Below are 144179 nucleotides of genomic sequence, written 5' to 3'. Positions count from 1 at the left end.
GCCTAAGAAATAGAGGTCTTGTCCTTGCATGCAGCCTTGGGGAAGGCGGTCTGTTCAAACACAAACCTTTCCAAACTCCGGGGCAGACACACAGAGCAGGATTGCACAGCTCGAGCTCAACGCTGTGACATCCTTCTTTCACCCTGAGGTGTCTCTCATCTTGGAGCGCAGTCAGGAGCCCAGCGGTCTCCAGCTCCACATAATGCCCTTTAGGAAAAAAACACCCTTTAGCCCAGGTCTCTCTGACTCAGTTTCTCCTTCTGTAAAATGGGAGCCACGTTTCTGTAGGGCAATGGGTAGCGCACTGTGGACAGCCCGCGTGGCACTCCTTGGGGTCTTCAGGGGCAGCTGGATGGAGAGCGGACAGGACCAAGGCAGACCACTGCTGACTGCACCATTTCAGACAGAACTGTAGTCTCCTGCTTAAAGAATCTGATTCATAACTTTGTTTTCCCTTAAGAGATTTATACCAAAATATGGTAAGCTCTTTCTGGAAGCACCAGTCCTGAGTTATGTGGCTTTTTAGGCAAACTCAAACTTGAGCGTCCCACCTCATTTCCCACCTAAACAGCACTGAGGCGCATAACCACCAGGTTATCTGGTGTACCAAGTAGTTTCTTCCAACAGTTTATTCCCTACTTCAACGTCTGGAAACTTCCCTGCATTTTTTGTGTTGTTTTCTTCCTTCCCTCATTCTCTGTCTAAGGATATTACTGACATCCATCCCTTCAGAGCACCCAGGAGAAGTACTTTTTCAAAACTTGAGACCTTCTTCCCCTTCACAGTATATTCCGACACTGAACTATCCCCAAACTATCTTCCTGCAGTCTCCTACCCTCGGAGCATAGGAATATTGGTTTCTTACAACAGCCGATCATAACTGCTGCTTTTCACTGTCTTGAGATAAAATGCTGGGACCACTGCACACTAGCAGCCAACTACTAACACAAATCTTGATTTTTAATGACAGAACTACAGCCTTAGCAGAGAAAGCAAATTACCCAGGAAAGCACTAGCAAAGTAGTTGTTTACAAAATAAAAGCTTTTCTGATGCAACTCTTGTACAGAAAGTCCAGACAGCACCACCCTACCCTTTCCACATGCAAACGCAGTATCTGATACCAGGCAGATGGTGGTAGTATCAGGTGTCTGCTGCACACTTATATCAGATACAATAAATAATACACAACTAATGCAAAATATCAGTTTCAGTCTCTTCCTACTTACTTGAGACTGCACTGCATGCATTACCTTATCTCTAGCTGAATGCAACACATCTGCCCAAACCCATCACTGAAGACTGAATTAAATTTTCTTGGCAGTAATATTATTATATATGCAGCATGTTTATCTAGTGCTGTCTTTTCTATTTTCTATCTTAAGTGTCTTGAAAATGTAAAAGCAATTCAATTTGCCACCTACTGAAATACTTTCTACCAAACAATCTAATGGGTCAAACCATGTGAAAAATGGTAAAGCCGTTTTCTTTTGTCAGTCCCCTGAAACCAGCAAAAAAAAAAAACAAAACTACACAACAAAAACAAGACATTGTTTCTCAAACAGCATGTCATATCAGCAGAAATTTTACTTTGATGTCCTTCTGAATTCCTTGTAGTAAAACTATAAAGACAGCAAAAGTGATACACTTCTATTATTTTTCAGAAAGTATCTTGCACAGGCATAGCATAATTAAAAGTAGTGCAGTAAAACGAATGCAACCAGATAGGATCACACTTGTACAACAGTCACGAAGGAAAAGTGCTAGGCCCCTGATGGCTGTGAGAGTCCTTCAAAGCAGTCATTAAATAGAGAGGAAAGGTGAATCAAGCAGATGAAAATGACCTATACAACTTCATTTACTTGACCTTCAATAAAGCTTCCACAAGATACCTCATGCCTTAGAGAGCAGATACTAATTCACGTAAAAGTGGTATGCAATGGGAACAGCGGACCTTCCCACCGTGTGAGAAGGACCTTGCTGACAGAGGGCTCTGGCATTAGCCATGGGGGCCTGGGTCCAACTCTCCCAGTCACCGGCTGGCTGGAAGGAGGCTTTTACACACTACAGCGCTGCAGACCTCTGCTTAACGTTGCCTCAGAAGCACATCTCCTGAGACATCAGCCCTGGACAAAAAGCCCGTGCAAGACTGCAGGAAACTCACTGCACCTCCAAAGTGTGCACTGTGCGAGATGGACAACCCACACAAAAGCCAGAGGAACGGTAGGTTCATCCACACAGAAGCCCTGGTCCCTCTGCACAGCCAGGATGTCCCCACCTATTGCCCTCCCCAAGGCTACCAAAGGCTGCCTTAATTTTACAGGAAGATTTGTGTAGTGCCGTCAAGGCAACCAGATGTGTCCTTCAAGCCTTCCTACTGACTTGCCAACCCAGTCCCAAAACCCTGACAATGACATCTGTGGGGGCCAGCGCAAAACTGCATTTGAGCAAAGACTCCAGCTCCCTCCTCCACACAGGAGTCTCAAGAGCCACATGCAGATGCTCCTCCATGTCCTCACTGAGAGGCACAATTAAGTCCCTCCTGATGAATGACCTGGGTAGGAAAGGGAATATGCACTGGTCATCCCAATTTGTTCTGAAGAGCTACAGTCTGCCAAAAAACACAAGAGAGGAAAAAAAAGACTGGCAACACCCTTGGAACACATCAATGAAGGTCACTGCCCAGTGGTGGCCATTAGTAGTGGAAAAAAGGGCATTTGATGAAAAGGATGGATATAACGTAATATTACAAATTTACCCCAGCTACGCCAATGGGAACAAGGAAACCTGTCTTCCAGCCCTGCACAGGCAAACAGTGAAATTCACAGGTGGAGGCAGCCAAAGACACTGAACAGCTGAGTCTACATGTGTTCACTCAGACTTTCCACTTTTTAATTGTGCTAGGACAGTGGTAGTGCATCAGTACTAATGAAGTACAACACAGAGCAATTTGCTCTGCTCTTATCTTGTTAAGAAGCATATTCCTCATGCCCAGCGTGAATCTCACAGCCATGGGCAGGGCACCAACATCAGGGTACGGCCATGAGGGGAACGGCTGCAACGAGGGAAATCATCGCCTTCTACTGAAGGAGCAAGAGCGACTTCTCCTCCAGAAGAAAAATAAATCATTGAGCCCAAAGGGCAAGCCCTGAGATTTTAAAATACACACACACGCGTGCTGGATTCATACCTCTTTGTTTCATAAAACCTGCTGAAGTGGTTCCAGGTTTTTACTTCCCCCATCTCAATCTTCACAGTATTATCCCATGTAAATACTTCTGCACCAGTTAAATGGTCTGTAAACCAAGCTAATCAAACACAGCTGAACAGTTTAATCAGTATCTAGGAGGTCAGCAGAGGTGAAGACTGTTTTAGAGATGCCTGACTGGAAAGAGGTCACAGCTTTACAGAGTTAACTATCCAACAGGAAAGTATTGAATGTTAACACACACACACATATACACAAAATTAAATTGCAGTGGTTAATAGTGCATATCTTTGCTCTATGCCTATTTCTCCTTGACTCCTGGCTAGACCAAAGCAAATTTTAACCATCTTTATGAGACTGTTCAAATGCATACAGCAAACACGGTGCATTAAAGCAGATGCAGCATATTGAAGAGAGCTCAATTAAAGTGTGGAATGTTTCTTGCAAATAAAGGGCCGGATGAATAACCACCCTCCAGATAAATTGCCTGATGCGTTATTCCAGTAATGCTCCCCTATCTCGTGGAGTTGTTCCAAAACATGACTTATTTGTGATGCTTGGTATAATGTATTCTCTTGCAGTCCAAAAGAAATTGTAAATCCAAATTTACCATTTTTTCATTTTTTTCTCTGCCAGACGGCTTTTTTTTTTTTTTTTTACATTTGAATGCATTACTAAGAAGGACTGCTGTATACATTTCCATACTGAAATCAGTCTCATTATTTCAGAATAGATTATCTAAGCAGACAAAAAAATCTCGTTGAAAGAAAAACATATTCACCAACAATTCGGGAAAAAATACAGGGAAAAAATGCATGGAACTTAATTACCTACTAAAATTTGCAAGCATTAATTGACCAGTGCTTCCGTTTCTGGGAGGATCACTCACCTGTGTTTTGCTGGATTGCACCATAACGTCTAATATTTTATACGACTGAACGCTTAGAGTATTTATGGTAAGCAAGTAACTGTGACCAGGGTAAGACAAGGGGGGGGGGGGGGGAAAAAGTCTACGTACTGTGGATTTATGTATATTGTGTATATAATTTTCTGGCTTCCTTCACTCACCCCCACAGTAACTATCTTCTCTCCCTCAAATCAAGACAGATTGGTAAAATCTAAACATCTGACCCAGCTCTCCACAGCCAAAAGATCTTCATTAGTCACCAGCATTTCAGTCAAATCACACTGCCTCTTCAGCAAACACTCAGCACTGTGCCTGATTTTTAGGCTGATGCCAGACACCAGGTCAGACAAAGTGGGTAGAGTCCTACGCCACTTGTTTAATTCATAATATTCAGTTCAGTGAAAATAAGCCACTTATGGGGTTCCTAGCTATACCCTGCTATGAAGCAAGGCTGTGTGCAGAAAACAGGGTTTAACTGAAAGAGGTTTTGGACACAAGTTATTTGCATGAGATTTTTTTTGCATGTCTTGACTTGGGGGTACAAGTTTTAAACTTGTAAGGAGAATCTACATTGAAATGTGACTTGAAATCTAGAAGGCTGAGAAATCATTCACCTGCTGGTGGATATTTAATGTTCATTTATTTGTTATAAAGACAACGCTTCTTTTTAACTGGTTTAGTTCTGCAACAGTTATCTGTATTTTTTGAAATCGGAGATGGAAATGTTAAACCTGAATGGTTTAAAATAAAGTCATCAACGCTCAGCAAGTCTGCTAAAATTGCTAGGATTCACACATCTGGCACAGACTATGCCAAGCACTTTACAGAACAGTTTCAATTGTAGTTTACTGGCTGTACAATAAATGTTTGCCTCTTGGGTCTAAAAAATGTAATGCTGAGTCTATGAGTAAGAGCTCAGTTTTTAAAAAGGCACCCTTGATTTTATAGTTACAGATAAGAAGGTTAAAATATGCTTTAACTAAAAAAGAAAGAAAAAAAAAGCCAGGCATGATTTCCCCCCCCAAACAGAGCTAAAAAAAAGACAGTATGAAATCTAAATTTCAGACAGGAAATACTCACTTTCCTAGTTAAACACGAAAAAAAAAAGACTCTATAAAAACCTTTCAGTTACAATAAAATCTGCGCAGATATTTAACCTCACACTGTAGAGTGGCATGACCTGGTATGACTATGGATGGCTATAGGGGGTCAGTCCACATGATGGAGAACAGAAAATGTTCCACTCAATGAGTACATCGACATCTTCCGTGCAAAACTGGCTCAACAGCAAGGATCAAAATCTCACAGATTAAAAAAAAAAAGTGTCAGCTTCTACATTCTGAGAATAGTTCATTAATTTTGTTCCATTCTGCAATATTTTGCAAATTCTAAGCTATGACATTTGGAGTGTTACCAGCTAAAATATGCTGGCTCCTTATGGTGTGTTGCAGCGGATTTTGCAAACTATCACGGGGCGATGAGGGTTTTCTCTACAGCTTCGGGAGAACACTTAGCAGAGAACATAAATACATCCTCTCCCCTCCGCACTTCGACTGCAGAGACACCAGAAGTATAGAAATTACGGTCTGCGGCTTCGGGATTAAGGAGAGGAGACGAACAGAAAAGTTAAGAAAACACTGCAATACCAAGTGCATACCAAGAGCTCATCTTTCCCTAATTTCGTCTGTCACTAGAAATTCCCTGTGTACAACTGCATGGAAGCACCTGACTGTAGCCCAGCTAAGGAGTAAATACCATACTAGCATGCTGTTCAAAAAAGGGAGGAGGTTTCTAACTGTTCAAGCACTTTCCTGCACCAGGGCAACTTCTAGGGAGGTATCGGTACCGTGACAAGGACAAAGCTGAAGACAGGCCAATTGAAAAGTGTCCCCATTTCGCTGCGGCGTTTTCCTCTTCATGCCACTGACGTCCCTCCGCGCACCCGTCCACAGATCACACCGGGTCACGCCTCTCTACGTTACGAGGTGATGCTTTGCAGTCACTGACAACTTCAGATAGGTGCCCCTTCCCCTCCACCCTGCCTCTACTTCCTATTTAAAAAAAATCAGTTTCTGGTTGTCTGTTTTCACCCTTATTGGGAAACATCCATTATACTCTTGTTCTAGAGAAAAACTTCCTACAGAGTAGGGGTTTAATCATGAAAGAAAAACCACTAAACATTAGGGCTCGTCCTCAGCAGACTCATAGTTCCCCTCTCCCTGCTGACGGACACTCATGTAAGCTCCCTGTGAGGACTTCCCACAGAAGCATCCTTGCAAGTTATCCCAGAGCTTCGTGAGCCTTTTTCTTAGAGAGCACGTTTTGATGCCTAGCCCTGACCTTCCCTCCTACTGAAAATGACTGTTCCCTGTCCCATCCACTTTGGCCACGGAGCAAAGTTACTCCCGTCCCCTTTGCAGATAATTTTTTTTTTTTTTTTTGCTAAAAAAAATTTTGGCCAAAAAATTGCTACCCAGCTTGTAATTTCAGCATTTCCCTAATCCTACCACAGAGCAGAACCCTGTGTTTTATGCCTCACACCCTGCTGTCTCCAGCCCAGTTGTCCAACCTGTTGAGATGATTTTGAAGCCTGACTCTCTGCTCCCACGTCTTTGCAGCTCCTTCCAGCCTCGTGCTCTGTGCAGGTGCAATATGGCGCAGGGTGCATTATTCCTTCCACGGTATCATTCAGGAAAACACTGGATAGGACCCGGAGCAGAATAGATCCCAGCTGAACCTCAGCTCCCTCATCCCGTAATTCAGACACCTTCTCTGCGAGACCTATCTTTTCTCTCTCATCTGACTACAGAATTGAATAGAATATGTATAATAATAACAATGTATAATAATAACAAAAAATATATATACCATGTTAATATAAGAGAATATATTATATTAAATAATTTAGAATACATAATAATACAATATAAAAATAAATTATATTATTTATACGTAGTACAAATATTATACTTGTATATATTACATATTTATAAATAAGCATAATTTTCTATTTTTATATTATTTATATTTATATATGATACATCTTTACATATTTATAAAATATAACAGCAGTTATTTTGGGACACTACTGGCAAACCGTTAAGTGATTTCCCAAAACAGCTTGTAAACCACAGCCCTTGACCATGTGGAAATTTACACCCACAAAATAAATGGCTCGGTTCAGCAGAGGCATATTAGAAACTCTGTGTTTTTTGTTGGGGGTGCGTGTGCAGGGGCAGGGGACGGCATTTGACACTGGCAGCCCAAACAGCAGAACCCAACACTACCTTTTAACAACCGCAGCTCCCTTGTTCACCGGCCAGCACACCTCTACACAGGGGAAAACACTGCTTTAAAACATCGCTACCTCTAAAACTGAAGAAGACGATCAGCGATCAAGAGCCTAAATTCAGCGTGGTGCCTGGCTCTTGGCCATTTCCCAGCTTTCCACTGGAACCTTCTCTTTAAGACATATTTCTAACCTGCCACTTGTTCCAGTTAGTTTTATTCTGTTTGTCACACTGATCAGCAATCTTTAAGGCAGGATGGGTTAATATGCAGTTAAGTACCACAGGTCATTTAGAGGCTGCTTCTGGCGGGGCAAAGAAAGAATTTCAATGTAAACTATGAGACCATCAGTGGTTTTTCTTTTCTCCAGCCTTCACCCATGACAGGATAGCCACTGAAATTTGGAATTATTAAATTCAGTCGCTGCCAGCTTTACACATATTTTGAATAAAACTGCTATAGAAGATAATTATATCATGGATACTTTTCTTGTCTATTTCTTTCATTAAGATGCAGCTGTTCATACATGAAGGAACTAAACAATAAAGCTTTCAAACTATAGCGTTGGTGATACAAGAAAAGAAAACTACTTCTCATCTAGTCCAGTTGCCAAAGCTGAGCAACACGTGCACTTGGATGTTTGCCCACTGATATATGTTTATGTTCCTGTTTTTAAAAAACATTTTGGGTTTTGTTTTTTTTTTTTCCTGATTGTCCACATTGACCAAAGACACTTGCTTTACTGAAGATGACAGAGGAAAATAATAGAGTAGTCCATATAAAAAAGGGTGGGAAAATTAATGAAATAAACACAGCTGGAGAGAAAAGAGGAGAGGCACCTCTTCCCTCCCCTTATCTCTTCCAGTTATCTTAGGTACTATTTATAAACCACGTATGTTAAATATTTTAGGTACAGTAACTGTTCTTAGAAAATAATTACTTTGAACTCTTGCAGTGGAAATAAAAACTTGCAGAAGGTCACAGTGCTCACTCTGAATACCACAAATCTAATCCTGTGATTTTGCACTCACAGGATAACTTCTGTTCCTGTAACATTTCACAGGACCCTAAGATGCCTAGGTGCAGCAGGACTCACGTGATGTCTCTGGGCTAACATAAGTCAAGTGAACAAAAGTTTGCAGATCCTGCCTGTTGCTAAACAACAAATTAGAAAAGGGAATGGAGCACTATGAAGGAACTCTCCAGCAATACAAGGACTGTGATAGAAACTGGCAGACCAGAAAACGTGGAAAACACCTGTAATTGAGAATAGCCCCCAGATGATGCAAAATGTTACTTTTTTGCACGCGTATCAGTCAGCCACAGAAGACGTACACAAAGCTCAAACTAAACTGAGGATCTGGGATGGGCCCTTTTCACCATACCCTTCTCAGAAGAAAACACAATACTGAAAGTTATCTGCTTATATCCAATCCGTGTATGTAGGACTGAGGCTAAATTACAATACATTCTCACTGTGCTGAAGGCACCTATTCTTTTATTTCTGTTTCCATTTTGACTGCTTGAGTTTGGACAGTCATATGAACAAGATCTTTTATTTACTTCAGGGCCCAGAATTACCAAGCCAGAAAAACGCAGACAATCAGTGGCCAGCCAAGGGTCTCATTAGGGAATCTGTGCGGTGTACTCGTTACCACGGAAACGAGAGAGGGCTGGCACGCTGTAATTTCTGTCTTGAAAGAGAATTCACCAACCCTGCCAGTAAATAAAGTTCATAAATCAACAAATCAGAGCCAAGGTCAAGTAACTGAAGATGAAGCAGTTGTGCTCCACGGGTCTTCTGCATTATTAATAGTACTAAGGTATAAGTCTTGCAAGTTCCTTGGAGCTGTTATGCAGATCCATCATGGAAACATTTGACTCAAACTAACACTCCTTTTTGAATATTTTTCACAGAAAAGGAACCAGAAAAGCTGACAAAAATTTGCACTAGTTTAAGTCACTAACCTTCATCTCACCCCGTTGTACTTTGCTGAAAGGTGTGCAATGGTAACCTTTGAAAGCGGAGCCTTATGTTCATCTGGTTACACTTGCATTACCAGATGCATAACAGTCCTCGAGAGGACTAATTGCCATACACGTTTCTGCACAGTGCCTTACAAATAGTAGTTAATTTGCACACCACCTCTGTGAGCTGTGCATGGATGGATGATCACTCCCAGAGCACAGATGTGGAAAAACAGTGGCATCACGGAGATGAGTGCCAAGGCTGGGATTACAGGTCTGCCCACACTTAAGACCTTCAGACCTCTTCTGTCTGCATTTTATAACTAACAGGGAAGGGAGGCAGAGAGGCATAAGGTCGGGAGACTGAAAATACCGAAAGATGGCACTGCTGAAACTCCAAGAGTCTCCGTCGAGCTGGAGCGCGTGGACACGAGACAGCCCAGTCAAACTGGCACCAAGGCGAGGTCCGGTGGCCGCTTAATGAAGGTGCCAGGTGTGAACTGCTAACGAAGCAAACTGCTGCTGCTTTGGGAACCCGGTGACTATAAAGCCGTTGTCATTGCAAGAACGAAACGGAATTATACTGTGCTTTTGAAACTTTCAATAAGTTCAGTTACAGAAAACTTCCTGGTGTAGTACAGAGACTACTAATGCACAGATGCATCAGTAGCGGAGCAACATCAGTGTATATTTGCTTAAAGAAACAAAACAAAACAAAACACTAGCTTGCTAACAATGGCTAGAGGAGTACTTGAGCTGTTACAGTTTTTCCGCAAGTTTTAGGTTACCTCCTGGAAACCTAGCTATTTTAGTGGAATACAAAGAAGACCTGTGTTACACTCTTGAGATGAGTTACTGGCAACAGCAGAAAGAGTAACTCCATTGCATATGTCTCTCACAATAAGCTTTACACTGCATGTAAGACCATCCATCTATTATCCCTTGAACAGTTTCTGTTAATACTTAGTTCACACAGTATCTTTTTGCAAATTCTTATCTCTTTATTACTCATTTGGGTGCAACGTTTTTAAGCTATCAGGTCGGTTTGTTAGTTTACCTATAAAGGATTTCAAAGAGCTGATAAACTTGAGCACAAGGTTGAACAATAGTTTTTTTCTGTAAGCCAGAGGTGGAGGGGGAAGAGGGGCTGCGGGTATCACTTATCCAGGTCGCGTGCCAGGCTGGGCACAGGGCAGCAGGTGAGCGCACGAACCGTCTGACTTCCGACTTTGACTTCTGCGGGGCTTTAGAAGCAGGCAAAAACAGGGTTAGCCAAGCCTGAAATGACGTTTGAAAAATCAGCCTGAGAAACCTGGCAGATCTGACCCCCAAGGCGATTTTACTCGGCTGCTGGTAACACCAGCCGGTTGGAAGCAGTCTGAACCGATGCACATGTGCTGTGGGGCAGGCGTGCAGCCCCAGCGTGGTGCTGGCTGGGGTTATTAGATTAATTGTAGTAACACACCAGTACAGCCCTCTCGGTCTGAGCTCTGAATTATACGGAGGGGAACAGAAGCAGCCGGGGGGGGGGGGGGGGGGGCGACGGGGACAGGGACACACAGGAACTCGTCACTCCTGACCTGAAATGACCTTTCGGGGTTACGCCGTTTGAAGAAGGAAAAAAGTTACGAAAAACAAGCCTAGCCCCTGACCTGAAAAGTTGTCATCCAGAACGTAGCAAAGGGATGTAATAATTTGATTTATGCAAATTCTCACCGCCGCTAACAAGCACACTGAGGGCTTGGTCCCGTTTCTCTTCAAATCCACAGAAAAAAAGGAAAACCATTACTGTCCCCGGCAGTTCACAGTCGAGCTTTAGCATCTATCGCAGTTTTAGCATTGCAGCACTACTTGCAGAGGTTGTATTTCTGAGAAGGACAGTGGGGGAATGGCGGAGAAGGCAGGGAAAAGCAAACTTCATGGATTAACAATTCAAATGTTGAAAGCCAGGTATCTACAAGGACTTCATTTTTACCTGGTGTATTGTTTTGTTGCTACGACAGATCTTCATTCACTCAAATGGAAACAGCCTTACTCTACATCTAGTACTACTGAATAACCAGCTGTGTTCAGGGGATATTTATAACCATTAACACTGTAGATGGAAGGTGAGTTTTAACGTATGTGTCATAATTATTTCTTTGGCTGGAAAGTGGCTCTGTTTCTGACAGCCAGAATTAAATTGTGGAAGGCTCAATACATCTCTCCACCGTTTTCACTCTTTTCCTTTGCACTTAACCATCTTTTCCAAGCTTGTTTCACAGTTTTCTGGCTTCCCTTATCACTCCTGCCTCGTCTCGGTGACAAGCCAAGTTTGTGAGGGGCTGCCTTTCCCACCGCGCACCCCACTGCCTGCTGGGGCTGGGGGCGAGGGGGACCCCGGGGGGCGGGGGGATGAACCCCCAGGGGGTGGCACAAACCACACCGCCCCTCTGCCCCCTGCTCGGTGCCAGACCCCCGGGTCCCCAAACCGCAGCCCCCCGCCTCTATTTCAGCGCCGGGGTGGCGGTGGGGGTGGTAGGAAGGGTCGCTTTTCTTTTTGCAAGAGGATGCAACGGGGGGTTGGGGGGGTCACCCCCATCCCTGTGCGGTGCCAAACCCCGTCCCCCCAGGCACTCCTGCCCCCCGCCCCTGCACCGGCACCTCCCGCGCAGCACGGGGGGGGGTGGGAGGGGGGGCACACCGACCCCTGCCCCGCGAAATGGCCGGGGGGTCCGGGGGTCTGCGCATCTGCCGCGGGAAGCTCCCCGGAGAGCCCTCCGCGGCGCACAAAGAGAGATACGGGGAACATCGCCCGCCCCCCCGGCGGGCAGCGCTGGATGGATGGATGGAGGGATGGATGGAGGGATGGATGGATGCACGCGCACGCACGCACACACGCAGGCACACACACAAACACACAGACACACGCGCACGCACACCCACGGTGCAGCCGGGCGGGTCACGTACCTGCAGGTGCCTGTCCGTGGGAGCGTGGGGCTGTGCAATATCGCCTGTATTGCATGGGGGGGGGGGGGGGGGGGGTACTGTGATATTGCTCGGGGGCGGGGGGGGGCTGCCCTGGTCCCTCCGCCCTCCTCTTCCTCCTCCTCCTCCTCCTCCGTGCGTGCCTGTGCCGGCGCTGCCCTGCGCGGCGGTACTCCGCGCCGGAGGAGGCAGCGACGGGCTCCGGCTGCTGTCAGCTACCGGAAACCGCCTCCCGGCCCCGCACACCGCAGGAAGTGTGCGCGGCCGCGCCCGCCGCCGCCCCGCCGCCCCGCCGCCGCCCCCGCCCCGGGCGCGCAGCCGCTGCCGGCGGGAGCCCGGCCGAAGCCTCCGGGAATGGCGGGGGCAGCGAGGGCCGGCCGGAGGGGAGAGCGGCGCCGCCTCGTTTGGCTCCGGGCGGCGACCCCCCCCCGGGTGAGGGGGGTGGCCCGGCGGGAGAGCGGGCCGAGGGAGCGGCGTGGTCCGGCTCGCCCTGGGCGGGAGCGCCTGCCTTCACAAGGCAGGGTCGCCCCCCTGGCGCCGAGGAACGCGTTCCCGACCGACGTAGAATTACGGCATCTCATCGTTCTGATGAAGGTCTGTTGGCTCCCACCAGCCGAGTTACTCCAAGTAGTTGTGTCCAACGGACCGCTGCTCAATTGTTTCGTGCAGAGATACACAATTTACTATTATTTCACTCTTTCGCCTGAGGTCATGGGCACAGCACCATGTATTTATTAATTTTATGTGGGATATACGCATGTGCACCCCTCCTACATCTGTATATAGGGCAATAAAAACGGCAATTTATCTGTTGTGAAAACCACGACTTTCTTGATTTGTCTGCAACTACAGATCTCCGCAGCAACATTACACGTATCGGGATTTTTTTGCAATCAATCATGGGAGGGCTCCCCATGTGCTTGCAGCATTTTCTCTGGGTGTTGGTTCTCCCACAACAAGCAAGGCACGTGCCAAAGCAAACTCTGCTCATCTCCTCAGCTGGGCTTTTTTCCCCTGCCTTGTTGCATCACTCCAGAAGGAGACAGGCCTGGCTGCTGCTGGGAGAAGAATATCAGCCTTCCAAGACGGCTGCTTCATGCCCCAGAGGTTTCCTTTCCTCATGTTCCTTATGCCAACATTTGCAAAACTTGAATGGGCTAACACATGCTATGAGCTACGATGGCAACAATGCTTACGCAAGAGTATAATGGAGGCAATCTGGAAGCATATTCGTGCCAAAAATAATGCTCTTTCCGGGTTTGCCTGCGATGCAGCAGGGGAATTTGGTAGCGGCATTAACCTCGCCTGGGGAAGATTGCCATCCCTTCTGCTCTTGTTATTTTCACTAAGGTGTCATTGTCACGGCACTGCAACTCAGCAGAAGTCTGTAATACCTTAAAGGTTCAGTGTTAGACTCCTAAAGATGGAGAATGCTAAATGGAACAAGTAATTACTCCAGGGAGTAAAGGGAGAGTCTGCCTCCATCCATAATGATCAAACACATGACACCCTGCTCCCACATCTTCTTGGTTTTAGTGTGGGGACCTAGAGTCAAAGCACTGGCAATGTCGAGGACAAGACCACCACGTTCCTGGACTCGCTGTGTCCACAGGCTCCTGCCAGGGGCTGGGATGGGTGCTTTTCAGGGGTATGCCCCCGCAGCACCCCTCGGGCCACCACACATACCTCCCGGGCAGAAGCCACACGGGTCGTACAGTTCAAACCAGTGCTCTGTTTGCCTCCAAGGTGGGGCTGCTGAGCTCTCTTTTCAAGATCAATAGTTACATTTTCACAAATTATGTCAATAAGGAATTCCTGAAGAGGAGAACTGCCTTCAAAACAAACACTCTGTGTTTCTGAGGGCCTTAAAACCAGGCACATCATGTATAGTCAGGCAACAAAAGGGGCTTGCTCTTCACTGCTGGTCTTCAGTCTTCTTGTGCACCTCCTTTCTGCAGCAGAGGAGCTGACTCTGCTGGCCATAACTTCCGTGCAGACTGCTGAATTGCACAGGAACTTGCTTTTTGCAGTCAACTTTGCAGAGCACTTGGAAGCAGTCCGCAAGCCACAGTTTGAAAACCATTACCTGTCTTACTTCTATGGCTTCTTCATTCTCATTTCTGATCCCTCGTTCCTTTCTCCCAACTCTTTTGCATTTTTTCCTTTGCTTTTCTCTTTTTCTCTCATGCTATTCTGTGGCAACAGGACAAAGTAGCCTCAAAACCTGCCCTCCTCCCACCTTCTTCCCCCACCTCTTCCTACTCCTTCACTTCTTCATTTTTAGGACCAGCCCCAGGTCAATGCTGTGTCTGCACTCGTTAATTAAAAAGAGGGTTTGAAAATGCTTCTCAAACCTCTGACGTGGTTGCTTGGCTATTGTGGCCTATTATCATCACAGTGTTGTACACAGGTTGCATCAGAGGTTTCTGGTTCGTATCATACGCACTGCCACAGAGCTTGGCTAGCCTAGTAATGTCACTAGCACTTCAGCACAGAATTGCAATTTTAGATGAACTCATTTTAGCTCACTCTCTGTATTAGTAACTGCACTGGAAGGGCAGCGAGCAGTGTGCACCGGTGTTCCTGCAAAAGCAAGGTTTTCTCCAGGAAAGAGAGCTGCTGGCGTTGATGCGACAGGGCTGTGCTGGCCGCTGCAGGACAGGCGGATGGACAGACTGCCCTGCCTCTGCACAGCCGAGGGGTGCTGTGCTGAGGCGGTGTTATTGCTGGTCATTTCTCCTCTTATTCCTCACTTGGCATAAAACACATCGAGGCAGAGCTCTGGCTGTTGGCAGGGACACCTGCCAGAGGTGCTAAGCATCTCTTCATAGATGGTCCGCGTGCTCAGATGAGACAGCAGGGTCCTGTCATTAATGCAGTGGGCTGAGGAAGAAGGTGTGTCACATCCTCATCCCAGACATAACATAGGCTTTCTTCGGTGACCTTGGGCAACTCACTAACCTCTGTTTACCCATCTGTGCTATGACCACTTATCAGCCCTATCAGGCTGTGTGACAAGGAGGAATTTGCTCACTCCAGTGCCAGGAAAACTACTGCTTGTGGTGCTCAGCAAAAGTTCATGCTCTTCTCTCCTGAGCCACTGGGCAGCCGACCGGATTACCTGCCATCCCATTAACACCAGTGCCACCAGTAGGCCAAAAACAGTGGCCAAAGGCAAAAGTGTCCCAGATCCCACAAGAACTGAGTTTTCTGCAGGGAAAGATTGGCTGCACTGGTAGGCTGTGAAATAGGAGGTACAAGTTGCCAAACAGGAGGGAAAGAAATTGCTGCCCTCCTGTTTGGAAACACCCGCCTGTCTGCTTGAAGAGAGGTCCAGCAGTCATGGCAAGCTACAGCTACATCAGGGCACAGGTGCCACCACCTCATAGAAAACACGTGGACACCCAGTGACCGCATGGCTTCGTTATGGACCTGCTCAGCTTCCCCAGCATCCCTCCAGCACCGCGTCGTCCAAACAGTAACGGAGCGGAGCTTGGCTTTTCCCAGGGACGTCCCCTGTGAGGAGAGACAGGTACCGACTCACATCAGTGGCACGGGCAAGGGCCTGTTTCCCGTTCGTGCAGGACTGGCAGGTGAGCCGGGATTCATGCTGAGAGGTTTGTTTCTGCTGCCCAGCTCTGCCCTGCATTTGACCCAGGCAGCAAGGAAGAAATGAATGAGTCACGTCCCTACAGTTTGTGCCCCAGCTGTGCTCGCTCGCTCCTGCCCAGTCGAGCAGGGTGTGCCAGCACGCACATATGCTCCCCATCAGCCCCCACCAGCGGTCGTGAGCCTGAACCTGTGCCAGAAGCTTTGCCAGCTGAAACACAAAGGCGAAACAGCACCCTGTGAAATCCCCCAGCTCTCCCAGCAGGAGGGAAGCTGCTCTGGGAGGTGCTTAACAGGCTGGGAAGGAGACAGGGGTAATCAGAAAATCCTTCTGTTTTTAGCAGAAGGTTGGCCATATGCTAAGGACCTACAACAAGCGCAGCTGGGATGAGAGTGAAAGCTGAGAAAGGCCAAGAATGATGCTTTTGACCACACATAGGTTTTGACCATGACTGGCTGCATCACAGGACGAGGGGCAGGGTCAGACCACTGGCACACCAGGCTTTTGCATCACTTCACCACAGGTTCTGTCTCCTCCGAGGCCTGCTGATCACAGCTGGCACCAGCCAAATGCAGATCACGAACCAGTGCCTCAGTAGGAATACTCTGCTCTGTTTTTCAAAGGTATGTTCCTCAGAGGCACGTGTGCCCAGCCAAACTAGCTCCTGCAGTGCAAAAAGTTAAGCTAGAACCACTTTTGAGTCAGGAAAGATTCCTTGCACAGCCAGTAGCTTGCTGAAAAAGGGAGCCCCTTGAGACAGCAGTGTGAGTTAAAAGAAATGTCTTCCTTTTTAGACTTTGCTGTGACTCAAGCAAGATTTGACCCCATCAGTCAGCCGGAGGATGGAGAGAGTAGTATCTGGGAGGTCCCAGGCAGCCAAAGAAGAGCTGCAATGGCTGGCAGACCCTTGTGGTGTCCCACACCGCTTCCTCCGTACCACTGCGAGAGGAGCCCTTTTCTGGCAGCCTTCCAGCAGGCAGGCAGACAGCTGGATCCTCACGGAGACTGCCTCCAGCTGAGTCAAAGGTACGAGCACAGAAAATCCGGGGAGCCAGCTTCCCACGCCAAACGTCCGTGTGTCAGTCTGGAGCACTCCTGCAGTCCCCTCTCAGAGGAGTAAACACAAGGTAGACCCACTCGGGCTTTGCCCACACACCTCTCTGGATGAAAGGGCTTGGTGAGCCACAGGCACCTGCAAGTCAGTGTTAGAGGGCTGGGCAAGGGGTGGGCTCCCTGGTGGGACATCCATGTGCTGAAGGGCAGAGCAAGAGGTGGGTCTGCAGGGCAGGTACAGCTGCCGGACACCCAGCCATGAGGTCTGGAAGTCATGGACATCAAGGTGGGTGGCAGTTTCCTCCCTAACCGCAGGAAGCAAGCAGCCTGACTTGCAGACAACTGGTGTGACCAGTAGAGGTGGGGTATTACAACACCCTCCTGCGATGCTGGGGGTTAGTGAGCAAGGAGGCAGAGTCCTTCTCTCATGGCCCCTGCAGAGAGCTTTGTATCCCTGCATTTTCAGTAATAGTGTAGCAGAGAGAGACGGGCGTAGGCAGGACCAGAATAAAAACCATAAAACGGGCTGAGAGCACCTCTGTGGACACCAGCTGTCTGGCACTGGCAGGGAGGTAAAGCACGGGACAGGACAGGGGTCTCCCTGGGAAGGTCCTTGGAAAATTGCTAATAAACAGAATGTAGCAGGGAATAAGATGTTGGGGTTTTTTTAGGTTTCCTATAGAAAACATTGGAAATTTAATGTTTGAAAGGTCAATTTGTTTACTGTGGCATGACAAAGCAGCATCACAACATGATCCCTTTGCTTAAGAGTGATCCTGAAAGAGGAAGACCGACCAGGCAACTTCTCCCTCACACCTCACACCCCCACACCTTCTCTTTATGTAAGGAAAGTTTTTAAAATCAGAGCCTGTGGAGTATCATATCTGTATTCCCGGAACATCTGTCATTAAATACACACAATATTTCAAAGCAAAGCACTGCCAGTTAATTTACCCTTCACTTACCTGCCAGTCCAAAATTTACTTGTGGGGGCACCACATATTGCCGTAAGATTTCTGTCATTTCTGGAGATGATTTCCGAATAAATTCACCTTTGGTAGACTGTAGTGCTTCTGCTCTGCCCGTCCTTCACAACAGCATCTGGTTGCACCTTGTTCGACAGTCCTTCAGCACTTGTAATGCTGCTTTTAACACTGACCCGACATCCCTGCTCCACAGGTCAGAAAACAGGGCACAGAGGATCCACATGAGAGGAAGGCATGCTCCCTTCTGGGTCAATAACAGGGGACACAAGCCTACAAGGAGCCTGATTTGAACAGGGAAGCTTGAGGACAGCGGTCTGCTCTAGCCACCCGTGGTAGACTGCTGTGGTTAGGTGTTGCAAACACTGCTCTGCCTGACTGGTGCAGGGCAGACTTGCGCAAGTGCTCAAGCAGACGTCCTTCTAGTCCGTAGGAAACACCAGGCTGAATTAAAAGGTGTGATCAGGCAAGGAGTGTCCTGAGCTTGTTTCCTAAGCAGAAGGCAGCGTGGGACAATCTGAGAAGCAGGGATTCAGCCATCGCAATGCACTGCAAAGTTTTTGTCTTTTTCCAGTAATCACTGATTAACAGAAAACTCCTGCCCTTCCCAGACTCCATTTGGAGATTCACAACCCAGCCTATGGCAAACATGCGGGCACTCGCATTTTCCTTTGCATGTCCTGAAGGAACACAGGGGAATAAGTACCAGCACTAAAGACCACCCGACTCACAGTGACTGGATCTGTTAGTGTTGCAGTTAGGTATCAACTTTTAAGAAAAAAAAAAAGGCAAAACGCCTAGCTTCAAGTCAGAGCTAAGATCAAAGCGAGTAAGAGTGTGTATTGACAAAATGCAAAACAGATAACAGCTTACAAAAGCCTACAGAGAGATGGTAGCACCCAGGAAAAACACCCAGCCTTTGGGTCAGCTCTAAATTTTCTTCTTGCGCCATCTGTGGCAGCTAACAACCTGACAGAGGTACCTGTTAGTTTTCTCCTGGCCGAGACCTCAGACTGTCGTGTTCAGCAGCCACCTTTCCTTCACGCGCGCATGATGCGGTTAGGAAACTCTGCAGAAAAATCCTGTCACTGTGGGCATCACTTTGCATTCACACCCGAACATGTCAGAGCAGAACCACCCTCCTGATGGTCCTTCCTTTGTTAGATTTCTTACTAGACTGCAACTAACAATTAGTAGTAACACAGGAAAAGGCATAAGAAGATCAGCCCCCAAGGTGCTTTTGAAAGTCCTATACTGTTTCACCAGAGGCCTGAAATACCCTTGAGAATCCAGTCTGTGCGTTTCCAGAGTTGTCACCACACGACTCTGCTTTGTATGAAATTCCTGTGGATTTTAATTCGGTGTACTTTCCAGGCTCCTCCTGTCTTAGATGGCTTCAGAGAGACCAAGAAGTCTCATTTTCAGCTCTCATTACACTTTTACTACACAAAGGAAGCAGTTTCAGTCCCTTTTTTTCCTGGAAGGACAAATGAGGTTGACAGTGCTCTCTGTGTGTAAATCAGACAGAATATGAGCTGCTGCAATACAGAAAAGCTTCTGATTTCTTCCACGTTTGCTTGAAGACAGAGCTATTTCTTACAAAAATGTTTTAAAAATGCAAAGAATGAGCTTCTTTCAGTGTTGAAAATTACTTCTGCTTTAGGTGAATAACCTAGATGTCTTACAGGCAAAAAAAGACTGACCTGGAAAAGGAAAAACCAAGTCAGAGAAACCCTTGATGAACTGCATACAAGGAGTATTGTACAGCTTCCCCAGAGCAGCCGTCTGCAAGAAAGGGTTGAGACAGAAAAGGACGGGACCGGAGTTCTCTGTTGCCTCTGCAACAGGAGATAACAGCTCCCTGTTTGTTTTGGGAAGACCCATAATGATAGTGGAGACACCGGGGGTTTTGGTGGAACAGGACATACCTGTGGCAACGGCAGGCGAGTGTCAACTGTTGCATGACAGAAATGCACAGGTAAAGCAGAGCAATTAAACAAAAGCCTGAATAATGAGTATGGTAAAAATGTGTAATAACAGCTCAACAAGGAACCCACTTGAAAGAAAGCAGGGGACTTGGCAGTGTAAGTATGTGCTAATTATAGGATGGAGATTTGGCTGACATGAGTAAGAACGTACAGTGTGTAATTTCTGCATATAGGATAAGGACAATGGGCTGTTTTCTATGTCTAAGAAAGCATGACACTTTGGTCTCCAGCCTGTGGCCTCAAGTTATTCCCTGATGTGCTTTGCTACACAGAGAGTGGCTTTAAAACATAACCGCGTCTTGCTCTTCTCCCCCTTGCATTGCTAGCTGCGAGTTCCTGGGTTCAGAAAAGGGGTAGCCATCTACAAGCGATGTGTGAAGGCTGTAGCAGACCCACAGCGTGTCCATTTCTGTTCCCCTCTTAACGCTGGTCTGTGAGGGCAGACCTGCTTTTTTACAGGATGCCTTACAGAGCTCAGAGTGCAACCACCAAAAGGTGGAGGGCAGGGAGGATCTTTGCAATGACAGAGCTGGACTGGTGCGGGGGCTGATTTTCGGTTCTGCCAGAGAAATCCTGGGGCTGTTTCCAGCCGTTGGTGCAGTTGCCCATCTGTAACAGGCTGACAACAGTGTCTCACATGCCATGGCTTTGGGGGCTCTGCTTTTCTTCAAAGAAAAGAAAATGACAGCAGCCAAGGTGGTAAACATGAAGATGGGGCATTATTTACTTACGATATGTTCAACTGTCACCGTCACAGGAGCGTTTATTCCTCTGGCAAAGAAAATAACCAAGCAAACCAGCTGGGCTTGTTTCCTCCCAGCTTTGGGTAAGGCAACCGTGTTATTATTTTATTCCCTCCATTTTTGGCCTGGTAAACTTAGAAGTTTGAGAGACCTGAGTTTCACTAAATAGATGTGACCTCAGGCACTCTGCTTTTACAGTGAAGTCTGGATCACAAAATTGCCCTGTATCACGTTTAATTGTTTAGCAGAAATAGTAAGCTCTTAGCTTATAAAGAAATAGCTGACAACATCCTTCTGGACGGAATATTTTTAATGGAGCATGAATTATATTTCTAGGAAAAAAATTCAGAACTCTGTACACTGGCTTTCTGCTATTTATTCTCCCAATATCATATCTCACACATACTCACACACCATTAGGACAAAGATTACAACTGAAGATAATGACATGGTAGTTATCCCCCAACCTGCTAAAACTTTAACCATTCATGAAAAGGTATGTTCTGAGAGCTGATGCTCATGCCATGTGGTTCCTATCAATGGGAGCAAGTAAGAACAGGGAAACAAGCTTAAAATTACAGTTCACATTTAAGAAACTTGACAGAACCCACTTTTTCTTTCTTGCATAGAGACTGAGCTCAACCATAGAGCTTGAGCTTAACCGTGCCGTGCAGAAGTGGTGCGTGCACTTTCCTACCTCCTTGCTTGTGAAGTTCTCATGTGCGGGCCTCCAAGTCCAGTCTTGCAATCACAACTTAATTGTGCAAACCCTCTTGTAGCACTGAACAGCAAATGCCAGACACATCAGCTACTGCACATACACGTGCACAAGTGCCTTCACCTTTGCAATGGCGAGGGCCTTCTGTGCAGGCACTTCTGCGGCCAGCCTTTCACTTGCAGCTCTGTAGCCTTCCACCTGAGCTGCTGTGTCAGTCTTTTTCCCTTCTCCTTCCCATGCTGTTGCCTTTGTGCTGTTATTCTCATGGCCTTACACCTGCAAATCGCAGGATTATAATAGGTTCTTATGAAAAGCAATTGCTTACAGTCAGAATCCCCCCTTTCTTCCCCCTGTGTTTCCTACCTGTTTTGTAACTTTAGTTTACATTAGGGGAAAAACAAGAGTTAGCAAATAGAAAAGTAGATAATAGTCATGTAAATATCCCATAAGCATTACAAGCCACAAACGTGCACAAAGTGGAGTGACTGGCATGTACCACCTGCGACTGATTAGATGCGATCCTGTCGGCAGACGGGGCTCGGCTGGGTCCTAATGCCAAGCAGAGAGTTAACAGAGGAAAAAGCCTGACAAGAATAGTTATAATCATCTTCCTCATCCTCACTGCTTGCTGACACTGGGAAGGACACACTTCTTGGAGCCCCATTGCTTCGGTTCTTGGCTGGCCACTGGGCAGTTTCCCCCTTCCTTCTCTTTGTGTTCTTTTTCCCCTGTGGGAACTTCACGTTGATGTGTGGACCCCACGGATAAAACCGTGTGCAGGTAAAGCTGCCTCAAGGGGTGCGATTATCCCACCCCCGTACAGCTGGCAAGGTCCCCTCCCCGCCTTCTGCATCAGCCCCGGGTGGGAACGGTGGGAAGCAGAGCTACAGAGGAGCAGCTACGCCCCAGTGAAAAATGCTGACTCTACGTATTATTGCTTGAGTTAGTTATATTTAGTTAGTTATTGCTTAACTTCACTATATAAAGCAACATCTTATTCTAGGATAGAGTGCTACACAGAACTAAGATTAAGCAACACTCCATTATAAGGACTGAGATTCAGTGGTTTTAATTTTTGTCAAAGTTTTAAGCATTCAGACTACTGTTCTTCCAAACCAAGTCTCTCCCTGATGACAAAGCATTACATTCTCGCTGATTATTTTGGCGGGACAAATAAACGTGACGAGTCCTGGTGCTGTGTCACCGAGAAGAACACCCTCACTCCTGCTCTGGAGCCGGGACTTTGTACCAGAGGCGAGGGAGGGAGGGAGGGAGGGGAGAGGCTGCGCAAGGCACAGATTCTGCCGTTGCCGCAAACCTGCTTATCCCATCCCATGCCACTTTCGGACGTAGTAAGAGTAGAAAAAGGCACCGGTGCACGTCGTTAGGAAGGCTGCCGGGCGGCGGGCGGCGGGGCGGCAGCGCCCGGGGCCGGGCCGGGCCGGGCGCTCTCTGCTGTGCCGGCTGCTCCCTCTGCCGGCAGCCGGGTCGCGCCCAGGCCGGCTCAAAGCGGGGAAAACGGGCAAGGGGAGAAGCTGGAACGGTGCTCAAGAGGTGGGAGAGAAGGCATCGAAGCAGGGCCCTTGGGCACCTGAGGCATGGGCTTACATTTCCTCCGCAGTACGATGAGCCATCAGCCGTCAGTCCCGTTCGTTACACAGCAGCATGTGGAGAGCGTCCGTGTTTTACACAGGTCCGTTTATTAACTGGAGCTGTCGCGCAAGGAACCTGTAGCTTTTTCTCCAGTTACTCGCAGTAACACAACAGTCAGAGTTTGTTTAGACACTTCGTTTTTATGGGCCTCAAAAGCTGTGAACTGAGCAACAGGTGAAAAAGCAACACATTTCTGCCCTCATGTAAAAATCCTCTGCAGAATGCAAATACCCACAGTAATTCCTCCACTGCAGCGCCCCTTGTACATCTCGTCCTACCAGTGCACAGCAGACTGGCATGTTTTTCAGCCATGTCTGTTTACAGCGGAAACTCCAGGAATGGCATACCATGAATGTTCGTAGCGCAAGGACCAAATAACCCTAACATTCGGCATCGCCAGGTCCCACAGTACCCATCCGATGGCACAGCCACCACCCCGCCCATCCTAAGGACTCTGAGGGGAAGGCAGGCAGTGGGATGCCTACCCACGTGCTCGTGATGCTGCACACTCATCCTGGGTCAAGTAGCGTAGTATAAGGTCCAAGTTTTCTGGTTTTCCCTTTTCTTGCTACTGAATCGCCTGTCCTGTTGGGTGTGAATCCGTAACCGTTTACACCAACCAAAGTGCTGCATGTGGTAGCTCCTGCCCTTCTCTCCCTGGCATGAGCAATTATTCATGCAACTGCATCAGCGGTCAGGCGCAGCCCTGATCTGCCTGCCAGCAGCAATCAGTATCGCCGCGAGCAGCATGGTGAGCTCTCACTCTTCCATCACGCAAGCAACGCTACTGATGTACCAGAGAGAGAAGAAACACAGTGGCCGGTTGGAGACAGGTTGTGCTGCTCTGGATCCACCTCCAACAAAAGCACTTTTCTTCTAAAGATGGCACCTTTCTCTAGGATTACACAGGCATCACAGGCCATCACCAAATGACATTCACAACTACCAACCATTTTGTGCAAGAGCAGTATTGCTGACTGCGCAAGAAACACACCATTAACTATAGACACAGGCAGGGAAGCAAATAAGCACATTCTGCCTTCAGGTACCAGGACATAGTTAATATTGAACTGGATGCTGCACACCTTTCCCCTCTACCCCCACAATACTGAAAAACAAGATGCTTTGGCAGAAAAGTTGCACAGAAGGGAAAACTGCAAAGGCATGGGGTTGATGGTGAAATAGGTATGAAGCTGAACAACCTTGCTCCCGATACGCAAGTTCTGTGATCTGCTTCAGTTCTTGTACTGTTACAGGACAGTCTTTGGAAGTTTACTTTGAATAGGTATGTTCACTTGAAAAATTTTCTAGTATCTGTAGGTTTCGAAAGTTCTTCCGTATTTTAAGGTGGCTCCCTAGAAACACAATTTATGTGACCATATTTTGCACAGAGGCACATACATTGTGCTTCCAATAGCTTGAGATCATCAGCCTTTTTTAATAACATCTCATAGAGTTGGTCAGTTCCTACACGCTTTGTGAAACCAGTAGAGGAGAGAAAAATGCTGTCTGTGTCCCAGTCAGAGGAAAAGTTAGTGCTGAGTTCAACTCTTACTGTACACTGGAAACATGTTGTGCGTCCCCTAATCCTGGGATCAGAACTCACATCTCATTAGACATCAAGTAATTCAAAGACAAGATGACGTTATAGGAAATAAATATTAGCTCTACACCTCACAGTAACAGAGGACAGTTTGCCAGCAGAGGAAAAAGTGAAAATGAAAAAAATTATCCTTGAAACACCAGAATTTTGGGATATCATTTTTCTTTTAATTATTATAGCAAGTTATTAAGAAAAACATGTTCATTGTTGGGCATTACAGTCAGACTGAGTTACATCTTCTCTAACAATTACAGTTTTTATTGATACTTACACTGCATCAAAGAAAAATGAGGACTGGTATTTTAAAACAGCATCGCAGTTATATATGAAAGGCCGCTGTTCTGCTAGTAAGGCTTTCCCCTCACAGTTCAAAAAGGAACAGTGGCAGCATCTTTTCCAGACTCATTGCTAGCACCGTGTCACCTTTAACACTTAATTTTCCTGACATGAAAGCCACGATTGGCTTTAGCTTACCTAAAAAGAAGAAACAGGATCATCAGAAAATGAAAAGGAATTGGATACAGGCTGTGCACAGGAAACAGTAATATCACTGGAGTAAGATCTTTGAGTTCTTTAGAAATTCCTCTTCGGTATACACTTTGTATTTTTATCCACATGGTAAAAATGCTCTATCACACTCTGCGATTAAATCTCATACCCTTCAAATATCTCAGTCTAGCAAAGTATTTCCATATATCTGTATCCATATATCTATATGTATCTCACAACACTGAAGCACTTTGCTGAAAAGGGAGGAAGCTGATCAATTGAAATTGAATTTGCTTTTCCAGTCCATTTTAAAAGGTATTTTTTGAGGACTTGATTATAATGATTAACTTACTTAATGGATAACTTATTTTTTCATGATTAATCTATTCTCTTCTGACTCCATTTTGAAGTTTTGCTAAAGAAGGTTCAGAGCTGTTTTGAATAGCGATAAATGTGGAAGTCATAAAGCAGTGCAGTAACTTAACATTATGAAAGTTGTGACACTGCCTCATGTCCAACAAATACTTCACCAGTAAAAACCTTTTCTGGAGCCAGAAAAAAATCAGTAAGAGGGCCAAATTGCATCAGATGTTGTATGCTATTACTTAATGAAATTATTAGGTTATGACTGATATTAACTGAGACAAGACCATATAACTCAGGTCTTTCAGGGGAGAAGAAACAAACCAGGTTACTTTCCTACCAAGTTCTGTTGTAAAAGCAGTGCACATTTAGGAGACACGGATCGCAGCTGTGCAGAACAGGAGTCCAACAGATTGACTGGATTCTTTCTGAAGCTACACTTGCTGCTAGAATTTCAATACCTAGTTCACAAAAGCAGTAGAGGCTTTTGGGCTCGTCCTGTTCACAGAAGAGTGCAGAAAACTCCGAGGAGCTCTGTCCTGCACTTTCACTCCAGCCACAAGAAGCCAAAAGCTCCTCCACCCCGGGATCACAAAGCCAGGAGGCTGCCCACTGGCCCATCGGCAGAAGGCTTTCTGGGCGCCAGGACCTGCCTCCGCCCTGGCAAAGGCCTCTGTCACTCACCTGTGAACATTTTCACAAAGTCGGCACTCGACATGCTCATAACCACATCAGCCGCCACAGGAGGCTTTCCGAAACCAGCGCTCCCACCCTGGGTTTTCAGGTCAATATACCAAGTGCCTCCTTCATCCCCTGGAGAGACAGTGAAAAGAGGTGACGAGGCAGAACGGGCGCTGTGCCCTCCCTCTTCCTCCCTGCCAGGCGGCCGCGGCCCTTTGCAGCCCTCACAGGGCACTACATACGCTGGCGGTGCTCTGCGAGAAGCTACCCCGTGCCCCACGTTCTGCGTGGAGGCGCAGCCAGCCTCCGCAGACGCCCCGCAGCACCACGTGTCGGGGGCGCGGGCAGGAGAGCCCCCAGGCAGCGCTTTGCTGGCAGAGCTGGTGGCAGCAGGCGCTTTGAACGTGGCCCTGCGAGCACCCCCGTCTGTGGCCACGCTGACCCTGTGCCGCAGGGCCAGCGCGGTGGCAAAGCCCGCCCGCGCGCGCCAGGAGCGGCAGCAGCTCCCCGGGCGCCGAGGCTGGTGCTGAGGAGGAGCATCGCACGGAACAGAACAGAAGCGGGCTGCGTCGGGGTCAGCTTGAAAAGGCGACTGTTTCTCTGTGAAAGCACCGAGTGCCTTTGGCTGGGAGCCTGAGCACGTGAAGGTTTTACAAGCGAGGGTCTTACCAGATAATTCAAACTGGAAGACCCCCTGAGTACTTCTCACGTACTCTTCAGTCATTGCCCCCTGAATGACTCTGAACGTTTCTGCAACAGGGCTCAGTGGCTTGGCTGGAGCAGATTCTCTGTCAGCCTTAGCTCCACCTGGTCCTTCGTGCTGGGACCCGCTCAATTTCTTCTCCTCTTTGAATGCCTGGGAAGCACCTACAAGAAAGACATTATTTTTCTCTTCCAAATGCAAAACGCTTTAAAACCGCACCTAAAAACATGCGTAGAGACCCCGTTTGAAAAGATTTAAGCTCCACAGTAGGGAAAACGAATATTTTCCCATCTCGGTATTAATACTGATACAGGGTGTTTTCAGCAATCTGAACAGGTGCGGAGCACTGAAGGTAATTCTGCAATATATTTCACTCCCCAATCCATCAAAAGAAAAGTGGAAATAAAACCACAGCAAAATTCGGACCGTTCACCGTTCATTACAAATGCTTACACAGCACGTTGTCTTCTAACACGATCCATACGCTCCTGACAGCACTCTCACAACGAAATCAGTGTCTTCAATAAACACCACTTTCACCTCAAAATACTTCTGTCTTGTCTCTCTTGCTAAGAACACGGATATTTTCATTCATTCTTCTGCACAGGCTTCTAAGCTCTCAATCAATTCACTGCTTTAATCAGCATTTTACTATACCGCAATGAACACGTGCATTTAACAACAAAGGGCAGCACTTGCAATTTACAAGGCTGATCAAGTTGAACAGCCTCTGAAAATGCTGCCAAAAGTCTCTTCGTCTCTCAAGTATCAAAAAATAGGCAGGACTATGCTGTGAGTCCCGCCTAAATAACCTGCGTTGTGAGGCCCAGGGAACGGACACCACCCGGCCCTGGCACAACAGTCCTGGCGCCATTGCTCAAATAGCATTTTCAGGGGAAAGGGACTGCTCAAAGTTTGCCTCCTCTGCTCTGCTCTTTTCCCTATCTTGGCACTCCTGTGAAACCTGTTCAGCACTCTTAGTCCCCCTCCAACCTGACACACTACAATTCTGAAAAAGCAAAAGCCATGCTTTTCACAGAAAGACTTCTCTATTTCATGTAAGAGATTGTAAATCATACAAGTGTCATCTAGGAAGCAACAGAGACTCTTTTTTCTATAAATTTATCAATAGAGATCATATGACACTCCTGCAAAATGTACTATTTGCTATTTAATTTCTTTTTCCAGCAATATTTACCTGTGACCTTCAGTATAAAAAAGGATTCTTCAAAATAAGACACTGATTATAAACCATGAAAGTTTCTAAGTCCTGCAGAAGGTAACATGCTTTCTGTAGCTTTAAGTGCAGATGCTCCGCAGCCACTTCCACAAATCACACCCTCCAAATGAAAAAAGGGTTTTTGCCAAAAAGCTTAAGCGGAGTCCAAGTGCTTGGGAGAAGAAAAAAAAAAACTAACCAACTTGAAATCCAGAGGGCATTCATTATCATCAGAAAGGATCAACTTGTACAAACAGTGCTTTCCATACCACATATTTCTATCTTCACTGCTACCATCAAGTCTCTTAAAGTTGCAATGAAAAACATTTGAAGACGAGAAACCATGTCATTAGCTGCTAAGCAGTAATATACACATTGTTCTGGGCAACAAAAATAACAGTTTTGAGTTGGGGAAATTCAATCAATTTAATTTATTATCAATTAATATAAATACGTAATTGTTTTGTTATTGAGAAATAAAAAAAAACAAACACTTGGAAAAACCCACCTTAACTCCCCTCTGCACACCTTCCTCCACCCTCCTTATTTATTTCTAATAATTCTTAAAGTTTGAGCCAAATTTGGGAATTAGTTCTAGTAGCAGTGTACTCAGAAATGTTCTTAGCCTTTGTTGTTAGGTATCCAAATATTATTTAACATTCCAATCAAATAGGACTACTTTAAATATAATGATCCTTCTGCTAAAAATTCTCTTCTTAATATGTTGAAATAACAGCACTGTTCATTAGGGTGCACGTTTGTTAACAGTGAACAGATGGAATAAACGATTCCATACAGGCCATGTGACAGGAGTATCGGTGACCTACACCCCTGGTGTGCGGGGTGATCTTGGACAAGTGGTTTTCCTCTGATTGCCTCACTTTCCACTTGAAAAATTGGATGTAAATATATTTCTATATTCTTTTTGAGATATATTAATTGAAAACAGTGCTTAAGACTTGACTGATGGTAAAATGCCACATGCCACTCAAATACACAGGACACTGGAAGGGCAGAAGCAAGTTGTTGGGATTACCAGCTGGAGAAGACACGATGTTTTCAGAGCTGATCACTGGCCTGAAGGATCTTCTCACTGTCTTGAGGACACTCGCGACCCAGCTGACATCGCTCACGAGGACCATTCTTGCTCCTTCTGGACGGCTGCATTTTCCTCATCACCTGCCTCAGGTGAAGCCAGGTCAGCCACGGGTGAAGGCTGGGGAAGGAGAAACAGCAGGCAGAGCAGGGCACCAGCACAGACAGCGGTCCGCAACGGCAGGGGGGCCGTGGCGGCCACGGAGGTGTTGCTGCAACGCCACGGCAGCGGTTGCGTCAATTAAAAGGCTGATGGGCAAAACACCTGACCCCCCAAGTCACAGAAGCGGGTTTTGAACGAGAAGGGCGTGCCAGGTTCTCCTGGGAGTCGCTGCGGGGGCCGGGGGCGAGCTCTGCCCCAGGGCGAACGCTGCACCCTCGGAGGGAAGGGCAGCTGGGGGGGAGCCTCCCCCACCGCAGGACGGCGGGCGCTGGCGCAGGGCTGCGCAGCCCAGGGCAAACCTGTGCTCCCCTGCTGCTCGGCGCCTGGAGCGAGGGGGCAGCGGCGGGGATCACGCGCGGGCACCAGCGGAACTGCAGAAAGCCGACGCGCGAGCCCTCCGGCTTCTGGAGCGCCTTCTCAAATGTTCTCTGCGTCTCCCGCTGAAAAGCCTCCTGGGGGGTGAACTGACCCTCCCGCTGCAGTGAAAAGCCCCGTCACTCCCTTTCCCCCATTAAATACTGGAGAGAAGAAAACCCTTGAGGGGCAGAAGGCCGAACGGGATGCCTAGGGGCTTCTCCTGCAGGTACTTCTGTGCACGGCTCACGCTCCACAGCTCTCTACGCCGGCACGACGGCTCGCTTCCACGGAGCTCGTGGCAGGCACGAGGCTTACGACCCCGGCGCGGGGCTGTTGCGGTCAAGCCCTGCGTTCCTCCTTACCGGGGCTGAGGGGCTGGAGAGGGGCTGAAAGAGAGTCCTGCCTGGCGAAGATCTTCTCAGCAAAGCGGCTTTGCTTCCATCTGCACAGGACGACAACCGGGGGAAAGCAAGCGGCGCGGAAGACGTTCCAGTTGCGAAGTGTTCAGGCAGCCCTCGGCCCCTTCGGCTTGGCCACGCGTCGGTCCCACAGCAGCCTGCAGCTCTGCGACAACGGGAACTGCAGGGACAGTAAAGCAACAGCTGTCGTTACGTCAACACGCAAGGACTAGCACGTCTGCTTACGGTGTAATTCCATTTCTGTTTAAGTCAGTAAAAGGGTCCGTCTCAATTCCTACAGCGGGTGCAGACCCACCGGGCGATTCCCCCTCCTGGCACCGGCTCACCGTGAACCCGAATCCCTCTGGGGACGTCGCGCAGGATCTCTGCGTGAAAGCTGAAGCGGGGAAAGAGACGCCGAAGGTGGAAGCTGGTGGAAGACCTGCCAGCCGTAGCAGCAGGCGGGCAGCACGGCCCGGGCAGGAGGAGGCCAGGGCCCCACCAGGCCGGGGAGGAGGCGGCGGCGTGGAGGAGCCCGGTGCCGATGCGGCGGGGCAGGACGGGAGGCGAGGGCCGACCTCGCAGCGGCCGTGCGCTAAGAGCGGGGCTGGGGGGTGAAGGCGGGGACGGGTACGGCTGGGCGAGCAGAAGACGGACGACCCTGCCGCGGGCATTTTGATCACCTGCGGAGGCAGAAGGTGAGATGGAGGCAAAGGCTCCAGTGGTTTGAGCGGGACCGGGAACAGGGTTCAGTTCAAAGCGAAATTTCGCACACCCAGCAGAGAACGGAAGGGTGCTGGACACCACTCAGCGCCGCTCCCGCCGCTGCACGCCGGCCCCCGTCGAAGCTCAGGCTGGCTCAGGTCCCTCGGCCCGGCCCGCCGCGCTCCCCGCCGCCCCGCTCACACGGCCGGGCCGCCTGCGCCCCGCCTGCACACGCGGGGCCGCCTCCCGCCGCCTGCAGCGCCCCGGGTGCCGCGGCTCAGCCCCCGCCTCGCCGGCGGCCGCTCCCGGGGCCCGGCCGGCCCCGCTCCCCAGAGCTCCCGGGCCGCCGGGCAGGCGCGGCGGGACCCGTGCTGCCCTTCGCCCCCGCCCGGCCGCTCCGCCCCTCGCCGCCGCGGCGGCTGCGCGAAGCGGGGCGGCCTCAGCGGCCCCGCCCCGGGCGGCCCCTTCCCGCGCCGCCATGCTGCCCAACACGGGGTAAGCCGCCCCAGCCCGCCCCTCTCCTTCCGCGCCCCTCGCCGGCGCGGACACCCCTCGCCCCCGGCCACGGCCGCCGCTTGCCGCCGCTTCCCGCCCCTCAGGCGGCGGCAGCGGCGGGCGGAGCCGCGGGGGCTGGGGGCGAGGCTGAGGTAAAAGCCGCGGCCTTGCAGCCGCCCAAGGCCTCTCGGGGCGGGGGGCGAGGTGGGCTGCGGCCGGGGCCCGTCGCGGCGCCGGGGCCGTTTGCCTGCGGCGGGGTCACGCCGGCCCCGTCCCGTCCCGTCCCGGCGGCCGCGCCTGTGCGGTGACATCGGGGGGTCCGGGTCGCGGAGCGGCTCGGCGGCGGAGGGGCGGGAGGCCGGTCCGGGGGCCGGCGGGGACTGGCAGAGCTCCTGGAAGCCGTGGGTGGCTGGGCAGTGTCCTTGAGCGGGGCCTTTTGCAGCGGGCACGGCTATTGCAGTACTGTCATCTAACTTGGGTAGTGTGTCTGGAAGTTTGCATATATTAAACTACTGTTCTTTCTTATTCCAAGCCAGTACCTTCTTACCTGGCAATCACATTTTCTTCCAGTATAGGATCTTAATTTAGAGGCATTTTCTGCCTTTCTTCAGAGCCAGCACTGCTAACAGCCAGGAAGATAAGATGGTATTATTTGTTCCTGTATATTATAAACAGGATTATTCATTAAATTCCTAACATATGGGTAAGCAAGCTGTAGCAGGTTGCCCTGATGTGGCCTGCAGGTTTCTGGATTAGCAGTCATGCCTGGTGAGAAACAAATCTATCTTCATTTTTTTCAAGATCCCCAAGACTCCAGGGCACAGAGGTGAATTTGACATTTTCTGTCTTACTACCTGAATTCAACTCTGACGGAAGCAATAAAGACACAACCTTCACGCTACAGGTCATAAGCAATTTTAGATGAGCACGTGCTTTAAAAACTTGTAAACTATTGGACTGCTAAGTGAATTAAGAAATAAGTGCTAAGTCTTGCAAGCTTCTCAGCTTGCTTAGCAGAGTAAAATGCTCTAAATTCTGGGCAGTTCCTTCAGGGACACTGAGTAAATATTTTAAGAGATTGGTGCATCTGGCTTTGTGGATGCTGTCACACCAATTTGCAGAGGATAAATGAAACTTCTTGAGTGAAACACGGTTAGAAGTAAAATTAAGGAAGAAACAATAATTTAAAAAAAGAAAAAAAGAAGTGTGAGAGAGAGTATCAAGTCAGCTCAATGTTTCCCAGGGGATGAAGTGAAAACGAATTTTTCCTGTTAGTAGGGCTTTGCATATTTTGGTGAACAAGGTTTCTGTGGGCTGTAGGGACAGAATTGGAGATTGTGGAGCTAGAATTGAAGGAAGGGAGCTCCAGAAAGTGAATATAGTCAGTGGTGATTGTAAGCCTAGGGTGAAAAAGGAGGTTTATGTAGGGTGGAGGTGCAACTGTGCTGAGAAAAAAGAAGACTTGAGGGTGATGGCCAGTGTAGGAAAGGTTGGAGGGGAAAACTAGAGAGAATGTAACTGGAATGAATAGAGTATGTTCCCTGACATCTTGAGCAGAATAATAATTTGGGGAAAGGAACTGAATCTGTGGCTGGACTCTTCCAGATTGGATCATGAGATAATTCAGGTTGGAAGGGACCTTGAGAGGTCTTCAGTCCAGCCTCTTGCTGAAAGCCAGGTTGGTTGTGAGATCAGACAGGGTTGCTCCGGGCTTTGTCTATTCGGGTCTTGAAAACCTCCAAGGCTGGAAACAGCTCAGTCCCCTGCTCTGTTGCCTGACTGTCATCACAGGGAGGAACCTTTGTTCTTTCAGTTTGAAAGGGCCTGTTGTCTCTCATCCTCCTGCGCTGCACCACAGCATGTGTGCCTGGCTCCATCTCATCAGTCACTGCGTAGGTACTGGGGGGCTGCTGCTAGGTCCCCCCAAACCTGTTCTCCAGGCTGAACTGGCCTTCTCACAGAAGTGCTGAGCCTCCAGCCATCTCCGTCTCCCTTTGTGGAACTTGCTGTCGTTTGTCAACACATACCTTGTATTGAGGGACCCAAAACTCAGTACAGGATGCAAATGTGGTCTTACGAGTGTCAAATAGAGGGGCATAATACCTTCCCTCGATCTTCTGGTTATGGTGTTCTTGTAGCCTGGGATGCTGGTGGCCTGTTGCCAGGCTCACTGCTGGCTCATGCTCAGCCTCCTCTCTGCCGAGAGCCCCAAGGCCTGTTCAGGACAGCTCTCCCTGGCCATTCAGTCCCCAGCCTGTGTTGTTGCAGGGACTCTTTCTTCCCACATGCAGGACTGTGCATCTGTCCTTGTTGAATTTCATGAGGCTCCTGTTCGTTGGGGACCCTCTGGACAGCAGCCCTGCTCTCAAGCTTGTGAACTGATTGTCATCCACCCCTAGGGCATTTCATCCCCTCCTTCAGGTTGTTGATAAAGATGTTAAAGAGGTCCAGGAGTAGAGGTGCTACCCAACTTGTTACCGGTCTGTGGGCAGAGTATGACTTATTAACCACCACCTTCTGAGCCTGACCAACCACCTAGTTTTTCACTCCTCAGGTTGTGCACCCATCCAGACCATAATATCTTAAATTGGATGCAGAAATACTGTGAGATGGTGTTGAAAGGCTTGCTTTCACCCACCCCATTGAGCAAAGGGCCTGCTTCTACTACCAGTGTAGCAGCAGAAGCTCCTGTGCCCTTGACATCCTTCACAAGCCTCAGCTGCGGGTGAACTTTGGTTTTCCTGACACCACCCCAACATGCCCAGGTGATATTTCTGATTCCTCCTTTGGGGCTGGGCCTGGCTCCTGCTCCCTGTGTGACACCTTTGTATATGGGAGCTGAGTCGCGAGTTCCCTGCGTGGCCGTGCTGGTCTCCTGGTACATCTCCTTGTCTTCCTCAGTGGACCACTCTTGCCCCTGGAGGGGCAAAAGCCCTGCTAGCTTCCCTCAGCTTCCTTCTCCTTCAGAGCTGCCTCTCGATGGACCCCATTTACCTCTTCCCTGACTGAGGTGGAGTCTGCTGACCTCATATCATCGGGTTGAAGGTAGAAGCCAGATTCTGGCCTTATTTGCCTGAGTTTTACAGTCTGACTACGTATCGCGGAGATGAACTTTCCTCACTGTGCATATGACTCAACTCTCAGCAGCAGTTTTTTGTGATTCGCTGTGCTGTTTTGAGGTTTTTCTTCCTGTGCTGCTCTAGGACCCAGTTTTGCAGAGGAAGGCTGTTTGAAATGGCACCTGCAGGGCTTCACTGATGGCCTGACATTCCTGCAGATGCCTGACTGCCACTGCAGGGGAAGATCCCTGCCCCATCCCAGTTCTCTGCCTTCTGAAAGCAAACACTTGCCCTCACAGTGAGTGTTTTAGAGCGGGGTGCTCTCAGATTGCAGGGCAAAAACAGACCTGGAGAAACAGTAGTTCACGTCTGGCCCAGACTGAAAGGAAGACTAATGCAAGCTTGGAAGCTTGGTGTGTAACATTTGTGATGCGAGCAAAAGGTGAAGTTGCTGTAGCACATAGTTTATATGCATTCTCTAACGGGTTGAAAACTTGGACACCTCTGTTTTTTCCACCGAGTTATGGAAAGCAACACAAGCTTTATGCAGAACACTGAAATGCACATTCCTTCACAAGGAGAACCTGTGGTCTAAGAGGCTTTATTGTTGAATATGCTTTAAACTGGAGTTGATATTTTGCTTTTCAAAGATTCAGTGACATTGTGTAAGCCAGACATCTTTCTGATGCTCTAAAACTTGTTGGTTTCTCCAGAGGTGTTGATTGGACCCATTTTTGGGGGGACCCGTTGGATTAAATGTAGTTACTGGGAAACTGTTCAGTTTAGTGTAAAACCTTTAAGAGAAATAATTGCCATTTTATATGCAATTATAATTGCATATAAAAATAATTGCAAGTTTTTGGCACTTGCATGTGGCACCTTGCATTGGCATTGTGGTTCTAGACTTGAACTTTATACAATGTTGAGACAGCAGTTTTTTGTGTTTAGAGGGCTGCGACTAGTAAATTACAGAGAGCCGCGTAGGTGTGTTGTCTCATTAGAAACTGGCATTTTGTTTTTACAACTTACTCCTTTTCCATTGTTGGAGAATGTAGCAGCTCTGTTGTAAAGAGCGTGTTGGATCATTTTACAAAAAGGGAGAAATGTAATTGGGTGACCTGTGTAACACTCTTGCTTTATAGTGTTTGCAAACTTGGAGAGTGGTCTTACGTTCAGTGATACTGTACTTCGCTGTAGCCATTTCTTTTGTATTTAGAGGCTGCTTTCTTAGTAAAATGATGGAGGCATTTGTCTAGTTGGAAGACTGCTCTAGTTACTTTTGCCCTTAAAAAGTGCTAAAAGTCAATGATTTACAGGTTTTGCTTTGTTCTCCCTCCTCTTTACCCTCCACTTCCCCCTTCACCTTTAGGAAACTAGCAGGATGCACTCTCTTCATCACGGGCGCAAGCCGGGGCATTGGCAAAGCCATTGCTTTGAAAGCGGCCAAGGATGGTGCAAACATTGTGATAGCTGCCAAGACGGCTGAGCCCCATCCTAAGCTTCCAGGGACTATCTACACTGCTGCAGCAGAGAGTAAGTTGTAATGAATGAGGGTGGGCTTCAGGTGCTGGGCTGGGCGCATGCCCTAGCTTAATTGTCATACCTGAGTGGAAAACTGCGTAGACTCTCTTAGCTCCAATTCGCCTTTAATAAAATAAGTGTAGTGCCTCTCGCCTCCCAGGAATGCTGGGAGGTATCAAAATATTACTGTAATGAAGATGTATGTGTATAGGTGTGAAAATGCCGTGTTAATTGAGGGGTGTGTACACCATACCCATTCTCAGTGTCAAGATTTGGTTTCAGCTTCCCTGTTCTTTACGCAACATGTAAAAAGGTTGCAGTTTGAGAGTGCGGTTTTCAATAGTTCTTGAAGCATGCCATTGAATGAGAGATTCTCAGTAGGTTCATGCTGTTTGTTCCATCTGAGAGCAAATTTTTAAATGTTTAATTTTTTAACTGCGCAGTTGAAGCGGCTGGAGGAAAGGCTTTGCCATGCATCGTTAATGTGAGGGAAGAACAGCAAATTATTAATGCTGTGGAGAAAGCTGTGAAGACTTTTGGAGGTAAGCTAAGGTGTGGAAGAGACGTTAACAGGCAGATTGTTCAAACAAAAAGAGAAAAGAACAACCTGCCTTACTCGTGCTTTTTGCCTTTAAATGCTAATGTGAAATGGCTTACTTTAAAACCAGGGATTGATATTTTGGTGAACAATGCAAGCGCCATCTCTTTGACTGGCACTTTGGAAACAGAAACGAAGAAAGTCAATCTTATGATGGATGTCAATGTACGAGGAACCTACCTCACGTAAGTGATGAGAGAGGGAAGCAATGTAATTGTAACAAAATGTATGATGTTATCTCAGTTTTTCTGAGAAACTGTGTAGCTGTCCTGCTGCCTTAGAGTTGGAGTGCAAGTATTCTACATATGTTGACAGGAAATTGCTCAGTTGTTAGCCAACTGATTTGAAATTAATATTTGCAAGAATAAACCGCAAGTTGGAGTGAACAGGAGCCCTATTACTGTCGTCATTAAGTGTTCACAAGCCCCTCCATGCAGGTAGGAAGCAGAAGCTAGTTTATTTCAAATGGAGCTCCAGCTTGGCTTTGCTAAATGCTGTCTGCTCTTTCATTTAAAGCAAAATGACTAACTCTTTGCATACAGTGCAAACACCTTGTTTGTCAGCTCCCTTCTCATAAGCTTCTTTCTCATCTTTAGAGACCTATAATTTACTGTAGTTAAAAGAGAAATGTTAAAGATGTAACTTAATGATCTAAGGTGTTTTCTTTCAGCTTATCAATTCCATAATTTATTTAAATTACCCTACCAAGATTTGATTTCATAATTCCTGTGGTCCTTATTTTGCTCATTTTTTGGAAAATGGTGGAATCATCTTTAAATTTACAGGATGTCATTTAAAGTTGCTCTCTTACAAAATGAAAACTTTGATTTTGACGGGGTTGTATTTAAAAAAAAAAAAGCCCACAGGATGATGCAGATTCTCTAAATTCAGTTGTTGCTTGATGTGATCAGGAGCTTTTGTATCAAAGTTTTATTGAGAATAGTGTCTGTCATACTCCTTTGTGCAGATGAATCTGGTTATCGGGTATTATGATTATATTCCTTGATGTTCTTTTGCTAAGAATCAGTGAAGGGATTTGCCATCAGAATAGTGTAAAAACACGCATGAATAGCAGCTTTCTGAGTTAGAGAGACGTGCACAGCATGGAGATAGAATGGAGAGAGAGAAGGAGGGTGGAAGAAAGAAAGACTCTGCTTGCAGAGTGGGATTTCTGTGCTTCCACCTGTGGTGTCTGCTGTTGAAAGTAAGTGTAAGCGGTTCTGCGCTCAGAAAGGAAAATTCACTTTGGAGCTTGGCATTCCAGAAAGCGCTCTGTGGATATCTCTTGCTAAATCTCTGAATGGGTTCCACTGTATTGCCAGTGGCAAGCTCCATTTACCCCTCACCAGCCAACAGCGACATTACTTTCTTGATAGTACATTTAGCTATTCCAAATTAATGGGAATTCTTAAAGTCATCTTTCCTTTGGGTGCTACTCTTCCTTCAAAAGATTAAAAAGCAGGTTTTGTGTTGCTGCGAATGGAAGAGTATGTGAAAGATTAATGGCTCTCAAGGGAAGTTACAAATGATCTTTGTCATTGCTTTTATAGCTGTCTATTGGGAAGACCTAGTCAAGCATTTCAGCCTTTTCTTCCCCTTGCTTTGTATGTTGCTTCTGCTCATAATTTGTAGAGACCTGTTTGCAATTTAATGTCGAGAAAGTTATAATAGCTAAAAAAAAAAATGATGTGGATTTTTTGTCTGTGTGGAGGAGGTAGGGAGGATGTCCCATGTTACGGAGTATACCTGTTGACATATTCTTGGTTCCTGTGCATTAAGAAATTGAGACATCTGTTAGTGAAAGTCACACACTGCCACTGAAAAGAGCTGAGACCCCAGGACATTTAAGCAGGTGGTAAATCATTTACTTTACTACTTTAATGAGTTTGCAGTTGAAGGTGTCCCTTCTGTGGCTGACAGTATGTGTGGGTCCTATTGAAATGTGTGAATAGTAGGTCAGTAGTGTAGTCTACTGCAGTGCTGTTCTCCCTGTGAAGCTTGATTAAAAATTCTCCAGCAGAGATCAAATGCAAATATGTACCCTAGTGCTAGAAGTGAAGTCAAATGATGGTTTCTATAAAGTAAAAGTTATGATTTACAGATATATGTAAATTCTAAGTTGAATGAAATAGTGTCTTTCAGTTAGCAGAGAACAGGTTTTCAGTTTTGCTTGGAATATTTGTAATAGCCTTTCACTATACATTATTATTTCTTTAATGTGGTTTTAAAGAAGAAATAGGTATGTGATCAGAAGAGAATATATTTATGACTAATTGATGCTTTGCACTGTTAATTTTGCCTGTTGCCTCATAGTGTTTTGTTGCCCCTACCAGAGTATTACAAGGAGATTATGGCTTCTGAGCATCTGGAAAATCAGCTTTAGTAGATGCTGCTGCGCTATTTGGAGAATGTGGTCCAGTTAGCAGGAATGAATACTGGGCATGAGATAAGTGAACTGGGACAGGTTTTTTTTTCATTGTTCTTTATATCAGTTAAATAATTGATACAGGGGCAGGGTCTCAGCCGAATGTTGGACTTTCATGAAAATGAAAATACTGGTCTGCTAGTATGGTTTTTCCTGTAATTATAGGTGTTCCATAAAATAAGAAGTGACTGATTTGTCTGAATCTATCTTTCAGGTCTAAAACATGCCTTCCCCACTTGAGGAAGAGTAGGAACCCCCATATCCTGAACCTCAGCCCACCTATGAATCTGAATCCCATGTGGTTCAAAAATCATTGTGGTGAGTAGCATTCAGTGCCTTTGTTGTTATTTTTTGAGAACCACCTAAATACCTGGTGAAAGGTGCAGGAGTGCCAGCCCAGAATGCTAGATCTTGTATCTTTAGCACTGTATACAGACTGTCGCTAATGGTTCCTTAGAGTATTTTGTACCTAACCTAAACCAAATTGTTTTGTGGGAAAACGGAGTGTGGGTTTCATGGCCTAATACGTCCTTTATGTTTTCAAGCATGTTTTCAAAGGAAGAGTCTGTGTTTTTTGATGGGAATTCTTAAGACTACAAAATATTTTCTGTTCCAAATAGAGATTGAAACCCAAAATCTATTTTTATACCAATTCAGCTTCACGTTTTATTTAATAAAGTCCAAAGTTGTCTTTTAAAATAGAAAGTAATTTTGAGGTGGGAAAGGAACCCCATTTTGTCTTGACGTTAATGTTGCTCGTTTTAAAACTTTTAGAAAAACTCTCAATTTTGGGCACTTTTCATGTTAAACTCCTCCAGCAAGTCCCAGTTCTTTTGCCCCAAAAGTTTCCCTTCTCAAAATAGATAGATGAGAAGGATAAGAATTTCCTTTTTTTCCCCCTCCCCTTTTTGTTTTCTGTAGAATACTAGTTTGGTCATTAGCAGCTAGCATGCCTTAGGCCTCTTGAAAAAATTGAGCACTCCTGTCAGTGTGCTGTGCGTAAAAAGCACAACAAAACCACCATACAGCTAGGCTTCAGTCATTGTTTCTGTCAAAACACGCGTAGCTCTCATTTTACTTGTAGTGAAAAGATGACAGACGACAGTCTGCATCTGCTGGGGGTGGTGGAGAGAAGGGAGAGATTTTGACTCTAGGAAGATACTGTTTTGTCCCCCAAAACTTAATTTTCCTTTCCTTCATAATTAAAGTTCTCTTGATAGAGTGTAAATTTTTATCATTTTATACTTCTTGTCTTAGCTTACACCATTTCTAAATATGGGATGTCCATGTGTGTCTTGGGAATGGCAGAAGAATTTAGAGGAGAAGTTGCTGTCAATGCTTTATGGCCTAAAACAGGTGATTTTCCCCCCCCCCCCCCCCCAATGGTACTAAAATAACGAGTTTCTGTATTTTGTCTTCTGCAGCTTGTTTTATTTGACTTTGATTATACTTCAGACTTCTTCTGGCATTGATTCAGGAGACCAAGCAGTTCTTTTGCATATTCTTTGTTCATCCTGCATGGGTGCTGGTTTTCATTCCTAGTTCTCACTGGACCATTACCACTTTGATCCAAACTCATCTTCAGCTAGTTTGCCACCCACTAAACTCTCTCAGCTGGCTGAAGTATCTGTATAGTGTTTGGTGTGTCTCTGCTCTTTCTCATGCACCCAGTGTTTTGGTTTGGACAGCATGCTTTCATTAGTAGGTATTAAACATCTGTGTATACAGTACTATTTAGAATTCCTTGCTAGTTAAATTGCCAGAGCATAGATAGAACTGACAAGATATATACCTCTGTAAATGCAGAAATAATTTTAAAAACCCCTGTTCCTAGGAGGTTTGGCGCAGTGGGCCAGCGCAGAACCATCTGCTTGCAAGTCACAGGAAATTAAAGAGCTCTATGGAAGAAAAACAACTCGATGCTCCCACATTGTATTAACTTCAGTTTGTCATCTGTGGGTCAGTGAGGATCAGGGCAGCTGTTTGAGGTTTAGTCAGCTGTTTGCCAAAGAGGTCATTCTCTTCACTGCAAATACATCTATGTGCAGAAATGGTACTGATGTTAAAATCAGTAAAGACAGAGGGTAATCCTGCCCTTTAATGGTGTGAGCCCAGTCATCGTGTTATGAAACACTACAACATCAGAATTTATTCCCTTAGCTAGTAGAGGGAGGGGAGAAGGAAGAGGAAATAAAAATATGAACCAAGATCATCCTCTGGGGCTAGTACGCCAGTGTAAGAAGTGTAGGCATCCCAGGCACTTTTCAACATTTTCCTGTTAGGAGGTGCAGGCCCCTTTTAACTTCTAGTGTGGAAGCGCTCTGATTTGCTTCCTCTAAAGTGAGGAATATGAGCAAAACTTAATTATTTCAAACAAAATCAGCTGAGTTTCTTTGCTTAAACACTCTAGGTGATACTCAGTTGAACTCTTGGGTTAGTATGTCTGACAGACCTGGTCCTTTTTCATTGGTCTGAATGCTTGCATCCTAAATTCTCCCAGTAAATGGATGCCTCATAATTCTGCTCACACTATGAGTTTTACCCATAGAAATATTTTGGTAAGGGATTGACTTTTTGAATTATAATTACATCATTCATGATAATTGTATCATCACAAAACCTGTACTGTCTATTTTGAAGAGGATAAGCTCTTCATCTTTGGGGTACTGACCGCAACTGCATGTGTAACTTCAGGGTCTGGATTGCTTTCCTGGCAAGGAAGAAGCTCCACTTCAGGTTTTGAGTTTCTGTTGTATTTTTTTGTTTATGAAGGAGTTAGAAGAAACAGGCACTTGTTTCCACACACTTACTTCTGGAGTGCTCCAGGGAAACCTCAGAAATGTTTCAGTGGAGATTTCCCATGATCTGTCTTTGTCATCTGGAATAGAGCCATGAGACTTGGTTCTTAAAGCCTTTAGCTCCCTAGACCTCACGGCTATCCTGCCTGGCTTGTCCCTAAAATGCCACTGCTAAATGGGTTTTATATCTCCTCAGAATCCTCTATGTAGGAGTAATTTGGTTTTCCATTAGCAGAGGTGATCTTCTGTCTACCATTTTGGGGTTTTTGGTCACTGACTGATTAAGCAATGTAAATTGTACATGAGAGTTAGGGACAGTGGAGGAATTAATCCAGAGGAACTCATTCAGACAGAGAGATGTGGTATCAAGCTGCAGACATTACTAATTTGACTAATTTTCTCATGCAAAAGATGTTACAAGATTACCTGTGCCTTGTAAATGCACATATTTACACGCTCCATAGGCACATGATGTGCACCACCCACAGCTTTCCGATTCTTCAGCTCCTTCTCTGTCATTCTGGATACGCTGGAGAAAACATCCACTACTCTTGTGGAAATGAGTCGGTGGTTTTATGGGTCCAATGTACTGTTGAAAGCTAAAGAATTCTTCCTGCAGAGACTAGCTGGTTATACTAGGTCTTTATTTGCAATGTAGGTGTTTTCCCCCACCTGTCTGAATAATTTGGCCTCCTGTTTTTCATGGCAAGGGAAAACAGAACCTAGGAGAATCCGTCCACCCGCTGACAATGAAAAATTTTTCAGAGGGATGGCTAACTGCATAGGCAGAAGTTACATGAAGTCTTGTGTTGCATAGTTGAATACATTATTTCTTTCCAGTGTTTGTATGTGCTGTAGTCCTCCAAATGTCAGAAACAGTACCAGTGTCCCAGATATGGTCTGGTATTAAAGGATGTCTATGATAGTATTAATTAAACTTCTACAAATGACATTCTGATTGGGGGGGAAACCTAAACCAAAGAAAGTAGTATCTTTCTCTTGTGCATTAGAGTGCCACTGTGTCCTTGGTAACGTATTTGTACCTGCTAAAATAAGTAAGAGGATAACACTGCAGAAGCTGGCACTTGTTACAGAGTGCAGCTAATATCTGTTCCCCTCAGGAACCTGCAGAACATGAGGCTTGGAAGTGCAGGAAGATTCAATTTACAAATGACAACTGTATATTCTAATAAATGCTTTTTTTAATAAAGATTTCTCTCTGTGACATGCTGCAAACTAATTTTAAAAGTAATTAAGCTTTCTATAAAATTAAAGGTATGCAGACAGAGCTTTGTATTTGCTGAATCCATTCTTGCTCATTCAGTTTAAGACTGTTAGAACTATTAAATGAGCTCTCGAAAGTTTATATAACTCAGTGATGCCTCCATTAAAACTGATGTGCCCTCAAGTATAAAAGAGGATAATATGTACAAATTCTCCAGTACAAAAAGTGTTCTTTCAAATGGTTTGTTTTCCAAAAGTGAGAAAGTTAACTACTTTCATGTGGTCACCAGAGAGAGTTACAGACTTCCATGGTATCTAAAATACAGTTGCAAAGTTCTTAATTAAAAAAACCACTATAATCTTATACAAATGTGATTAGCCTCAGTGCTAGTATGGATGGCAGTATCTGTTGATTAATCCGACTCTTTAAACATGTGAAAGTATGCTGGTAATAAGATGCCAGGAGCTCTCCATTTATCTAAACGTGAAAGAGGAAGCCTACCAGAAGGGCAAGAGGCAATCCCATCACTAAGAGTGCGTATGAATAATAGAGGTATCCCGTGACAGAACTGGAAGACTCTGTGTGTGCCTTAGAGGGAAACCGGCAGCACTTTATATGAAATAGGTGGAACAATGTGCAGCCAGACTGTGAGGCAATACCTGTTTAAAACCTTTTTGCCTCAGTCTGTGCACATAGGCTTACTGTGCTCAGGAGAATAATAGTTGACACTAACAGAGAGGTGGCAGAAGCGTGGGCCAGGAAAAGTGAACAGGTTAATGAATCCTCAGAACAGTGGAATATATTCAGGTCGACAGAACCTGGTAAATTCCATCAGAGTATTTGACACAAATATTCTCTGAACTGTTGGTAGTTATTTAAAAAAAATAAAAAATCTTGCAGGATGTTGCATTTCAGAGGACCAGAGAAAGGCAAATTTATTTCCTATCCTTAAAAATGAGAAAAAGATCTAGGGAGATATAGGTGTATGTACAGTGTATTTCTTTGCCACTTTTTATTTAGGTGCGTATTTATAGCAATTTAGTTGATATGAAAAAAAGAAGCTGAGGTTGGTCAAAGGTAAATGAAACCTAGGGGCTAATCCTCACCACAGAAGAGTAAAATAAGAGAATCAACAAGGAAGTCTACCCACTCTTGAACTTTCCTGGAAAACACTTTGACAGGATCTGCCCGGCGAGCACTGAAGACTGATGTCCTTTTTCCCAGTTCCTGCTTTGGAGGGTGAATGATTTACCTCAGATAGATGTGTCCTGCACAGTGCCTGTTGTTTGCTTTTTGAGGGATGTTGGGGTCATTTCTGCATCAAAGCTGCTGTTACTTTGTGTGGAATGGGAACACTGAAAGGAGGACAGAGTGATTTAAAATCAGATTTATCCTTCCGCCTCCAGGATCCGCCAGCCCCAGGTGTAGGAGAGGATTTGCGAATCTGTCCCAAACGTTGGGGGCAGAGCGTTGAGTCTTAAGCAGCAGATGGGAAAAAGTCATCAAGCAGAACTGTATGAGGGGAAAACAGTAACATGGCAAATGCCAAAAGCTACAACCAAACAGCTTCTCTGGAACAGGATGAAAGAAAAATCGAATGGATACCTCAGCATGGAAGAGCAAATTACAGATTTAGACTGGAAACATGCCACAGTGTTAGTAGCTCCCTTGGGGGAAGCATAAAGAAGAGTAATAGAATGGTGCAGAAGTTAGTAGAATTGGTTAATAAAACAACCAGAAGCTTAGGAGATGCGGATTTTATTCTTGGGTCTAACACAGCCTTACTGTGGAATATTGAACAAGTTATTTGAGTTTTTGCTATTTGGTTTCTCATTAACTTAGAAGAGACACTTTGGTATCTCATGGCAGTTATTACAAGGCTAAAATTAAGCATCAAGATTTTCAGTGTGATAATCACCAAAGGAAATACCTTTTAATAACTGATGTGTCATACATTCACTTTGAGAAAAAGAGTTGTCCTGTTAGTTTTCGTGTCCTGAATAACCTGGAGGAAATCGGGGGGGGGGCACCAATAACGGGGTAGAGCGATGCGAATGTCATAAAAAGTCCTGCCCATTATTCCGCTTTTTGATTCCTTTAATAGTTTTCTGGTTTTTACTGGTGCTTGTAGAGAATTATTTGTTCATTGGTAGTATTTCATAGCTTTGTTTTCCTACGATTTCCTTTTATGTGAACGGAAAACAAAGTTTTTGTACTTGCTGGAGAAATGGGAATTTCATGTTGTCAGTGTTAAAGCTTTGTTTTCTTACTCTCCAAACTTTCTAGCCATACATACAGCTGCTATGGATATGCTGGGAGGATCTGGAATAGAAAAACAGTGCAGGAAAACGGACATCCTTGCAGATGCTGCGTATTGCATTTTAACAAAGCCAAAAACTTTCACTGGAAACTTCGTTATTGACGAAGTTCTGCTGAGAGAAGAAGGAGTTAAGGATTTTGATGTCTATGCAATTGCACCAGGTAAAACAGATCTTTAAGATGAGAAATAACTTCAGGAAGGAGGGAACGCAGTATGGAGAATATTAATATAGTTTTGTTTCTAGGGGCTCTTAAATTAGTCTGTAAAAAGTTACTTTGCCTCAGCTTTCAGAACGTGCCTTCCTGGAGAGCGCATATGAGTCTACTGAGATACTAATCGTCAAGTGCCTATTAAATTAAAAAAATACTTTAAGGAAAAGAAAATGTACCTGCACTGTAGATGTATATATTACTATTTACCGGCTAGTGAGATAGATTTTTTCTTTTTTTTCTTTCTTCTTCAAGTGTTTTTCATTGCAACCTTAAGAGGCTTCTAGATCAGATTTTAAATGAACCAAACCTAAACATGTTATTTCATGCTATGTCTTTCCTTCAGGTTGTAGTTTATTTACTTATAAGCTTGGCTGTAGTTTCATACAAAATGGATTCCTGTTTGTGCTGTCCAGCTGTACTGGGACTTACCTACTACATTTTTCCTCCCTTCTAGGTCACCCCCTGATGCCTGACTTCTTCTTGGATGTTGAAACTGACGTGACAGCCACAAAACAAGAAGGATATGGTAAGGAAAGAACTGTGTGTAAAAGTTGGTAATTTCTGACAATAATGAATGCCCTCTCAATTTCAAGTTGTTTATTTCTTTTTTCTTTTCTCCCAAGAGCTTGGACTCCACTCAAGGTTTTTGGCAAAAACCCTTTTCTCATTTGGAGGGTATGATTTGTGGAAGTGACTCTGTACTTAATGCTAGGGAAAGAATGTTACTTCCTGCAGGTATAAAATCAGTGCCTTATTTTGAAGAATCCTTTTTTAACCATCTGAATTGTGGTAGTATGAAGGTGACAGGTAAATATTGCTGGAAAAAGAAATTAAATAGCAAATAGTACATTTTGCAGGAACGTCTCATTTGCCTTGCTAAATTTATACAAAAGAACACGATGTAGAGCCTCCATTGCTTCTTAGATGAAACTTGCACAATTTACACAATTTAAGTATCTCTTAGATGAAATGCAGAAGTCTTCTTTTAGAAAAGCACGGGTTTTGCTTTTTCAGAATTGTAGTGTGTCAGGTTGGAGGGGGACTAAGAGTGCTGAACAGGTTTCACAGGAGTGCCAAGATAGGGAAAAGAGCAGAGCAGAGGAGGCAAACTTTGAGCAGTCCCTTTCCCCTGAAAATGCTATTTGAGCAATGGCGCCAGGACTGTTGTGCCAGGGCCGGGTGGTGTCCGTTCCCTGGGCCTCACAACGCAGGTTATTTAGGTGGGACTCACAGCATAGTCCTGCCTATTTTTTGATACTTGAGAGACGAAGAGACTTTTGGCAGCATTTTCAGAGGCTGTTCAACTTGATCAGCCTTGTAAATTGCAAGTGCTGCCCTTTGTTGTTAAATGCACGTGTTCATTGCGGTATAGTAAAATGCTGATTAAAGCAGTGAATTGATTGAGAGCTTAGAAGCCTGTGCAGAAGAATGAATGAAAATATCCGTGTTCTTAGCAAGAGAGACAAGACAGAAGTATTTTGAGGTGAAAGTGGTGTTTATTGAAGACACTGATTTCGTTGTGAGAGTGCTGTCAGGAGCGTATGGATCGTGTTAGAAGACAACGTGCTGTGTAAGCATTTGTAATGAACGGTGAACGGTCCGAATTTTGCTGTGGTTTTATTTCCACTTTTCTTTTGATGGATTGGGGAGTGAAATATATTGCAGAATTACCTTCAGTGCTCCGCACCTGTTCAGATTGCTGAAAACACCCTGTATCAGTATTAATACCGAGATGGGAAAATATTCGTTTTCCCTACTGTGGAGCTTAAATCTTTTCAAACGGGGTCTCTACGCATGTTTTTAGGTGCGGTTTTAAAGCGTTTTGCATTTGGAAGAGAAAAATAATGTCTTTCTTGTAGGTGCTTCCCAGGCATTCAAAGAGGAGAAGAAATTGAGCGGGTCCCAGCACGAAGGACCAGGTGGAGCTAAGGCTGACAGAGAATCTGCTCCAGCCAAGCCACTGAGCCCTGTTGCAGAAACGTTCAGAGTCATTCAGGGGGCAATGACTGAAGAGTACGTGAGAAGTACTCAGGGGGTCTTCCAGTTTGAATTATCTGGTAAGACCCTCGCTTGTAAAACCTTCACGTGCTCAGGCTCCCAGCCAAAGGCACTCGGTGCTTTCACAGAGAAACAGTCGCCTTTTCAAGCTGACCCCGACGCAGCCCGCTTCTGTTCTGTTCCGTGCGATGCTCCTCCTCAGCACCAGCCTCGGCGCCCGGGGAGCTGCTGCCGCTCCTGGCGCGCGCGGGCGGGCTTTGCCACCGCGCTGGCCCTGCGGCACAGGGTCAGCGTGGCCACAGACGGGGGTGCTCGCAGGGCCACGTTCAAAGCGCCTGCTGCCACCAGCTCTGCCAGCAAAGCGCTGCCTGGGGGCTCTCCTGCCCGCGCCCCCGACACGTGGTGCTGCGGGGCGTCTGCGGAGGCTGGCTGCGCCTCCACGCAGAACGTGGGGCACGGGGTAGCTTCTCGCAGAGCACCGCCAGCGTATGTAGTGCCCTGTGAGGGCTGCAAAGGGCCGCGGCCGCCTGGCAGGGAGGAAGAGGGAGGGCACAGCGCCCGTTCTGCCTCGTCACCTCTTTTCACTGTCTCTCCAGGGGATGAAGGAGGCACTTGGTATATTGACCTGAAAACCCAGGGTGGGAGCGCTGGTTTCGGAAAGCCTCCTGTGGCGGCTGATGTGGTTATGAGCATGTCGAGTGCCGACTTTGTGAAAATGTTCACAGGTGAGTGACAGAGGCCTTTGCCAGGGCGGAGGCAGGTCCTGGCGCCCAGAAAGCCTTCTGCCGATGGGCCAGTGGGCAGCCTCCTGGCTTTGTGATCCCGGGGTGGAGGAGCTTTTGGCTTCTTGTGGCTGGAGTGAAAGTGCAGGACAGAGCTCCTCGGAGTTTTCTGCACTCTTCTGTGAACAGGACGAGCCCAAAAGCCTCTACTGCTTTTGTGAACTAGGTATTGAAATTCTAGCAGCAAGTGTAGCTTCAGAAAGAATCCAGTCAATCTGTTGGACTCCTGTTCTGCACAGCTGCGATCCGTGTCTCCTAAATGTGCACTGCTTTTACAGCAGAGCTTGGTAGCAATACAGCTTCTAGGTCTTGCTGTAGTGACATTTCATTTTCCTGTGCACAGGCTGTCTCCAGTTCCTTTTCATTTTCTTATGTTTCTGTTTCTTTTTAGGTAAACTAAAGCCAACCCTGGCCTTCATGTCAGGAAAATTAAGGATTAAAGGTAACATGACGCTAGCAATAAAGCTGGAGAAGATGCTGACACAGCTTAACTCGAAACTGTGAGGGGAAAGCCTTCCTAGCAGAACAGTGGCCTTTCATATATAACTGCAATGCTGTTTTAAAACGGTAGTCCTCCTTTTTCTCTGATGCAATATAATAAGTATGCATAAAACATGAGATTTTTTAGAGAAGTAACTGTCTGATTAAGACAGAAGGTGTTTGTCGGTGATTAAACTAATTCCTTCTCAAGAATACACATATTAGGTTGCAGGTGTTTTCTTTTCTTCTGCTCCTCTGGATCAATGCAGGACACCTGAAGTTTCCCACATAGCTGCTTGCACACGTGTCCCATAAAAAATGTGGGGAGAGCAAATGTCACCCTGCAGATCTGTTTCTGTGGTAGAGTGCCATGCAGAGATTCCTGAGCTGGCTTTGAAGTGGAAGCAATACGGTCAGTTTAGCAGGGCCCTCAGTTCATTACCCCTGGTAAATGAACATCTCATTAACTTTTTTTCCTTTCCTGAATTTATTACCTACACTAGTTCTCGTACCGCCGTATTGCACTGCATTAGGCTGCACACACATACTGAGTGATACGCAAGTTTTCTTTTTGTGCAGAGGTACACACGCGCACACACGTGCTCCCCTGCCCCCGACTGCCACAGACGAGGCGCTGCCTTCCGCAGCACCTTCACGTAGCATTACAAGGATTAACCTACATTACTGCAGCCAGCCACTTCCCCTTCCTTCCCTTTGGTTGGTAAAGATTGAAGCTCACTAGTAAAAGTACGCGTGCCCCCACTCGGTAAGTGGACAAGTTTCTCACCAGGCACAGGGGGCTGGGGGCGCGGAGGGAGGGAGGGGGTGGCTTACGCCGTGTTGGGCAGCATGGCAGCGCCGGTAAGGGCCACCCCAGCAGGGCTGTGTGGCTTCCCAGTCCAGTGCCCACACTGGGCTGCGCTCAGCAGCACGCTTACCCTGCTGGGGAGCAAGCTGTGCTTGGCTGAGCCACCAGCACGGCTGTTGGCCGGGAGCTCCCCGCGATGTCCGCTGCGCAGCCCTGACTGCCCTCCCCTGCCCCTGCCGCCGGTGCTGCTGGTCCCAGGGGGCTCTGCCCAAAGGTTTCAGTCTCCACGGGGCAGTGTCTGCTTCCCACCCCATCCTGGTGTCCGGGTTGGTAACCACTCCATCCCTGACCGCTGACCTGCTGGCTCCAGAGCAGCGTCAGTCCGCGCAGTCCTGCCGGCTGAAGGAGAGCAGGAGCACTGGCATGCACCGGGAGACGCAAGCAAAGGCTTATAGGTGCAATAGGAGGGAAAGAAGATCCAGCGTGGAAACCAGAGTCCTCTGGAGGAGACTGAACATCTGAACTGATGGTGCAATAATGCACACGTACTACTGGCTGCTGCAATACAATAAACTACATGCTCTGCCTCTCTACGAAGCAGAAACTCCTACAGCAAATAAAAAAAAAAAGGCAAATAATGCCTCAGGACTGCTTTGTGTGTTAGATCTGGAGAAAGCAGCTAGCAGCCGTGGTTTGTTCTGGCCTGGATTTGACATAGACTAGAGAGAACCTCTGGGAAGCTTTGCTGTGCAATCTGAGGGGACGACGATACCAGATCCCTCAGCAAAGAACACGGGGAAGGTGTTTTACATTAATACGTACAGACTGATGCGTATGCTGCTGCTGTCCCAGCAGGATGGACGGCAGGCTGAGGCAGCCCCGCGTACAGGCGGGTATGGCTGGGGAGGAGGCCACGCCAGCTGTATGAACGTCAGCTGTGAGGAGAGGTGGCTGGGTCAGGGGACATAAGCCAACCTGAGATTAGATAGGGGCCTACAAGAAATGAAATGAGGATTTTGCTGTTGGCCTTCCTCAGAACTGCATGCTGGGAAACAACAAATAGGAATGAATTTAAATGTCTCCCCTTTGAGGATCTCTCGGGGGTGTTAGGTGTTGGATACACCTTTTTCCCAAATATGAAGCCTTTTTATCTTGAAAAACTAGGTACTAAAGTAACTATCAGGAACAACACTCGCCTGCAAGACAGCAAGGGTTTTGTTTTCCATGATGCGGTTCAAGTCTGTTGGCCTTTGAATGTGTCTAAATGCCCACTTGTCATCTTCTGTGGAGCTGAGTGGTGTCCAGCACCCTTCCGTTCTCTGCTGGGTGTGCGAAATTTCGCTTTGAACTGAACCCTGTTCCCGGTCCCGCTCAAACCACTGGAGCCTTTGCCTCCATCTCACCTTCTGCCTCCGCAGGTGATCAAAATGCCCGCGGCAGGGTCGTCCGTCTTCTGCTCGCCCAGCCGTACCCGTCCCCGCCTTCACCCCCCAGCCCCGCTCTTAGCGCACGGCCGCTGCGAGGTCGGCCCTCGCCTCCCGTCCTGCCCCGCCGCATCGGCACCGGGCTCCTCCACGCCGCCGCCTCCTCCCCGGCCTGGTGGGGCCCTGGCCTCCTCCTGCCCGGGCTGTGCTGCCCGCCTGCTGCTACGGCTGGCAGGTCTTCCACCAGCTTCCACCTTCGGCGTCTCTTTCCCCGCTTCAGCTTTCACGCAGAGATCCTGCGCGACGTCCCGAGAGGGATTCGGGTTCACGGTGAGCCGGTGCCAGGAGGGGGAATCGCCCGGTGGGTCTGCACCCGCTGTAGGAATTGAGACGGACCCTTTTACTGACTTAAACAGAAATGGAATTACACCGTAAGCAGACGCGCTAGTCCTTGCGTGTTGACGTAACGACAGCTGTTGCTTTACTGTCCCTGCAGTTCCCGTTGTCGCAGAGCTGCAGGCTGCTGTGGGACCGACGCGTGGCCAAGCCGAAGGGGCCGAGGGCTGCCTGAACGCTTCGCAACTGGAACGTCTTCCGCGCCGCTTGCTTTCCCCCGGTTGTCGTCCTGTGCAGATGGAAGCAAAGCCGCTTTGCTGAGAAGATCTTCGCCAGGCAGGACTCTCTTTCAGCCCCTCTCCAGCCCCTCAGCCCCGGTAAGGAGGAACGCAGGGCTTGACCGCAACAGCCCCGCGCCGGGGTCGTAAGCCTCGTGCCTGCCACGAGCTCCGTGGAAGCGAGCCGTCGTGCCGGCGTAGAGAGCTGTGGAGCGTGAGCCGTGCACAGAAGTACCTGCAGGAGAAGCCCCTAGGCATCCCGTTCGGCCTTCTGCCCCTCAAGGGTTTTCTTCTCTCCAGTATTTAATGGGGGAAGGGGAGTGACGGGGCTTTTCACTGCAGCGGGAGGGTCAGTTCACCCCCCAGGAGGCTTTTCAGCGGGAGACGCAGAGAACATTTGAGAAGGCGCTCCAGAAGCCGGAGGGCTCGCGCGTCGGCTTTCTGCAGTTCCGCTGGTGCCCGCGCGTGATCCCCGCCGCTGCCCCCTCGCTCCAGGCGCCGAGCAGCAGGGGAGCACAGGTTTGCCCTGGGCTGCGCAGCCCTGCGCCAGCGCCCGCCGTCCTGCGGTGGGGGAGGCTCCCCCCCAGCTGCCCTTCCCTCCGAGGGTGCAGCGTTCGCCCTGGGGCAGAGCTCGCCCCCGGCCCCCGCAGCGACTCCCAGGAGAACCTGGCACGCCCTTCTCGTTCAAAACCCGCTTCTGTGACTTGGGGGGTCAGGTGTTTTGCCCATCAGCCTTTTAATTGACGCAACCGCTGCCGTGGCGTTGCAGCAACACCTCCGTGGCCGCCACGGCCCCCCTGCCGTTGCGGACCGCTGTCTGTGCTGGTGCCCTGCTCTGCCTGCTGTTTCTCCTTCCCCAGCCTTCACCCGTGGCTGACCTGGCTTCACCTGAGGCAGGTGATGAGGAAAATGCAGCTGTCCAGAAGGAGGGAGCAAGAATGGTCCTCATGAGGAAGGTTCTGAAAAACACCTTGTCTCCTCCAGCTGAAAATCCCAGGAAACTTGCTCCTGCCCTTCCAGCGTCCATGTCGCTGGCCCCGTCCTGTGTATTTGAGTTATGTATTTCATAAGTCCCTGCATGCTTCCCTTGTCTCAGTTCCATTAACTTATGAGAAAAATTTCTTCGCTATCTATCTGTCTTGCACTGTTTAGGAACATGTCTTTGTGGAATAGTAGGTTTTGGCTGTATTTTGGACACAGTTTCTCCCATGGAAATCTTCCTCTCATCTTGCCCTTGAACCGTCTCTGGAGTGTACGTGTTTTCAGGAAGGAAGAAGGATTTCTATTACTTAATTTCTTTTCCATGTAAGAGATGTTTATTCTCGTGGTGTAAACTTACATAAGCTCATTTAATTGGAAGTATTTCTAATCTGTTTAAGAGACATTACACCAACCACAGCAAGTGTATAGTACAGGTTTCCAGCTACTCTGGAGGACGTGGGAGTGTATTCAATCCCTTTAGCACTACAACAGCCACTCCAGGGGTGGTACACCTGCTTTTCAGCGAGCCCCACCAGCCCCTCCACAGTGGTTCTGGCAGAGACGATTCACGACAGGCAATGAAGAGATCAAGTGACTGGCACAACTGCTGTTAGCTCAGTCCCGAGACTTTTAACTGAATTATAGAGTTTTTTAGAACTGAAATTTGCAAAAGGCAATACATTCCTTCCATCGGTGTTCTGAACAACCAAGCAGCTACCTCTGGAGCATCTTCTGTGGAACGGCTGTTTCTATATCCAGCGTTATTTCCTACGATTACCTAACAAACACAGTCTGTTTAACACGGCAAGATTGCATTTTCAACTCATAATGACTAAAATGTTAAAGACTTGTACTGCATATTGTAAAGTTTTAGGTCTGTAACCAAAAGGGGAAAAAACAAGGCAGTTTCATGAGTAAGTTACAGTAAGTTATCCACTAGCACATTTGATTTATTACCAAGGAGTTTATCAGGGTTCATTTTAGTTCTTTTTAGGATTTCTTTTGGGCAGCGATGTAAGTACAGGCAGGAGACTAGTTACCATATCAAACATTTGCATCTTTTCTGACTGTTTTACCTTAGAGAAACTCCTAAAATGAAGGTCCTATTTAATCACAATTGCATTTATTAAAACAGAATGTTTGAAATCTTGCTCTACTGATGACTCAAATAACTGATTTCTATTCCTTCGCTTGTGGCCCTATATTTTTTCACATCTTGCACCAGCATTAGTCAACTGTGTGTGCTCTAAGATTCTCCTTTCTCTCTCTTTTGCCTGTACATGACCCTCCGACATTTCCTGGAAAAGCCCAGGGTATTTGAATATTCTTGACTGATCCGAGTGTTCTTGCAGAATAGAGGAGGAAGGAAAAATCTGTCAGCTTAAGTATGTTTTAAGCTCCCTTACATGAGGAGCCTCCTTTACACTCACCGATTAGATTTAATCCAATGTATATTAGTATCGGCTCTCCTCTTACCATTTAGCTGTTCTTTTGGAAACATTAATTGTGAGTATTGCGTTAGGAATACTTCATGCAATTAGATTTGCTGGAAAATGTAATGACGCTCAGTTTCTTTGGAGCAGAGGGAAGAGCACTGTATTATGCATTTTTATGTCTAATACAACAAAGCACTCTTACAATGCAGATAATAAATAGCATAGACCGGATCCATGGGAAGACAGCTGTAATATGTATCTCCATAAACACTTCAGGTTAAACTAGTTTACTGAAGTTGAATTTTATCTGGTGTCTCAAATAAGATCACCCACCCCTCCTCAATGACAAATCTGGATTAGTTGTTTCTTCATTTAATGCAGCTTCAGTTTTGGCTTTTCAAAATAAATGCTTCTGTGTGGAAGCAAACCTTGGAATATTTTGCATAGAGCTACATCTCTCCAGCCTCTAAATTAACTTAGGTCTGGTTAAGCATGTCAAAGCATAGCCAAACTAGTCCCAGTTTATATCACTATCAGCTACCCCTCACTATCTGTGACCCCCATTGCTCTGTGTGCGCATCCACAGCACAACGCTCTCGCAAAGGGCAGTAACCTACTTTACACGCAGGCAAACACAGCCCTTGGCAGCCCTTCGTGGTGCATCACGTGGGGCAGAGGTGAAAATACGAGGAGGCTTAGAGGAGAAGCCACGAAGCACCGCTGCGAGGTGCTCTTGTGGTGCTACTCAGGGCATTATGAGGACCTTTCCACCATGAAAAGTGTATTTACAGGCTCAGAGAGACCTGTGGAGTTCTGCATATCCTCCAGGAGAACACAATCTGGAATGCTCTCATCTACACAGAGCAAATGAAACAAAAGACTGGGGCACTTAGAGATAGGGTCAACGTTCTCATGTGCCAGGGCTGCACTCCTGTGATTGTGTTAGCTAAGCTCCCCGCTCCTCCGCATTTAAGGTGAACAGGCAAATTACAAACAGAAAAAATCCTCCGTTGCCAGCTGAAGCGGTTCCAGCTCCCTCCCACGTTTTCTGCTCTGTCCTGCAGGGTGCCTGTGGCTCAGCTGTGCTGGTACAAAACTGTGTGGTCCTGCTATGAACCAGACCAGGAGATCCAATCAGTGAAATTATCTCCTTTCTCTTCAAAGTTAAGCCATATGAATTCTGCAGCTTCGTTCACAGTGAAAAAAACCACACACAACAAAACCTAAAAAAAAATGAACAAAATGGAAACAGTAGAGAAACACAGTTAAATTTTGTTCCATAACAGTAGGAAATGAACAGTGGTAGATGGATACGTAAAGCTGGTCATACATGGATCCTTGTGCAGAACAGAGAGCATACTGTGAATTCACACCTCTTTAACACTGCTACATTATTTTAAGTTATTCCTTCAATTTGTGGTTCTGAGTTACCTGAAGTCAGCAAAGAAGCCCTTACTTTTTGCTAGTCATATAAGATTTGACTCCAAAGGACAAATGAAACTATCTGGGTAAAACATTTCACTCTGTAGGACCTGCTGTGTCCTGCTAGAAGAACATTCTTAGCACCTACTGCCCTTGAGTGCCTCCCTCCGAGGCACCGTTCAGCCGAGTACGTTTGTACTCAAGACTAACCTACAGCACTGCCCGTGATGCCTCGCTTGACTACGCAGCCGACTCACATATTCTGTTACACCAGGATGATTAGTATCACGGTCAGTAATTTCTTCCTCAGAAACAGCTGGCTTAATTGCAGGTATCCTCTGATTATTACTGCGCAAACAAAAATGTGGAATAGCAAATATCCTGAGTTAGGATAAGTATAGCTGAAATAGAGCATTCTGTCAGAATTCATTACCTTGTTAGTGACCACATTTTCCACTGCAAGATACTTCACTCCCAATTATAAACCATTTTTAAATCCTTAAAAAAGGACCCCAATAATTTTGTTGCAATGCAAACATCTTTCTACACATTCCATACCCTAAAGGCAGAGTCTGTCAAAAGCAATTGATGATTGAGAGAAATGAAGTTTCATAGCAACGTATGAAAGCTTCAGAAACTGATAGAAGACTGAAGAGCTGTAAAATGGGAACTGCAGCAAACCTCATCACAGCTTTTGCTATCGTTCCAGCAGTTTTCTGCTTAATGGTGTGAACAAAGAATACATGGTGGGGTGCAGTGTGGTGCGGTGGGGTATGGTACATAAAGACCATCATGCTCGCAAGTAAAATACACAAGCCTGACCTGACATGAAATAGTTTCCCCTACCACATGAGACACAGTAAGTGTAGTAACACACCTTTGCAAAGCATTTTCTCTCTTCTCTAGGGAATTTTGAAATCAGTGTCTCTTTATAGCCTACTGGTCCAATTTTCCTGTTTAAAGCATGACTGCAGTGTTACAGGCAAGACCCTTTTTCTCATATTCCTCTATCATCTAATTCGGTCATGGTCTGCAAGTCAAGGACTTACTTATAAAACCTTTGAATCTCAGCGCCAGCCTGGAGAAATGAAACACATGTACCAAGAGATTCACGCTATTTAAATGCTTTTTTCCTTTGTCAAAGATCCCCTCCATGTTTTAGAGGATGCCATGATGGGATAGCAAGACGCTTCTGTTCCCAGTGATGTACTCCAGAAAACCAGGACGGAACGATACAGAATGTGCCTGCACGGGGGTGCGTGCCGAGTAGGAAGGGTGAGGTGGTCACCGAAGAATTTTGGGGAGCAAGACACTCACAGATAAACCCTGCTGTCATCTCTGTAGGTTTTTCCACGGACTTCACCTAGCATTCGGTGGAAATAAACACCGTATGGTATTTCTCTATATGTACTCTAAACAGCACGGATATAATAACGTCATGCTCAAGAAAGTCACTCAAAGCACTATGTCAGACCAAAAGGATTTTTACCTAAAACAGGAAGATAAAAGATCACTTGGTTAAAATAAAAAGAATTTTAAAAAAAGAGGACAGTGCAAAAGGAACAGAGCGCACAGCCTGATTTCATTAGGAGCTAGCTTAGGGATGCCAGTCCATGATACACAGAAAGAAACCCCAAAGACCTTACTTACCCATGTGTACTGCTGCAAAAAGGAAAAGTTCCTTTAACAGCTAGTATAATGAGAACAAGGCAGTGGCAGAGGATTAATCTGCAGATGATAGCTTCCTTGATTTCTCAAGGAAAACAGAAAGTGGATCCTGTAAATAGCTCACTGGGCATGAAAATCTAAAAAATCTGTAACAGGCAGAGAAAGCCACTCTGGAGCAATAGCATACTGCAAAAACATTAGCTGTTAAAACTCATCAAAGAAAGAAGTGAAAGATGCTTGAAACAGCTTGACAATTAGGTAAGGTCTATCAGTTTTAGAACTGCTGGAGGCTGTTGTGCTGTTTTCTTCTAAGCCTGAGCACATTGCTTAAATTAAGAAGAAATAAATGAACTTTTTTCTGTGGGAGAACACTACAAGGTCGTCTTGAGCTATCTCACAGACAGAGCATATTTCTAATCCCTTGATGTTTTTACCTGACCTTGGAGATAAGAGAAGAATCTCAAAGGAGCTAGCAGTAGAGAACTGTTTTTCAGTTATGAGAAAATTTTAATCCTTCTTGACTTGAACGCTTACAAATCAGGTCAGGAGGCTTAAGCTAAAATATTACAACAGTTCCAAGGGAAGGACATCAAAGTCTCTTCCTTATTTCTTACTAATCAGTAGATAAAGGAAAGCCTTCCATTATTTCAAACTTAGTGGGAGAGTTAATTATTATTAACTTGAAACCAGGAGATGAGTATTACATTCAAGAGCTACAGGGTATGACTTTGATACTGAAGCAGTGGTGAACATGTAAGATGTGTATTCTTTTTGGCTACATGTTGTTATATTCATTCAGCATGTATTAGAGATTGGTTTGAAGCCAAGAGGAAGTTTTAAGCAAGATATACCGATAAGTGTTTCCGTTTTGCCTCTTGTTTTAATAGACTAAAACCATGAAACCTGTAGGGAAAGAATACAAGACTATTTCAGATTAAAAGATTTAAATAAGTATTTTCTATTTTGACAGAGTAAATAAGGTAAGACCAAGTTGTACAAATTGCTGAAGAGTACATCCATGGTGTCTAATCCTGCACACGCTTAAGTACATCTTTGCTTCCAATGTTTTCAAACATCTCACAGACACTGGAAGGATTCATAAAGTTAAGCATTTAGCTTTTGAATAATATGAGTAAAGAAACACTTCACAAATATGACAAAACTGTTTGGTTCTTAGGAATTGTACTGGGATAAACCACCATCAGACTTAAAACTTACAAACTTGACAACTCTCTCTCATAGAGGATTTATGAGTGTATATGTACGATATTCTTCGGTTACATTTTGAAAAAGCATTAACAGTTGCCATTTCCTGTGCAGCTCCATCAGGCTATTCCGTAACACTACTGCAGTTCCATCAGGCAAATGGATTGTAAAAATGTGCTGCATAGCAGAACGGTTTTGACTTAAATGTATGGCAAGAAACTTCTGTGAAATAAGAACTGCATTAGCAAAGCTGGCCCTTGGCCACAACTGACTTTGTTCTGGTTGCTGCAACCTGTACCACCTGCAAGGCCATTTACTCATGAAAACAGGCAGAGTACAACTTGTCCCACTGCTATGCACAGGAGCCTCTGGTACAGGTACAGAATATGCAGCCCGATCTCAGGTTCATGCTGCACATCTTTTCTGTCATTCATACTTGTCATAAAAAGGTGAATCTTACAAGTGTAGTGCTGCAGCAAATTGCTGTGATACTTGGACACAGAGTTCCAGTTTCCTAGTTTGCCTCGTCTGTTCCTTGGCTTTCATACAAAAGCATAGCTGTCAGCTAAGTCAGAGAGAAAATCCAAGCAATGGAGTGAAAGGGTGAGGGAAGGCTACGTTCTCTCTTCAAAACATGCCACTAACACTTTAAAATTAGAGTCTATTTTAAAATAAGTCCCTTGTTGACATCTTTGAATGAACCGTCCGTGTAATGCTATCAAGGTTGCTGCGTCCTTGGCCTTCAGGCAGGTATGCAGGGAGGAGGGTGCAATGCTTTCCTCCCTCATTCCTTGGCAACAGGATTAAGACTATCTGACCTGCGTGTGAAAATTTAGAGAGGCAAGTTATAATGGATTTTTACTATGCACCCTAATCACAGGCAGCAAACAATCAAAAAAGTATTTGATACATTAAAGGTTCTGTGTCTGGTTTTCTCTTTGATAACTCCAAAATCAAAGCTTCTCATTTCTTAGGAATAGACAGCAACAAAAATTCAACAGTGTGCATTTCACAGCAGTACAGAAAATAGGTATTAGAGTACAGAATTAATTAACCATTATACGGGGCTAATATAGCCAAAGTATGGGTAAGAGCCACAATTAGAACATGTATTATGAAGCACAGAGCTTTCAGAAGCAAGATACTATGATTCATTTACTTGAAGTAAGACAAAGTCAAGTTAAAAGCTAGAACCCAAGAGAAACTTTATACATTACCCACTGTTTCTTTTGCTAGCAGGTGGCTTACTTCTGCAGTGATGCTGTAGCAAGTTACAAGCTATTAAGCAGGGATACTGAAAGCAAAACCCTGTCTGTGCAGGATTTCCAGCATCAAAACCAGAGATACCTACCTATTTGCTGCCTTAAAGCTTTAGTTTATCTCCTTGAGAAAACTAATTCAGATTTTACAGTTAGCAGACAGTTTTAGCCAAGGGCTAGAAAAGAAGGAGAAATGCAAATAATCTGTAAAATGTCACATACGAGAAATATTATTGGATTTACTAATTGCTTTTAAAACTATATAACTTTCGATAATGCTACTATTTATGGCATTTTCTGACTGTATTCAATATTTGTCTCACTAACATTGTATGTTACACCATTTTTGAAAGTTGGCTGAGAATTACATTCTGGTTTCACTCATTATAGCCCTGAAATGAAACTATAGGTAACATTATATGAAGAGTCAGAAATTAAGCTAATGCTTCAGCTAAGAGCAGAGCTATGGCACAGAAACTTGTAGCTCAGTCCCAGCTAGCCCTCCTGTCAGCAGACATCTTTGGCTCCAATGGAGAAGATCAAAATGTAGTGTCACCTTTGCCATCCATGATAGAATGCACCATTTCTTCTTAATTTTGGACTTCTATAGGGTTTATTCAACCTTGATAAGCATGGTAATGGAAACATGTGTGGATGAATTAGTGTATTTGCACTTGGCTAAAGGGTGAGGGTGAGAAAAGGTCATTCAGAGGTTAATGGGTTTTCAATGCAGGAAAGGGTTAATAAATGCTCAGTGGTTTGCAGTGAGACTTCGCAGGCTGTTACTCTTTTGGCATTTACTACCATGAAGCATGTCCCTAAAAGCCAAAGGAAAAGATTTTTTAAAAAGAGGCAACTAACAAACAGGAAAATGTGCCATGCTGTTGTCTGCCAGGACACTGCCCTTCTGGGGAAAAAAATATTGATAGTACGAGGAGAGATGTACTGCCACACAGACCATGCATCGAATCAAAGCATTACTGGCGCACTTTTTTTAAAAACCCACAGATAATCTCATTGCTGTTTCAGAAAAGGAGGGGGCACCTAAAGAGGCCCTTTAAGAGGCCTATGGACAGGAGAGCTGCTTTTCCAGTCTCTGTAAGTACGCCTTGCTGTTGGGGTCGCCACCCATGACTGACTGGGTGTCTCCTCTGTAGCAGACTTTTTACTGCTGGTGTTCGCAAAAGACAGTGGGGTTGAGGGGTCTCTCATAAACTGTCAGTTTCATCTAATCTGAAACCGCAGGCCTCCCGAGCTCAGGCAGGCGTCCCCTCGTCCGCCTCGCTCTTAGCGCAGGAAGAAGTCTCTTGCTTTGTTGCCAACATCGGCAGGGGGTTGTGGCTGGAGACATGGGCACCTCCACATGTGCAGATGGTAGCAGAGTCCAGGATCTCTGCCTGAACGCCCTAACTGAGCAAGCAAGAAAGGCAACAAATCGCCTTACAGGGCATGAGCGAGCAAAGAATAGGCAGTACTACCAGAGGTGTACAAAGGGGTTGTGTCCGCTGAAATACTACAAAAGGTCATAAGAGTTTATGTGAAGACAAAGTACACACATTCTGCTGAGGGTAAGGCAGCTGTCACCTCAAGGAGGATGCTTCCAAGAGCTGTGCTCAGTTACTTGCATTCGAACACTGGTGATTTATTTAGAAAATCTTCCTTGTAATCACTTCTCTCTGACAGAAAATAACTTAAATGATCTCCACTTTCAAATGTATGCAACTATTTGCTAACAACGTGTAAGTTCTGCTTCCTAAGCCTGGATGGTCGAGAGGGCTCCCGCTCCAGGTTACCTGCACCACCCTTTCTGCAAAGGGGTCAGGGCCTTTCGTTTTGCTGCCTGCACAGCAGCTGCTGAACCCACTCCGTTTATCTCCCATATGCTGGGCTCCGTACCGCAGCAGCTGTGCATTAGCTGACACGACCTCCTTCAGACACGGACGCAAATGACTGCACGCAATATTGCAGCTGAACCACAGCTCTCTTACCTGGGAGCTGCCCACAGACTATGTTTCATTTCACCTTCTGAATGTCACTGGGGCCTCTGGCCCTTACACCACTGGGAATGTAAATTAAAGTCACGGTGAGTCTTTTGTTCAGGCAGGCGACCTGCAGGCTGAACTGCTCCATCACTTACTTCTCCATGTTTCCTAATGACAGACACAGCCGTTCAAAAACAGCTTCTGCAGTTAACTGGGAAAATACCATTCACAAATCATCTCAGTGCAGGGCATCTCTGTGAACCATGAAATACGGTCCCATACCTGGAAGAAATACACAGAGAGAAATACAGCACGGTTCAGCAACTTCGCAATCTGGCTCCTCCTGCCTGTCTGTGTGCCAGTCACTTGAATTAATACCCACTGAAAACAGACATGTAAGGATTGTGCTTCAGTCTATGACTGAGTAAGTTGCCACAGGCATCAAGTGGGCTGGAAGTTTCCCATGTAGCTCTTAAATCCTTGATCAGCAGAGGAAAGACCAATCCTTTACAATTTACTGCTAGATACCGAGTCACTCTCTAAACACAAACGTTCATAGTAACCCAGAGCAGCCCTAAGTAAGTTGTCCATGAATGAGAACACTTGCTGCTAGAGGCTTAGCTTCTACAGTAACCCAGTCTTCATCGTTTTGACCTTTCTCGTGTCTCCTTGTAGTTCTGCAGATTTACACTGATAGTACCAGACTCACTGTACAAAGAGCAAAATGCAGGTTCTATCTTCCATTTCCTTCAGGATGCTGTTGCAAAGGCTTTCATTCTGCATGTTTTGGTTCAGCTGATATATTTTTCAAAGCCTTATCGCTCTAGCATACAACAGCAGGGATCAGGAAACCACTACCTTAATGGAGTTTCAGTGTTGCTTATACTGCTTCAAATACAACATTGTAAAAGGAAAGCTCCTCTGTGCTAGCTACCAAACCATTCAGTCCTGTTCAAATCCAGTCCTGGAAGCTGTTGAGAATCCCTCATTGAAAGCGAAACTCAGAATTTTGCAGGACAAAGTCCACCACAAACTTCAACAACCCATCAAACTCAGTGAGGAAAAAAGTAAACTTTGGCTTTGTGCTGTGCATTATGTGTGTGTATATATATATATGTGTGTTAATCTTAGTCTTCTAAATGATGAGAGTGAGAATAAAAATAAAGGCAAAAGTAAAGGCTGCAAGATTAGTAAACTAGTCAATCTTTGATATAATCCTTCTTTTTTTTCCCAATGGTAGCACTCCTTTGTAGCACTCCTGTAGATTGTGAATATCAGATCTTTCTTATTTTGATGCACCAACAAATGTTCTGTTCCTACTCACTCTGTAAAAATTCGGGGCAACACTCCATGCTGAAAAGGCATCCTAAGCAGTCCTATTGTTGTGCATATCAACAGTGACTCCATTAGGAACTGCATTCAACAAAGTACAGGTCAGTATAGGATTCATCCTGACATTTGTCACTGAAATAACTTGCCTAATTCCATTCTGAGCATGCAAAGCTGAAGCAGATACAGCTATCATCTTAGCATGGTAAGGCATCTGGCAGAGAAGTGGAAGCAGTGGCTGTACCAGTTCCATTTTTTCCTAGAAGCGAATGAGAACAAGCAACTGCAAAGGGAAAACACCCCCCTCCACACACACAGAGACACAGACTGCTGCGTGTGAAGTGCCCACAGCCGTTAAAGGACCACACAGCACTCCTGCAGAAGCTGAACAACGGCTCACCAGAAGTGGGGGTTTCCAAACTAAGAGATGCATCTTGTTAATAGCAGACAAACTTCTCCAAAGTGATAGGCAAAACACTCCCTGATCAGCCAAATGTTTCCTGGTGCTACACATCCACACAGGTGTCACGTCTTCCAACCACAGTTCCAGAGAAAACTGGGGCTGGGAACACCTCCGCTATGCGAGGCCAACAGCTTCAGCCTTCTGATCCGTGCAGGAACCTCTCTGGGGAAACACACATTTTATTTGCAAGGAATTGCCTGAGAGGTCAGCTTACAGAGCAGTTATTTACAGATCAAAGGGAAAAGAAGGGAAATGTGCCAGCAATCAGAATGACTATCTCCTGAGTTATGTGGTATTCTAATAAACAGGTCAAAGAAAAATTGTGAGAATATGTCCCAAGCTGACTGCAATGGTTATCTGAACATTAGCTGGTTTTTTGCTTTTTTTTTTTTTTAAATAAAACAAACAAAAAAACCACCCCGCAAAATAAAGCTTTCCAAAACAAGAGTATAAGCCAAGCAAGTTGAAAGAAGATCTGATTAGAAATGCAGGAAATGAGAAATTCAAGGCAAATTAAGAAACCTTGTTTGTTAGAATAAACGTAAGGGCAGCCCTAGCACAATGAAATAATATCAAGTACCAGCAGGACTGTGTCAAATAGGAAAGAAAATAATTTATTTCTTGAACAGGAAGGTAGTTAATAATAAGTCACAATGAAACACAGCAAAAGAAGAAAGCTGTGATGCTAATTCTTGGACCAATTACTTAAGTGTATGATATTCTTTATGGAGAAATATTTATTGGAGCACAAGAAATAAATTTAAAAGACAAGCATTGTCAGATGCACAGGATCAGAACTGAGCAGGACAACTTTACACAAATATTAGTAATTAACCTCATTAAAATAAAATCAAAACCTTATACCTAAGGATGTTACAAAACTGACGCTTTGAAATACTAGCATGGGGTTTCTGCACATGCTTGGGTTGGAAAAAATCAGTCTGCAAACAGAAGTAATAAAACGGGTGTTAAAACTAATCTAAAACAAGGCAAAAAAATACAACAAACCCAAAAACCCAGGAGAAGCTGGTAAAAGAGTTTTCTTTGTTACCTAGCCGACGCTACAGGATTATAAAATATCACTTCTCATTAAGCCAAAGGGAGCCTGTATCCACTGGCTCCAGCGGCTATTATTATAACAAAAAGCTGCCTCAGGCTATGCAATGATTTCAATCAGACACTGTGCAGGCACAAAGGTTTGCCCACAGGGATCTAGCTGTGAGCTGGGACTTGACAAGTACAGCCACGATAGCGCCTGGCAGCACTCCCAATTAGCCATTCACCACTCCGCTGGTAAGGTACTACGCTCCCAAACTCTCAGCCAGTATCACCTTCCAGGTTCTAAGCTGGGACCTCTTGGACTTCAGGTTTCTGTATATCCTCCCCCACCTACCGTTTAATTTTTTAAAAAATCTTTTCTTGAGATTTGGATTCTGAAGTTCAGCTGTCTGTTCACTGAGTTTGGCTCTGTCCAAGCTTCTCCAGTTCCCATTGCTGGCAGAAACAAGCCTTTTCCAAGAATCCCAGAAAACTGAAACCCTCAGCTTCACACCTAAACCCTTCAGAACACCTCAGGCCCACAGGGGCAAACAAGCTGATGGTCAGTTTCCTTAGTGTTTCTAGACACATCATTACTTTCACTTCAAGAAACCATTAGAATAACCCCAAACTTCTTTTTAGTGCAGCATCCTTCCTTCCAGCTCACTGGAAGCTGAATTCCTTTCTTCTAAGCAGCACAATTCCCTCCTCTCCACCCAGCCAGAGATATTAAAATCATCAAAGAAAGCAAATAGTTTGGCTCCTTTCTTTTTAGAACCCTGCATTTCCCTTCTCCTCAGGTGACTGATAACAGGGTGCTTACAGATCTCTGCCACAATTTTCTGCAAGCAAACAAGTTTTCTTCAGAAGCAATTAACTTGTTTTTTTCCAGCTTGTATTTTGTGATAGAGACAGGAGTCAGCAGGTGTTTACCGCTAGTCTCATGCCAACAACTCTGTGGAGTTCTACTGTACAATCACCGTGAGAAGGCAAAGCAGCTGAAATGGGACCAGCAATCTGACAGCTGCCTCTGGAGCCCCCCACCAGAGTCAGAATCCGTAAGGTCTGCAGACAGACTCCCAAATCTGCCTTAAGCCTCCTCCTAAATTACTGACCTGTGGCTGGACAGGAAGCTGCCCTTAAACAGATACACGAAGTGTGAACCTGTACCCCATCCTCTGCTTTACTATTTGTACAACTGCAGCTAAAAAGTAACTGGTACTTTATAAAGTATGCTGTTGATCTCTTTGGAAAAGCTATGCAAGCCTCTAGTGATGCAGCTAAAAGCAAGCCTCCTCTCCTGCTCGCAAGCAAGACACGCCAATGATAATCCCTTTGTTAGTCTCAGTTAGCTAGTTTTGTATACTGGATTTATTTTTTGACTAGTATAGCTACGTTTAACTGACCTACATTCAGCTATGGGGGTAAGCAATCTTTCCAGGCTCCTTCTTAATCTACATCATTCATGTCAGCACAACTTTCTCAGTGTTGATCACACCCAAATAACAGGCAGTCTCATTATGGGGCTATTTCTATTTCAACTACATTTCCATGTTGAAGCAGCGGTGAGTACTGTGTGTTGTATTCAGTTCATGGATCCTGCATGCTTTAGCATATGTATGTATCATACAGAAAACCAAGGAAAAAAGGTAAAAGCAATAGCTAGCCTATAGTCTTCATAGTACCATATCTCAAAATAAGTTGATAAATAGAGAACACTGATTGCAACAGCACACCTAAATGCAGATGGTTAGAAAAATGTGTGACTAAGCCAAGTGTCCAAGTGTAATTTCTTATTTCTGTTTGATATCTCACTGATACAGATCTTAGAGTTTTTGTTTTTAAGAAAGCACACCAAAACAAAAAGCTGTAGTGAAGCCATTACCTTCTTCAAAGTGAAGCTTTTTAATAAGTCTGTAATAAATTACCAGTGAGTACAACTACTACAAAAGCTAAGCTGACAAGAAAAGCAAAATCTCACCACACAACTTATTAACTAAGGAGCAGCCTCCCCTTTTTACATTCACATACACAGGCATACAAAGAACTTAAGGGCCAATGCAAACATGAAAATTAATTAACAAGATTCCTTCTGCTTCATTCTTCCTTCATTTGATATGCTGAGGCTAACTCCAGGCAGGGGCAGATCAACAGCAAGCACAAAACTTGCTCTTTCCATTTCCTAATGCCTTTAAAAATGAGGCACTCTTACTTCTACCAAAAATTGTTCTTTACAACTTTGGATTATGAAGGCTTTTAATTACTATAACTTATTTTAAGGCAGTCTGAAGCATGAGATTACAGGTGGCTGTTTATGCAGAACAAATTATATATTCTTTAAACACATTTTGATGAATCCTACTGTGGCTCTCCTTGTCATTTTCTTCAGAAAGCTCCATTTAGCTGGTGTTGTCATAAGTATGGACATTGACAACAGGATGAGCAAGGAATGAGACAGAAGAAGCATTCAGGTAGGGTGAAAAACGGCACAGAATGAGGGGCCAGATTTCAGCATTTCTCATGCTGTCAGCAGCGGGGAGAAGTAGGGTTGTTATAAAAGCATGCATTTCTTGATTCAGGATATCACAGAAAAGCCATTTCAAAGCAGGTACAAATGGGTAACTCCATTTCAGTGAGACTAAGCAACGATGGCATGCAAGACAGCCTACGAGGTGGAGAGGACACTGTCATGTTTCAGTTCCAGCTCAGCTGTGTGACCTTGGGCAATTATTTCTATGCACATTCCTCTACCCTATTTTATCTATCTATATTGTAAACTCTTCAGGACAGACCTCTTTCCCCACTGGTTTTAGAAAAAGTATCTGTGAAAATGGGCCATATTTCTAGCAAAGGGTAGGAAGATTCTAAAGGCGTAATGATCATCTATCACACCAGCTTTAATATGCCCAGGAAAAGGACCTAAATCTTGGAATACAGTGAATGTTCAATGTTAAAGGTTGAGAAATAGTGTCTCTTTGGAAAAAGGAAGTTTAAACAAAACATCAGGGTACCACATATTACAAACCCAAGTTTTCCAAAGCTTTAAAAGAAGCCTTGCAGCTTCAAATAACATGCACAGCCAAGGAAACATGCTTAATAATTAATAACAGCCAGCAGGGCTGCTACTGCTGTCTTGTGCCCGCTGCTCCATACAACTGATTACAGAAATAAGTCACAGCAGGGTATGCATTAGGCAATTCCCGGTGCCCACATCCAGTGCACTGTTAGGGAGCATGCTAGAGGTTGAATATGTCTCCAACCACTTGAGAAATACTTCAGGGACCTAAAAGTGTGCACCCTCCTGTGTTTTGCTGCAACCAGGATAAGGCTCTTCCATTTCACAACTTACTTTCTCTAACTTTTATCTTGTAATTCTGACATCTGGGGAGGAGGGGGTGTCATGCAGCGTATCTGTCCACGGTTTACTGTTGTGCGGGGCTTTAAAAATGGAATACCTTTTACTTGAATAGGTGAAACACGCTATAGACCCTCACAACATTCATATTTTGCATGCTTAGGTTGTATTCTAACATGTTGAGATTTAGTAAGGCTCCTCCCTCAGTAGTAGTGATACCCTCAACAACTTCTGCCCCAAATGTTACTATGTTTAAAACTTGTGCATGGAGCCCAGCTTAGGCTTTGAACTTACAGAGAGGTCTGCCATCCAAATAAAACCTCAGTTTCTCTCTACTCTCGTTATCTCTTTGTCCGTGAGGTATAGACATTCAGCTTTATATTGAAAGGAAGGGAAGACAGATGGCTGAACAGCAGTTGAGAAGCAGAAGTTCCCTCCCTTTCATTCTTCAACCAATGTGACTTCTATAGGGATAAGAATGTCTGACCATGCCTTCAATGCCATGTTGGAGGATCAACACAGAGCACCACTGCCAAAAGCAGCAGCACATTTGTACACCCTATCACTTTTCATACAGATAACTGAGCTCCAACAGTTTTATTCACAGTGTTCTTACAACCTCTGTAAAAGAACTCCAAAACCATACCAGCATTGGAAACACCCCCAACAATTTCTTTGTACACACCTCTGGCAAAGGCACCGCTGAGACTGGTCCAGTTGCCTTCTGGGAACTTGGCAAGAGTTAGACAAAACAGTGCAAGTAACAATTTGTGACAGTGCACAAGTTGTCCTGGTTTTGTTCCCACTGGAGGTTATATTAGCAGGAACTAAGAAGGGTGTGCATTACACGTAAGGTCTGACTGGGGAGAGGTGAAGCACAGACTATTGTGACACTTCCCATCTTCCTGAAATGAGCCAGTTTCACAGGGAAAGAAACAGGCCAGCTACATGTTCAGTCCTCTTCATGCAACACATGCTGGAGGTCCCACTGAATTCAGTAATACTGCTTGAATATATGGAAAACTGGATTTGACCCTAAGAGTATGTGGCTTGAAAATATTAACTTTTTAAAACAGATTTTTTTGTGAGCATGTGTGCACATCACTATTCTGGGGTTTTAAATGAGTGGGTGGGTAGCAAGAACTAACTGACTTCGGATGAACAGTGAATCTGCTCTAGGCTTGTAGGATTTGCCCTGACTGTATCTATGACTATTCTTTCATGCACAAAGCTCCTGCTCCTGAATATGTGGACTTAGTGGATTTATATTTTAGAATGCTCACAAATATGAGCTCAGTGAATGACAGCAGTAAGGATTCTCTCAAAAAAACCTATGAATTAGTATTTAATATTCTTCAAAAAGCTGTTAATAGTTTCTTTCATCTTATGACCTCTGGCTGGAGTTTTTCAAGAGGCATTTTCTCTTACATTATTCCTTTGAAAAGTGGCATTTCTGTGTAGATTTAGAATGATTAGAACAGTCACTAATTGGCTTTTTTTTCCCAATGTGGTTAGATTTAGACAAATGTTCTTATCCTGTGCAACAACTGGAATGGTGAAATCTGAAGATATGTTTCCATGCAATTTGTGAAGGCACTTTTGCAGGGTGTGGTTGAGAGAACTTGCACAGTGAGTAAAATGGACAAAATGCTTTAAAAAATTAGTATTAGCATCCATACCTTAATTCCTTTCCATTTATGTTTTCAACACATACTTTTCATTTCCCTTTAACAGCAATGAGCACATCTAATAAATCACAGAGGCACTGTTCTCGAGAGCAAAGAACCAAAGACATAAGTAACCAGCTGAAATACTGTATGGCTGCCAGGTGTTCCCTTCTGAACATGAGAAATGAAGGTAGACTATTTCTCCCTGTCTCTCTTAGTTTACAACTGTAGGCTACCTTTGCTTTAGCTGCCTTCTTCCCCGCCCCCCCCCCCCCCCCCCCCCAAGTATTTTTTGGCCATTTTTACAACAATAATACAAGGAGAACTTATGGTTAATTAACTTTGTTCTGACACAATGCCCCTTAAAGCCTTCTCAAAACCAGGAAAATTCATCACTGCTACAACTGACCATATCTTGTATTAGACAAGTTCTGAAAACATAGTTTGAAAACAGAAGTAGGTACATAAACACATTTGAGGATCTAGTCCAGTGTCCCCAGCTCAGAAATGAACTCTTTGTAACCTTGACCCAGCATCTCATAGAGCCTGAATTAAATCCTTGGGTCTCTGTGCAAAACTCTTGCAGAATTGGGCTCTGGTGTTTAAAGCACTATCCTTACAAGTAGTCAGATTAAAATGACTGCCATTCAGTGCATTATATAAATTCAAGCTCTATCTATAGCAGAATACGGTAAGCCACTGTTTTATACTACATATTTTCTTCCTTCAGACTGCAAAGGGCTCTTGGTATTCCACCATGTATTATAACTGAAATGAGGTACAGATCATCCTCCTAACCTGAAGCCTTCATACCATGGTCAAATGACATCTGTACTTGAAAACAATGGGGAATACATACTCACCAGATATTCCTACTCTGAGCTGTCAGGAAGAAAGAACAACAAGAAATGCTACAAGAGACATATAAAGAAGAGACTGCTTACTGCAATTGCTTGATGAAGTTTCTCGGTCTTCATACAGTTCTCTGGAAGAAGCAGAAATATAAGTCTTCAAGGAGAACGGCAGATTGTTTCACTAGCCTATCTTATGAGTAGTTGGTATCCAGTGACAGGACAAGTGGGAATGGTTCAAAGCTGTGCTGGGAGAGGTTTAGACTGGACATTAGGAAGCATTACTTTACCAAGAGAGTGGTCAAACACTGGAACAGGCTTCCTAGAGAGGTGGTCGATGCCACCTGCCTGTCAGTGTTCAAGAGGCATTTGGACATGCCCTTAATAATTTGCTTTCACTTTTGGTCAGCCCTGAAGTGGTCAGGCAGTTGGACTAGATTAACACTGTACATTCATTCCATCTGAAATATTCTATGCTATTCTATTCTAGTTGCTCTTGTTGCTTATCTGTAATATACTAAAGGCTGAGTCCCGCTGGGCCAGTTGCTGAGCAAACGCAGAGTAGACTAGCCCTGACCTGAAGAATGGGCATCCCAAAGAGAAGGCAAGCAAGAGGGTAGGTACATGAAAGAGCAGAGCAACAATGCAGTCATTAACAACAGGGCTGCTAAATGGTAACTGTTTTACAGATTATGATTTTGCCAAACGGTCATCACCTTTTGAGAGCATTCTCAGAGATACCTAACTTCCCTCAGCGAGCACCTTCTCCCACCTTTGTTGAAGCACAAACACAGAGTTGATTTGTCATTCCTCACAACCATGGGGGGAAAAGGAGTGATTAAGGAATAAAAAAAAAGAGAGTGGAAAGGCATTCTCCTAAAAGCTGTGCCAAATCTGTATTGGACAGTTCCTGTTTCCCACACTCACTTCATCCTCTGCCAAACTGTCACATTCTCTTTACCTCTACTAGGTGAAGTGTTTGTAAGACTGGACTTCATCTGAGCTGGCAGAAGCAATCTTCTTAAATAAAACTGTGGGCACCTCTTTCATATTATTTTCTAGTTGGGCAAAGAACTCCACCTCTCACGTCCACTTCGTAATTTCCTTGTTCACCTGAGAGTTACTAGAAAAAAGCAGAAGAGAACTATGAAAAGAAATACATCTTCATGTAGGCAGATGTAGCCTGGTATATCTGCCAGAAATATGGATGTGTTGCTGAGCACAGGGAGCAGGGATTACAAAAAGGTCATTCAGGAGAGCTTACGAACAATTCGGTGTATAGAAGAAAGCCTACGTTTAACTCTAGGGTACAAACTGTTACCCACAGCAATTAAAAGCTCTTTCAATGGCATAAGAGACATAAGACTGAGCACAAAATTACTAGTTGTGGTCTCAGTGCTTGAGCACTCTTCTAGGCATTTAGACCATGACCTCATAAAAGACACAAACACCCAAATGTTGCACTATGCAGCAGTCTAACCAGTTTTGGGGTAGATGGCTTAGGTTAGAATCTAAAAACTATTTAGACCCCCAGAAGGGCAAGTAGAAAGCTAGGTCTTCAGGAGAGCAATCTCAGAAACACTATATACCAACAGGGAGCTGTTTGTGGCCACACATGATCAAGATACATGAGTAAATGTTAGTGCAAACTCTGCACTCTGCAAATTCTTTGGTTCCAAGTAATTCCAAAAAGTTGTGGAACAGAGTTGTTAACTATAGTCAAGCAATACATATAGATATTGCATAACAAGCAACAGTGTGCAGTTACAAATGATCCTTATCAACAGAATCAAACACATAGCAGATGTTTCTCTGGCTAAGACTCCTCCCCCAGTAATGCATATGTTAGTACATTTAGTTACTTATAAAGTTCATGTGAGATAGTGAGCATCTGTTGTGAAACAAATCCTGTGGAGCTGGGAATAGTAATTTGCAAAGTGTAATGTGGGACTGAACTCTAAAATCACACTGAAGCATCCTAAAGGACAACTAACTAATGAAAAACCTGGAAAAGAAAAAAAGTCATAAGCATGATGCTATGCAAGGTTAATCAAAGTCTGTAAGGGGACAACACAGATATAAAAGAAACTTGTACTAAAAAAAGTGAAATTGGAGGTTACCTACCAAAAATAGATTATTTGAATATTTGGAAAGAAAAAAAGGAACATGAGTAAGTATGCTAGAGCTGTAAAATAAAGATGCATTTCAATTTACTAGAGAGATGTACTGATGGGAAATTTGGTCCACTAATGAAACTTACTACCATAAACTCATCTATAACACTGGAAGAATGTAAAGGAAAATTTTCATGGAGAAAAAAGGTGGTGTGTGATAACGATATTCCACTATAACAGTTATCAGCTAATTGGCCATCTTGGAAGTTCTGCTGTTTCTGTGGCACTTCCAAATATGCTATAAATAAATAAGTAAATAAAGTTTACCACTAGAGGGTACTGTTATGTCAAGCTGTAACAGAAAGGCACCTGGAGGTGCTGAAAAATTTATTATACATGTTATGTCAAGCTGTAACAGGAAGGCACCTGGAGGAGGTAACAGATCTATTATACCCGTGCGGTGCTGTTGCCACATTGAAGTACAAAGGCTTCTCTATGTTTCTCCATTATTAGGCACAGCAGTGGCTTCAGTTGAAGAAAAACTGAGAAAACTTAGATGTCATGACTTCGAGAAAAAGAGTACTCAAAAGAGGGCAGTTCCCTGAACTCTGAATGACAAATCTTCATACAATGTTTGTAACTTTTTTGAACTGAATAGATGCTGTACCAGAAATCTGGGTCACAGAATGTCAAGATGTAAGTACAATAAATTAGGCTCTGTCCTGAAAAGTGGATGGTTAAAACAGGCAACATAGAAAAAAACTCCCTATGTGTCTCTTCAGTCAACAACCAAATCAACTAAGAAACCCTAGGCCAATGATCTCCCAACATTCAGAGTTTCATTAGTATTACCAGAATTATTACAGCATCAAGATATTCTCTTTACTTACATCATGACAGTAAGTACCCTTCAAATACAGAGCAAATCACAAAGTCAAACCACTTCCATCTGGGGAAAAAATGGACTACATGAGTCAGAAAGTTTTGGTGTTATCCAGAGGGCTTGTGGGGATATTTCTGAACAAAAGATGCTCACACCACTGTATATCCCACTAGTTAAAAAAAAAAAAAAAAAGTAGGAATATTTCTTCATCCAAAAGCACTGTCTGCTTTTCCAACAGGCATTCTGCTCAAAGGGAGCTCTGACCATTAGCTGCCTTTCAAAGAGCCATTCATCACTTCTTCACCTTTCTGCTGGCTTCTTTTCATCTTGATATCCCATCTTCTTTCTGCCTCTGACCTACACAGAGTCAATGGGAAAGCCCACACCCAGTAAGTCCCTGTCAGGAACCTAGGTGACAAACAGGCCTTGGTTGCCCTGACAAGCCTCTCCCAGAGCCTCCACCTACTCCCTCTGACTGGAGTCTCCATTCAACCTCATGCCTGGGTCTTCAGTCCCTGCCTGAGTGACATCTTAGGTATGCTTGCCTCTAGCTCTGTGCCTGAATCGTCGTATGGATTTCCTGGATTCACCTTGGACCTGGCATGTTACCTCCGCTTTGCCTAATGCTCACCAGACTATCAACAGGACCTGCTGCAGTCACCGCTCTGCTTTGCTCACCGGCCTCTGGTGCCATGGGACTGCACTCTGCTGCTGAGGCCACCGCCCGGCTTGTCTTGTGGCTGCTCTTCTCTCGCCTTCCGTTGGGCAGCACCCTCCTCTTGCTGCCACCCGACCATCCCATGGAAAAATGAGACTTGGCATCCTAAGAGAGTCCCACTTGTCCTCACAACGTGAGCAGTAGCTTCTGCCTCTGGAAGCCCTCCTTAATAAAAGTCCTTGAATGCTTCTCCCCTCTGCCACATCCAGTAACTTTAAATAGGTTTGTAAATGGTGGCAGTGAGTAACTCACTTCAGCATAATGAAAATGCAATGAGAAACAATGGATAATATTCACTGACCATCTCCAGGCATATATTATGAATTAGACTGAGAACATGCCCCAGTTTTGCATGCACCCCTGAAACAGCCACCGGATTAGTAATGTATCACATACACACCCAACATTCGTACCAACTGGATCCTGGGAGGAGGGCAATGAAAAGGACTAAGAATTAGATCTTTGCTGCCATACTCACTGGATGGATCCTACTCAATTTCATTTTTTTGTCTTGCAGGACAAGGAGCGTCTCAGAATAGTCAGACACAAGACAAAGTGTTTGGTACTGTCTTATCAGCAATGAAAAATGGTTACTTGGGGACGTGAAACAGCCAGTTCCTGCTCTTACTCTGTGCCTGTCTTTTGTCTCCTGATCCTCTGCTCTGTGATTCAAATGGCTACCTCTGAGTCTAAACCTGGATTTGGGGTGACATTCTGAGTTTCCTCTGAACTGTCCAATGCCCAATATTTACTTTAAAAACAGATTTTTTTTTACGTCACTGGGGAGGTGGTATGTTCACAATTTTACACATTCTGGCAGTTCTATTTACATGCACAAATACTGATTTCAGAGCATAATTTTACATCCCAAGTTTGCTAGATCTTGCTTCAAAGTTTACTTTAAGCTCTGGTAACAAATTAACTTTGGTATCAACAGGCACAAATTAAATACCTTTCAATTTCTGCTATTCCTAAATATCACACACCATTCCCCAACACTCTCTACATCCAAACTCTGCCGAAGCCTTTTACTGTCCTCACCTGATCTTCCGCCACCTTCTGTGACTTGGATCTCTGCACAGCAGCCATAGATCTTTGGCAGCCCTAGACTACATTAGTGTAAGGCCCTCCACTTTGGGCTACAGTTAACAGGTTAGCTACTTTGTTTTTGTGACTGCTGATTCAGTTAGTTCATTCTCTTAGCAATTCCATGAGATAGGCAAATATTAATTTGTCCCCATTTGTCAACAAATGCTGTTTAGGTTTACTGTGGTCTTACAATGATTCTGCACTGAAATCAGGAGATGAACCATAACCTTGAATGGTAGCTGAGTCCTAACTACAAGAACATTACCCCCATATGAGGGTATTTCAGACTTTATAGCAAAGCAGCTATAAGTAAATTCCTTAGTAGTAACCTCATGTATGACTATTGCAATAGCACATATATTTTAACACATTCTCACACTTACCAGCTGAAGAGAAATTTGTCAAGTTTATCTCTCAGGAAAAAAAGAAAATAAATAGCTGCTCTTGAACTGTGGCCACACAGTGATTTCAGTCTGGCATTAGTGTTTTGATAAACACAGCTTTTAATAGCCTAACAAAACAATTTCTCCCTTTTCTTCGTTGTCAGTAAAATTCTGCTAAGATTCTGCACCCACTTTCTGCAATGCATCAGACTCCTTTGTGAAAGACACAGAATGGTAAATCACAATATCTAACTGTCACTTTGAGTGGTTCACTCAAAGGAATTGGTTTGCTCAGAGGAAGCATCTTGTTCAGTTTCTCTCCAGAAGCGACCAGTAGAGTCAAAGATGCAACTTGTATTGCCGAGCCACGGTGAAGTGGGCAGTCTCGTGGAGAGGCTACACCCTACCAGGAGCTGCCAGCTGTATCAGTGCATGCTAAGTCAGATATGGGTTGGCCCCTGGAAGTCCATGGCTGCTCTCTCCAGGCGTCTGCTGTGCCCACTACTGGAAATGGCTATCCCCACTTTGGCCAACTGGCCTGACCCCAACAAAAAGGTGGAGGAGGAAGTTACGTTTTTTAACCCAGCTTGTGGAATGACCTTACAAGTAGTTGGGTCGGAACAGCTGAGGAGCTGGCAAGTTGCAGTGAATTGTCAGGTTTAGTTAGGACTGTTATTTCTTGAGATACAGTTGGTAGTGAAGGCCTTGTGTTGTCAAGTACGAGCAAAGCTGAATCTGCTGGTCAACGACTCTGGTGATAAGAAATCTCTTGTGTTTTTCCAGGGAAGTAAACAAAGAAGTTCCTACTACAAGTTGTATCGTACGGTATTCCCAGAAACATAGCATATCCGACTACGTACACATAACATTTTACAAAGAACTGATAGGTTTTAATGGAAGAATTACATGAAAGACAACAATGTATCAAATTATTCTGAGTCAACAGGAGCTAAAAGAAATGGAGAACAGGATATTTTCCCATTAAATAAAAAGCAGTTTAGAAGACCTTTTAACTGCCAACTAGTAATTAATGTAAAAAAAATTCTTAAAATCATATGGTAATGAGTTTGTTCCAATGAGTTAGCACTCATACAGCAATTACTTGATATATCTGCATAGCAAAAACAAGAAGCAAATGTAACAAAGATGTCTAAACTATTGATTTACTATGATGACCATATAATTTGGAAGATAATAATGAAAGCTGACAATTTGCAGTGATCATATGTATTGTTTAAAATGACTTAACGGTAATGTTGGGAAAAATATGGAAAGCCATATTTTTTCACTGGTTAACCTGGCAAGAAAAGTGCAAAGTTGGTGCTAAATTGCTCACTGAAAAGATTGAACATATTCTTTCTCAAATTAATTTCCCAGAGTTTCATAATAAGTACAATTCCTGTCTTATGGATGTGTAAACTAAAACTCAGAATGGTAGGTAGTCATGCCAGATCAGATCCAGTGAAGAAATGGAGAGGTCTGGAACTGAGGGTTCCACGTCTCCCTTTGGTATTGAATCAGCACACACAGAAAGTTGCGCTCCTGGTGACAGCACATGGGAACAGTATGACTTGAAGATTACATATTTATTCTGTGGCAAGCATTAAAAACTGACTGAATCAGAAAAGAGAAAGTGTTTTCAATGTTGGGAATCTATAGAAAGTTTTCTTCTGTGATAAACAGATCAGATAAATTCCAAAATGGATCTGTGCAGTAAGTTTGACAGAACAAAATTACAAAACAGAAAAACAGGCCAAGTTTTTTTTTTCACAGTGTAAGAAAGTATTAGTAATATGGACAATAGGAATATCAATAAGATATGAATGAGAAAAATACGGTCGGTGTTAGTTTCTTTAAACTTGATATGAATAACCTCAAAGATAAGTCATTTTCAATAAAACGCTGTGCTGCTGAAAACAGATAAAAATAGTTTGTTTAGAGTAGATCACATTGACTGATTGTGTCTGTCTAATCATATTTGTATGCTGAGTAGGCTAATTATTGTGCACCCAGGCCCTGATGCTATAGTTGGATCTGTGCATACAGACCTCTGTTCTTGCTTGAGGTTCCATTTAATTAAATTACACCATATACCTCTTTAAAGCAAACAAGACCATCATTCAGTTTATGTGTCCTTATAAAAGAGGCAGCTGAAACACAACACATCCATTCAACACAATCATTCACACCTAGTTTATAGACAGCACAACTCCACTGACTTCCCTAAACTTGAAAGAAACATGAATTTGACATGGATCAGGAAGAATGCAATTGAAAGAAACTGGAAAAGGAGAAAAGAGAACAGACACAACCAACCAGGGAAGCAAGCAGAAAAGAATGAGTAAAATAAGTGGACCAATTAAAAAAAACAAAAAACCAAACACTAAAAGTGTCACAGGGAAAGTATGAATGTAACTACCAAAGCCCAAGTTTGCTTCCTGTAAGTGTTTTCCTTCACATTACCTTTCTCTCTCTCCCCCCGTCCCCTTTGCTCCTTCCCTCCCAGGGAATTTTCAAACTTTTCTTCCTTCTTGTTCTTCCCTGGATGTGTTAACAACTAGCTTGCACGCCCTATCACAAAAGATTTTTTTTTTCTATCATAACAATCTTTCAAAATTTCTATTGGTTTTGTGAATTTGTTAATTTAAAAGCATTCTTCAACAGCAGCACAGTCTAGATCATTGGCAAAACACACTTATTTCTGTTTTTATAGTATACAGATCAATTACAGGAGAACCCTCATAGTATTTTTAAATTACATTGTATATTTAACTGGTAACAAGAAACATGTGTGCAAAGGGATGAAGCTGTAAGGCATTTTTCACAATCTGACCTCTAAAGAAAAGATCTTTCAAAGGATTCAAAATTTCATAATTTTATATTTATATAAAAATATATATAATTACTAACATATATTTAATATATTGAAACTATTGACTATATTACTATATTTGCATGTGTGTATGTATATTCTAATATTAGAATATATGTATTAGCATATATATTAGAATATATATTATATATTCATTATACATGTATTCATTCATACATTTTTTTTTTCCCCCTCCTTTTCTCATCATAACTGATATCATAACATATCATCGATTTTGAGTCTGGTGTTATGAGTAAAATTCATTTTTTCAAATTAATACTCACCAAAGTACTTCTAATCTTACCCTCAGCTGTCAATATGCTGGGTGGGGTTTTTTTGATCATCGTGATTTGTCTTGCTCCTGTATTTCATGGGGGAACAGAAAAGCAAGCCTTTAAACACTCCTATATTCTTAACAAAATCTACTGTTTTCAAGAACTTACTCTTGGAGATAGACCAATTAAATCAAACAACACACTCAACCTCACTTCTTTCGCAAATGATGATAACATTTAAATCAAAACCTGGTCTAAGGTGGAAACCATATGAAACCACAACTTTCTCACAATTTCCACTTGAGACTGCAACTTTTCCCCGATCAGAGAATTCAGGTTGAGTTTAAAGGACATATGAGGTTGTGCTATCAAACCACAAAAACTTGGAGGTACACAGGGGAAATGAAATTTCCCTCTCTCTACAAGATGCTTTTCTTGCCTCCTGCCCTAACAGTCCCAAACCAGAAACACAGCATACAAACACTCTTTTTGCCTTGCATTAGGAGACCAAACTGGTTGACACATTACCTAGTTTAAAAAAAAAAGTATTTTTTGAAGGTCAGGTTAATTCCCCAATATAGTGTATGGGCTGGCCACACTAGCAGCTGTGATAGCAAAGACAGACTGGTATGCTATCATGTTTGGGGGGAAAACTGAGAAAAAGGATGAGACACAGCAGCCTCTTGCCACTATGGACTTTATAACCTTCAGCTGAAAAAGTTTCATTCTATTTTTAGGTAACAGGACTCTCAACCTACAGCCTTGATCAAACCCAGTCCCCCGTTTTGGTGTGTATGTTATGTTCCACAAACTCCAAAGTACTCATTTTCGTCGGCGCTCCTTGATGCAGGCAGGGATTGGGCTAAGTACTTGGTGAACTTGCTACCTACCATCTTCTTCTTGTCATTCCACTTGCTCTCCCTATAGCAGGACTCAAAAGATGTCCCATCACATTCAATGCAAATAATACCCTCCAGCAGGCGACAGGACACAGATGATCGATATCATCTGCCAGGAAGTGCTTGCGGTTCACTCTCCAAATACATTCTCATTACCTGAAGGGAGAGAGGACTGGGAATTGTAATCATCAAAAGCCTGTGTGCCAGGCTAAGTCTTGCACTGAGTGAACTCCAGAAGATGCAAATATATAACAAACCCCATTGTTCCCTGTAAAGAATGCTGTCAGGTACTGTGATTGTGTTAGGCACTGAATAAATACAAATGCAAGCCTCTTCCCACTTTGTGTCAAAGGATTCACACTGTAAGGACACCAACCTGCAAATGGCTTGTGAAAGCATATGGATCTCCCTCCCTTCAGATATTATCTTGTCTTCAGTATCTTTTAGCTTTTACTTTCAGGTGATTTTGTGCATCAAATAATCAACTGTCAATCAATCAAATAAGCAACTGTCACAATCTGCCACGCTTAAAATGAAGACACCTCTTCCTGTGCCGGGCAGCGGTTTAGTGGAGAGACCAATGGGGCCTCTCTCTATCCACTGTCCCCCTCCAACCCTCATATGTACACGCTTCCCATCATTATCACACTTGCAACTTCCACATCATGGGAAGTACTGACATCTCACGCACAATTTTCAAGCCATTTGCACTGAAGCTGCCTCTTCTTCCTGTTCTTAGATGACTTGTGTCAAGAGTGATACAAGAAACCTCCATACCTTATATTTCTACAGAGACACAATACAAAAAGAGCTTTATCCCAAACACTGTGACAGGTCTCTTACTCTAGTACACTCTAGTCTATCAGAGTCACAGGACATTGATAATGCCAAGATTGCCTTGTGCCTCTCACCCATTTGATTGAGGCTACACATTTCTTTAATGCCATAGCCCAGAAAAGGAATTAGTTCAGGGAAGTCCTTAAAGTCTGAACTACACAGGTCACGAACCACAGGAACGCGTTTCCCTCCAGTCCCATGACACGCAGATGCCTCATCTGGCTGCTGCCTGCACAGTACATCCCACCCCTCGGGCGCCCACCTCTCGGAAAGGGGATGCAGAACCAACGCAGGACCCTGCACAGCCACCTCAGATACATCTAAGTTACCAGACAGGGCTGGGCGTTACTCAACAGCTCCCCGCCCTGCTCCCCAGGCCTCACGCACGTGTCTCGGCCTCTGCCCGCTGTCCCACCCGTGGCCCAGTGAATTTACAACCCACGTAACCAGCCCCAACAGGAACGAGACCTGACCGCCTTTAAAAGACGCGGCGGCCAGCTCTGGAGCTGGAGAAGGCCTGCCACGCCACGGGGCACGACCCACCAGCACCACCTCGGGGCTGGCCCACCCGAAATCCCGCGACCCCGCCAGCGGCCTCTGGCTGCCCCTCGGCCTCCGGCGAACGCCTGTGCGCTCCCCGAGCTCCCCCAGACCCGGCGGGGCCGCGACCGCGGGGCAGGAGGGCAGCGGGGCACCGAGGGCCGGCGCACGGGGCCGCACCGCGCCTGCGCCGCGGGGGTGGGGGGGTGGCGGGGGAACGACACAGGCGCGCCCGACCGCGAGCGCGCGCCAGCCGAGCCGGGGCCGAGGGCGGCCGAGGCGGCCGCGTGCCCGCCGCCGCGCAGGCGCACTCGCCCCCTCCCGCCGCCGGGCACCGCCCCTCGGGGCGGGGGGGCGGGGCGGGGGCGGGGGCCCCGCCCGCGGCCGCTCCCTCTCACCCGCGCTCCGCGGCGGCCTCCCCCCTCCCGCCCCCGGCCGCGGCCCCGGCCCCGGCCCCGGCCGCGGATGGGTTAGTACCGGCCGCCGCTGCCCTGCCCCCGGGCCCGGGGCCGCACTGAGGGGCGGGCGGCGGCCGTCCGCCCCCTGAGGGCTTCACCTGGCGCCGCCTGGGGCGGGGCGGGGCGCGGCCTCCGCAGGCGGGGGGTCGGCCCGGCCCGGCCCGGCCCGGCCCGGCGCGGGTCCTTCCCTTCCTCCTCGGAGCGGCGGGCCGCCGCGCCGGGGGTGGGGAGAGGGGGGCCCGGGGGAGGTACCCCCCGCCCCCGGCGGAGGGAGCGGAGCGAGGGGAAAGGTGGGTGTCGCAGGGGGGCCGGGTTTCGGAGGGGCCGGGCCCGAGGTGGGGATATTGCCGCCGGCCGCTCCGCCAGGTACCTGCGGCAGGAGGAAGCCCGCAGCCGTCGCTGGTCTGGAGCTGAGGGACCGGGCGCTTTCGCGGGAACTTGTGGTATCGGGGCCTGAGGGTGTCTCCGCTCTCTGCTCTCTTTTCCTTTCTTTTTTCTTCCTTTTTCTTTCTTTTTTTCCCCAGCGGGGTTGGGGGCGCGGTTTTTTCCACGCCGGTGGCGGCGGCTGGCTTTTCCCGGCGGCGAGGGCAGCCGTCCGGCGCGGCGGTGGAAGCGGAGCGCGGCTGCGGGCTGCGGGCGGGGATGCGGCGGGCGCTGCCCGCGGGGCCGGGGCCGCCCTCCCGCGGCGCCCGGGGCCGGAGGGGCCCTCGCCTCTCGGGTGCCGCTCGTCCGCCGGTTTTTAATCTTGTTACGGAGTTTTACCCCTTTTAGCGTGTTAAAAAGCTCTCTGGCGCGCTACTTTCTTAAGGGTGAGTGAGGGTCGCGACGAGCTTTTGGAGACGGCAGTTTCGCGTGGCGACTTCAGTTTTGTACCTCGAGTCTGGCGGGTCGGTGTGGCAGAAAAAGCGGGGGGTGCTGCTCTCTGCCGTGTCGCTGGTGCCCGATAGAAGTGCATATGTGGAAGTGAACTGATTGACATCTATTCTGCAAGGTTAATCAATAATCGGAATGATTATTCATGTAGTCTTAAATGCATTTTTATAGACCGCACTGAAGGCCTTAAGTGCACGGTAAGTTGTTACAGTGGTAAAGTTTATACATGTATGTGGTCCTCAGAAGATAAAACTATTTCTAGCAAGTTTGAAGTATTGTGCTCCCGTTGCTGGGGTAGCGTGGTGTACACTGCCTTCTGTCATATGTCTTGATAAAGTTTCTTAACTTGAAACTAAGTAATAAAACCAAGTTGATTACGTGTACTGCCAACTTCCCTCGCTACTTTTTAAGTGCAAATATGATGACTGATGTTTTCTCCTTTGCCTATTGGTGTTTCAAAATCCAAAGCCTGGGAAGTTTGACCATGGTGGGAAATTCAACTGTCCCGGGAAACTAACTATGCCTAATGTCAATAAAGTACTTCGCTGTTTCTTTAATTTTTTTTGTCATAACAGTATGCATACATGAAAATGGAAATTGTCACTAAAGACAGTGCTTCTAACTTCATGCAAAAACATAGATATTATTAACTTAAAGTGCATCCTGTACTCAGTGGCCTGTAAAATCTGAGTTGTTCTTGAAATCTTGCAACTGTGATACAGAAGTTAGGAAGCCTTTTTTTTTTTTTTTTTTCTTTCTGATGACTCAGAGCAGCGCAGCCCAAACTTTTCTGACATCTTTTAACACCGTTGCAGTGGAAGCCTTGATAGGGAGGCAGGTTGACAAGAACACTCTTGTATAAATGCTGATTAATCAAAAAGCAAATAGTGTTAGGAAGTATCTTTTTGGAGAACTTAATTCAAAAATGTAATGATAATTTTGCTATGATCAGCATTTTTCACATTCGCTTTGAAACTAATTTTTGGAAAATTTCAAAAGAAAATTAAGGAAGTTCTCACTGGAGTGAGAATCTCCTCTTTTTTAATCTGATCAACTAGTATGATGACTTCCTTTTGCAAACTGTTTTTTAATTTTCATAAAGGTTTTGTTATTTCAGTTGAGAGAGGAGGGAAAAGGGGCATGCGTCGGTTGGTGTACTGCCCTGAAATGCTAATATTAGAGACAACTTAAGGTTGACATTCATTCTGTTTTGTGTAGAAATAGTATTAGCAAAATGTATGCAGTTCTTAAACTGTACAAGTCTAACATCATAAGGTAGAGCCTTCCTAATAAAATTGCTTGTCAGAGAGTAAGGCAAAGACTAAGGACATTAAAGGTGAATCAATTGAGTGTTTTTTAAGAAATTTTCTTAAGTAGAGCTTTTTAGGTGTTTCAGTAATGGTACAAGTGGTTGATGATAACTGCAAGTTTGAGTATGCTCTGAGTTGTTAGGTGCTGCCTGTGACACTTCAGGAAGGCCTGTTTTTTGGGGGTGGTTGGGGGTGGTTTTTTTTTTTTTTTTTTTTTTTTTTTTTTTTTTTTTTTTTTGTTAGAAGATGCTAAGTACTTTCTGAGACTTGGACTTGATTGGAGGATCTCCAAACTGTTAGTTGAAGATGCAAGCTATTAGGACCATGGTTGGTTAAAACTGCCCTAGCGTTAAGAATTTAAAAGTAAAACAAGTTAAAATTTTTCATAAACCAGCTTGTGACTTTTTTTTTGTTAAATGCTCTTCAAAATAGGAAGAGTAAAAGAAGTAAAATTACACTTCATTGGCACTAATATGGAAATCAAATACAAGGATTAATTTATTTCTATGGGATACTGAGGCTAATTGAGATCCAAAACTTACATTTAGTGAGGCTAAGAACACATAAAGGTAAACACAGAGAAACCATTTTTATTTGGATCAGGAAGATTCTCTAGAAAGCTGTAAAAATTTCACTGTTTTGTGGCAAAGAAGTTGGCTCTTTAATTAAGGTTATTGCATTTGGAGGAAAATGTGACTCAAGTTAAACTGATTAAACCCAAAGAAATTAGTAATGGTATGAACTATTAATTTTTTGTTGACTATTGAAGGCAGCCCAGATATGTATATAGATGTATATTTTTCTTTAACTGAGGTTAGTGACTTCCTTGTGGGTTAGTAAGAGGAAAAAATCGGGAACAACAGTAAACACAGCAGCTGAATTTATATTTGCAAGTTAAGTTCAGCCACTCCAGTACCAGATTAAATCTTCAGGTTTAACAAGGCTTCTGAATTCTGCAAGATGATGTTCAAGCTCTTAAAGAGACATCAACCACTTGCACATTATTATCTTTAGGTTTCTAGCTTGCAAGTCTTTTTTGGATTTATATTCTACATAGAGTAGAACTACATAGCTTATGTTTTCCTGCATGTAGTTCCTTCATCAGTATCTGTTTCTAACCCACTTTGAGTCATGTGCTTGTGAAAAAATATCTAATGCAGGCCTAGTATGAATGAAATTATCTCTCCTTATGAGCTTGCTGTTCACTGAACAAACTTTACTATGAATGCCTGATATAATCAGAAATGAGAATCATATGACACAATCAGAAACATGAAAATAGCAAAATAAAAATCAATCTCATAGTTTCCTTACCAGTTGTGAAATGACTATTTATTTGATTTGGTCTATAGTCAAGAAAATTAATCTACTTAGGTACCCTGTGGGGCAGGGGGGGGACATCAGCAGTTAAGTATGCTGCATCCTACCAGGGAGTATTTATCAAGTTCTCTGGTGAACTAATCCTGTGCTAGCTGAAGCATTTCTGGAGGTATTAAGTGATAAGCACAAGTATGTTTAGGTCGACTTTCTTTTAGAGGATATCCTGATTAAACATAATACTGTGTCAAAACATGAGGGTGAGAGTTAGTTATGTACTAAAAGTATGCCTAGAGCTGCTGTTTCAAAGTACAGTTCTTAATTCTTTTGCACTCATTAACTGTTGCATGGAATTACAGTCTTGCTTTTCATTTTCCTGCTTTTGACCATTGTATATCATTTACACTTCTAATTTCATTTTGTGCTGCATAATCTTTATGGAAGACTACCTTGGAGAGACTTTTTTTTTTTTTTCCCTCTCATTTCAACACGTGAAAATACACCTTGTCTTTTCAGGTCTGTGGATGCGACTTTTACACTGGAGTAAGAGGCAACATTTTTTACACTGTCTTGCAGCGTGGGTAGGTGAAAAGGGGAAAAGTATTTTGACTGTTACTGTTGATAGCACTCTTCCCTGCCTTGCTGTTCCCTTGTTAGCTAAAGTTGTTCAAACTCAGGACTGTTGCCAAAAGTGCAGCACCATCCTTGGTAGCACATTTCTGCACCTCCCTCGTGGTGTAGCAATTGTCGTGTGTGAACCACATATTAAATTATTCTGGTACCATGCTGCCTTGCAGTTGTTAGTCACTGGGGGGGGGGGGGGGGGGGGGCGGGCGGCGCGGCGCGGCATGAAAACACAAGGGTGGGGAATGCCTCTGCTCACTGCAGCCTTAGATCAGCTTAAACTGATGAGGAAGCCGCACCCTAAATTTCCTGTGAAAGCCAATGGAATGAATGCTCACATGATTCAATAATCTAGCCATTATCTTTGCAATTAACTTTCTTAATCACACTGTACTACAAGTAATTTAACTTACTGCCATTCTTATTCATTAAAAGACATGGTATATTATAGTGGTGTTTAAAGTCAAGGAGAAGACAGGTTGTTCTTTCTCAATACCAGAAGCAAAGGAATCAAAATAATGTTTGCATACTTAAACTCTGTGCAAGTGTGCATACTGCACACAAGTGCACAAGTGTATGGTGGGGTCAGTACTCCCTACGATGATCTTAACATTTAAACAAAACATCACTGTCTCTTGGGAGGTGGGTTGCATTAATCATGGGAATAAGGATGATCCAAAACCAGTTTGAGTATAGGCAGAAATCAAATCTTACCATGTCTTCTGGTTGGGATCAGACCTTGTGGAGAAATCGGAGACTGGTAACCCCTTTTCTTGTCTTTAGGTGGCATGGTAGCTACATGTGCAGTGACATGTGAGAAGGACGTGAAATAACTTCCATTTGTAATGAAGAGCAGGCTACTGCAGATCTGTTCTACTGCATCTTGCAGTGATTTCGTTAAGAGTATTGCTCCAACTTTTGATTCTTGCTTACTAGGTAATTCCTAGACAGCAATACTCTGGAAAAGGCCATAGACTTTTTTAAAGGGAGGATTCGAAACGCATTTATGCACTTGTCCAGAGTGACAGCATACTTCAAGGGCTGCATTTGAGTGTGTAAACTATGCTTCAACCTTTTATGAGATACAGAGTCCCATATCTTAAAGATCTTTTCCAACCTAAATTATTCTATGATTCTGTATGCCTTCAGCCTTTTAACCATAACATTTTCTAGACTAGAAACACTTACAATATTGTTTGGCAGTCAGCATGAAATGCATGTTGCCACAGTGATCCCAGAGACCACTGCAAATTAAATGAATATAGCATCTGATTATTTTACTGACTTGTAATATTGCCAGATGACTTAGTTTAATTGACAAATTACACATAATCCCACTTGGTTTTGTTAGGCTTTCTTTTCCTACCTAGCTCTACTCAGCTTGATTAGGATTTTCTTTGCAGTTCCATTTCTGTGGGTTTTTTGGTTGTTCATTTTCTCATTTTACTCTCGACTACAGTGTATTCATTTTCTTATTCTTTTTTCTTTGTCAGTTCACCTGTTTCTATTTTCTAGTCTCTAATTTCTCTTTCTTGCTCCATGTATACAGACAAGCTATTTGTTCTGATCTTGTGTTACCAGAAAAATTACTCTAGCTTCACATCTGTTCATTCCTTCCCCCTTGTTTGTTACCTGTCCTTTCCCAAAACACAGTCAGTTTGAAATCCGTAATGATTTTTTGTAAAGTTATTCAGTGCACAGTATAGGACCTTGGATGTGGTGGAAGCTGTAGTGCAAAACTTAGTTTCTGTGGAGGAAACTTCTTGAACTCAGAAGTAGGTGATCCTTTGGTTTCTGTCAGTGCTAGCAAAGTTGTTTCTGTGTAATAAAACTTGGTAGAGGTATAGAAAAGCTTGCTCTTCTTAAAACCTGGTCAGTTTCAGAAGATGAGTACAAACTGCAGACATCCACAGTCTCTTCAGCTGTTTGGGTTTTTTAATTTATATATTGGCTTTTCCCCACCCCCCTTGGTCTTTCTCCTCCAGACAACCAAGTATTTATAGGGATGGAATACAAAAGTATGAGTGAAGGTATGGGTGGCAAAACTACATATATTGTCCAGTCTTATAGGTCAACTTAATGCAAGAGCTAAAGTAAGTGTTCAGGTGAAAGCTCAATGAGTATAGGCATCACTTCCTGATAAAGAAAAATTAGTGTCTATAATTCTATGCAGTTCTAGATTCCGCCCCCCCCGATTAAAAGCAGCTATCTGTTGCTTCAGAAAGCGAGTTGTCTTAGTTGTCATGTGTTTGGAAGTGTTATGTAAGTCCATCACTGAAGAAGACTGTGTTTATATATTATTTCCTTTTATTCTGTACACCCCTGCTTTATCCACTAATACATGATTTTCGATTTATTGAACTAGAGCTTATGTATGTGCAGTGGCTTTGTTTTAACATAGAAAAAATGTACAGAAGTAAATTTAAGTGCTTTACAAATGTAAAAGTAACTTAAAAATATCTCTTCATTGCTAAGTCTTATCTGCAGGATCCCATAACATACTTTCTATAGGGAAATTGGTTTGCTAATGGCACTGCTAATGGCAATTTTTGTCTCACCATCGTGTAAAATAAGTCTCAAGTGTATGTGTTTATATTTACATGTATATAGACTAGCGGGACTTCTATATAAATGCAAAGATCATTTAGTCTATGCTGTGTTCCCTATTGCTTCTGCTCTCTGTTGCTTGTTTTTGCTGTGTAATAGTTGCTTTCTGTAGCGCTGCGGACTGGACAGTAATAACATAAATACTGTCCTTGATGTAGAATCACCAAGGAACAAGATTATGATTCATTGTGAGTGTTTTATTTTTGTGAACTTTATTTTGGAGCCATAGGGTTAATCTCTTTTGTGTACAAAATCAACATTTTTAGTGCACGCTTGCAACAAGCGTAGCCTAGTGTGTTGTGAACAATGTTCTCTTGGAGGAGAGAGACCCCTTTATCATGGTACTAGTTGCTGTTTCAGTGTGTACCTTAAAAGATAGGGAGAGGGACTCGTAAAACACGACAAGAAAAAAGCCAGGTCTCAGCAGGATCCAGAGTTCTCAGAACATGCAATCCAAAGCCTAGATTAAAACTGTGTTCTAAACTAATGAGTGTGAATAACTTGATGTTTAACCAAAGCAGTCTAATTTAAAACTGTCGACTGCCCAAAGGTGGTAACTTGTTTAGTTATCAGTCTTTTATAAAACACAGAGAATATTAACAGGATGCATGGATTTAAATATTAATAACATTCAGGAATTGTATTTGCTTCATAGGTTTTCTTCTCAGAATCATGTTTCTCCCATAGTCTGTTGTATGTTTGTAAGAAAAAGGGTAGGGTTAAAACTAAAGAAGTCATACTTAACAGTAAAATTATTTTAGTATTACTATTAAATTGCCTCACAGTATACTTTGGTCAGGGAAAATGATCACTTCGTCAGCCAACTTGTGTGTTCTATTGAGAAATGAAGAAATGAAGACTGGTAGAGAATGTATTATTGTGAAGTAAAACTGAAGGGAAATGTTCATTTTGTGTAACTGGTGATATGTAGGAGATGGAAAAAGAGAGAAGAGCTCTTGTCCATATATACTGAAAAGATGGAGCATTCATTTAAAGAAAAGACATAGGCTTTCTGGATACAGAGGAGAATGTAAACAAAAATAGGGGTATATTAATTCTGTGCTGTCTCCTGAGTCTCCAGACGGCTTGAGATTATGACTTTGCCCTGGTTTATATGATCAGTGTATTAATACCAAAGCTTTAATCTAAAGGATGATTCTTACAGTGGCTAGCTTATTACTAATTGTTCCAACAGATGAAGCAGAGTTGGGCTGTGAAACAGAGACCATTGCATGAGAAAGTGTCATGCAGTGAGAAACCGACAAGAAACATTGCTAAGGAAGTGGGGAGGAAACAAAACACAGATGAGACAAAAAGGACAAGAACTGTGGGTATCATAAGTGTGACCATGTTTTTCCTGCATACAACACTACTCTCCTAGAAAATACTAAGTAGTAATCGAAAATTCAGCTTGTGAATAGAAGTATTATACTCTATTGTTGATCTTGATGCAAATCTTTTATCTATTAGGACAAGAGCTTTTTCAAGTAATACTTAATTTATGTGATGCACATCATCATGCAGACTTTTATTACTTTCCAACCACTTGACTTCAAGTGTGCAATTCTTAGACCTTCTAGTCCTAGAGTTATGTGGTTGTTTGAGAACATGAATCTTCCTTTTAAACAAAAAAAAATTCTGGCTTTTGTTGTTGTGGAGAAAAGCTTTAAATGTGAAGCCGAAAATTAAGTACTCAAAAGGCAAACAATCCAAAACATGTGTCTTTGGAGTGTCATGGTTAAGTTGAAAAGGGGAAATTTTTTTTTTTTTTTTTTTTTAGGCAATTTGTAAGGCTCTGAAAATTTGTAAGTTAGAAAAAGTAGTTTCATGCTTTTAAATTGAAATTGATTTGACAAATCTTTTTGGTAGCTTCCTATGAATCCATGGTGGGTTTTGGATGCATGGGGAGCAAGAGTTTTTTTCCTCAAATACTGTTTTCTTAAACTAAGTTATGTATATTTAGTTCTGCAGAACAATAGAAATCAAAGTAACAAAAGTAGATGTCTTTCATGCTACAAGGTAGAGCTGCTGATAACCGCTGTATCCTGGAATCCTGTTTATGCATTTTTCTGTTTTCAGAAGGAACTGGGGTTAAAAATGAAGGGTAAAAAGGGTGTGTTTCTTATAGAAATTTTGCACAAATTTTGTTCATTGCTATTGTGATCCTGCCAGTCATTTTCTTTTTTTTTCTTCATGCTGTGCATTGTTAAACTGTTTCCTTTGCAAGAGAAAAAAAAATCCACGACTCATCACATTTTTACTTTTATAACAATGTTTTTCTTTCTTTCCTTAACCTATTTACCATTACCTTTGCAATAATTGGCTAACATCCTCCATTTTTTCTCTTAATTTTTTTTCATACAGTGTTGTTACGGATCTTTCAGCAGCCAGTTTAAAGGTAGGAATCTGTTTATAGCCTTTCATATACACTTGTTACTTCCTTTATTATAACCCTTCCTGGTTTTTGCTGATACCATATTGATAGTCATAAGCCTCATGTTTTTGTTTTGTTTCTATTAGCTGTATTTCTCTCTCAATTTTAACTTTTAAAAAGTTTTTTAACTTTTAATCTTTATTCCTAGTAAAGTTTGTATTTAAACTATCAGAAAACAACATTATTGGAAATCAGAAATCAGTGATGATGCTACAAAGAAAAGCTGTAATCTTTTTTTTGATGCACACTTTCAAAGGAACCTCTGCTTCTGTGTCATGATGCCTGCTTGGTCTCTGGAGCATTCAAAGCTGTATATAGATTCTTGTCCTTTAGGATGAGTTTAAAGCCGTCATACTAAGTGGAAGTATTTCATTCTTTAAGAATGAAAATGCATGTTTTATGCTCATTTAACAATTTAACTTGTCATGCTAATTTTACGGCTCTTGATAATCACATGCTCAGGGTTGCTTTTGTTGTTTGTAGTTTATTTTACTACTCTGCTGTCTTTGCTCCACTGCAGCCTCTCCCAGTGACCCAATTTAGTTGAGCAGTCTGGACATCATATGTTAGAGGGAAGAACCTAGAAGAGGAGAAAAGCCTCTGTGATAGTGAATCTTCAGAAAGGCATGATTGGTATAGGAAGTCTGTAATTTCTCTCATAAACTTACTTCCTGGCATCTTCAAATTGCATATTGATGGGACATACACAATTTCAAGAGGAAAATATTATTTTCTTAGGTTCTTGCCCAGTGTCTAGCATAAATGCAAAGTATATAAAACATTACAGTGTTTTGACCTATGGAGTCCGGTAGTGTCTGTTTTGGACTTACTTCATCAAACTGCAATTTTGATACACTGGATAATGGTGTATCTCATTTTAAATTCTGAAGTAGTCATTCTTAAATGTGACAGCTGGAAGTGTAAAGATGTCTGTACATCTGGATGCAGACTTAGCTTTACTGATTTTTTTTTTTTTTCCTCTCTAGTAATAGAAGGAATATAGTCATAAAAGTCTGTGAAGTGTCATGTTCGGTTTAAGCGAAGAGCAAACTGTTAGACTGATACCTACATTTGGCTCATGCCAGGTTCAGCTGTGAACTCCTGTGATACACTAGGTGGTAATGCAGTTCTACATAATGTCCTCATTTGAGTGTAAACTTCTTTGATGCAGAAATGGTGTAATTTGTAATTTTTACTTCTGCTCACTCATATTTGTGCAAAGTTAATGAAGCAATAGTTGGATCTTACATTTTACTATGCTTATTCACAGACCCTAATATGTTTAGGGAGAGGCAAATGACTTTGATATTGGTGACGCTCGTTTAGCAATTCTCCTAGTGTACAAACCAGAAATCTTTTTGTTTTGCTGCAATGACAAATATGTTCTTCTCTGTAAATGGGAATGCACCTCAATAAATTTGAGAAATTAGCTTTTAAATGAGTGTTGTTTTAGTTGCTTTAAGTATGAATAGGCTATAGTAATACACTGGAAGAGGAAACAACAGAGACATGCAAGACGTGAGTTGTTATTCTGACCTTCAGATTAATTATTTTCAACTGAAAAAAAATCTATCTAAAACTGAATCTATTCAGTTTTATTGAAAGCCAAATTAGTGTGCGAAGTGTTGCATAAATAAGAAGCGTGGGAAAGGCTTTTGGTAATACATCTGTCCCTCCTGGAGTTTGGTGCAAATTACTAGATTTTCCGAAGTCATATTTACTAATAAATGATTCTTAAAAGGGAAACTCTGAAATGCACAGAGTACACTTCTTTTATTATATAAATGCAATCTGTCAGGGAGGGGAGAACAACCTGTATTAAAAACTGATCTGCAGATCACTTTTTACTTTAACATTGTTAATTTTGAGACTTCTTCAATCTGACTGTTTTTTGGATTGTTTGGTTCCCCATGTGTAGTCTTCTATCCCTAATGCATCAGCTAATAGTGGTGCAAAAGAGTCATAAGTCAGTTCCTGAGATTGTGTGATGCTGTTTTGTGACAAGTGCAGATAATAAGTAGTTTCTCTGTGCTTGTCCTTCAGATCAGTAATAGTGGCAGAACACTGCTGAATTCTATGCGCTGTACTAGGAGCAAACTGATAAGAGTTAAGCTGTCCTTAGTTTACTTTGTGTTTCACACCATTAAAACAATCGTCTTATGAACAGTAGTTCCAAAATCTGTGGGAAACAGGAAAGTGTGTCATTCTATTAAAAGCAGCAAAAAGTAAAGTGAAAGTTAATATTGTTCTGCCTCCATGAGTAGTTGTCAGGATTGGGAAGGGAAAGCAATGATAATGATGTACTTATCAAGTTGTGGTGCTGATTGGTTTTCTCATGCCTTCATCACAAGGTACAGAGTAAAAGGCAAATTATTATTCACCTTACAGAAGAGAAAACAAATGAAAAACAGTTCTGTGGAATAACCTACTGTTGTTGTTCTCCTGCTCCCACTTACACAATTTTGCAGACCTTAAGGGGTAGAAAATTCAGTGTTTGTGTCATAATATAAAGCAGAGGCATGTACTGTATGATACTTCCAGCTTTAGAACACCTTGAGAGTTGAAGTTTCTATTTAAAATGTCTTTTAATGTGGATAAATACTTTCAGCTGAAAAGTTAAATGGCTCAGGGAATATAATTTCTTAGCTTTTTATCAATTATTATTATTTTCCATGTTACAAAAAATGGGAATGGTGCTTTTCATAATTGAAATTGTTGCTTAATAACTTTTCACATTAATTCAACTGGCCAGTATAAGTCTATGTATATATTTGAAGCTCTTATAAGCAAAGGCTGAAGTAGACTCTTGGATGTGGAAAACACTGAGCTACATTCTTAAATTTGTAAAGACAACTGCAGGGTAACTTCCAGGAGAAGGGGAGAAAGAGGATTAACTTGAGATAACCAAGTGTATCAGTAGACTTGGGATACCAAGCCCACTTTCTAGTATCTATAAGCACTATCACAAAAGGTGGAAGAGGCAGAAACTGATTTCTGTACATAGCCATCCATTCCAGGTCCTCCAACTCCTCCCTCAGGTTGTCTTGTAGGATGCCAATATTAGCAAAGAAGGAAGTGAAGTATCTTTCCTGGGGATGCGTCTCTGGCCTCCAGTTTGACAAACTATCATTTTAATGCATTTAGTAATCAAATTATTTTTTATTGTAATGTTGGGCATTTTAAAAGGGCATTTGTAGATTTAGAATGCTAAACAAGAATTTGACTTCTAGGAATTCTGTTCAAGGGAGAGTAGTCATTGGTAGTTTATAATAATTGAAAATTGACAGTGCCTTTATATGAAAAGGAATATTTTATTAATGTTTCCTTTCCCATTAGATAGCTTAGTTAAATGTTGAAATTCTGGAACAAATATTCTTAGTTGATTGCTTCTCAAGTAGTCTGAAGTCATTGAAATGCTTGTGAGTTTTCGTGCCATGTATTATTTGTTTATGTTCATCTGCAGTTGCAATGAAGGAACATTGCAAGACTTTTTGTGTAAGAATTGTAAAATGTGATAAATCTGAAGCACCTTTGAAATGTAACTACAACTGTAGTTCAGAGAAAACAGGACTTCCCTGTGGTAGCCTGCTACTTGTAACAACCTGTATAAGAGTTTTAAGACGATAAATAGATGTGATTTTCCTTACGTAGATTTCCTAGCATTTCGGTGTCTGTACTACATAGTTTCTCTTGATCGCCCGTTCATGAGCCACAGTTACCATATGTCTTGGCCTACTGAGCTGACATCACTTGAGTAATTAGGGTGATGTTGGACACCCCCAGTTTGACCTCCCTTGTGTTGCTACATAGTTGTTAAGGATGCGACTGTTGTTAGATAAAGCACAGTCAGGCAGGTGATAGGAAAAAAGGAGGTGTAATTCAGGCCAAACTGAGCTCACATAGGAATATTTGCCCAATGACTCACTACAGCAATCCACAAGTAACAGCTCAAAGAGGTCCACCAGCCAGTAAAGATCAAACACTCTGGAAGATGCTCTCCCTTTGTAAACGTCATCCATCTCATCCTGAAGGGGCGAGGTACTGTCCTCTGTGTTCAGGGAGGCCTGGCCATGGAGGACCTCCAGGGACATCTGGGATCAAGCTTGTATGGCTCGAACCGGCACACTCGGCACCTTACTCATTCTGGTGCCCGCTGCTCCTTTCAGCACGGAAGGGGGAAGTAGGCAGAACCACTTTTCTGTGACATGTAGTGTTACTTGTGTTAATAATCGCTCTTTCGCAGAGATAAAAAAAGCTACATTCCTTCGCATGCACCCATACTAATTAATGGCAGTGTTTAGTCTGTCCTGACTTAAACCATGCTATTAATAAAAAGCTGGTGTCAGATGCCGGATCTGAAGGAGGTTTTGGATTGTGAAAAGAGGATTGTACAGCAGCAGTGCTGTCTGAATGTCCATGATGCTGAGACCACTTACAGCTGCCAGGTTAGTCCTCTGGGAGGAGAGGAGCTGGGGTGTGACAGGAGTGTACTTAGTACTTCGATGTGAGGTGCGCTAATAGCGTACATAGTGTATGGTAACACTAGCTGTTCTTCAGTATGATGTGTCAGTATTGGATGTAGGATAGCACTAACTCCTACTTGATACAGTATTTTAATAGTGTATATAAGATAGCAGTAACATCTTGAAACAGGTAAAGCAGTAACAAGTGGAGTTAAGTTTTTCCCTTCCGTGTTTTCTGTCATCATTCAGCAACTCCCAGTATATACAGAGTGTAGCAAATCTTCCTTATGTTGTCTGCGGCATCTGTGGTATAAGAGTGTGCTTCCTGGGGGGAGGAGAGGAGGAGCAGTGTGTGCTCCCTAAGGAGCAGTTTGAAGAAATAGGAGTCATGGCTGTGTGGCTGTGCTCTGAGCAGTGTATCTTAACTTTTTCTCTCCTTGCATCCATGTGAAGAGGTCGTTTCTCGCTGCAGATTCTGCTAGACTGGGAGAAGGGTTGAAAAGTCACAAAAAGCACTAATGATGCAAGAAACTGAAACCACATGCCCCTTAAATAGTGATCTAAAGACTGATTATAAATGAGCAGTAGAGGAAAACCAGCTAACTTGACAATTACAATGCTGGGATGTGTGTGCCAGTAGGTTAGAGCTGTATAGTTGTATGGGAGGCATAGTGGCTGGGGTCTATGTCCAATGGCAGAGTCATGGGTGACCAAGGAGTTGGCCAACTGAGAATGTGAATCCAAGCAACAAGAAAGACATTGTCAGGCCCCTAAGTGCACTAGAAGGTCTTAACGACCCTGATGAGCCTCACCTGGGGCTTCCACCCACACCCTCTGCCCATGGGCTCTATTTCAGCCCAGGCCCAGGCCGTCAGACACTGCTCAGGCTATGTGCTATGCATGTCTGTCTGCAGCTCCATTGCAGCCATGCTTGTGGCTGGCTGAGAACTGTGTTGATCCAGATCCTGACCCACAGACTGACTTGCGGCTTGTCCTGGGTCCTGCCTTGTTGCTGTGGACTTGCACAGCAATCATTGGACTGTATCTGGTGCTGATTATGCTCACTGGACCTGATCTTGACTTCCAGCTTGGCTGTGGACTTGCCTTGCCACTATGGCCTTGTTGGAGGATCTGGACTCTCAGCTGAGCCTGGCTACCATCGCTGCACTTGCCCTGCTTGCCTCACTTGGGTACCATGGGATAGGGCACTGCTTTGCTGGCCTTGTTACTGCTCTCTGCTCTTGGCTCCTCATCCTTTGTGGGGGAGCTGGCCCTTGTCATTTCCTGACAGACAGCTGCTAAGCCACAATAGGCTGAGGAGGGCCTCACACCATCAGCCCTACCAGCATAAGATTTCTCCTACACCCCTGTCCAAGAAGAACTGGCTTTGCTAAACACCCAGTGGGGAGGTTCTGCCCCCAGCCAGCTGGGGATGATGATGTTGCAGGGGACAATGCAATTTACTGGACTGTGAGTCTGGTGGCGTGGCACACATTCTCCCAGAAAACATCAAGCCTTGGTGGACACAGGGGTTTAATGCACCCTGTTCCCTTTTACACTGAGTGGAAAGGTGCAAGTCATCATCAAAGGAGTCACCAGAGGCCAGTGGAAACTCTGTGTGGTAGAAGCCAAACTCAGCCTTACTAAAGAAACTGGAAGCACCACGAAGTGGGGATGGGATCTAGTGGCCCTTGCATCTTTGGCATTGCCGTTCTAAGGAATGGACATGCTAAGGACCCATAAGGACATCGTAGGCATTTGGCGTAGCTGATGTGGATATGAGTGAGAACACCACTTTGCTGTCTCAACTGCCTGTCATTGCAGGAGTAGAGTCAGTAGCAGGACTGCCACAGATGTCACCTCCATCAGTGCCAACTGCAGTGCAGTGCACTGACAAGAATATCAGGCTAACAGATATATTCATCTGTTGCATAAGATACTCAGCCTGTCCCATAAATTATCTTACCGTGGAAGTACAATATCAGGGAATAGTTACTTGAACCTGTTTGCCTTTAGCAGCCTTATCTGTCCAGTGCAAAAACCCAACAGGGATTGGAGATTAACCATGGACTATAGAGGTCTGAATGAGGCAGCAGCACTCTTGAGTGCTGCTATAACAGTGTGCTGGAACTACAGTATGAAATCAAAGCAAAAAAAAAAGTGCTGTCTGGTATGTGACCATTGACATAGCTAATGTGTTTTTATCAATTCCTGTGGCCCTGAGTGTAAACTGCAGTTTGCCTTGCCTGGAGAGGAGCACAATACACCTGGAACCACCTGCCATGGGGATGGAAGTATGGTTCCAGCATCTGTCATCCAAATGATTTGGAGAAGGACAGTGCCCCAGATCACTTACGGTATGCTAGTGGCATCACAGTATAGGGAAACACTGCCCAAGGTGTGGATAACAAGGGTAGTTGGAATTGAACTGAATGTAGGGCTTTGTCGAAGAGGAATAAGGTGAAGGGACTTGCAAGACTAGAGTTTCTGTGTGTCAAATAGCAGCATGGCCACCACTGTCTTTATGCTGGCATGATTAATAAGACTGTGGCAATTGTTCCACCGATGAAGGTAAAAGGAAACTGAAACAAGTTTTATTTGGAATGGTAGGATCTTGCTGAATATACATATCCAGATAAAGTCAGCTCCTGAACCCACCGTTCCAAATAACCAGGAAAAAAAACACACTTGAGTGGGGCCTGAGCAACAACAGGCCTTTGACCAGATAAAGCAATAAATTGCACATGCTGTTGTGCTGAGTCCTGTCAGAATGGGTCCAAATGTATGAAATGTACTGTACACAACCAGTAGGGGACGAGTCAAACCAGTGGAGTTTATGGCAGAAAGCACACAGAGGCAGGAGTATTCCTCAGATTGTGGAGCCAAGGCTGTTATTGACCTGAGAAAACTATATCCTAGCAAAAAAACAAACATGAGGCATCTATGAGGGAATCTGGACAGCATCTGCAGTGATGGGGGATGGAGTCACAACTGCTGCTGGCCCCTTGGCTTCTGGTACTGGATGCTGAAAAGAGAAATGCCCTCAACTCATCATGTTGCAAGTTTTACCTGCCCTGATGGACAGCCCTGCTTACCCAGTGAGATCAGATGGGGAAACAGGGACATCCAGGCCTTATAGAAGAGCTGATAAAATGGCCCCGTAATCATGATTTCGCGGCCTAATCCAAGGTATTACCCCATGCTCAAGAAACTCTGGAACATGACAAGGTTTATGTCCTCTGCACAGACTGTTCTTGTCACATTATTGACAGTTAGGGAAGATGGAAAGGTGCTCTTTGGAGTCCCATTCAGCAGGAGATAGAAATGCATGAAGGTGAAGGGCAATCACATCAGTTCTTGGAAGTCCAAGCCACAAGACTGGCCACTGATGTAATGTTACAGAGGAAGTGGCTGAGGTTATGACTGTATACTGATGCTTGGATGATTGCCATTGCCCTTTTGGTCTCGCTTACACACTGGAAGCAAGAATTGGCAAAGATGAGGAAAGCTAATTTGAATGGCTAACTTGTGGGAAAAAAGCACATGGGATTTGGAAAAACTCAGTGCACAGGTACAGCATGACAATGCCTATATTTCAAAGTTAAGAGCCCACTGGAAAGCAAATTGACAACCATCAAGAGGACCAAGCAGCACAGGTCACCACAATCAACAAAGACCTGGGCTGGGAGTATAAATGGAAACTGCTTGTGTCTTGATGGTCTCACAGAACAGCATCCTCCAAAACTAAGTGGGATTAAAGACACAAACCACAAAGCCGTTAGGGCGCCTAGACATTCACCAGGAGGTAGAAGTCAAAGTGCTGCATCAGCATGGGAATCTACTTGAGACTGCTCACAGTGTAGCCACTGCAGCTGAAACATATGGTTAAGATATATTCTCTGGTTGGAGTCCAAATGCTAATGCTTTGTTCTACCTCCTTGCTCTCCTCATTGTCATACTGTTGGGAGCAGTTGTAATCTTACCCATGGCTGTTAGAGTCTTGTGTATAAAGATGTGGAAATGGTTGCAGAAGGCATTAATTTAAGATGCGAGTAACTTCCTACTGCTTATTGTGAGGCGAATGAGTGCTACTGAGGTGTCGAGCAGTGGTGGAATGTGCCTTGGCTCATTGAGCTCCCATCACCCGGGCGTTAGGGTGATGTTGCGGGCCTGTAGGTCTGACCTGCTGGTACACACTGCTCCTTTCAGCAAGGAAGGGGGAAGTAGCAAAAAGCACTTTTCTGTAGTGTTGTGTAGAGCATCACACTTCGTAGTGTTCTTTGCATTAATAATCACTCTTTCACAGAGGGAATAAAAAAACAGTCATTGCTTACTAATTAATGCATTTAATCTGTCCTGACCTGAACCATGACACCATAGAAGTTTGAAATCTGTGTTTTATGAAACTGAAACTGTTACCAGGTTGCTCTGAGCCCATGCGATACCCTCTGCCTTTTTAAGGGTTCTTTCTTGGTAAATATTTTGAAGATTGTGCTAGTATTCTGGGGCTGGGAGAAGTGTGGTTTTCCCACATATCATACCGTGAAAACAACTTAGCATTTGCTAAAATGGTCACTTCCGATAATTGCAGGCTTCAAATTGCATTTTATGAAAGTAATGAGATAAATATGCATTTATTGTGTAAGTGAACAAAACTTTGTCTGTAAACGTTTTCTGACCTTGTGTGTATCAATGTGTGTTTGTGTGGTTCTGGGAGAATATTTTGAGAAAGTATTGTTGTATACTTGTTTGCTTCTTAAAGTCTTTCCTGGGCATCACCTGTTGGAAGTGTTAGATTTTTTTTTTTTTTTGGACTGACCTAATTATGCATTCTCATATTTTCAATTTACATAGGAACTGGAATGCTAATAAAGTGACCAAATACTTTGATTTTTGAATACTTAGTTAAACAGAGCAACTTTCAAAGCCGTTGAATATACATGAACCAAACTGAGTTAGCATTAGAAGATCTTTTTTCAAGGACAGTTTGATCTTGTTTGTTTGATTGATTCTTTTGATAGAGGCAGTCCACTTCTGGCATTACTCACTAGCTTTGCCTAAAGTGACATATGAATGCATAGAAGTAGATGAAGCAAGCAAAGAGTATAGGCATATTGGAAGTTGAGCCTGGCACAAATAAGTTATGCTAAGGTTTTAAATGTTGGGGAGTGTTAATATGAAAGACTGAGCTGTCAAGTAAACCTGTGTATGCAAGCAAAGTCTTATGAATTCAGAATGCAGTCTAGATACACTGCTTCAAGAGACAGGCTTGATATGAAAGTAAAGCTATAGTAATTAGATTTTGTGTGTGAGTTATTAAAATCTCCCAAACATGACACGGTATTCATGAGGCTCACTACGAAGTTTCTATCTGTGACAGTATTTCCTTCTGATTATCCTCCTGGAAAAGTCATAGTAGAAAAAGGATACAGAAGTTTTTATGCTACTGAGAGAAGGCAGACTATGAGAGGCTGAAGCTTGGTATTAACTTTTCTGGTTACATGCCCATAAAACTACAGTGTCTTGTCTCCACCTAAATTTTATAGCTGGATGGTGCTAGTTTTCCTGTGAATAAAAATGCAGACTCTATTTAAAGAATGGTTAGAAGTAGGCAAGTAAATGATGCAAGTATTTCAGCTGTTAAACTCTTTTTGGAAGAAAGCTCTTTTTGGAAGAAATCAATTACAGATTGACTGTAAATATCTCTTGCTTGGAGAAAAATAGACATTAGTAATTCATTTTTAACAAATAACTCTACTTGCTGTCTCCACTATGGAATATATTATGTATATTGTGACCTCTTTGTTATTAAATCTAAAAATGCAGACAAAACTTCCTCCCCTTTGCATTGCTGCTTACTCTTGCCTTCGCATCATGTCACTAATGAGGCTATGTTTTCATGAAGGACATCTAGAACTTTTAATGATGCTTAAAAAAGTGAAGACTTGTTTGAGTCTCTTCTCTGTTACTCTGACCTCCAGATCCAGCTCATCTGAGGAGACTAGGCTGTTTGGTTTGTGTTTTTTGTTTGTTTGTTTGTTTTTAAAGTGTTTTTTTGAGGGGAATTTGTCTTTTGTTTGGTTAGCAAATTAAATTTCCTCCCCTTTTAGCAAGATGAAGTGGAACAGAAGGATAGGAAATGATGCGGTGAGCCACTTTGTGGCAATAAACCATCAATTCAGCTGGGATGTACTGTGAAACTATGCCATCAGGTATGCAGACAAGATCATGGATTATTTTTTCATCAAATTTGTTTGTCCATTTGGTTCACAGTGGGAAAGTAGGATGGAAGTGTGTGGGAAGAGGAGCCTAAGCTGGTATTTCTGTTGAAGATTTGCATCACAAAATTCAGCTCCAGTGTTAGTATGAATAAATTTCTGTTATTTCTGGATTATAGTCTGAATTAATTCTTAGGTTTCTGTTCGATTATCTGTCTCTGTTACATCCATCAGATCAAGCGTTTTATGAGTCTTATGTATAGGGGATAGTAACATTGTTAGATATAGATTTTTCTTGGTACATTTAAGTAGTATTTTCAATATCTTTTAAAGACTAGATTCTGCAATTAAATGAGTCAAACTACTAGTATGCTTTCTCCCACTCTCCATCCGAAAAATTGAAAGCAGCAGTTCACCTTCTTAGGAAAATATTTTAGCAAGTAGCCAAATTGTATGCCTCAATATTGGTGAGGGCATACACAAACTGTCTGTAGAAAAGAGAAAAAACACACAGTATTATACTAATGTTATATTAAAAAAATCCTAAAATTTAAAAAGTGCTTTTTGTTGCATAGTCCTAGACAAAGGCTTGTGGTAAGTCAAGCAGAAAAAACTACTCTTGCCTTCTCCTGACCTTGTTGCTTGATGAAAACTCATGGTATTTATACCTGGCATATATTTAATTGACATTTTATTTTAGGCAGAAGGGAAGAATAAAATTCTTAGAATGTGTGAAAAAGGGAGAAGGAATGCTCAGGTCATATTTAGGGCACGGGGCTGAGGTCCTTTCCAAATTTCCATTTTCACTTTTTCTGTTATTGTTGTTGGCAAGTACCGTTAATAACAGAAAAAATATTCAGTTAAATATAACCTGAAACAAAACACATAGTGGCAGCCACCACTGTAAGTTTACTTTATTTTCACCCCACAATTGTATCCAAACAGAAATTCATCCTCTGTTTTTAAGGTGCTGCGTTTAAACACCAAGTAGACAATTATACGGCCACTAGCCTCACCTAAATATCCTGTGTAGAGTACCAGTGTAGTCCACTAATTAGTAAGGATGAGGTTGCCTTGTGCCAATGGACAAAACCTAGCTTTAAGCATGACTTGTCTTTCTAGCTGTGCTTCTAATCTTACTTGTCTCCCACTCAACACATGATATCAGATGATAGTAGCGATACTCATTTGGAGATGCTTGTTGTATGGAACTGTCCCTTACATAAGCTGGTGAAGGGTCTGGAGCACAAGTCTTATGAGGAGCGGCTGAGGGAGCTGGGGTTGTTGAGCCTGGAGAAGAGGAGGCTGAGGGGAGACCTTATTGCTCTCTACAGCTACCTGAAAGGAGGCTGTAGCGAGGTGGGGGTCGGTCTCTTCTCCCAAGTAACAAGTGATAGGATGAGAGGAAATAGCCTCAAGTTGCGCCAGGGGAGGTTTAAGTTGGATATTAGGAAAAATTGCTTCACCAAAAGGGTAGTCTAGCATTAGAACAGGCTGCCCAGGGAAGTGGTTGAGTCTCCATCCCTGGAGGTATTTAAAAGACACTTAGACATGGTTCTCAAGAACATGGTTTAGTGGTGGACTTGGCAGAGATAGCTTAACGGTTGGACTTGATGGTCTTAAAGGTCTCTTCCAACCTAAATGATTCTGTGATTCTATGAATAATCCCAAACAAATGCAAAAATGTTGTCGTAAAATAGGAGAGGTGGAAAGTCTTACGGTTTAAGAAAAAGCAGTCTTAACATGTTAGCAGATCATTAATGTGTTTGGAATGTTGGGATGAGTAAGGGAACAGAGGAGGGTGTTCCAGCCCTGGGCTGGTATCTGTCCTTGTGTTGACCAATTCTACTTACCTAAATCTCCCACAAGTCTGAAAGAAGGAATATTCACCTGCTAATTGGTACAGTCCTTCTGACACTCAAACAGAACTATGGTGCTGCTTTCTGTGAGTGTAGCTTTGTGCTGGAAGAAGTGCTTATCAGTGAAAAGTTAGGCAACCATGCTTGCTTGTGCTGCCTGCCTCTTCACCTTTGCCTGTGAGGCCTCACAGTGAACTGGCGCAAGCAGCTCAGTTGGTTAAGTAACAGTCTCTCAGACAGTTGTGCTGTGAAAATGGAGGCAGTAGTGATGGCATAAGGGCAGCGTAAGCTGCTGAAAGAAGTGCTTGTCAAGTGTGTACAAACTGCAGGCAAGGAAGGATGTCAAGGTAGCTTTGTAGGCAGGATTTAGCTGCTCTGCCTGTTTCTGAGCTGGACTTAAACAGTGAATAAGAAGTAGCCAACTGAAAATTTGCATACAGAGAGAGACGAGGGGCATGGTAGGACTCTCTCGCCTCTGTAGAAAGATTCAGTAAGAGTTTTGTAACACACTACCTAGGCCACACAAACTTGTTGTGTGGACTTTCTCAGCACTCAAGGCCTTGCCAACCCTTTGTAGTAGATCTCTGTCACCACATTAAATGCTTCACGTTACAAAATATTTCAAAAATATCTCTTTCAGCTCTATCTGGGAAAGAAGGAGATTGAAAAAATGGGCTTCACTAACTTGAATTCTGTCATTTCTTTGTGGATTCTGTATGAATAGTGGTGGGAAGACACTGATGAAGTAAATGTCATCTCCTTTACTAATCCAGAATATCCTCAACATATGCACACTGTACTTCAACTTTCAGGAGAACTGTCATAGTGTCAATTTATCTTTGCATTCTTCTAGAACATTTTTGCATTGGGTTTGTTTTTGCTTTCAATCAATGACTGAGAAGGCTTATCAGTTATACTGCTGCAGAAATGATGAGATGCTGGAAAGCATCTTTATAGTGTTCTTGTACTTCAGAAATAGTTTGGTAATCCACCTGCAAAATCAGTGGAGTTCCTAGCAGTTCTCTTATACCACATCCTTCCAGGGGGCATGTTATAATAAATAAATATGCTGTAACTATATGAGCAGGTATGTAACTTAGTATTGGTATCAAAACTTATAAATTGGAATAATGTTTCAGTGGACCATTCAAATACTAACAAAAAGGATAATCAAAATCTTGTGGTTATAAGAAACTAAGTTTTTTAAAAAGGGCTCTAGACTTAGCATGACTGTAGCAGGCCAATTATTATATGATGTCTTTATTTAATGTTTTATTGCATTTTTTTTTAGTATAAACACAGTTAAAACTACATTCATTTAATCCTACTTGTATCAGATTGAAGATATGAAGACAGTTATACGTTTGTAATGATGATGGTTCCCTGTATTGTAAGAGGCTCAAAGACTTGCTAGTCTTTTATTAGACCAAGTAAAAGACTTGACTACGTGATGAGCTTGGGGTTTAAAAGAGCTTTCATTGAGTTTTGGCTGCTATATTACTAGGTTAATGGTTGTCAGTGGAAAAGCAAAATCTAGGGAGATATCTTACGAGGTGGTGATTAAGTGATGTATCAGTGTAGGTACAGTCACGCGTCATGGCTGAAGGTTGTAATTTTGTAGTATCATTTTTCCCCTGTTGAAGCTGGTTTAGTCCCCAATCCTGGAGCAGTTCATTTTGTGCTGGAGTGAGCTACGGCTTCAGTTGTATGGATACAGGGCAGTTCTGCAGAGAGTGGTAATACAGATCGCTGCAGCCATCTGAGTTGTGTTTCTCTGTGTGTGTATCTTTTTAACCTGGGATTGCTTCATTGGTTTACAGCACAATCCCACAAGCAATATTATTACTGGATGAAACTGTAGTGATAGCGTGGCCTAGAAAGCATGAATACTTCCTCAGAAGGTTACATACATTTTCTTTTGGAATATGCTAGAACTTGTTCTGAGAAAGATGAATTATCTTTCAGATTATGGTTGATGTATAGACTCTCTGTATTATCTCTGATAGTTAGTTCTGGTCTTTGCAATTTGTTTTTAAGATCTATCTGCTCATCGTGGTGTTCTGTTGTAAATCCTCACACTTAGTTAATATTTTCTGTGGTATCCTCTAAGAATTTTGCCTGGAAATCAGTATCACATTTATCAGTTCCATTTTCATGTGCCAAACCTAGAAAGTATCTAATGCTCTAAGTTATTGATGCAGGCAATAGAATTAAGTTGAAAACAAATAATTTTTGTTGTAAACTATAAATTCCATGAAATATGTATGGCTAACAGTTCATAATTTACAGATTGTTCTCATTTGTAGACTAATACCTAGACAACTTATACTAATTTGTGAAAATCTTGCCATTACACATTTTCCTAACTTCTGCAAAAACGGTAAGTGCATAGCTTGTCAAAATAGTAGATTCTGGTTTCTGCACTAAGATGCTTATTTGAATCCTGAGTTGAGTCAACTAAGACAACTTTTAAAAACAGAAGTTGGAAAATTATTTTTTTTCTGAAAAAGTCTGTTGTGGTTTTTTTATATCAGTGCATATAAAATTAAATATGAAATTGTGAGAATACATGTTAAGTCCTTGACAATAACTTGTCTGTCAAAATAATAACAGATGTATTTGGGGCCAGAGTTTATAATGAAACCACAAAATAGCTACAAGTTGCTCAAAAAAGGCACCTGCTGCCGGAGTCGGACATGCTAAAACAACAAGTTTTTTCACTGCCTTCTTGAAAAATGCAGAGATTTCTTCTGTTGAATAAACATTAAGTTAAAAAGCAAGCTAAAATCCCCCACAACTGGAGTTACAGCAGTAGTGGTGTTTTGTTTTTTTTTCCAGCCCTCCTGTAAATAAAAAGAAGGGCTGGCTTAATAAAAGACCGTCCTTAATAATTTCTACCACTTACTACCTGCACATATTGCTGTTTTTGTTTAATTAGCAGGATATGCATTTTACAATCAAAATATGGTGTTCAATACCTGGATGCTGGCATACTCAATATACTTCTGATAACTAAAAATTAATACTGATTTTGGATATTAATTGCATTCCAGTGTCCATCCAAATAGAATGTGATATGTATCAGACATCTAGTAACCATTTCATTGACAAACTTTAATGAGATTAATTTAAAATATAACCATTCAAAGAAGCGTAACTTGGGCTGTGTATGGTGTACTCTACTGCTCAGCTGAATAGGCTGCTCTTTACATTAGCCTATATTTTTATTGCAAATGGATTTAATTGGTGGCAACTGAAAGCAATTAGAATTGGAATTTCTTTAAAATGCGTTTTTTTTTTTATTTCTTTTAATGTCAAAATGATTTTGCAGAGTGTTTGTCACAATTAGATGTTGCATTTAAATATACTGTTAAGATCCAGTTTCGTGGTTAACAATAATAAGTCTGTACTGCTGCCAGAGGGGAATGAACACAGTCATGTTGCCCTCCATCCCACACTAACACCTGTGCTCCTTCATGAGCACCTCAATTTGGCTGAAAAGGTTTTCAACATCCTAACCTGGTCATCGCCTTCTGTTGTGGATGACCTTCCCAACACTGGGGGAGCAGCAGGAACACATGGTCAGTTGCAGGGATGAAAAGAACCAAATTGCTCCTTTGAGCACAGGCAGTCTATAAACCAGTCCTCTATGAGTAGCACTTCCACAACCAATACAAGCAGGCATGATGGCTTACTGCTGCCAAAAGGATGCTTTCTTAGTCCTGTCTCCTCTTCAAGTATCCCTACCCCTTTCTTTGCACTGGATCCTGGCACTTTTCAACCCCTCTTTCATCTGATAAAAACTAACCAAACTCAGCATAGAGTGCTGGTAGGTTGGAGAATTGAGTTGTCTCATGGAAAATCTCTTGGGCACCAGAGCTGGTGCAAGATAAACAGCTCATGACCATGAGCAGATGGGAATACTGGGGCAAGGGCAATGGGAACCTCCCTTCTACCTAAGTGGTGAGGACCTGCTTGGATCACCTTATTCCATCTTGTAGAACTTAGTCTCAGCTTTTTCGTGGAAGTTGTGTGCTTTTATAGAATAGTGTGGTGAAAGTTTCAGGAACCTTAACTGCCTTTCAGAGGTGTTGTGGTACCTTGTTTCTTGTTGGAATTTTGAAGCTGGTGCTTGGCTGGCATACTAGAGCAGTCTTAAAGGGTAAACCGACTTAACTGGCAGCTAGGTGCTGATTTTTGAATGAAGAACTTGTAGTGCTCAAACTCTTCTCTGTTAGTAGTTAGAGCCTCAAATTGTCAGTATTCTTAAAGCATACAATTTGATTTTCAGTATTTTTTTCTAAATATATGATCCACCATCAAATTAATACGACAAAGATTAGGTTTAAAAAAAGTGCCATAGGTATATTTAAATGTGTCTTGAGTTAGTTTTGCTCAAGATCCACTGTGTCCAGTCACAAATGCTGACCTTATCTGTGTGGCTGTGTGTTTACTCATATCTGGAAGCAATGGTGTATTGCAGACCCAGAGCTTGCAGCCATCTCATTTCTTTTCAATAGCATTTGTTATTCTTGATCTTTTTAAATGTAAACTGTAGTAGGATAAATAATAAAAGAAGTAAGAAGTGTAACACAGCTGAACTTGCTAGCAGCTTGAGACAGAAGGAAAAGTTGTGTGGTTAGCATTTTTTTTCCCTGAAAAATAAGTTCACAGCAATAGTGGATAATGTGTATAGAAAGGGGGTGTTCTTGGGAAGAATAAGTTACAGGAGTTGCACTTTTATATCAAGCTCTTTCTCTGTAACAGCTTTTACTAGTAATCTTGTCTTTTATTTTTTAGCGTGGACCTGACGAGCTTCTTTGTACTGGTGTCAGTAACAAGGCTTTTACCATGAACAATTCTGCTCCAGCTACAGGTATATATAAAAAAAGATTTTTTTATCACAGTTCTTCTTCAATAGTGTGTGTTTTCTCTGTAAATGTATTTTTTTTTTGTATTCGTTATTGTCACCATGAGCAGCCTCACCAAGCCTGAACTGTAATCTGACTCCAGCAGTGGAGCCACTGGAGTCTATCCATTTCAATAACAGTACTGAGGAGCTCCAAAACTGATCAGTTGAAATGGAAAAAAAAAAAAAAAATCTATTTTCTGTAATCATGATCAAGCAGGTAGCCTTCTGTACAGATTCTTGAAGTGCCTACTCAATTTTCCTCTAGTTGTGCATTTGAAAGGAATTTTTGAAGTATTTCAAGGTTGTCAGGATTACAAAGACAGAAGATGAATATCCTATGTAAGTGTCAGTTTGGTGGAACATAGGGCACGATCTGTGGATTCGTGATAAACAGTTAAGCTGATTCCTTGGGTGTTCTTGTTCCTGCTTTCTACCCTGCGTCCAGAACTTCTTGAGCAGCAGTACAGTCAGTCCTGTGATTTGTTTCCAGATGTTTTCCTGCCAGTTCTTGTCTGCACACAGTCTCTACGAGTTGACATGAATGGTAGTGTTTTTGCAAGGGAAGCAGTAGGAAAAATGATTTTTTTTTTTCCCTCAATCAGATGTTTTCTTGATGTGGTACATATCTGCACAGGTTGTTCTTCAGCAGAGTGATTTTTTTGGGAGGTGGTAGGAAATTGGATAGACAGGTGCAGGGTAAGGAAACTGGGTCTATTTAAGCAATGTGATGACTCAGTGTGAAACCACAGCCACATGTTTCTTCAAACATGTTAAACTAGTACTACCATCCAAAGAAATTTCTGCTCTGCCCCACTCCATGTGTTGAGAAAGATGCAGTAAGTGTATTTGGTTACCTGTGGTTTTAGATCAGACAAAAAGTTGAAAGTGAGAGAAAGCTGGGATTGCTTCCTTTAGATGTACTTTCAGCTTAGGTGGGCTTGAAGTATTAATGGCCCATGGCTGCATAAGTTAACTTTAAGTAAAGTAAATTAACTAACTCATGACATAGACAATTGCCTGTCAGCAGTGGTTTCCAAATAGTTGATTTTACAATGGGGCAAGGGACACAGCATATGACCTCTTGATAAGCATCTAAGCCCTACTTGCTATTTCCAATAGGGAAGAAGGGGAAGGAAGAGTCTGAGGAGCTAACTTGAAGATTTTTCTTTTTGATGTCTTTGACTTGCACATGTCAGATTGTTCATACTTCTGCTAATCGATTCAGCGTGACGTCCAGAGGCTTCTGCTTGGCTTGAGACAGCATTAGCTTATAACTCAGCAATTTAATAGCTGAAATATATTTCAGGCCTGTGTAGATGGTATTTTTGTGAGAAGAAACCAGCTGGCAAGGAATATAAATTTGTATTGAGTTCAAGTCGCTTTTATTAATTACCAGTCCAACCACTGATCCTTCATAGTGACATCCAGGGTGTCTAAATGATATTAAACTTTAAAATGAGATAGATGTGTTTGTCTCCTAATAAATTCCAAACCCCTCTAATTCTCATTGATAGCCCTGTACTTAATTTTGGATTTATATAATCTCTATTGAGGTGCATCTCTTTACCTAATACAACTGCTTCACCTGCAGCATTTTTTTGGTCTGGTGGGTTACATATCTAAAATATGTTTTGCGATTCTTGATCTGAGGCTAGTCACTTGGGAAATATATTTGCACCAGTCATGAATCATGATTGTAATGAACTTCCCTTTTTAGCACCAGACCCCAGATTTCACTTTGTTCATAAGGCTTCTTGTATCTTTGTATGTCTGAAAGCATTTTTTGCTTTCACCTAATTGAGTATAAAATTTAGAAGAGATGTTGAACATGCTTTAAAGAATTGTTGAATCAATTTTGAAATTTAGATTCCAGAAAAAACACATAATTGTCGCTCTGCATCAACATTAGTATCAAACAACAGCTGGAGAAAGAAGGCATGGTTCAAAAAATGCTGAGGTCTTTATGCTTGGGATGGAATGAGTGCTAGCTTTTATTGCTGATTTAGTGACTTAGCTAAAGTTCCACAAAACTTAATATAATTACAACAGGAAAAGAAGCACTTTAATAGCATTGTTAGGTCAGGTGTTGGTAACTGTTCAGAAGCCAGATCAACTAGAGCTAACATATGCTTGCTAATGGGTAGATAGTGAAATAGAGTATGCACACTGTATGTACACAGGGTGAAACTGTTCTGGTAAGCACTGTCCTTTTTGGCTGAATGCCTGACCTGAAAACTCCTGTAACAGTGAAGATGCAGAGAGAAAATCCTGTGCTTGCCACTTAGCTCCATCTTGTTACCTCTGATAATGAGTCAGAATCCAGAAAGTTTACTTATGCAAGAGTTTCTCATCTTAAACTAAAGGCAAAATTACTGTTAGGTTTCATTTCCTGCTTTCTTTAGTCAAGCAGTCCTTGATTTAGTAAAGTCAAGGATATCTTGTCCATTTTGAACCTGAAAAGTAGATTTAACAAAATAGGATGGGTTCTTAGCCTTTAATAGTAACATATCCTGTTGTGGTTTGGTACTGATATGCATTTAATATGTTTCTGTTTGTCTTAAAGTCTCATCCCCAACAAGTGTGTCACATGTTCACATTTTTCAGAATGCACACAGAGCACATGATGCCATTTAAAATTTCTTGATGGAAAAATCAATGCATAACAGACTTTTCTGTTTTGCAGGTAGGGGAATTAGTTAACTTGGCTTATGAGTGTGCCATGGTTGGGGTTTAGATCATCTAACTTGGGAGTTTTACAGACTTCCACTAGTAAAAAAAACCCTCTGTAAAGATACTTATACAGAATGACTTGTCTGAACCACTTCTCAGCCTTAGACTGTACTCAAAACATACAGCAAAATCTGAAGTTACTTACTAAGTGCATACAGATATTTTTTTCCTAATCTTTTGTTATTCTCCTTGGAAGGCTAAATGCAACACAGGAGATGTTAAGGCTCTCTCTCTTGGTGGAATGAAACTATTTGTGGCACATAAGTAAAAAAGAATGCTGCTTCTTCCTTTAACTTAAGTGGTATGCAGTTAGACTTAATACAATTTCCATCAAATATGCTGTCTTTCCTCTCAGTTTAGGATATTTTTTTCGCCAAATCTCATCAGCCTCTGTAGGTTGCTTTAGGAGAATCTCTGGCTGGGATCTGTAGTTTGGCTAATGAATTTCATTTTTACTACTTTACAATATTATTCCATTGTGATAGCTTCTAGAACAATATGCCTGTTCCAGATGTGGTGTTCTGCTTAAAAGTGCTCTCAAGGACTCAGAGTCATCTCCTTAAAATATAACCATCGATCACTTACCTTTTACAGGATCCAAATAGGAATATGTTAAAAAAAAGGCAGTTTGCCAAAGTGGAAGACGTTAGAATCTGTATGGATTTCAAGCCTCACTGCTGTCTATCCTTTTCAAAGACTTTTTAAAACTTGCAACCATGTGGGACAGCAGGCTTTCTTTACTAAAATAAAAAAAAAAAAAAATTATTTGAGGTAGCAACTGAATCTAATTAAGAAACATACCATGCAGGAAGATAAGTTAGTAATAATAATAATAAAAAAAGACTATTACCTCCTAATTACTACTTTCCCCTCTTCTGTGTATTTAACATTTTGTAAATATGTTACATGGGTATTTGGGAAGAAGTTATTGGCCTCTCTGTCTGTAAGACTTAAAAAAAAAAAGCAAAAAAGAAAAGAAAGAAACAAACAAACCCAAAGCAAAACAAACACACCACGCATTCCACATGCAGTGGAGGCTTGGAGCTGAAGGCGTCTTTTTAAACTGTCCTTTGGTTACATATGAACTATCCTTTCTTAGGATTCTAAGAGCTAGAGATAAGTCAATGTCAGTGCTGAGATAGCAGTTTCTCACTTCTAGGTTTTGGTATCTATACTGTGCAATAAGTTTGTCTTGTTTGCTTGTCCATCCACCTCCCTAAAATATTTTAGATAATGGGAATGACAAGAAGAAATTTAAAGGAGACAAATCACCATGCTCCCCTTCACGTGTCCTTCATCTTCGTAAAATTCCAAGGGATGTTACTGAAGCAGAAATCATTTCATTAGGCCTCCCTTTTGGCAAAGTAACCAACATCTTGATGCTAAAAGGAAAAAGTCAGGTATGTAATTTTCAATGTTTCAATTATAAGAGCAAGGCTGAAGATGTGGTTCATGTTATGACCCTGTTGCTATTGCATTTGGCTGAAATGATTTTAACGATTTTTAAATATGTCATTGATAGCTCAAGATTTTCGTGTTTTCAAATGTGAAATGATTTTTAAAGTTTTTTAATATACTTTTGGATTAAATAATGATCTAGTAACTTCTTAATAACATTGCTAAACATTATATCCACCTTATGTAAGAACATATTGATGATAAAGAACTACATTGTCACGATTGATGTCGACACATGTCTTGAAATAACCTGCCTGATTAAATAATTAACATGCATGCTCATTTTCACGTGAAACAAATTGCTTAGGTTTTTTTTTTTAATCCTTTTGGATGTGACAGGGTAGTTCACATCATGAATAAACACTGAAATCCTAAAAATAGGAGCCATTCATTCAAAAATTGTCTAGAGCACCGAGCTGGGTTAATATAACGCACAAACTGATAGATGTTTAGTGTCCTGTTCCTACTTTTTAAATCATTACGTGTATCTGCTACCTAGGTACTAGTGCTTGGATTCAGGAATCTAATAAATTCATCAGCAGTGTGGTATTTTTAGCAGCATTGCTTCCCATATGTCATACTTATTCCACCTCTTCTTTAATGACTTATTGTACTTACAATGTAAAACCTTTTAAGAAAACCCACAAATCAAATTAAATATCCCCATAAATGCACACACACAAATGCATTTTAATGCTGAGCAAATCAGTACTGTACTTTCACATGATCTTTTTCTAGTGAGAGTGGAATTGGGAATAAACGGTCCTTTGATGCTTTGTTCTCTCCTGCAAACAAAACAACACTGAAAACTGCTATGTATTGGTTGCAGGCATTTTTGGAAATGGCTTCTGAAGAAGCTGCTGTTACTATGGTGAACTACTATACTCCTGCTAAACCTCACCTCCGTAGTCAACCTGTTTATATTCAGTATTCTAATCACAGAGAACTTAAGACTGACAATCTACCTAATCAGGCTGTAAGTATAATATTTCTATTTAACAAGACAGAATTGCACATGAGTTGTGTACTGGTTTTGGCTAGGATAAGAGTTCATTTTCTTCATAGTAGCTTGTGACACTTACATAGCGTCAAGGCCTTTTCTGCTTCTCACACTGCCCTGCCAGTGTGAGTGCACAAGAAGTTGGGAGGGGACACAGCTGGGACAGCTGACCCCAACTGACCAAAGGGATATCCCACACCATAGGACGTCATGCTCAGCAATGAAAGCTGGGGGAAGAAGGGGGAAGGTGGGACATTCGGAGTGATGGTGTTTTGTCTTCCCAAGTAACTATTACACGTGATGAAGCCCTGCTTTCCTGGAGATGGCTGAACACCTGCCTGCTGATGTAGTAGAGGAATTCCTTATTTTGCCTTGCTTGCATGTGCAGATTTTGCTTCACCTATTAAACTGTCTGTATCTCAGCCCATGAGTTTTCTCACTTTTACCCTTCTGATTCTCTCCCCATCCTGCTCGGGGGAAGCGACCGAGCAGCTGTGTGGCACTTAGCTGCCTACCAGGGTTAAACCACAACATTAGCAAATAAACAGATTATTCTATGCTACACCAATAATCAAATTCTGATAGATATTATTTCTGTCTGTTGTTATCTAAGCAGTAACTTCTTTCAGACAGGGACTTCTCAATATCTGTAAAATTACTGTGGAGGAGCTCAGGCTCAAGAATGGTTCATCCTGACGAGCAGGAAATCAAGTGAAGGTGGTGGGAGGACTGCTTGGATGACCAAGGAGCTCCTGACTGAACTCAAACATAAAAAAGATGCATAGAGCAGGTAGAATCACGGACAGGTGACCCAGGAGGAATATAGAGCATTATCTGAACGCGCAGGGATGTGGTTAGGAAAGTCAAAGACGACATGGAGTTGGCTCTGGCGAGGGATGTGAACAGCAACAAGAATGGCTCCTCAGAGTGTATTAGCAGCAAAAGGAAGATTTAGGGAATATGTGGGCCTGCTACTGAATGGGGCAGGGGCCCTCATGACAAAGGGCATGGAAAAGGCTGAAGTACTGGATGCCTGCTCCTCAGTCTTTAGTGGTTAAGACTTGCCCTCGGGAATACCAAGCAACTGAGAACAGTGGGAAAGTCCTGATGAAGGAAGTAGAGAAGAATCTCATTAGGGAACATTTAACCAAACTGGATAAACAAAAGTCTGTGGCCCTAATGAGATCACTTGTGAGTGCTGAGGGAGCTGGCTGATGACATTGCAAGGCCGCCCTTACCATCATGGAAAGGTCATGGCAATTGGAGGAGGTTCCTGAGGACTAGAAGAAAGCAAATCTCTCTCCTATCTTAAAAAAGGACAAGAAGGAGGATCCAGGGAACCACTGGCTGATCAGCCTTACCTTGGTCCCTGGGAAGGTAATGGAGCAACTAATCCTGGAAACCATTTCCAAACATTCTAAGGACAAGAAGGTGGTTGGGAAAAGCCAGCATGGGTTTTTGAAAAGGAAGTAATGCCTGACCAATATGATAGCCTTGTACGGTGAGAAGACTGGTTTGGTGGATCAGAGGAGAGCAGTGGATGTTGTTTATCTTTATTTTGGTAAGACTTTCCACATTGTTTCCTGTAACATCCCAATAGACACACTGATTAAATACAGTCTAGATAAGTAGACTGTGAAGTCATCTGAAAGGCTAAAATGGTTGTGACCAGTGGCATGAAGTCCAGCTGGGGGCCAGTCGCTAGTGGAGTACCCTAGGGGTTGATACTGTGTCCAACACTGTTTAACGTCTTCATTAATGTCCTGGAAGATGGGATGGGGAACATCCTCAGCAAGTCTGCTGACAACATGGGACTGGGAGTAGAGTCCCATGGGAAGCTGACACCCCACATGGTTGTGCTGCCATTCAGAAGGACCTTGAAAATCTGGAGAAATGGACTGACAGGAGGAACCTCATTAAGTTCAACACAGGGAAATGCCAACTCCTGCACCTGAGGAGGATTAACCCTAGGGACCATTGTACACTAGAGCCAAGCAGCTGGAAAGCAGCTTGGCAGAGAAGGACCTGGGTGTCCTGGTGGATAACACACATGCCCTCCGCCTCCTGGGATGCAGAAGGCAGAGTTGCTGGCAGATTGAGGGAGATGACCTTCCCCTCTACTCAACATCGATGAGACACATCTGGAATGCTGTGTCCAGTCCTGGGCTCCTCAGTACAGGAGAGACATGGACATAGTGGAGCAAATCCAGGAAAAGGCCATGAAGATTGTTAAGGAACTGGAGCATCTATGATACAAGGATGAAGAAGAGAAGGCTTGGGGGTACCTTAGCAATATCTGCAAATATGTGGTGAGGGAGGAGTAAAGAGGGTGGAGACAGACACTTTTCAGTGGTGCCCAGTGACAGGACAATAGGCAATGAGCATAAGTTTAAATACTGAAAAATCCACTTAAAAAAAAAAAAAAAACATCTTTTTACTGTGAGAGTGGTCAAACGTTGGAATGGGATTCTCTGAGAGATTGTGGAGTCTCCATCCTCAGATACATTAAAAACCTGACTGGAAACGGTCCTAAGCATCCTGCTGTAGGTGACCCTGCTATTACATTCTACACTAGAAGTACTTGCTTACAATATGTTTTAAATAACTTTTTCCATTCCTAAGTTTTAACATTAGGTAACAGCTCTCAATAGCTTCAGAATATGAAGAAAATATCATGTCTTCTCTGGTAAATCTTTTCTCTGAAAAATTAGTCCTGATTTTTTTCCCGCTGTTACTGTGTCCATAATACAGTAGCAGGAACACCACAAAAACATACCACTTCAATTTTATATGTTTGTGTTTTCTTAAAGTTAATTGCTAATCATGGGTCTGTAGATGCTATATGAAGAACACATGGAAGAGCAAACCCAGCTGATGCATGATGAACCACTTGCTGCCCAAAAAGCAGCTCTTTTGAAGCATTTCACTTTATCAGATATGGATGTTATTGTGAGGGGTCATGTAACCTGCTTTTGTAAGATTTGTGTTGTTGGCATGGTTCCAAGGACTTGCCAAACTCAGGAATAGCAAATCATCATCTTTAAGTTGTTCAAGTTTATTCTTAATAGTGTTGTCTTTTTTAATGTTGACTGTTTATTCTAAAAAGAAGCCTAGATCCAATAAAACGGATATTTTTCACTGATAAAACATCAGTTTTATGTGTAACTTCATGCCAAACACCAGAATTATTTTCTTCCTTGTATTTTTGAAGTACTAAAAATTGATTTCTTAAGAATATGAATTGAACATTGCAGATGACTGATTTAAATTCTAATCTCTAAACAAGGAAATACTCTTTGCACAACAAGATCAAAGTATACAAACCATCATATTGAATTTTTGGATTCCTGGATGAATTGCAAATGACCTGCCATTTAGATACATAAATTATATAACACGATGTGTGTATCACGATTTTGTTTTCTATAAGAATGTTGCAAGTAGTGATTGGGGCAAAAATCAGTGCTCATTTATAATTTGTGCTGACACAAAAGTCACTGAAATCCTGCAAGCTTGTCAATCTGATAAATGTTATTTGTGTCTTTCCTCATTGAAGATTGCTGGATTGGTTTGTTATCTGCAAAAACAAATAAATAAAATAAAAAGTTTTTTTTAAGGTTGTGGTATATGTAACAACCTCAGGAAAACTATACTCATATTTGCAAATAAGACTCCTTGTATCCGTTTCTCAGAGTATTTTCAACTCAGTGTGTGACACTTGCTTTCTCCTTCTATAAAAATGACATTGTCTCCTTTAAAAATTTTTTTTTGCGCTGTTACATTTGAATTTTATTTAAATTTTAGAGACCCTAGGAGAGCAGCTGAACACTACCTTACCGACCTAGCATCTAGGCTCAGGCCTGAAGTACAGATTATTTTGCAGGATTACATGTTTCTGAAACTGGGTAACATCTTTACCGTGTGCCATGTTTAGTCCATCTTCCGAGGAAATAGTGTTACTGAGAGATGACTTCAAGTCACAACCCTACATTTGGAAAATAACATCTCTCCATAGTGCCCTCAGAGGTAGTCTGAAGACCTTTTTGAGGAAAGACTATCAAAAACAAGCATAGAGACTTCTGAAGTCCAGTGAGGCAGTTTGAGGAGTGAGATTTAAAGGTGTTTTTTGTGGTTGATGGCTTGGCTCAGAAAAAAAGAGCAGGGTATCCACCTCTAAGCTTATCCCCAGCAAAACTTAGTTCCTGAAGAGAATGAAATCCTAATAAAGCAGAGCAAATAGTTTTTGGTACTGTCGTGGTTTAACCCCAGCAGGCAAGTAAGCACCATGCAGCCGCTCGCTCTCTCCCCCCTGGTGGGATGGGGGAGAGAATCAGCAGAGTAGAAGTGAGAAAACTGTCAGGCTGTGTGGTGCTTAGTAGCCAGCTGGGGTTAAACCATGACAGGTACACTGACAGGTTGTTAGTCTATTACAATATTGCCATCATATTGATTTGCTGGAAAATCTCTAGAATGACAGAAGCTTACTGAATCAAAGCAAAATTGTGTCTATAAGGCATTACAAAGTAGTAACAGTTTAACTAAAAAAGAAAGTCATAATTCTGTGAAAGTATGATCTGACTTCTTTTAGGGGAGGGGGAAGGGAAGGAAGAGGTATGATTTACCTATTAACGTGGGATTTGAATCCATAATCGGATAAAGGGAATATGTTTTTTTTTTTAAATTTGCATTTTAAATGCATTTTACATGCTTTTCTTTGTAAGAGAACTTTGTTTCGATATGAATAATTTGTATGTGTGTAAGTTAATTTTGGTCTCTGCTGTGTCATGATTTCAGAGAGCCCAAGCTGCATTGCAAGCTGTGAATGCTATGCAATCTGGAAGCCTGGCTGTTACAAGTGCTCTTGAAGGTGGGCTCCTTCCAGGTCAAGGTTCTGTTCTTCGAATCATTGTTGAAAATCTTTTCTACCCTGTCACTTTAGAAGTGCTGTATCAGGTAATGAGGATTGCTAAAAAAAATAGTTAAATCTGTTCCCATGTTGCCATTGTAAATCCATTAACTTTTTTTTTTTTTTTTTAAAGTATCTGTGGATCCTTAATCATTTGAATGAGGACTGTCACTTTAAAATGATTTGTTGCAATGTAGGCATCTAGGCTTGAATCAGTTTTGCACAAAAAAATCAAAGCAGACAGAGCTTTTGTACTCAGCTTTTCATGTTATCTTTCATTTCTTTCTTCATTTCTGTGGAAGCAGCAACAAACTTGAGGTGTTATTTCTAGTTTATGCCCACATGATGAGCTAGTGAAATACTGATTGTTATGAACTTGTGGACCAATATTTTAGTGCTCTTTGTACTGAGTAACTTTTGTAGTTTGGATTATATTTTGGGGGTTTATATTCACTTTTATAATTTGATCCAAGTGATGAAATATACAAGTATAGTTGCTTGGACAAATGTTTTTGATTGTTCATCAATTGTTAGAATGCCATTTACTTTAACTGCCTCTGAAACCCTGGAATAGTGGTGGGCTACAGCTATGAAAGAGGTTACCATAACTCCTGCTAGGGGTTGTGCTATGCTGTTGAGAACTGTAAGTTTAAAAACAATAACTTTATAAGACTATTTCTTTGTGCCTAAAGGATTTGTCAGTACTTTTTTCAGATATAGCAAAGGGTTTCATACTTGAAGCTTTTGTAATTACTAGTAAATTTGTGCAATAAAAAACATGCCCCAAATATGAGTTTCTTGAATTAACGTGATTTTAAATAACTGGGATGTTTTTTCAAGAACCTGCAGTCCTGGAAGAAGATTTTTGCTGCTCTACTAGCATCTCAAACAAGAGTTGATTGTTATCAACACTTTATTTTTCCTTTTACCTCTCAATATTTCCTTGTTCTGTGGATCTCCACACCGTGATACTGATTAACTAGTATACTAGCACTTTGATGTAGCAATTTGCCTGATCTAAACTTTTGTTTTTATCTATGAGTATTGTTCACTCATTATTGAGCTTGTGCAAATACTATGTCAACTGTTTAGGGTTACTAGTGCACTCAGAATAACCTGAGAACAAACTTCTGTGGTTATAGGAGCTGTACGAGTTTAATAGTGCAACAGCAATTCCTGGATCTAATCTTGTGTGGATTTTTTGTTTGGTGGTTGGTTTTTCACTAAGCAGGCAGTGGAAGAGAAGGTTCATGTTAAATTACTTTAATTTGATTAATGTTTACTTCAGTGCAACAGAACTATATTTTCGGTCTTTGAATTGCCCAATGACCCTAACTCAACTTTTGCAATAGGTCTAGAAAATTAAGCAATATTTGAAAAGGGAGCTTGTTTGAAATTCTTAACAGGGACAATCTCCTCTAATTAATGCAGCACTTTGTGCCTGATAGCTACAATGTAACATTACTTTGTAAGTGTGGTAAGGTTAATGGAAATGAAAATTTTCACTGGTAAGTATAGCATCATGTGGAACACTAGTAGGCAAGCTGTCATCCAAAACTGATAATATTTTGTAAGTTATAACTGCTTGTCAAGAAACTAACCTTTTTTTTTTTTACCACAACTCACCTTAAGATAGTCACTGTAAGAAACAGAATATTCATTGTTATCTTTGCAGAAACAAAATTGATATATACAGTGGATTTTATGTTTAAAACCGAACAGAAATACATTGAATTTCATTATCTTCAAAAAGGTCTATTTGGTCTTGTGGACAAACATGGAAAAGCACATGTTCAGAAGTTGTATTCAGGCCTTTCTTAAGGGGAAGTGCTTTGTGAACAGGAACTCAATGGCTAATTTTAAGTTGCTGTGAAAAAGGTTTCTGTTCTGTCTTCTACCACAAAACGATGACTGCAGCATAAAAACGTTGTTTCTGAGAGACTGAAAAACTAGGCACAAAGGGTTAGGACAGTATGTCTTCTATCCATGATTCTAGGCCTGATAGGTTTGTAAGAGATGCTTGTCCTTATCTCTGGCCTTTCTTTCCATTCCAGATTTAATACTTGTCTGGGGGGGTTCTGCTTTCCTGACTTTGCATCGATTCTAACAGTTTGCTCTAAAACTGTTAGTACTTCCCAAACTCACTTTTCCACTGTTAATTTGGACATAGTTTTGCTGCACTTGCATGATAGCTATACTTTTGTCCTCATTCTTTGTGGCTTTGCTTTTGTATAGACACCTTCATGTAGTGCACTCTCTCATTTTGAGTGTATATATATTTAATTGCTTGCATTTGCAATAAATCAAATACTATTCAATTGTGAATTAGAGGGGTAGGTCCCAAAGTAGGTCTTTGTCTTACTGCTTTCCTTCTTTGTCTTCTAGTTTGCACAGTGGGTCTACGTAATTGATTTGTAGGCACATAAACTATTCAAGATGTATTTTTGGTCACCAAATTTGCAGAATATGTTTGAAGTATAGAATGTAAAGGTGGATACCTTGAAAGGCAGTTTGCAGTTCCCATCTCAACTGACTTGTGAAAGTCCATTTCTCAAACCTCAACTTTGATTGTCCACAATTTCTCTGCAGACATTGGACAAATGCCTCTTTGGGTTGGCCTTCCCTCCTCTTAGTTGAACAGCCATTGCTAAATCTTTAAGGAAATTTTATCTTTCTTCCCCATCTTTTGTACCCTCTTTTTAGATTTTTTTTTACCTGAAACAAAATTCTGAGTTCACTCAATTTCTGTTCAGCTCTCACAAAAGAAATAATTTTTAGAAATTTATATAAAGTATTAAAATGCTAGTTTTTAGTATGCATGTATTATTCATTGTTTCTGAAAGTCCATGTTTTTTCTTACGCAGATTTTCTCTAAATTTGGATGTGTCTTGAAGATTATCACCTTCACTAGGAATAATCAATTCCAAGCTTTGGTCCAGTATGTTGATCCGGTTAATGCATTTGCTGCCAAAACGGTAAATGTAGTGTATTCAGCTTGATTTTTTTGGTTTGTTTGTTTATTTTTCCCCAGATGAATGGGGAACATTAGGGATAGCTTGATCATTAACTTTATGACTTCATCAGCTCTTGTTGCACATGAATAACTTTGACATCCCTCATTAGTTAAGAAGATAATACTCTTATGGTCAACTGAAAACATAAATGTATAGCACACACCCCAAGACCTGCATGAGTCTACCAAAACAAAAATGGGAGCTGTCAGTAGTGATAACTGGTGGTAACTGTAGTTGACCAAAAAGTCTTTTGCCTTTCAAAATAAATGGACTATTTTCAGTGAGATTCAATACTAAGAATAGTGTAGTTTAATGCCCAGAGATTAGAGGAATGTTACATGTTTTACTTGTTTGAATTTCAGTAAGAAATTTACAGTAATCAATGTTTTCACCTTGAACTTCTTAATTTCAAACCAGCTGTACCCATTTTTTAAAATGCACGTTCTCAGTAATGAAGAAAAGCTCACCTACTTTATGTACATTTTCTGTGGTGAGTTTACCTTGGCTGGCTGTCAGACACCTACCAAGCTGCTCTCACTTCCCTTCCTCAACAGGACAGAGGGAGAAAATAAGATGAAAACCTTGTGGGTCAAGATAAGGACAGAGAGATTGCTCACCAATTACCGTCACAGGCACAAGAGACTCAACTTAGGGAAGATTGATTTAATTTATTGCCAATTAAAATAAAAATAAAGTAGGACAGTGAGGAACAAAACCAAAAGTAGAAACACCTTCCCCACACCCTTACTCCTTCTTCCCAGGCTCAACTTCACTCTCAATCCTTCTACCTCCTCCTGCCGAGCGCCGCAGGGGGATGGGGAATGAGGCTTTCAGTCAGTCCATAACACTTTCTTTGCTGCTCCTTCCTCCTCACACTGTTCTCCTGCTCCAGTGTGGGTCCTTCCCATGGGATACAGTCCTTCACAAGATGCTCCAATGTGGGTCCTTCCCACGGGCTGCAGGTGGATATCTGCTCCACTGTGGACCTCCGTGGGCTGCAGGGGGACAGCCTGCCTCACCATGACCTTCTCCAGGGGAATCTCTGCTCTGGTGCCTGGACCACCTCCTCCTCCCCCTCCTTCTCTGACCTTGGTGTCTGCAGGGTTGTTTCTCTCACATTTTTCTCAGTCCTCTCTCTCCAGCTGTTGCACAGTCTTTCTTACCCTTTCTTAAACATGTTATCACAGAGGGGCTACCAGTGTTCTGACTGGCTCTGCTTTGGGCAGCAGCGGATCTGTTTTGGAGCTGGCTGGAGCTCACTCTGTCCAGCACGGGGCAGCCCCTGGTCTCTTCCCACAGAAGGACAGCAGCCCCCCCCCACCAAAACCTTCACACGTAAACCCAATACATTTCTTTTTTCAAAACAGCTTTTCGAATTAGTTTCCATATAATAGCTAAATATTTTAATTTCTAGAAAATATTGTTAATTTCCTCATGGGGAAGTAGTTTCATAATTAAATATTAAGAGCTGAGACCTCAAAGATTTTTGCAGAAGGGACAGCAGTGTTACAAATCATCACATTATAATACTTGAACTGTGAAGTAAAAAATAAAGACAGAAAACAAAATACTTCACTTACCTGAAACTAAGCCTGAGATGCTTTGTATTTCTCTTCAATCTATGTGGTCAGCTCAATATTAGTAAATAAATAAAATAAATTTGAAAGTTGCCATGGAAGGTATATAGAAGAATAGATTCTGCTAGGTATTAAGTGGTATTTAGCATTTGTTTTTTTCAAAAAATTACCAAAAGACTAGAGTGAATGGAACTTTTATCCTACTTTTGTTATTGAAGTTGACTTTATTCTCAGCTTCAAAATTAAAGGCACAGAACATTTATCTATTGCTATTTGCACTTTAGTCCAGTAGGTAAATTCACTATGTGGTTTAGAGATTAAGTATATATTTGAAATCAGTAAAGGTAGTTGGGATTATAGCCTGTTTGTTAGCAATAGCATTATTTCTTAAAGAACAGTATTAATAATAAATAATACCCTATTAAAGATTTCACAGAAATTATAATTTCAGTCTAGATTATATCAAATAATTATAACAAACCAGTATCTTTTGAGTGGTTTTTTCTCCTTCATCCATCATGATTCTTTTATGACTGTTATAGGCTGAAAATACTACTTCAGTGATCTTTCTGAGCGTAGCCACTTTTCAAAGACAGATTTTATAGAGTCTTTTAGGTTGGAAAAGACCCTTAAGATCATTGGGTCCAACTGTAAACCTAGCACTGCCAAATCCACCACTAAACCATGTCCCTAAGCACCACATCTACACATCTTTTAAATACCTCCAGGGATGGGGACTCAGCGACTTCCCTGGGCAGCCTCTTCCAGTGCCTGACTACCCTTTAGGTAAAGAAATTTTTCCTAATATCCAATCTAACCCCCCCCGGTGCAACTTGAGGCCTTTCCCTCACATCCTATCACTTGTTACTTGGGAGAAGAGACCAACCCCCCCCCTCACTACAGCCTCCTTTCAGGTAGTTGCAGAGAGCAATAAGGTCTCCCCTCAGCCTCCTCTTCTCCAGGCTCAACAACCCCAGCTCCCTCAGCCGTTTCCTTGTAGGGCTTGTTCTCTAGACCCTTCACCAGCTTAGGTAAGGGACAGTTCCATACAATAAACATCTCCAAGTTAGTACTGCTACTTGCATTTGGTATCATGTGTTGAAACAAGTAAGATTAGAAGTGCAGCTAGAAAGACAAGTCATGCTTAAAGCTAGGTTTTGTCCATTGGCACAAGGCAACCTCATCCTTACTAATTAGTGGACTACACTGGTACTCTACACAGGATATTTAGGTGAGGCTAGTGGCCGTATAATTGTCTACTTGGTGTTTAAACGCAGCACCTTAAAAACAGAGGATGAATTTCTGTTTGGATACAATTGTGGGGTGAAAATAAAGTAAACTTACAGTGGTGGCTGCCACTATGTGTTTTGCCTCTGAAAATGTGATTATTTTTCTTCAGGCTCTGGATGGCCAAAGTATCTACACTTCATGCTGCACTCTGCGTGTTGATTTTTCCAAGTTAACTAACCTTGAGGTAAAGTACAACAATGACAAAAGCAGAGATTTCACTCGCCTTGACCTTCCTTTTGGTGCGGGCCAGCCACCCATGGAGCCATCCATAGGTGCTACCTTTGGTAAGAAACCTTCACTTTTAGTGATAAATACACAATAAGATCATTATGCTTTTTGTGTTGCATTTATGCTCTGGCTTCATGACAGGTTCACAGAAGTGCACATTGTGTACATTTCTGTTTGTTAGGTCCAGCGAAGTTTGTATGGAAAGCAGAAAGTCCTACTCGTGGTAAGTTAGTATCTGAAACTATAACATGAGGAATGCTCTTGGGCAAATTCAAAGTGTTGTCAAAAACTACATTTGTAAAATGCTGTGAAATGATATCATTGGTACAGTTAGTATAATAAATGTTGCATGTCAGAACGGTCAATGGCAGTCATCCACAATTGACACTGATTGCCTAAAACTGCTTGAAAATAAGTGTTTTAAGGGTGTTAGCTCTTTTTTATTGATATTTTAGGATAACTGCCTGCTGTAACAAACAAAACCATAAGAAACTTAGAAATGCTACACTTATTTATGTATGTTTTGTAGTCACCTTCTGAAAGATAAAATTTTAGAAACTTTCTTGAATTTTAGAAGTCACTACCATGGCATAGAGGAGACAGCATCTGTTTGAAGACACACTGGAGAAGCCTTTTTGGCATAAATAGCTCATGCATGCTCATTTAATCGTTTGGTAATAATGCAAATCATCAAACAGATAAATCTGATGACCAGGCAGAAGTGCTCACAATGCAATTTGAGTGATTTTAGCTATTCTTCTTCCTCTCTGTTGACAACCATTAGCAATAATACACAGCTAAGGACTGTCAGCTGTTGCATAGGTATCTAAGAACTGTCCAGTTGGTTAGAACAGCAGCAAGGGCTGGGAAAGAATTCCCTTTTTTCCTTTAGTTTTCTGTGATAGCTAGGGCAGATACTGGTTTTGGTTTGTTTTTTTGGATAGTTGGCTTTGGTAGCTTAGATTAGAGTAAGAAAGTGAGTTGCACTCACTGCTTTCTTGGTTGTTTTTGCTGGTCCCCTTAAAGGTAGACCTTGGATGTTTATGTAACGTACAACTGTCTCTATAATTTTTTTGAGGATTTGCCATACTGCATCATGGAAACATGCTGTTATGATACGTTCTGATAATTAGACTTACACAATTTGAAATGTCAATGGAAGGGGAAAGTGCAATTAGAGTAGATTAAGGACAAACGTGCTTGTAGAGCAGAGATAAAATTGTATGCATGCTTTTGGAGGATAACACAGGAATGCTTCTCCATGTCCTTCCACCTCACTTGTCCAAGCTTGTCATTGCTAGCAATCTCATTTTCAGTCTGAACATTTACTGTAACAGTAAGAAGAGCACAGGTGCTGGTGTAAAGAAGAGTCTGACGTCTGTATCAAAATCTGTTCGTAGTGCAGTCACAGTGAGGCAGCTGCAAAGTTTTCTTTTAAAAAAGTAGCTGTAGACTGGGAGAAGCATGCTTCTAGCTTTCCTGTCAGAGGTAACAACACGCGTATGTTGCCATAGGCATGTTTTGACAGTCCTCAGTTGCATGACATGAGGAAAAGATGTTAGGAGTCATGTCAGTGCTTATACTTCCTATGTTATTACTAGTGGATGTAGTTTTGATGAAGAATTATAAGATAAAGCTGGTAACTATCAGAATAATACATCCATTTTTTCTGTAGACTTGAAGTTATCTTAATAGCAAAACTGAACTGCTCTTGAAACTTGTTTTTTTCTCTTTTTTATTTTCTTTTGTTTTGTTTTTAATGGAAAAGATACTGCACTATAAACAAGCAGATTTTGTGAATGTTTTGCATTTAAACAGTTCCCTCACCCAGTGAGCATAAGCAGAGATACATGAATTAGCTTGTTTTGAAAGCTAGTTTCTAGCCATGAAGCAAATGATTTTACACATTAAAAAAATGCAACAAAGAATTCCAGATCTTTCTGCATTAGCTCTGTTTGACAATTTTAACCTGCCTGATTTTGGTATCAGTGTGCAACATGCAGGTCTTATTTGGCAGAATAAAAGCGCTTTATCTATTTCTTCATTAGTGTTTCCATTACCATTCTTGGATTGTGAGTAAGTGATTAATACCCATATTGCCAGCACTTGTCAGTATAATGCACCAGTGTGTGCATTTCAAGAACAGGATGACTTGCTTTGGTGTGATAAATTTATTCAGTTGTTTGTATGAGAGACACTTTGTTGCCACAGATAAGAGGAGGTGTAATGTGATGCAATATTCATGGATACTTGATCTGTGGTGTCTGTTTCATTTGTTGTTTTTGTAATTCATAACAGATACTTCTTATGGTATTGTATCATCCCTGTCAATAACCATCTGTTAGTGAATGTAGCTATTTTAGTCAACGGTGGAGGTTTGAGCAGTAAAGCAGACATATTGCCAGGCTTGCAGGATGTATTTGCTGATTATACATGTTCCGTTTGAAAAAATCTAGTGTGCTAGCTATATGAACGAATCCACAGCTCAAGCTTGTATCTAACATGCCTCTTAGAACACAAGTTTGTGTGCTGCCCTGGGTGGTGCTTAAATCCACATACAAATGTGAAAATAATTGAACTATCTTTGAGGCCGGGGCTCTCTATATGTTGATATTCCAAATCTGTTTCATGCTTGTGATTGCCAGGAGAACCATAAAAAACACTGGTTATTTATGAAGTAATACAAGCCGGGAAAGTACATCTCCTTAAAAAGCAAAATACATATGGTGTATGCATCTCAATAGCTAGTAAAATTCAGAACTTCACATTCATTGTAATTGTTTATAGTATTATGGGCATTGTATTTAGCCCATAGTGGTTTTAGAAATATCTAGGAAATAGTTATACCTCATCACTGCAAAACGTCTTTGAGTGTATTTACTTCCAGAAAATTTCTAGAATGCATTTCCATTGTGTGAATAAAAACTGTTGATCATTGCACAACAGGTGTCTTAATGGATACTACTTCATGCTGTGCTTTCCTATTCAAACTTGTCTAAATTACATTTTGCCCTGATTTCATTTCAAAGAGGGACATGGAGGCTGATCGGAGTATTTGCCTTCAAAAGTGGCTGAAAATTGTCTTTGTAAAACATAGAATCTTGGATTTCAATGAGAGATTTTAACCCAAATGTTTTATAAAAGATGTAATCATGGACTGAAGTCAGAATAGCAACACTGGAAGCTGATTCTCATTGCTGAAGTCTCTTCTGTTTTCTAAAATTTCTGCAATCTGTTTTAATTAGATGTGTCTGCTTTCTCTAGGCACCCAAAATATCATCTTCCCATCATATGCAGGGGCTTCTGGGTTTGCCCCAGTCATGGGCTTTCCTCAAGGTTCTGGTAAGTTTCTATTTTCTAAAAATGTGGTGTTTGCATTTGGGGCTAGTGGTCTATCTGAATACACCTGTGTTCAGAGCAAATTGTTCTCAAATATAGCAGCCAGAACACAATGTTCATTTGAGTCATTCTGATTCTCTTTCTCATATTATTCAGTAAAATTACTTTCTGTAATAAAAAACATATGTGGATGTAATTTATCATTTAATAAGCGAAGAAATTAAATGCCATGATAAAGATTACCTGCAAGAGAAGAAACTGTAAGCATCTGTGTTTCTAAGAATCATGATACTTCAGTGACATTCAAAGCTAAAGCAGGAAGTCTCCCCTTTTCTGGCTATAAAATGAGAAGTAAGTAGTCTTCTAGACTCAGCAATCTTTTCCTTTCTAGCACAGGATAAACTGTGCTAAATTATTTTTCTTCTTTCTTGGGCTGCAATTTATGTCCCCTTTTGTTTGGGTCTGTTGGCGTAGCTGAATATTTCTTCATCTCAGGACAGGAGGTGCTTCCTGCTTTATTGGTCAGATACTAGGAATAACTCAGTTCCTTAAAAGCGTTTTGTAATTGAAAAGTGACGTTTTTGCAAAATGTAACCTGCTTTTGTCTTCTGGAATGTCTTCTCCACTTTGAGATGTCAACTGATGCTATTAAAACCCTTCCAGGTCTTTTGGTTCCAGCTGTTCCTGGAGCACCTGGTTCTCTTGCAGTCCCCGCATCTGCAGTGCCTGGACAGATAACTACTCCTAGTGTTTCCGGTGTTCCAGGAAATTCTGTTTTACTAGTCAGCAACCTCAACCCTGAAGTAAGTTTGGTTGGTGACTGATACTGATGCAAGTATCAACTTGTACCAACTGCCAGAATCCTTCTTGTAAATTGACATTAGCTGAAGGAATAAGAGAGGAACTCTCTATGCTAATATAAAAACAGGACAGCTCTATTCTTGTTTGAGATAGTTTGCAATATTGACGAGGTTTAAAAACTCCAGTCAGCAGTGACAAGCTTCCTAACGCAATTTACTTTAGCAAACCTATGTTAACAGTGTAGCTAGTAATTAGAGAAACGCCTATGGTCAGATGTGAGAAATGTTTGAAGAGGTAAACAACAGCTATTATGACTAAACTTACTGGTATCTCAATAGGACTCCTCTGTGTGGTACTTTATCATTAGAGAAGCTAAAGAATTTTTCATTTGTTACAAAACATGAGGAGTTAGAGAAACAGGAGGGAATAGAAAAAGAGATAAAAGCATACCAAATCAAGTACCTTTCAAAACATTGATAGGAACTTTCTAGTTTTGCAACTTTTCCCAGGTTGGAGAGGAAGAACACAGGTGCACTTGGCTATTGACATCACTGTAAATCCATTTTTAAAAGTTAATAAATACACATGTTCACTTTTCATAGTACCACACAGATTTTTTTCATATGTTGGCAGTAAAATTGCCAAGGACAACTTGGGTAGTTATTTTTATAGTGGAAATGACATAGACTGCTCTATAAGCTTACTGCTGTTACTCAAATATTACACATTGATCTGTGCTTAAGTAAAAGCAATATACATCTCTTAAAAAAAAATGAAAATCAAGCTTTACCAAGGCCATGACTTAAAACACAATTCTACTTGACTGTTGATAAGCGGTTCTACTACAGCAATGTAAAATTCCTGTTTGTTTTATTCCCTTATTAGATGCACTTAACCATAAAACTGGTAATATTAGGAGTTATTGGCAAAATGGAAGTTATCTTCATATTACTGTCGTTGAAAAATCTGTTGACCAGTTCCTTTAATCTTTAAGTAATTGCTGTGTTTCTGGTTTTGTACTAATAGCTGAATTTCACAGTAAGCATCAAAAGAAACAGCTGTAGCTTAGGACTGTAAGACAAGTCAATTTTTCTTTGATTTGTCAATATATCTCATCAATTAATTTCTGATGATTGCTGTGGACGTGGTTTCTGCAGCTGATTATTCAAGATGATTCTCTGAGTCTTAAAAGAGTGTGTTTTTTTTTAAGAATAAGCGTATGTGGAGCATAGGTCAAAGCTATTTTTAGGGCATTGCTGCTTTACTTAATACTAACCATATCTAAGAAATTATGTAGAACTTTGTGCTGCAATGCATGATACAACATAAATGCATTAAATAATTCTCAACTTCTTAAAAGGTAAAAAATAAGAATGTGCAACAACATTAATTGTTGGAAATATAAGTTGCTGTAAATACATTTCTTGGCAACTGTATAACACTTGTTCTTCAGTAGTGGTTGTCTGAGCCCTGTCGCTTCTTTTCCTGTGTATAGGAAATCTGGTTGACTTTATTTCAATTTATATTTCTCCCCTGTTGCAGGGTTTCAGTGTGCATTTGAACATTCCCTCATGACTTTTAAATTAGCTGGTTTTGTCTTTCAAAAACCATTTTTTAGTAGAAATTTTGCAGTCTCATTTGCTTAAGAAATGTCTTTAAATAAAATCAGTGCTGAATTAAAATATATGGTCCAGAAGGGTAAACTCTAGAAGCATTTAAATTTTACAGTGGTAGTAATTGTTCCTTATCACTAAATGCTGATGATAAACCAGTATGGGCTTACACTTAGGCTGCAATATCTTCTGGTTTTAAATAATTTAGGTATGTTTGGTACACATTTCAAACGTGAACTGAGAAGGAATAGGGCTAGAAAGTGTGAGTAGTGATTCTGATACCCAGGTATTTTTAGTATTCATTACTGGCAAAACATTTGCCTCAGTTGAATAAAATCTGGCTGCATTAGGGTATAAATCTTTGGTGCCTGGGGAGCTTGGTACACAAGGATTTAATTAAAAATCACTGAAGAAAAATTATTTCTTTCAATATTGAGCTTTATGTTCATAGCTTCTAATCAAACACAATTTAAATACCACTTTCTATGTGTTTCATATATAAACAGTTAAATGTTATGTGTATCACTTTAGCATGTAATGGTCACGTACAGAGATGAAGACGAAACTGAAGACAAAGCAAACACATTTTGCAGCAACTGTTTTTAGTTTTGTAGGTGTTGTTGGCTGTTTAGAAAATACAAAGGAGTTCTTGAGTTCTATTGCTAGTTTAGCAAACGGCTTTCATTTTTCAGGGAACGAACTCCTAGCTTGGAAAGAATAAGTTCAAATAATTAAGCCACTTAATATATCAATAACTTCTTCAGCATGACAGACTGAGTCTTGAGTGATGAAAATGCATGAGCTGAAGTGTTAGCTTGTTTAAATATTTTTATATGTGCATAGCAAATATATATTAACAAGAATGCTATACAGTGTAGCTATTGCAGGGAATGGCTTTTGGAGAGACAGGTTTATGTGTTAGTGTGCAGTATCTCTTCCCTTCTTTTTGTTTACCATGCACTTATGGAATAGATTTCTTTATTTGCATGGCTTTAAAAATAATATACTCATTTTATCATTTAAACAGGCTATCACACCACATGGACTTTTCATCCTGTTTGGTAAGATATGTCAAATATACCTTGAGAAACTACAGAGTTAGCATTCTTTTTATTTATCTGACACATGCTGGTTAATGCAAGCTCCATTGTTCTGTCCTTGTCCAGAAAATGCACAGGAGAATGTGCTGGTTTTAAAATTAAAATAATTTGAGTCAGTGGTTGTGGGCCATAGGTACCAAAAAGGCAAAATGGTTACAGTGTCAGAAGAATTTCAGTGTGTGGTCCAATTTGTTTACTACAAAGAATGGGAAAGCAAAGTAAAATAAAAAACAAAGATTGCATCAGAGGAAATGGAGTACAGAATTGGCACGTACATTAGCTGCAGAGGGCAATGTTTGTTGGCAGAGTAATATTTTAATATGCCTCTGTTAAGAGGACTTTAACACTGTTGCACTATTTAAAAGCTGAACATAAGCATGCAGTTTTATGACTGAGATCCTGGGGTTTTTCCCCCATTTCTAAGCCTCAGAAAATAATAAATACACTTTAAAGCTCTCCTTCATACTAATATTCTAACCCACCTGTTTAATGAGGTGATTATTTTTTGTAACACTAATGTTAGTCAAAAGAAACAGACTTGCCCTTGTGCTGTTTGTAGTAATGCTCCGGACAAATTTCCTTTCTGGATTTCCACAGGTGTGTATGGTGATGTGCATCGTGTGAAGATCATGTTTAAGAAAAAGGAAAATGCTTTGGTTCAGATGGCAGATGCAACTCAGGCTCAATTAGGTACTGATTTTTAAGGCACAGTTATGCTTCAAACTGGCGTGAGTGTGATATAGATGACGAATTTGCCATTTGTCAGTGACAAGCATAAACAAATTAAATCCATCATTTTGATGCTTTACTGCATACAAACGTTTCCTTGTATATGTTGATAATGATCTGTTTGCTTTCATGTAAACAAATTATTTTCCTATAGTAGTTTAAAAAAAAATTCTGTGTATCTCAATCTAGTAAATGTTAGAATTAATACATCATACAATTTTCCTGTATTTATCATACATCTAGCCATTTAAGAATAATGAACTGCTCTTTATTGAAATGCTGTTTCGCATTTTTGTTGCATTTAGACTGGAGGTTATATTAAACCCTTATACTTGTTTTAAATATAATGTTATGACATAGCCCACCTGGTAGACACGAAGTTGCAGTTTAAATTTAGAATGTGAAATCTGACACTAAATAGAAGACAGTATTCAAAGAATCCTTTTTTTCTTCCCCTCCCTTCATTCCTGTCCCAATTATGTTTCCACTGGTTAGCTATCAGCAACTTGAATGGACAGAGGCTTTACGGAAGGGTCCTCCGTGCTACTCTTTCAAAACATCAGACAGTTCAACTTCCTCGTGAGGGACAAGAGGGCCAAGGTCTGACAAAGGACTATAGCAATAGCCCTTTACATCGCTTTAAGAAGCCTGGCTCTAAGAATTTCCAAAATATCTTTCCTCCATCTGCCACCCTGCATCTCTCCAACATCCCGTGAGTATCTGCATGTGTGATCTTGGAAAGATGAGTTTTTTTAGGGTATGTTCTTAAGCTACAAAGTCTGACATAAGCTTTAAATTTCCTTGGCCTTTTACATTTTCTGGCGAATTTGTGTCATTCTTCTGTGTAATTAAAAATAAGTGAACTCTTTAACTGTCACTTTTTTATTGTTAGCAAAGAGGATAACTAATTGAATGCTCTTCTATATGAGTTTTAATAGTTTACATTTTCTTGAGAATGTTTTTGGTTTTCATATATTAAGTCCTGTGTTATAAATTTTTGCAAAGACTAAAGACATAGTTTTTGAGATAATGTACTGGAGTTACATTACATCAAATTCATCATTGGCATCATTATTTAATGTAGATAGAGTTTTTAATCATTCTAACACTTTTTAAAGAACAGTTTCTACAGAATTCAGACCTCTTACATAGAGGGGAAGCTGTTTCAAAAAAAATGTATTAAGAATTGTGTTCTTTAAAACTGAAACAACCTTTTTTCCTATCTAGAATGTTGTCAACGATGTGTGGAGTGACAGCCAAACATAAGTTTTTACAGGCTTCTTTTGTTCGTCAGCTGTGCAGGGAGGGAAAAGGGAAAACTATGGAATTTTGTCCAAATAAGGGGGGGGGGGGGGGGGGGGGGGCGGGAAGAGACACTTAGAAAACGTTCTTTTGAGTAAAATAGAAAACTTTCAAAATTGAAAATATGTGATGCACACTAGCATTAATTACAAGATGAAAGGTATTTTCAAAGGTACTGGTTAAGATCTTAAGTGATTTTTATGCAATCTAAATTTAACTGAGGGAGGAATGGGGGAGGATGAAAAGCAGTAGAGTGTATTTGAAATATTTTTGTAGCACACTGTGGGGCTAAATCTTAGTGTCAAAGCAAAGATGTTTGGGCTAAAGTGTTGACATGGCTTGAGTTGGTGGAGATATTTTTTGCTGTTCAAATTTAATTTAGAAGCCAGAATTGAGATTTTGATACTATTACTGAACTCTGTGCTCTTTTACAAGTTGAGGGGCGTTTGTTTGCTTTTTTTTTAAATAGGCCTTCTGTTAGTGTTGATGATCTGAAGAAACTTTTTGCAAGTACTGGATCTACTGTGAAAGCCTTCAAATTCTTCCAGTAAGTTCTCTTGTAAAAATGCTGAGCAAGCTTTCATCCTGGAAGACAACTAATTGTTTTTTTGGGGGAAATTCCCTGTGTATATAACTATAGGCAAAATTCCATGTGTGTATATCTATAGGCAAAAGCTGTACAGCTGTGACAATTTTTATGATAATTCTAATCTTAAAATTTTAAATGGGATAGTCTGTTAGCATAATTAAATGAAAATTATTCAGCCTTTTGACAAATTCCACATGTATTCAAAGTAACATAAGTTTAAGGAAAGTAAATATTCGCTTCTTTAAAAAGAAATACAAGCTGTGTATATGTAAACTGTCATGTAAAAGATGACAGTGAATCTGCTCTAACATTCATTAAGGTTGCTTGGCAGCATTATTTTAGCCTGATCATAACTGCTAGAATAATCCCATATATATGGACAATACAAGTGTTTCTTAGAGGTCTTCAAGCCTTATTTCAACTCTGGTTTTTGAAGTGCAGTATAGTGGAAGAATGACGTGGCTGTAGGCCATTGATCTGCAAAATTTGTTTACTTTTATTATCTCCTCATTTTAGCAGGTGCATAACTAATTCTGATTCTTCCGCTGTACAAGCGTTCAGTGTGTGTGATGTGACTGAAAAAATACTTGCGTCACTTTTACGTGTTGGCTAGTGCAATGAAAATTTGGTTATGATTAATAATGTTTTTTACTGTACTTCAGGACAGATTCCAAAATGGCTCTTATCCAGCTGGGCTCTGTGGAAGAAGGGGTTCACGCCCTCATTATGCTTCACAATCATGACCTTGGAGAAAACCATCACCTCCGAGTTTCCTTCTCAAAATCTACAATCTGACTTTTCTGTGAATTTACCTTTTAAGACTGCATCACAGTTTTAGTAAAATCTTCAAATACAGACTGAAACAGCTGTGACCAGCTCTGTCTCTTAAAAGAAAAAGCTCATTCATACACAAAGAATTAAGCGATGATCATTTCTGATCTTTAGCTGCCAGTATGTGATCAAAGTTTAATATTCATCCATAGAAAGAGTCTTCTGTGAAATTGCTTTAGCAACAATATTTATCATGAAATTTCCTACTTTAAAAATATATTTTGAGAACGTCCTTTTAGCTTTTGTTTGAAATCAGCCTTACAAAACATTTTAGAGTGCTTTTACAATATACCAAACAAAAAGTATTTCTAACAAAATAGTAAATCTACTCTACACAGATTAAACACTAATTTGAATGTGAAATAGTGCTTGCCCTTTTTGAAGAAAAGCAAGCATTGACTGTGAGTGTCCTCTAAATAGTATTTATGTTTCCAGGGTGTGTGTTCATACTTTGGCAAATCTTTACAAAAAACCAAAAAGTCTGTGCTGTTCATATGGGTTAAATTATTAGAGAAAAGGCAGTGCCTTCTCTCTGTGGAGTAAGAGATATTTGACAAGTTTCTTCAAGATGTGGTATCATCAGAGACATAGCTTGACTTAACCATGGAATGGAGGTTTGATGTCTTATTTTTACTATGAAGCGATGTTGTGTAGTAGTACTTTGGAGAAAATAAGACAAGAAAATAGTCCTGATTTAAAAGAATTTTTACATTTCTTTAAAGAATAAAATGTTTACAATCTTACGGAAAATATTCAGGTCTATGATGGTTTGACAAATTTTTAAGAAGTTATTTTTGTTAAGGTCATCTTTGGGAGAAGAAAAATTAAACCTCAAGAGTTTTTTATACCACTATAATGTCTAATACTTAAATTACTGTGTATTTACTTAATTTCTTATTATGTGCCTTACTATGTGCTGATGATACAATAGCTTAGAGTTTTATCTGAAGTACCTTGAAAAATATATTGTGGACTTCGTGAAAATTCTCTTTTTAGTCTCTTTGGCCTTTTTGGAAATGTTTTCCTTGATACTTCAAAATATATTTTTTTTTCATGAAGTATACTCTGAATTCTAGCGTCTTGTGCTTTGGTATAGAGATTGGATAGAGGTGGGAATGAGGTTTAACTCATTGCATAATCGTGTAGGGATTCTTTGAATTTACCTGGTAGCAGTTGTCTGATACCAGTACTTGGCTGAAAAAAATGTAACATCCAGAAAGATGCCCTAAAAAAAAACCTATATAGAAAGACCAAACAGCAAATTCACTCCAGTTTCTGGACTTCATCAAACTTTTTGAGAGACATCGGCTGTATCAGAATATTCTCTTTCAGGTTCCTGCATTTTCTCTCAGTAGTAAACTTCAAGTAATAAAGAGCTAACATTCTTTCCTTTGTAAGTATGAAAAACTGTTTGATACTGAATGTCCATTTCTCTTTGGAGAAGAGGTGCAGTTAGTTTTTGTGTTGGAAGTACGTATGAACTTTAGTGACTTCTGACTGTATTTTAAAAAGTTAAATGACATTTTAAGAGATTTTCTTTCTGGTATTTCTTTAACCACCTTTTAAAGAGGTATTCCTCTCAAACATAGCATTTGTTTACTTCTAACTATTGCAGAATTTGCTTCTGCTGTAATGTTTTGCCACACATTCATTTTGTTTTTTCATTGATTTGTATGAATTGTATGACTTTTTTCTATCTTTCTAGAAAAAAGGGCATGTTTTTACCATGATCTGAGTATTCTGGAGTAAGCTTCTTCAAGTTTTCTCTCTGAATTATTTTTGCAAAATCAGCAAGATACTAGCTTGCCTACTTTTAATGTATGTAAATTAATTAGAGGTGCAGCAGCCAATCGTAGTAAAGATGGTGCCAGACCTCCCTACTGCAACAAAAATGTGCTATTTGACAGTAGATAAAATGCTGACTAAATACATATGTAGCTATAATAAGTGCTGTACACACAAATAAATAAATATTCAGAATGTACTATTTACTGGAAAGTTAAATTGGCTTAGGAATAATAGACAATGTTATCTTTGGGATTTGAGATAGTCTTTCCATTTTCCCCTTTCTGAAATAGCTAATTCAGTTTGGTGAAGTTTGAAACCAAATTTTTTTTTTTTTTAAATTCATGAAAATAAGTAATCGTGTGGTGCCAGAGCACCACACTAAAAAGTTACAATTTACGATTTTAGCACAGTGCAGTTGTAAGCAGGCTTGTTCATTTGCATAGGCACTTTTTCACAGAGACACTTAATTCTAATTCATGTCTATGTTTTACCTTGTTAGCGGTCACATTGATACCAGTTAAAGAGAACCTTGCTGGACTGGGAATGTTCCTTGTTTACTACATGTAAAGTAGTTTGATAATACTAGGCCATTATCCATAAAATGCTTTGTCACTTTTCTTAAGAATTACAGCTACAGAGGAGAGAAATCATGTTAGTTCTGAATGTAACTCTAAAGCAGGGAAAAAGGAACCTTAAATTTGAGAGCTAATATTGGCACACATAATATCAGGAACAGTATATGCATACTGTCTGTGGAATATGTTATATGTGTATACAAACGTGAATCACATGCATTTTCATTTATTGACTCTGATAGCAGAAGATGGGAAAACTTAATCAAACATAAAAGGATGAGGGCCTCTGACATTCTCTCAAAAAAAGAAAGGAATAATTTCTCAGTTTTAACTTAATGTTAGAGTATAGCTAATATCAGCTCTGGACTCTTCGTAGTTTGAAATGTAGTAGCCTACAGTTTAAGTTAGGAGAGATTTACAATTTTTTAATTTGAGAAAAATCTGGGTGGTTCATATTTATGATGTTTGCTTTTTGGTTTTGTGCTACATTTATCATGTATCTTTTATAACTCTCCTTTGCTTTTGTTCTGTTTCTGCAGTTGAATTATTCCTATCAATTTACTTTTAGATTTGTGTATATCTTAAAGATGCTGCCTCTTAGGGAGATGTGGTTTTACAAGAAGTGCAGACAAGCTTCAAAACTAACAGTACATCTTAATGTTTGCTTAGCAGAATGAAGGCAATAGTTAAGGCTAGTTTATCTCATTCAGTATTCTTCCTTGAATAATTAAAACCAAAAACATAACGCCTTGTTTATCATAAGGCATTGTTAGTGAAGGATCAGGACAAAAGGAGTAATTCTTATACTTTGTGCTTGACTCATTAGTGCCTGGCTGCAAAAGCACAGTCGCATCTCAGTTCTTGATTCTCTAAAGCGTATATGAGCAGACCCCTTGACATCTGTGAAAAGAGAAGGATTTGGGAAAGAATGGGATTATTCTGCAGATTCTTACAATGATGTATGTTGGAAAGGAACCTCTGGAGGCCTTAATCCTACCTCTCACTCAGATTAGGGCCAACTTTGAGCAGTTGCTCAGAGAATTGTGCAGTTAAGTTTTCAGTATTTCCAAGAATGGAGATTTCACAAATTCTCTGTTCTTCCCACTGTTCCAATGTTTGACTGCCCTCATTGTGAATTTTTTCCCTAATACGTAATTTGGCTTTAAACATACTGCATCCTATGTCTGTTGCCTTTTGTCCTGCTAAGTGTGCAACCCCCAAGAAGATTCTGGCTCCATCTTCTCTATACTGTGGCCTTAAATTGTTGAAGATAGGTTCATAATTTCTTTAATATAGGTTCTTAATTTCTATTTAAATAATCTGTGAAGTACCTGGTAATGTGCATAGTGTAACCCGGAACTTGTACTCGAAAACACTAGTGGTTATATTCTGATTACAGGTACTGGAAATGGTTGAGGGCAGAGTTCTCTGCCTATGTATATGTCAAGTCCACAAATCAGCTCTGGGTTACCTCCAGCTCCATTTTTTTTGGTGGATGCATGCTTGGTTCAAAGTGTAGTAAGGCCTTTTTAACAATCCAGGAGCAGTTTAGTGCCTTTTCAAATGACCTGTGATTTGTTGCCTAATGGTGAAACTTTTGCTTCTTTGAATTTCTTCAGATGTCTTTGAACAGAAGAACAAATTTCTGAAACTTTGATTCATAATTTTACTTGGTTGCCTTGTCTGCTGGTCCTGTCAGTTGCACTTTTTTTGTGCACTGATAGGTTGAGGTCCTTTTTATGCCTAAGATATTCCACATATCTGAGGAGATTTGCCTATATATGACATTTTTTGATTACAGACGGCAAACCAGTGTTTGTATGCTGAGAAAACTATTTGCTTTTGTTGATAAAACTGCCGGTGTGGTTTGTGGGATCAAATACCTTGCCCTCCTCCGATTCATGTTAGCAGGAAAGTGGTAAGTTCTTTTTTTATAAGGGATGTGGACCTATTACTTGTCATTGTATACTGTTAGCACATACTGCTGTTTTTTTCAAATGAGAGCTCAACTCCTTACAAAAAGCAGTGTGTTGTTAACTAGACCAGAACTACCAGACTTCATGTTGTTACCATTGTGCTGAAAGGGCACTGGTCAGATTGCACAAATTTTTTCTTTAAATTAACTTTTATCTTCTAACTGTCTTCTGAAGATTTGTTTGCTATAGACAAGACTGTTTGCCTGCTCTTTTCAAAGCAAATCCTAACAGTTAGGAGTTGTGAATTATTTCAAAAAAGAATGGAAAATTTCTGAGGTATTTAACTTCAGGGTTTTATTGCGGGGGGGATAGGGGACGGGAACAAACTTGGACCAAAGTTTATGTGCCTTCAGTAATTTTACATGTAGGGGTTTTTCATATCTATTGCTGTCTTAAGTGTAATAAATACATTTTTTTTCCCCTGGAAACTATATTTATATTGTTAAAAATGAATGTTGTCCATTGGCTATACAAGAAGTGAATTACAGCTGTTTCAATACAGATTTAATTATCCCTCTGCCTTTACCATTGCGGTTTTTTTTCTTTTGTACTGCAATATGCAGGAATCCAAGCATAACCCACATATTTTCAAATAGTAATAACATGTTGTTATTACTGGAGCAGTCCCAAAAAAATGAAATACTTAGGTAGTTGAGGGTCCTTGATAGATGAAGAAAGCTTTTACCTTAACAGGCTAACGTCATCACTGTAAGCAGTTTTTCAGTTCTTGGAAACTGTGCATTATTTATGACTGGGAAGCTACCACCTATGTACTTAGTTCATTTTAAGCACTTTCCAATTCTTTTAGAATATGTTATCTGCTTTCTGCAAAAGGTCACCCTAGAACTGCAGCAGCACAAGACAAAGGTTGCTAACCAAGCAGATTCCTGCATCAGAACATCGCCTCACTCTCCGACCAAAGACTGACTGACCTGGTTTTACTGAGACATTTTGTGGAAAACCTGTGTTTTCTCTCACGTTCCTTTCTGATGGGAAGACCCAATGCAAAGTGGCCTTTACTTGAGACTACTATTGGTGGATGAAACACAGTGGAAAATGAGATCGTAATATAAACCAAATGGTGTGATCTAAGGCAAAAGGTTAATGGGCAACTTTTAGTACTGTATTAAAGACACACAAAGCATGGCTAAGAACTGCTGACATTCCCTCATTTTACATAATCTGTTCATAAAAGTTCCCCTTCAGTTTATAAAACTGTTTATCTAACACAAGAAAATGCTGTAAATATTTGTAACATCATGTTTTGTTTTTCTTTTTAAACTTGGCAAAAAGTGTTTTGGGGAACAAATGAAAGTGTAAAATGTTTTTATATTAAAAAAAAAAATTGTCTTGTATATTTTAATAAGCAACAGCTTTCATTTGTAAAGCATCTTGTGGCATTGCATAAAAGGGATTCCATGTCTGTTGAGATGACTTAAAACAGAAAAGAAGATGTAGTATTAAAGAAACCTATTTTCTGACTGTGTAGTGCATGGTTAATTTGATTTTGTTTATGCTGCAATATATTCTGTTTCTTTTAAGTTAGTGTGTTTGCCGATTACTTGGTATCTATACCTAACTCTTTTCCTAACTCTAGTTGTTGTAGCATGCCATTTAATAAATGTCATTACAGCTGTACTCTGTTACATTTTTCTGTGTTCTTGTCTATTGCTTTGGGGGTTTTCTTGTCTTACAATTGTGCAGCTGATGATGTCTTATTTTCTGTTTTTTTCTTTAGCATACATGGCCATCTAAGCAAAAGCTTTTTATATCAAAAGTATTTTAACAGGACTAATGCACACCTTCAACAGTAGTTGAAGTTCAGCAGCACCTGAACTTTCCCCTGAGCGGGGTAGAAATTCTCATTTGCAGTAGGATGGAAATCTATTCTACAGCGCTGAGCCAATACAGCAGTTGAGGACTGCTTCATTCTTTGAGGCAGGGATGAAAAGACTTCAAGTCTTGGGGCCTCATCAGTGAGAATTCTTTTGTTTTCTCTTTTACCAAGCTATACGCTTTTCTAGCCTTAGGATCCAAGTTTGTATTTACATTTTTTTAAATCTTTGTGCAAATGATAGTAGCTGAAAAAGATCGTCTGCTTTCAGCTTCCTGTTTCTCAGCTTTTTTGTTGATTGCATTTCTTTCATACTCTTCTGCTTGTCCTTCTGTGTGTTATACAACACTAATTTAGATCCTTTTATTCTTGCATCCAAAATTCAGGATTGATTGTAAACAGGCAGTAGTCTAAAGCAATAGGTACAAGTATGTGGGTGATGGGGGGACTGCAGTGCCTCTTCCTGACCTCAAATTTCCAGCCAATCTGGCAAAGATTTAATTGTCTGCCACTGAGTCCAAGCCAAGCAGATCTTGAATAATCTGAAGTCTCATACATGTACGTAATGACTGCCTGTGTCTCAAGGCTAGGACTAGAGCACTGAGCAGATCTAGTGTAGACTATGCTGTCACCAATCTCTGAATGTAGATGCTTTTGTAAGGAAAACATCTAATTCAGTTTAGACTGGATTGCAGCTTTCAGCAAAATGCTTATTCTCTGAAGGCTCGATATGTAGTCCCCAAGTATAACTCTGGATTTTGTCCTTGATATTTAAATATTTGATGAGCATTCTGGAGAAAATGCTAGCTGTTGGTGGCCAGAATCTGGCTTCTTTTTTTTGGCCAAGTCACCCGAGGAAGTGTGGTAGGAGAGTGGAATTCCTACCTGTCATCTTCTCCCCTTCCTCCTTAGCAAAAAAATAAATCCCATCTCAAATTCTTGTCTGCTGTTGTTGTACCCTTGTAATATAATCACAAGTACTTATTTTTCCCTAAGTAGTTAATAAGTGTCCACCTTGGGAAACAAAAAAATCACTTCTAAATAGCATGGGTATAAAATTTTTGATACCAGAATTTGTTCTGTGACTTGCAAGCTGAAACAGAATCATAGAATCATAGAACCATAGAATCGTTAAGGTTGGAAAAGACCTTTAAGGGCATTGAGTCCAACCGTTAACCTAGCACTGCCAAGTCCACCACTAAACCATGTCCTCAAGCACATCTACCCGTCTTTTAAATACCTCCAGGGATGGAGACACAACCACTTCCCTGGGCAGCCTGTTCCAGTGCGTGACTGCCCTTTCAATGAAGAAGTTTTTCCTAATATGCAACCTAAACTTCCCCCGGCGCAGCTTGAGGCCGTTTCCTCTCATCCTATCACTTGTTACTAGGGAGAAGAGACCGACCCCCACCTCACTACAGCCTCCTTTCAGGTAGTTGTAGAGAGCAATAAGGTCTTCCCTCAGCCTCTTTTCTCCAAACTAAACAACCCCAGTTCCCTCAGCCGCTCCTCATAAGACTTGTGCTCCAGACCCTTCACCAGCTTCGTTGCCCTTCTCTGGACACGCTCCAGCACCTCGATGTCCTTCTTGGAGTGGGGGGCCCAAAACTGAACACAGTACTCGAGGTGCAGCCTCACCAGTGCCGAGTACAGGGGCACTGTCACCTCCCTGGTCCTGCTGGCCACACTATTCCTGATACAAGCCAGGATGCCACTGGTCCTCTTGGCCACCTGAGCACACTGCTGGCTCATGTTCAGGCACTGTCAACCAACACCCCCAGGTCCTTTTCTACCACACAGCTCTCCAGCCACTCCTCCCCCAGCCTGTAGCATTGCATGGGGTTGTTGTGACCCAAGCGCAGAACCTGGCACTTGGCCTTGTTGAAACCTCATGCAGTTGGCCCCGGCCCATCGATCCAGCCTGTCCAGGTCCCTCTGCAGGGCCTTCTTATCCTCCAGCAGATCAACACTTCCACCCAACTTGGTGTCATCTGCAAACTTACTGAGGGTGCACTCAATTCCCTCATCCAGATCGTCGATGAAGATGTTGAACAGGACCGGCCCCAACACTGAGCCCTGGGGAACACCACTCGTGACCGGCCGGCAACTGGATTTGACTCCATTCACCACCACTCTCTGGGCTCGGCCGTCCAGCCAGTTTTAACTCAGCGCAGAGTGCACCCATCCAAGCCGTGAGCAGCCAGCTTCTCCAGGAGAATGCTGTGGGAGACAGTGTCAAAGGCCTTACTAAGGTCCAAGTAGACAGCATCCACAGCCTTCCCCTCATCCACTAAGCGAGTCACCTTGTCATAGAAGGAGACCAGGTTAGTGAAGCAGGACCTCCCTTTCATAAACCCATGCTGGCTGGGCCTGATCCCCCAGTTGTCCCGCACATACCGCGTAATGGCACTCAAGATGATCTGCTCCATGACCTTCCCCAGCACTGAGGTCAGGCTGACAGGCCTGTAGTTCCCCGGATCCTCCTTCCGACACTTCTTGTAGAGGGGCGTCACATTTGCTAGCTAGAAAGGGCAGTAACTGGTGAATTTGCCAACAGATAACATCTCATATGATTTGGATCAGTCTCATAACATTACTCTACAGCCCCAGGGCTCACCCATTTACAGATTTGGAAACAAGATAATGTATGTTTAAAAATAAAATAAAAATCGCCTCTTGCATTTTCTTAAGTGCACTTGGATATTTGGCCTTGAGTTCTTCAGAATGTAGCAAGAGAGTACAAGGATATCTAAATAAAAGATATGAAATTGGAAGTCATGTGGTAAAATACGTAGGTGAGAGGAAGCACGGGAGGCAGAGGCAGAGGGGAAAAGAGACCTCAGAGAAGTGAATCCACCCAGAGACCATTTCCAGAGTGACGCTTTGCTGTCAACCATAAACGCGTTACAATTGCCCTCATTGTCAATGAGGGCAAACCTCTTTAGGGTATCGTAGGGTAGCAACATGAGTTCCCTGACTCCAAAAGAGCTGTTACAAGGAGAGTAATATTTTAGTGTCAGGTCACTCCCACTGCTTAATATTTGCTGCTTACTCTAAGTCAGTTTATCAGGGTAACGCTTTTAGGTCCTTTTTTTTTATTTCTAATCTGCTTCAAGTACTGCTAGGCAGTGTCCATCTGAAAGAATCTTAGCTTCTAATGCAAGCATGAAAAATTATTTGGTTGAAAAGCAAAGGCATACTTTCTGCAGTACCTGCATTAAATGTACTGTGTAAAGTGTTTTTCCAGCTATGGTTTAACTGGCTCTCTTGTGTGTGCATATTACTTGTATGATGAAGGGTCTATAATAGTTTTTATTGAGGGTCTTGTGTGGGGTTAGTTTTTTTTCCCTCCAGAGCCCATCTCGGTCTGAAAAGCCACATTATTCCATGCTTGGAAACTTTTTAAGAGAGGACTGACTGAAGGATATTGCATAATGCTGCAGGCTTGCAGCTCTGTGGTTGGATACAGTTTCTATTTCTACCCTGCTATGGTGGTACCTAGCACACGCGTAGAGAATGTATTTGCAAACATTGTTTG

General features: G+C 42.2%; 3 protein-coding genes across 10 annotated transcripts; 2 read left to right on the top strand and 1 right to left on the bottom strand.

Moving 5' to 3' along the window:
* Positions 1 to 24935: 24935 nt before the first annotated feature.
* On the bottom strand, positions 24936 to 31040 carry LOC309602610 (hydroxysteroid dehydrogenase-like protein 2). Of its 4 annotated transcripts, none has more exons than XM_082336272.1 (6): positions 30472 to 31040; positions 30120 to 30336; positions 29179 to 29358; positions 26890 to 27087; positions 26224 to 26352; positions 24936 to 25161 (listed from the first exon to the last, which is right to left on the bottom strand). In XM_082336272.1, the coding sequence occupies exons 3-6, from the start codon at positions 29282 to 29284 to the stop codon at positions 25049 to 25051; spliced, it is 546 nt and encodes a 181-aa protein (XP_082192398.1). In that variant the 5' UTR covers positions 29285 to 29358; positions 30120 to 30336; positions 30472 to 31040; the 3' UTR covers positions 24936 to 25048. The 4 variants fall into 4 exon arrangements, with proteins under 4 accessions (XP_082192398.1, XP_082192399.1, XP_082192400.1 ...); XM_082336273.1 differs by having other exon boundaries at positions 30503 to 31040; XM_082336274.1 differs by having other exon boundaries at positions 30120 to 30359; positions 30839 to 31040.
* Positions 31041 to 31319: 279 nt separating this feature from the next.
* Positions 31320 to 48988, top strand: HSDL2 (hydroxysteroid dehydrogenase like 2). 2 transcript variants are annotated; one of them, XM_082337098.1, is made up of 11 exons: positions 31320 to 31355; positions 35784 to 35947; positions 36379 to 36477; positions 36604 to 36718; positions 39173 to 39276; positions 40216 to 40314; positions 45268 to 45462; positions 45968 to 46039; positions 47373 to 47570; positions 48108 to 48236; positions 48685 to 48988. In XM_082337098.1, exons 1-11 carry the CDS (start codon positions 31339 to 31341, stop codon positions 48795 to 48797), a joined length of 1305 nt encoding a protein of 434 aa, XP_082193224.1. In that variant the 5' UTR covers positions 31320 to 31338; the 3' UTR covers positions 48798 to 48988. The 2 variants fall into 2 exon arrangements, with proteins under 2 accessions (XP_082193224.1, XP_082193225.1); XM_082337099.1 differs by lacking the exon at positions 40216 to 40314.
* Positions 48989 to 81560: 32572 nt separating this feature from the next.
* Positions 81561 to 136841, top strand: PTBP3 (polypyrimidine tract binding protein 3). Of its 4 annotated transcripts, XM_082337545.1 has the most exons (18): positions 81571 to 81634; positions 85361 to 85425; positions 89271 to 89402; positions 90440 to 90473; positions 107850 to 107925; positions 111922 to 112091; positions 112979 to 113125; positions 117944 to 118102; positions 120920 to 121030; positions 124046 to 124220; positions 124346 to 124387; positions 127429 to 127506; positions 128167 to 128306; positions 130945 to 130978; positions 131615 to 131707; positions 132242 to 132458; positions 133518 to 133595; positions 134300 to 136841. In XM_082337545.1, the coding sequence occupies exons 3-18, from the start codon at positions 89308 to 89310 to the stop codon at positions 134430 to 134432; spliced, it is 1782 nt and encodes a 593-aa protein (XP_082193671.1). In that variant the 5' UTR covers positions 81571 to 81634; positions 85361 to 85425; positions 89271 to 89307; the 3' UTR covers positions 134433 to 136841. The 4 variants fall into 4 exon arrangements, with proteins under 4 accessions (XP_082193674.1, XP_082193671.1, XP_082193672.1 ...); XM_082337546.1 differs by lacking the exon at positions 124346 to 124387; XM_082337547.1 differs by lacking the exon at positions 89271 to 89402 and having other exon boundaries at positions 81577 to 81634.
* Positions 136842 to 144179: the final 7338 nt, after the last annotated feature.

The sequence above is a fragment of the Platalea leucorodia genome (assembly GCF_965183815.1).
Source record: "Platalea leucorodia genome assembly, chromosome: Z".
NCBI classification, from domain to species: domain Eukaryota; kingdom Metazoa; phylum Chordata; class Aves; order Pelecaniformes; family Threskiornithidae; genus Platalea; species Platalea leucorodia.
Note: the sequence above shows the minus strand (reverse complement) of the source record. Positions and strands in the feature narration are given on the sequence as shown.

Coding starts and splice junctions, on each gene's coding strand:
- LOC309602610 (XM_082336272.1), bottom strand. CDS start 29,284: ATGGTCCTCGTGAGCGATGTCAGCTGGGTCGCGAGTGTCCTCAAGACA. Junction 27,088..29,178: donor CATCGTGTCTTCTCCAGCTG/GTAATCCCAACA, acceptor TCTTTCTTGTAG/GTGCTTCCCAGGCATTCAAA. Junction 25,162..26,223: donor CTTTGTGAAAATGTTCACAG/GTGAGTGACAGA, acceptor TCTTCTTTTTAG/GTAAGCTAAAGCCAATCGTG.
- HSDL2 (XM_082337098.1), top strand. Junction 36,478..36,603: donor AGCTGTGAAGACTTTTGGAG/GTAAGCTAAGGT, acceptor CTTTAAAACCAG/GGATTGATATTTTGGTGAAC. Junction 45,463..45,967: donor TGTCTATGCAATTGCACCAG/GTAAAACAGATC, acceptor CCTCCCTTCTAG/GTCACCCCCTGATGCCTGAC.
- PTBP3 (XM_082337545.1), top strand. CDS start 89,308: ATGAGAAAGTGTCATGCAGTGAGAAACCGACAAGAAACATTGCTAAGG. Junction 127,507..128,166: donor GGGCTTTCCTCAAGGTTCTG/GTAAGTTTCTAT, acceptor AAACCCTTCCAG/GTCTTTTGGTTCCAGCTGTT. Junction 130,979..131,614: donor TGGACTTTTCATCCTGTTTG/GTAAGATATGTC, acceptor GGATTTCCACAG/GTGTGTATGGTGATGTGCAT.